Source organism: Gobius niger (assembly GCF_951799975.1).
Source record: "Gobius niger genome assembly, chromosome: 17".
In the NCBI taxonomy this organism is placed as follows: domain Eukaryota; kingdom Metazoa; phylum Chordata; class Actinopteri; order Gobiiformes; family Gobiidae; genus Gobius; species Gobius niger.
Window position 1 is genome coordinate 6,851,474 of NC_136868.1, and position 144,179 is coordinate 6,995,652.

Below are 144,179 nucleotides of genomic sequence, written 5' to 3' on the forward strand. Positions count from 1 at the left end.
TGCTGGAGTTGAACACAGAATTGGAAAATTTATGTACACCCAATTTCTCCAGTTTGCATGTTACCATGTTATTACAGCAAAGCAGAGGTTGACCCAAACCAATCTAAACAAGGGCTTCTACAGCCGGCATTAAGTCAAATGTGATGCCCAAATACTAGGGGTGTGACGGGTCAGCTCTCTCATGGTTCGGTGCATCACGGTGCAAGTGCGATATAAATGGCTAATAAGTCAGTTTTAATGTAGCCTAAATGTTCACTATTAGTCAGTATTTGTAATTTCAGAAATACATTAACAATGCTTTCTAATTTTTCAAAGCTGCTTTACAATAAAATGTGCCCCTGGGCTCACAATACAAAAAATACAAAAAAGTGTTGGCCATGTGCTCGTGAAAGGAACACTGTTTTTCCACACTGAGATATGTTCTTGCCTGAGCTTAGATAAGTTGATACCTACCTGTCTGGTCTTTGTGCCCATTAAAGAGTGTGGTATCTTCCAACTTCACCCCGTTTTGAGCTATAGGAATACATTGGGAGAGGCCAAATGCCAACCACATCTTTGGTTGTTTTGCATGACTGAGGGCGCGGACAAAGACCAGACAGGTACGCATCAAACTTAAGACGAGTTGATGCGTATGTGTTTCTTTGTGCGTGCCCTCAGATACCACACTCTTCCACGGGCACAAAGACCAGACAGGCATCAACTTCAACTTCTCCAAGCTCAGGCAAGAACATATCTCAGTATGGAAAATGGTGGCCTGTTCCTTTAAGTGATAAGTTTGTTTCATTTTCCACACTCTGCTAAAGCAGCGCATTTGATTTGAGGCTTATGTCTGGGCTGTTCCTGGACCTTCTGCTTGTATTTTTATGGAAACAAAGCTTTTGATGCGGATTATGACCATGATTGGCTCTTACATTTGTCTGCGCCACCATAGCCACAGATTTCATGTTTTTTTTAGAGGATACTTTGCCTGGAGCCTCCAGTTTAGCGGTAAGTGATGACACATGCGCTGTTAGGTACACATATGTCTGACAAGCGCCACAGAGCTTAAATATTAAGAATTTTGGACTAAAACTTGCACCATGACTTTAGTACGGTTCATAGTCAGATTTACTATATTATTTACTATATTCTTTTAACGCCACAAATGCAATACTTCAAAACTGACACAAAAGGAAACTTAAATGTACACAGAACAGCTGGGCAATGTCATGGTTGTGGGCTCCATGGACATTTTTTTAATAATTTAGATTTAATGTCCATTGACAATATTTAATATATTCAATGACTTTGAAAGCCTTGATTTCGGCATAATTCGTTTAATGACCAAACCTTTCACTCAAATTGGCCTGGATTCTTAACTCTTCATGGGAAATTCAGTCACATGCTTATTTTTAACCAGAGCTACATGCCAATATATTTTTTCCATTTGAGTGAAGTGTGACCAGTGCAAACAGGGAAACGGCAGGACAGCAGAAGTGGACTTTTCAATAGATTTATTAGAACAAATTCCATGTTTAGGACAGGGCAGGACTGAAGCCTCAGTCCTCCTCCTGCTCCTGAGCCCGGAGGAAGCTGGCCTTCTTCTGGGCGACGCGGTCTTTCCTCTGTTGCAAGGACAGCTTGGCACGGTTCCATCTGCAACACAAGTCAGTGAGGACTGTAAATGGACAGCACCAGTCGCAATTTCCACTTAAACAGAAGTGTCTTGCCCAAGGACAAGGGTTATGAATAAATGGTAGTGATATTTAAAGACATTATGAATCCAGCAGTAATAGCAGCTTTGAGCTCATTTCCAAATGCCCAAGCCTCCAGTGTGAATGAAATCCAACATATTTTACTAATACTATGGGCACGAGGCGGATGTTTCTCCCGACAGGATCCGGAGTGAGGAATAGAACCTTCACCACAGGTTTATGAGAGAGCTGCTATGCCCCCCTGTGTTAGTCACCCAGGACACAGCAGTCCGGGTGGGCAAAAAAGGGGCAGATCCACTAATTGAAATTAGGACAACATTGTAACAGCAGTTCTTACCTCTTCTTCTTGACCTCTTTCTGGGGCTTCTTTTCATGGACAGGGTTCTCGCGAATAGAAGCATGAGCCTTTTTGTACATCTCCTCGATCTGAAAATCAATGGAGAGGAAATTTGAGTAACCATGCGGTTTTACACCAAAGTCCCATTTAATCTCCCAGCTCCAATCAAAGAGCTTCAACGACCAGACAAAATTTTGCTCATATTGATAAGGCTTTGACATAAAAAAAAAAAAAAGGCTTTTACTGATGTGTTCCGACAAACGCTTGACCTTTTCAGTAAACCACTTAAAAAACATACAATTCTCTGCAAAAGAACTTAGAGTGGATGTTATGCTTTTCTGCAGGTATTAAGAGATACATCTTTGTCACCGTCTTACACTTTTTGTAAATCTAAAAAGGTAAAAAAAAAAACCGCTTTAACTCCTTGATTTTGGAAAATGTCCTTTGTTTTAGTGAAGCTATAACTAGTGTTTTTATCTTCGATGAAAGTGCTATGCTTAGCAAGATATAAAGGAGCAAGGAAAGCTTTTCCTTGATGCACAAGACCTCAGGAGGAGCTTTTAAACAGCTGCTGCTGGAGAAGATTCAATGTTTACTTGAAGTATTTATCTGAAAATTGGACAAACTGAAAATTGGTCTAGAACTATATTAATTGAAATTGTAAATATTTTTTAAATTTGCAATATGTAACTTTCACTGCTGAAAACGGGCCACTGCAAGGTCAAATAAGTACAAGTTGCATAATGGACCTATCTTTACTTGTAAAGCAACAAAGGGGCAGATATAAGATTGACCTTTTCTGTTCCTATTTATTCCAATTGCATTGACTCGGCAGCTTTGTTCACCTTTTTTTAAATGAACTAAAATAAAACTTGTTTTTGCATAACATCCCCTTTTAATACAACAGATTTTAGTCTCCCAAAGTCCAAACTCCACCGTTTCGAGATTGTAATTATTGGAAGGGGCCAAAAACAATCAAATCAACTGAAACTACATTAACACAGATTTCCAAGGAGTTCTATCCTTTTCATCTGGGTCTCCGCTTACTAGACAGGATTTTAAAAGTAATTTCATGAACATTAGCACAACAAAACCATACGTGGATGTGAGTAAAATCCATAAAATCTAAGACTCACAATGTATGAATAATCACTCAAAGAAGAATGAAACTCACAGAATCTGGGGCGACTCCGTTCTTGATGAAGCGGGAGAACTGCTTCTTGTACGCGTCCTCGTCCTCTTCCATCAGGTAGCTCATGTACTCCGACACGTTGATGCCCAGGATGTGTTTACGGTGGACCTCCGCGTTGAACTCTTTGCTCTCTGCGTCGTACCCAGGGAACCGCTTCGTACTGGAGACAAATGCACGGTGAGATCGTGGGAAGAAAACGAATTCATACATTTACAGAAAAGCATCTAGTTTAAACATTTGAGATGCTTCATATCCAGCATGACGTCCCAAAGATGTACTACATAATATAAAAGATATTACAGCATCAGTTATTCACCTGGAGCAAATCCAAAACAATTTACAGTGCAAGAAGTTTTACTCATCAAGCAGCCAATGTAAATTAAAATCTTGACACAAGCACAAGACCCCCCGACTATCAGGACTTCTAGATAACTGGTCATGTTCAGTTCTGATGAAAGATTCCTGCAGTTTGCACCCTCCGCCCTCTGAAAACCACAGCTCACTTTAATCTTTCAAATTTGCTAAAACTGTTCAGGTAAGAATAGCAAGACTTAAAAAAGGGACTATACAGAGTTTAAAAATGTTAAGAGTTAAGTATTTTCATCCCTCTACATGTTCCAGCCATGTCCTAATGTGTAGAATGAGCTCAGATCTGTTCACCACAACTGCCTCTTAAACACAACTGTCATTCAAAAAGTTGTTAATTTGATCCGAAGTGCCGTCATGCATGAGCTTAATATAGAAGCTGCAGTTACGCATACGACCTGAGGTGGCAGTAGTGAGCATAAAGTGACTAACTTGCATCTAGCCCCTTTAAGTTAGGTCAGACACTCACCTGTGTGGGATGGACAGACCTCCGTCCACCGCCCCCTTCAAGGCACCGAACACCTTGTTTCCGGTGGTGGTTCTGGCGAGGCCGGCGTCCAGGTAACAAGTGAAGGCACCAGGCTGACCATCGACGCTCTCCACGTTAAATTCATCTCCAGTCACCTCCACCTGGCCTTCGTACACCTTATCCAGGCCAAATTTGTTCAGGAGCTGGAGACCAAACAGTCGAAGGTAAGTGCATTCAGACATTCATAATGCTGACGGACCAGAAAAATCAGCAATTTAAAGGCTTTAAATGCCACAATAGGGCAAGTGCCAACACCAGGTGCACAAGATGCTCACATTGATCGTAAATCTAAACTTGGTTTAGAGCAGTGGTTCTCAAGTGGCGTAGCCTCAGGACCAACCTTCAACCTATGACACAAGACAAGCTACGACCTAAATACTTCTTCAAATTAAAGTCAAATTTGAAGCAGCTTCGGAGTATGCAATATCAAAATATAGTTTTAAAATGGTGTTTTAAGAACTGATCAATAGCAGATTCTCGCCAGGATTTTCTCACAGCGTAGGTGCAGGCTGAAGTGCGGCGGAAAAGAAAAAGAAGTGGGGCAGCAAGCGCAATTACGGCCGTAAAACGGCAACACCATCTCCTGTATTGTGCGAATCAAATTTTCTTTTAAAATTTACATCCAGTATTATGACGGCATCGATTCAAAAAGGAATAAACAGTAAATCCACCCAATGTTGGTTGAAACACTGCTTAGTGGGTGAAATCCCAGCGTGGGGGAAGCTACGCTCAATTGTGCTGGCGAGAACACTGAACAGAGAACTAAACATTACATCTGCTGCGATGGGACAGGTTCATGACCACAGGAAATGGTCTCAATACTCGCTGGGTGCTTTATAACAAAACAAAAACTAATATGTGTTTGCCAAGTGTCCAATGAGCTTTAAATATGCAATGCTGCACTTGAAGTATTATTGCCTAATGCAAGAACCAAACTTTGCTGTACACAAGGTTTATTTGTCTTATAATTTAGACTGGTCACTTACTCTGCGGGCCACCAGCAGGCCAGTGCAGTAAGCCGCTGCGTAGTTCGTCAGACCCACAGAGATGCCGTATTTGGGCAGCTCGTGCGAGTAAGCCGCACAGACGATCATGTCTCCTTCGATCTTGGCATAGGCAATCTGCAACATAAACAAGTGGACTATAACTTATCTGCTCAATTAACGGCGTGGCAAAGTTATGCAAGTCAGCAGTCGATTCTCCCTGTTCATAGTGCCAATGTGGTTCTGGACATGGGTCTCACCTGGCAGACGATGTCCCTGTTGGAGAAGCGCACAATCATGCGGTATTTGGGTGTGTTGTATTTGTTTTTGTCCTGGACGACCAGACGCTTACGAGCAAAGAAGTCAGTTTTGCCCTCTAGATGGGAAAACACAATATTAATGGAAAATACAAGTCAAGTGGAACGAACATCAGTTGTGGGCTTACCTCTCCTCCTCCTGAATTTCACCTGATACCTCTTGAAGTAGGACTTATTCTTGACCACCTTAACGAAACCCTGAAAAGAACACAGACGCTTAAAGTTACAAAGTGTTGCATGTGAAGATACAAGCTTCTTAAGGCTTTAGTGCACTTGCTGAAGCTGTCACTGTCATTAGGCTCTTATCATTAGCATTGACAAGCCATTGAACTTATGCCTTAGCACAACCAACTAGCCGGTTTCCCTGTGATAATAACGGGATTTTAGGAAGTTCGCAGTATGGGGGCTCGGGTGTCCATAACGCCACTCAAACTTACGAGGCAGACTAGTCACCATTTACGGTTTCTGGACAACAGGAAGCGACCAGTTATAGGAGACGATTAGGCCACGTTAGGCAGTACCGGGTGAGCATTAGCATGGCACAATCTAACGTCATCTAAGCAACATCGGCGTGGATATGCATTTATTTCTTCACGGAGCAAGTGATACAGGTCTTAACAATGCATGGATGTTCATATTGGGACAGATTACCAACCATTTTGCAGTCTAATAGTCTCCTTATGAAGGAGCCCGGAGCCAAAGACTAGGGCTCGACTCCTCTGCACTGGAAAAAGGAAGATTGCCGTGCGCATGCGCCGTAAGTACCGTGTGACCGGAAGAGGCCGCGCTGCAGAAGACACAGCGTGCTGCCCTCTAGTGAGCGGAGGCCAAAACGACAATAACATGCAGATGGGAAATTTTCAAGGTGAGTAAGTTCAGTAACACATGCAATGCAACCCTAATTAATTTGTTTGATTTTTGTCAAATGCTGTGTTTTAATTGCCTATGAGTGTATGTATGCTGTCTGTCTAAAACAAAATTAATTAATGCTTGGGACACTTAATGATGCAACACATATTTTCCCCCTTTAACTTTATTTTTTGCATACAATAGATAAAATATGGTATAGGGCTACAAAGCATTACCAATATGAAATAAAATTAGTTTAGGTGTCGCAGAGAGTAGAGCGGGTCGTCTTGTGATCAGCGGTTCGAACCCTGCAGGTGCACACTGTTTTTGTGTCCTTGGGCAAGACAGGCACCCACCTTGCCTTTTTTTGAATTGGACTACAGCTGTCTTCTTGACGCACAGCTGTCGTCACGTCCGCCAATTGCTGATTGGTTTATTTCAATGACAATCTGTGTGCGCTAGGCCCGCCCATTCATACTGCTCCAGTTGCTCCGTTACCAGAAAAACATCCCTGTGTGGAATGGACAGGAAATTGTCTGGCAGAGCCAGACAATGGACAAATTTCCTTACGGGGATCAATAAAGTACCTTAAGTACTTTATCTTATACTTATACTACCTTATCCATAGCCTATAATGCAGTTATCTGGACAACGACTGTTTACATTGTTTAGGTCTGTCACAGACAGTCATTGATTCGTGAATTGGACTCACTAGTATCTTGGACGAACTTGAAAATAAGGAGGACATGCTTTGACACTGTGATTTTGACAATGTAAGGATATTGCAAACTGATGGTCAAGTTTATTTAATTGTCAGCCATGAGACTAATCAGCAAATAGTTTGGGTGTTCCCTGCTTAAGGTCCTGTGTTTTAGGGATAGGCAACTTCCATTACAGGGTGTTAGCAAACAATACTGAAACTGCTTAGTAACGTTCACTGTGTCTACTTGTGTAGCTTTCAAGGTTCATTTGGTCCTAGTGTCTGACCAAATGAACCTTGAACGTTATACTAATACTGAAGCTGCTTTCTTCTTTCTTAGTTCAAGTTTGGGATATGTTGTATGTTTGCACAGTGATGTGTTTACCTTTTAGTAAATTATTATTTATTGATTCATTACACTCTCTTATTTTCATTTTTGCTTAATTTCAGCACATTATCTGTTCCCTGTGGTCACAAGAAATATCCATAAAGAAATGTTCTGATGTTCTGAAAAGTTCTGATTGATGATAGACATTTTTACCTGCCTCCCATCTCTATAATAACTTCATCTTGATACTTTGACAGTCCCTGCAGTCTCCATGGAGGCTCTTCAACGTCAGCGGTTCAGACGTAGCAGACATAATAAGGCCCGGAGGAGTGTCTCACAATGGGCCTGCGTCACTGCCACGAGGCCCAACCTGAAAAGTAAGTTTGTGACTGACTGGTATGTGAATGAAGGCTCAGGCTTTTTTATCTGGGCTTTTCTGTACAGTTTCTATTGAGAAAGTTAAGAATAGAATGTGGATTCTTCATTTGTTGCTATTTGTTTGAGGCACACTATCATGGTGTTCAGAGCTATTTTATTTCTTTATATGAGAAGTTACTGATTTCATTAAGTTATTTTTGGTATTCTTGTTGTGGACTAAAACAGCAATGGATTTCAGGTAAGCATTTAACACATTACTATGTAAGTGTTCTCATGATGGGTGTATATACATCGGCCTTGTTCTTCTTAGCTTAATGTGTAAAACTTAGTGATGCATCCCTTACTAGTTGTAGTTTCATAACAAATCTATAACCCAAAAATTCTTCAACTTTAACGTAGAAGAAAAGGCGAACAGTGATTTGTGCTGGTCAAACACAGTAGCAAGTCCTATATTTGCAGTTTTTGGGGACAACGAACAATTATTTTTCTCTTGACAAACCAAGCATTCATTATACTATGATTCGATTTACTGATCATGTGCCTTGTTCACCAAATAACTGTTCAAGTGCAAAAAAGAATATGATCGGAAAATCACTGGCGTGTAGACTTTATATAATCCTATTGCAGGTGTTCATTTCTTGTCATCCATGATGGTCAGAGAGCAGAGGTCGTTTTCATTTTTCACAGGATTCTAAACTTTAGTAACGTGTTTGCAGCATTAATTAAATAAATACATAGGTTATGTTGAAGCCCACATAAGCCACTAATAATTGGCTTTAAAATGTTGTTGTTTTTTAAATGATGGTCTTCAGAAGTGGGTGGTGCCAGTGACATGACGTACTTTGTTTTGAAGCATCATTACTTAAAACATCTTCTCCTTTATGAGTAAACCTGTGAGTGACAAAATCTTAATAGTGACGGATAGAAATTAATCAAAGCTTATTTAATTTTAAATTAAATTGAATGAATTGACTGCAATCATTATAACAAATACCATGTATGCTACTTATCAGTGTTAATTTTGTCAACACATTTTAATTTAGTTTTAGTCTTTGTCTTTTGACTAAAATGTAATTTAATTTTAGTCGAGATTTAGTGTAAAAAATCTTTTCAATTTTAGTCTAGTTTTAGTCGACTAAAATTGCATGTCAATTTATTCGACTAAATTTAAGACTAATTTAGTCGACTTTGCATTGATAATATTCATTATAATCATATTTAAACTTGTTCCTCTGCTTCATGGAGCTGCTCCTCATGAACAAAGCTCAGAGCTGATCCTTTGGCAGTGACTTTACATGATATGAGGCTCTTTCAGACGGTCAATAGAAGTTTGGATGATTTTAGTCTCTCCTTTTCATTTTCATTTAGTCTTATTTTAGTCGACTAAAATATCTGGACATCTTAGTCATAGTTTTAGTCTCATGAGAAACTTTTAATTTAGTTTTAGTCCAATTTTACTCGTCAAAAATATCACTTTGACTAAAATTAAGACTAAATATTTTAGTCGACGAAATTAACACTGCTACTTATAATAAACCCTCTTGAGGTAACACAAAACTCTCTCTGGATTATTGTTCCTTATCATGTCCACTAACTGTGTACCTCATAATCTCATAAAAATCTCTAATCTGTAATCTCATAAAAAATGTAAAGGCACTATACCTGTATATTTTTTTCTAGTAGTGGGACATAATTTGTTTTGTCTTCCTTTAGTATATTGTAAACTCAGCCATGTGTGGGAAAAGCACTAATCATTGACCATTTGTATCAATTTCATGAATTTTCAGGCCAATTTTCTGTGAAAATGACCCTGATAAGTGACCCTGCAAGTTGTGTGGACCATAACTAATATTTTAATTTAGTGTAATCATCTTTCATCGTTTGTTATTAAAAAAAGAAAAAAAAATCAGGTATAGGGCCTTTAAGTTGTTTTTGTAATTTCTTTCGGACCCTTTTTTTCTTTTCTTTTTATTCTTTAACTTATTTTAAAGTAACGTTTGACTTACGTTAATACATATTTTGGCTCCTCTACTTTTTCTTCACACATTATTCACACAAATTATTATTATTGCAATGAACAGATACAAATAAGGTACACTATGTCTACATTGTCAATGTCAGTAGCAAAAAATAAAAAACAAAATAAGAATAATACAAATAATGAAGTTAGTGGTAGCATGAAAAGCATAATTAACATCATTCAAGTAAACCAAAAGAAAACTCTCAAGAATATTTGCATTTATTTGTTCAATTAGTCGTACAGATTTTACAAAAGGTTTAAGCTCATTCTTCCCGTGGGTACAGTTTAAAGAATTTTAAAGAAGCAACATATGTGAATAAAATGTTTGCATAAAAGTAAGAAATGACTGACCCGATAATCAATATTAATATTCCTAACATTTCTCTCAAATTTGATTTCATTCATCGTTAAAGTAACAAATTGAATCTCCTTGGACTGAAGCCATCTCTGAAAATCTTGCCAAAAACTTTGTATTACATTGGGAAAGAAGGATAATTTGATATTTTTCTAAAGATTTCTTCTTTTTTTTTATTATCTTTTAGAATATACAGTAATTCCTCTTCACGTCACACATGTCCTCGCCCTGACTAAACAGGGCCATTTCAGGTTTGCACATGTTTACAGTGAACTCTACGTGGCACTGTGGCTCCACTACTCCTGTGCGCGTGCGCAGTGGGATGTAAACACTCCGCGAGGCCTCCCTGCTCTCTCTGCTCCTTCTCCTCGCGCTGCTGTACACGTATCACGGCCACTGCACGGGCTGGACCCCGGCTAACCTCACCACCGCTACTGGCCCGGCTCTCGAGTGGACTTTACTGCTGAAACGATGCCGCTAAACACCGCTTTGTTTGTCGATTAAGTCGGGAGTTTTCATTCCAGCGCAGGAGAGTGCAGTTTTCGTGCATGGGAAAAGCGGACGAGACGACCAAGGCTGTGGCTGGGTTAAACTCGAATCAAGGTAATGGATGTGTTTGTGCTCGGGCGCCGTCTAATCGCTGGAAGCCGTGGTAGTACTTTTACACTATTGTTTTTTGCGTTTATCCACTATATTTGACAGGTAAAGTGACCTTTCCCACTCACGCGCCTTTCTTTTAGCCTACTTTTTGGTGTTGTGCAAGCTTCTTGAACTTGCTATGGGCTACTTTACAGACTTGATCTTGGGCATTTTTACTTCATGACTTAATATAGTCCTTTTTTGTTAGTGGATACCTACCATTATCGTCTAACTACTTTTCTTGCGTCCTTTTTGGAGAAGTTTCTGGGCACTTCACACTGTTGCTTTGTCCACATCTATAATTTAACACCAGAAAACAGTCAAAAGAGGAACCTTGCTCTTTGTCGTGTGTTAAAGTAAGTAGATATGATATTGGCTATTCGTGGCAAGGGTGTTTTTAAACTCCAGAAAGTTTATTTTGTAAAGTTGTTGGCTATTCAACACATAAGCTGCTATGTAACTGTATCTGCGACTGCGTTAAGTGGTGTGTGCAGTTCTCTTTGTATCATACTGACTATTTATTGTTCCCACGGTGACATCCACACCCATCATTCAAGTAAACACATGGGGGACATTATATTGCATTCAAAAGTTCAATGAAAGCAGTTTTCAGGCCTCAAATAGCTCAGGTGAAATTGATGCGCAATCGAACTACGGCCGCACGATGTTGAAACACTTGCAATATACATATGCGGTTGTTACATCGGTATTTTATTAAACCGATATTTTCCAGGCGATATAAGAATAGTATATGTAAGAAAATCGGGTCAAAAACACTAAATGTGAATTAGGACCAAATGAGGCTAAAATGGAAGTAAGTTTTACCGAAAAGTGAACTGTTGCACTTTCTCCATCATTTTTTGTATTTGGCTGAGTTTGCAAAAACTCTCAGTCAGATGGAGTCCGATTTTTTTTATTGTGGCTTCTGCCAATACGGATATTGCATCACCTGATATAGCAATACGATATTTTTTTGCAATATATTGTGGAGCCTAGGGCTGGGCGATAGGGTCCAAAAGTCATATCCCGATATATTTTGGTTGAATGTTGATTTACGATATACTGTATATCCCGATATTTTTTTCGCAAAGTGAGAGCTGTGAAATGAAATGTTAAGTCAAAGTCAAATACGAGTAGTTTTATTGAAAACTCACTATGAAATGTAAACATCAACACTGTATAACAAAGCTCCATGAGGTGCACATTTAAACAACAAATTATCCTGGATAAAAATAGCCTATAAAATAAGTCATAAGCCTATAAGATAATAACATAAAGTTCTTAGTTTAAGATACACATTTCTAAAAATCACCTTGTTTTTACCTGTTTCTTTTTGTTTCTGTTTGTTTGTCTGAATTTGAAATATCCCGATGTACACGAAATGGTCTGATTCCATATATCTCATTTAAAAATATATCGATATAACTTAAATATCAATATATCGCCCAACCCTAGTGGAGCCCCTACTTATATTCTTTGCAATTGTGTGATATATAATTAAAATATCTTATTAAATAACTCAACTAATACTGTACTTAAAATAAAGATAGCTATTGGACATGTACTTTCCACCGCTTCTCCCACCAAAGTTAATATTGATTATCCATTAGCCTCTTGAGTTTGAACTCATTGAACTAATCCTTCGCAGACCTGAGTAAGCAGAACGAGCTCTGCAGACACCAACAGAGAATCTGAAGGAATGAAGCCATTGTCTAATGACCTGTAATTTTCTCCATTACCTCATTTAAGCTTCACTAATACAAACTGTACCTGCCACGTTCAATTACATGGAGTCCAACTCCACCCTAGCATTCCTGTATTCAAAGAGTTTGAGCTTTTACTGGTGCAAAAAAGTTTAAAGTATGAGTATTGTCATTCTGTTTCACTGTAATGCAGCTAACATTTAAATAAAAGGTGTTGTTCAGGCACCGTTTTTGTAAACATGGTGTTGTTTACGGTTATCTACAGCAGTGGCTCCACAGTGTCAGGAGGACCTACTATTACCAGAGAATGACGAGCTATGACCCAAAACGGAATTGAATTTCTTATACATAATGATAAATATTGTATTTTCCTTAAAAATCATGCATTCAATAAGCCCCAAAAGCCAAAATCTTGATTAAAAAACAATCAACTAAAGTCATTTAAACAGTCTCAGATAATGTTTTACTTGTACAAGGTAAATGTTGAAAGAATCTTTTTCTGGGAACAAAGAAGCCACAAGAAAGTGACAAAAAAAAACGACGAATGTGCAACAAAAAAGTGTCAAAAAACAACTATAACAAAATAGTGTGTGTGACTAAAAAGCGAGTAAAACCCAACAAAATAGTGGCAAATATGAGATTTTAAAAAGTGATGACACCACGGCAGCAACACAAGGAAAAAGATCAGTTTAGATCAGTTTTGTAGGTCTTAGCTTTCAAATGAGGCGTTACACTGGTCTATAGGCAGTAAACCCAAGTAAAGCTGCACTGGAAAAAATGCACTCGGTTAAGGCGGGTGGTAAGAGGTGAATATATTTCTAAATGATTATACTATTAATGTTATTTCGATCTATGGCAACCCAATATATACAGTATAGCAAAGTTATCGTTACCACCATTTATTATGGAACGTAATATCCATATTGCAAGAAGCTACATCGCAAAATCACTGAAGTCTCCCATCTGACTGAGATTGATTGATAGATTTTTCATGAAACAAAAATATGTCGATCTTTGCTCATCTAGGCCCTAGTCTAATATGAATATGCCTTTTAGACACAAACATTAAAGGGATCTTTCAGGATATTTGACATAGGGCCCCATTTCCTAGTTATCCAGAGTGTTGTTGATTTCTGGAGATATATATGTTTTTTCATTCATGCAGTCCTTAAATTTGGAGAGTTTAGTGGTGCTAGGCTAGTGCTAGGCTAGTGCACGTCTATGGTAACTAGTAGCCTGCATTTAAAACAGTCTGACCCGAGCACAGTGCACCTGAGGCAAATCACTTATAACACCAGACTACCCATATAAATGTCTGTGTTGACTGATTTTTTTTTTTTTTAAATATAAACATTTTGCATTTAAAAGAACTTATGTTTGAGCAGCATCAGCTTCCTGGTTGTAGCTACGCAGCGGTGATCTGCTCGGTTACCGGATCTACAGTAGTTTGTTTACCTGCGGCCGGCATTAGTACACGTGGAATTCACAAGGAGCTTCTACAAATCGGATATGGCAACATTTGGAAGACGACCTGATGATTTTGAAGAGGTTTTTAATGCAGGCTACTAGTTACCATAGACATGCGCTAGCCTAGCACTAGCCTAGCACCACTAAACTCTTCAAATATAAGGACTGATTAAAAAAATGTAAAATCTACACTCCGGATAACTAGGAAATGAGGCCATTTGTCAAAAATCCTGAAATATCCCTTTAATGTTTGACTTTATATCTTGACAACTACATGTCCGTACAAAATACCTAATTTGAGGTCTAGCCACAATTTATACCCTCCGATCAAACTTGATTCTATACCATTTCTATACAGTCTTGCTCCTTTTCCATTGCTGCTGCTTTTGTGGTTCGAAAAGCTTGTCGCGGTTTGCAGACTAAAGCTGAGCTGGGCCATTGAAATGCTGATTGTATACTGGGAAACCTCTGAGAGCTCTGAAAGGGCCTCTTCCCCAGCAGCACGTGGGTGGGTGCTGTATTGTTGTAAACCAGACTCTCTGCTCCGTCCGCTTTAGGACAGTATGTTTCAGCTAAAGATGGTTATGCTTTCATCTGAGAGATTTACTGTGTAGAGGTGGAAAGTTATGTGTGCAATTTTTCCCAAAGTGAGACAGGTGGTGCATGTGGATTTAGCCATAAACAAAGCCTAAAAACACATTTGTATCAATTTTTTTTAACATATTTTTTGGCACATCTCTCATCTCGAATTGTTTGCTCAGTAGTTAAACAATGTTGTACCACCTTTTTTGGAGTTCAGTCCGCCTTAAATGGACTAAACAAGGACTAGGATTTAGTAGGGGTCCAGGACTGCACAGAATCGGGAAATAAAAGTGATATATGATGAAGGTTTGAAGACGGGGAAGGTAAATTTAACCTGGATTGAGGTGAATAAATACCGGGACGTATAAATTCCCATGGATCGGTCTCTTTGGCCAAACTGGATAAATAAGTAGAGTTTGTGGGTATGGAACATATTTCCTGATAAAGCAGGTGATCCGTTTGTCATACAGAGCTCATCTTGGGCTCAAATTGAAACTAATGAATTGGTGAAGTGTCCTATTGACAATTGAAACAGTAATTTCATGACTCAGTGTTAGAGTTATACCATTTGTAAAGAGAATTCATCATTGTGAATGAAATTTTTTGGGGGGATTTTTGCTAATAAATGGTCTGAAGCAGAAACATAAACCCCAATAATGTCACTTATATTACTGTATTCCTCATCACACCAGGATTCTCTGTTCCAAATTTCATTGCAGTAGGAAAACCTCTTCCAGGCTTGGCCCAAAAGAGTGGTTTTGCGGGTCCTGGGACTGAACGGGACAGAGTTGAAACGAAAGGGACCTGACTGTGACTGGTAATGGCCTGAGGTTTTACGCAAATGAAAAATATTACTTCCAAACTTCCAATTAAAAAGGTTGCAAAATAACTGCGGGGAAAGTTGACTAAATCATGACTCACTGAAATTGAAACAGTTCGTTGAAATCACGCTCAGATAGTGAAGACAATGGTGATTTTGTGATGGATATTATAGACACTTTAATTGTTTGTTTGTTGATTCCGGGCTTAGCTGGAGGCAGGAAGCTAGATTCCTATCTGTAGCTGTTGTCATAGTAATGATAAACAAATGTTTAACTGTTTGTTGGAAATATCAGATAAACCTTATTTTATCGTCTCAAATGTCATACCTCTTGTTCTTGCACCTTAAGCCACAACAGGACCACACTAGTTGTAGTTTTACACTTATAATCGCTAGTTTTAGTTTAATATTATGTTTCTTGATCACTTCCTGCCTCCAGCTGATGTCACTGATGATACAAGCAGTTAAAGGGTCTATTGCATCACCTATACGATATATTGTGCATCTCTAAAGGACCAAAAACTACACACTAGGACTAAGTATTTGCTCAAGATTGTGCACTGTCCTGTCTCACTGCTTAAAAAACTCAAGAGGAAACCAGAACTATACAGTTTTAACTTCTCGTTGCCACAGAAGCTTCTTGGCCGCCTCTTCTGCCCCGACTTGCTGAGTGAGTGTGTGTCATTAGTTATGCTGGAAGTGTCGCAGGGCCCCCTTCAGTCAAACAAGAGCAACCAACTCTCTCAGTCCAGAAGCACCTCTTTGGAAGACTGCGTTTTGTGAAGGACATTTTCACAATCATCGGCCTTGTCACAGGACTTTCCATGACCGTTTCTAATGTGATTACAGCCAAGGGCATGGAAGATAAGCTGCAATGTGTTTTTTTTTAAAGAAATCATCTTGTTCCACTCATCAAAAAACCTCCTGTGTATCTTTGAATGAGACTGTTTTGGTCCACGGAGAGAGAGCAGTGATGGAAACGGCTGAAGAGACAAATTCACTGATGCGTTTGTGTCACTGATGCTTCCTGCTGATAATGAAGGCGACGTCACACTGTTGGGAACTCTCTAATAACTGTGTGACCTCCCACGTTTAGCCAGTGCTGGGACACGGCTCAGTCCTGTCGGGTCTTGCCCACACTTTACGTGCTGAAAAATAGTGATTCCTTTAGTGTTCACGCAGATCATTGTTTGCATTGGAAGCTTGAGCAGCAAACGGCATCTGACGGTGACTTGTTTTGACAATGGCCCAGCGGCTACAGAGCTGTGATTCCTGACCTTTTTCTTGAGTCTTACCTCGAGTACCACCTACTTCGAGGGTCCTGCCAATTATTTAGAAAGTGATCATCTAAACTCTATTCTAAACTCAGATATATTAGTGTCTAGTGCGTTATGTTGGCTATGTGATCTTCCCTGTCACAATCTGCTTTTTTTGATTCATTGGTTTTTATTTTTAATGCAGCTCAAATACTGACACTTTTCCTCACTCACATTTTTTCATCAAGCTCTGAGAGAATGACATTGAAGCAATTATAGAGAAGTGTAAACTTCATATAAAGCAGATGAATGTAGTTGCCTCTAAAAGTCAATATACTAAGTGCACATAAATTGTAATAAAATCGGAATTGAGAAGATCCTGACATCTCCCGCCCTAAAACTTTGAAACCTTTGAAAATATTATAGAATTGCTATTGCTATCCCCAGAGGTCCCTGCACCATTGGTTGGGAATCACTTTATATGGAGTTACTGACTCATGACCAGGTTAAGGTACTTTATCAATCAATCAATCAAATTTTATTTATAGAGCCCTTTACAACACTCAAGGCGACCAAAGTGCTTTACAATAAAACCACATAAAATCCATTAAAAACATTCATACAACCAAACAATAAAACAGGTAAAATGTACTAAAAGTGTCGCCGTGCTACATAGTGTTAAAAGCCAGTCTGAATAAATGTGTCTTGAGCCTGGATTTTAAAAGGCCAAAGTCAGTGATGGTACATATCAGGGGGCAGCTTATTCCAGAGTCTGGGTCCAGCTGCTGAAAAGGACCGATCACCCCAGTGCTTATACTTGGTCCTGGGCACTTCCAGCAAGAGCTGGTTTGACGACCTCAAGGATCTGCCAGAGTCACGAACAGTTAAAAGTTCAGACAAGTATGAAGGGGCAAGACCATTGAGGGCTTTAAAAACAAAAAGAAGGATTTTAAAATCAACTCTAAAAGAAACTGGAAGCCAATGCAACGAAAAAAGGACTGGGGTGATGTGCTGACGTCTGGGTGTGTTTGTTAAAAAACGAGCTGCAGCATTTTGCACCAACTGAAGACGATTAAGACAGGACTGGGAAACTCCAAAATAAATATTATCTGTCTTTATACAACAACTGTAAAATGTAATTTGTCCTCTGCATTTGACCCATCCTTTGATACCACTGGGGCAACCTGCAGGAGGACCCATCTCCAGATGTGGAGCCAGGCTGATGGTCAGTATCACCTGGCTTCTGGATTCACCTATTGTACATGTTTTCGGTGGAAGGGGGAAACCGGAGCACCCGGAGGAAACCTATCCAGACACGGGGAGATAAACATGCAAACTACACACAGAAACGCCAGCACAGTCTGGAAATCGAACCCGGGACCTTCTGAGGCAAGCGCGCTAACCGATTAGACACCAGGCCGGCGTTGAGGTTGATGGCCCGATCTCAGCTCGGCACTTCAAACTGTCGTCGCATTGTGCCAATTGTGCATTGGGCCAATACCAATAATCGATGACACTCAATATTTATGTGTTTATTGTTGCACCTTATTTTGTGAGAAGAAATACATGTAGCAGCTTACAGTTCTGCCAAAACTTTACCAAAAATTACAAGTGTATACAGTAAATATAGATTTTACTCAAAGCTCAAGGCATTTGTGGTCAAGGCACTTCAACCTGGATAGACTCAAACAGACAAAAGCAGTGATTAGGAAGATTTATTCAAATGTATATTAGTTTTGGCGATCAGACCCCGGCGGTAACATCGATGTATGAAAGTCAGTATGGATGAACAGCTTCAGGGGCGGACTGGCCATATGTCCATTCTGGAAGAGCACAGAAGGGCCACTGGCTCGAGGGCCACCGGTCCCGCCTCAACCGAGCTTTACCCAAATCTAAAAGCTAAAACGAAAAGCATCAAAATAGCGAGAAAAAGAGGATGAAAACATGAGAAAAACACGGACAAAAAAACACAACAAAAAATGATAGAAAAAATAATTAAAAATTCAACAAAAATGTGACCAAAATGTGACAAAAACTCAACCAAAAAGTGACAAAAACTCAACCAAAAAGTGACAAAAATTCAACAAAAATGTGACAAAAATTCAACAAAAATGTGACAAAAATTCAACAAAAATGTGACAAAAATGTGACAAAAATTCAACAAAAATGTGACAAAAAGCTCAACAAAAATGAGAAAAAAAAAACATACAAAAGGTGACACAATACAGCAACAGCACGAGGAAAAAGATCAGTTTTGTGGGTCTTAGCTTTCAAAAGAGGACAGAATGCATTTGGTTTAGGCGGGTGGTCAGAGGTTAAAATATGTATTTGTGGAAGTGTCGCATTTACGCTAATTTGGGCCAGGCTGGTCAGAGTCCAGGGCTGTTTTTCAGTCCCAGTCCGCCCCTGAACAGCTTGGAGTTAGAGATGTCTTCCCCCAGAGCCTGGACACTGGTGGTGGTATGGAAGACCCGTGAAGATGCAGCAGGGTCAAGCCGTGGGCAGAAGAGACGGAGGTGGGGCGGAGGTGGGTCGCAGCACAGCTGGGAAGCAAACGAACCATGATTGCGGGGGCTTAAAAGCGAGACCGAGGGCGATGATTGGCTGCTACGGAGGTGCGGTTCTTACGCTGACGGCTGAGATGAAGGTGTGGCCCTCTGGGAAACGATCATTGGCTGGAGGTCGGTGATGCTGAAATTAGTCTACCAGGTGGAATTAATGCCTAGGCTTCATATCTCCCAAGCAGTGTTAAGTTTGACAACATATTTTAATTTAGTTTTTGTCTTTTGACGAAAATGTAATTCGATTTTAGTCCAGTTTTAGTCAAAAAAAATATCTTAAATTTTAGTCTAGTTTCAGTCGACTAAAATTGCAAGTAAATTTAGTCGACTAAATTTAAGACGAATTTAGTCGACTTTGCATTGATAATATTGATTATATTGATATTTAATCTTGTTCCTCTGCTTCATGGAGCTGCTCCACATGAACAAAGCTCAGAGCTGATCCTTTGGCAGTGAATTTACATGATATGGGGCTCTTTCAGACGGTCAATAGAAGTTTGGATGATTTTAGTCTCTCCCTTTCATTTTTATTTAGTCTTATTTTAGTCGACTAAAATATCTGGACATTTTAGTCATAGTTTTAGTCTCATAAAAAGCTTTTAATTTAATTTTAGTCCAATTTTAGTCGTCAAAAATAACACTTTGACTAAAATTAAATTAATTACTAAATATTTTAGTCGACGAAATTAACACTGGTCCCAAGCCATTGCCAGTCAATCCCATAAGTTGCTCAACAGCCACAAATGTTTAATAATTAGACCGAGGTACATTATCATTGTAGCTTCTCATAGCTGCTTTATTTAACAGAATCTGAAATTGTTTGCTCATAATCAGCTTGTGACTTGTACTCGACGCTCGCATCGTGGTCACAGTTCTTCGCGTCTCTCTCGTACTCCAATCCTAATTTTAGCACCTGTCCGAAACGACGCTGTAACAATACCCACCCTGGTCCACGGAGGTGTTTGTTTAGAGCCTCACAGCTTGCATGATGCCGCGCCTTTTGTAACGCGCTGTGGCCTCGTATTGATTTAGCTGCTGTTCAGGAACAAGATGTTGAGAGGAAAACAGTGACAGCCCGCTCTGCTTCCTGTTTCACTCCATTAGTGTAGAAACATAATACTCCCAGGGCACGTGCGCAAATCAAGTGCATCCATATGGACAAACTAAATAAATGATCAGGTTGGACAGGAGGAGAAATAATTGATCTTGTCTGGCTCTTGTTGATACGATTGCAGGATTGATTTTTGCCTTTTTGGCGTGTTTTTTTTTGTCTTGACTTAAAAAGGTTTGAGCCTCAGAAATCACATGTCCAGTTCAGTGTAACTAGTTGCTGTTTGCGCGATGTGCCTGTAGCCTCAGCTGGAGCAGGGGCCTGCAGTATCTGTTGTGGGTATTATGACTCTGAGCAGACTTCCTGGCTGTGGCTGGAGGCTGCAGACTTGGAGGATTTGTACTGAAGCCAAGTCTGAATTCTTGAAGCTCCGGTGAACCGAAGGCAAGGCGGTTCACAGAGTGCCAGCCGAGATTCAGTCAGATGCTCTTTTTTGCAAACATTCTTGACTTTTTACATTTTTATTGAGATCTGTTGGTCTTTCAAGTGTGATATCTCCATCTTTAATCCTTTACCGTGCTACGAAAGTGATGAATTGTCACATCAAATCAAAGAGATACATTATAAAGTCAAAGCAGTCCTAAGTCCTCATGCCCCTAGAGGCCATAAGCGCCACTGCAGGTGTCGTAGCATGTTGCGATTTTTTACTCATTAATTGTGAGAAAAGACAAAGGGAGAGAGGGATATTGTACATCCAATTACACGATGGAGATCTTTTTTTTCCACTCAAACATGGCTGTAAATACTGTTTAAAGTGAAAGTGAGGAGAGATAAGAGTGAAATCTGAAAGTAAACAATCAAATTTGTCCCCTTTTTAACCAGAAAGCCTGTCCTAGTTTGCAAAATGAGGAGAGCAGGAACAAACGGTCAAGCTCCTCCCCCTCTCTCTTGATTGGACCTGACAGGCCAGTTCACAGGAAAGCGCTTCTCATTGGTCAAGGTTGTGTCCCGGGAATTCTGATTAGTTGCTGAAATCAGCAAAATGTGGGACTTTAGAAAAGTTCGCTTTTTAATATTACTTAAGTTACGTGAAATTTCAGGCCCAGACAGTCAATTATGCACCATCTACTAAAACATTTAAACTTACAGACTATCACTTTAAGTGGTGCTAGCCCGCAGTTGGCTTTGCCCTTTGGCCTGTTAGCTTCTTCTTTGTGATTCCATTAGTGTGTATTGGGGCTCCGACCCGGAGGCAGCGAAATTGCAATTGTGGTTTTCTGGCCAGAGACACCAGGGGGAGATGAAAGACCCCCCCAAGCATCCCAATAACACTTTTATTACCCCAGAATGACTACGAAAAGGATTTATTAAGGTAAACAAGTTAAGATCAAGTGTAGTCATACAATATCCACCATTGAAAAGTAAAATAACAATGATCAAATGCATGACTTTACATAACATTTTATGTTAACCAGGTTTAGTCATGGTTTCCCTAATTTAGATCCATGTTTACTTTGTTTTGGTCCCGATAATGTATGTTTTTAAGTCTTCTTTTGATACAGTTTAACCTCTTAACCCCCGCTTTAACCAAGCACATTTTCTCCAGTCACCCAAGTTTAAAACATTGCAAAAAAGTGACGAAAACGAGGAAGAAAATGCAACAAAAATGTGACACAACGCGGCAGAAGAGCGACAAAAATGCAAGAGAAACGCAACAAAAACGTGACGGGGTTAAGAGGTGAACATGTTTTCGCCATCATGCTCATTGCAGGCACTGGCTTTTGTCCGTACTAGACTTCCTCTTTCCTCCGCTCTGACTTGTTGCAGAATGGACTCGTGTGTGACATAATCCTCACACCCCTCGCTGACAGGACGTTTCAGTCACGCTCACCTTTTGGGAGGAATGTCTCCAGCTGTGAACGTTGACCCCTCTGTCAGTGCGATTGTCGTATGACTCTAGGCCAAAGTTCAGAGCAGCTGCGCTTAAGGAAGTCTGTGAACTGCGATTCCTGCTTTTACTTTAATATACTTTCATGGATTATGTCGGCAGCCTAACACGATCGGATAAAAGCAATTGGAAGAGCAGGTATGTTCGAGATCACAAGCGAATGATCTCTGTGTCGCTTCTCGTCGCGCCACATGATGTCATTTATTACACGCTGGAAGAAAGATTACAAATCAAATGTTGTGAGTCGTGTAGTAGATTATGTGTCTGTAACTCGGGCTGGCACACTACTTGACTTATCATTCAATAAATGACAGATAAACAATACATTACAGGCCCAATATTTATCATCTGTACATTTTCCCATCATTTTTCTAATGTAGTACTTAATTTTTTACCCAAAGTAAGCTGTGTCTCATTGTATTTCATGTTCATTGTGAGATTGAGTGAGATTCAATACTTTTCGACTGTCATTTTTAAGCTTTTGAGTTAGTTTCTGTTGCAGGTCTTCAATAATATCAGATTTTGTTATTGTGACAGGCCTCTCTGTAGCCAGATGTGTCCGTGTTATTTTTCATGTGTGTGTAATCAAATGTGTGCAACAGTGATGTAGCTCGACAGTCCCGCCCACCTCCCATTCACACTGCAAAAAGTAATTACTAGATTTGTTTAAAATGTCTCAATTTGAGCATAATAATCCCAATTTTAGTTGTTTTGACTAGCTAGGGGCATTTGACCTAGATTATTTCACTTGTTCTGAGATGTTTGGGACTCGTCTCAATACATTTCGCTGTTATTTCAAGTAAGTTTCTCTGCCAATGGGGTAAGAAAAATGGTCTTGTCCCATTGGCAGTTTTACTTTTTTGTTTCAAGAAATGTCATCAAACTAGCAAAATAATCTTGGTCAGTTCAGGAAAAAGGTCTAAATGAGTGAAAACCCCTCAAAACAAGTTGTATTTCCTCAGTTCAAGTCATTTAAGCTAATGCTTGATATTTACTTTTTGTAGTGCAGAATCTACGTAGACTTTTTGATTGATTGGACAACCTTTGAACATTTTCTCCGGTTCAGCTTTACCCAAATCTAAAAGCTTCTTGACTGGAGCTTGCAGATTATAGGCCAGTTTAACGCCTCCTACAAAAGACCTACAAGACCTACAAAACTCATGTCAACGGATCTTTTTCCTTGCGTTGTTGCTGCATTGTCACATTTTTGCCTCATTTTCATCGCTTTTTGTCACTTTTTTTTGCTCTTTAGTGCCTTTTTATTGTCGCCTGTTTGTCCATTTTTTTTTTTTTTGCGTTTTCACACATGTTTGAGAGCTTTGTAGGCCCGAGACCGCCCTAGTTCCAACTGCATTTACCCCAAAGTTAGTTCAGTCCGTGTTTATACACGCCCGCACCAAACATCGCAACATCAGCCACGTAACAATGATCAGCTGATCAACAAACTTATTCCCATGACAACGAGCCTCGACCTGTCAAAGCACCGACACACGCGCACGTACATGCACACCTCCCCGATGCTACCCCGCGGCCTCTCCTCTCCCTCGTGGTTACATACAGTGAGGCTTATAGACGCGAAGCGAGGAGAAATGCACTTTAATCGGCTCATGAAGAGGCAAGTTTTACTGCAGAAGGAAGGGAAAGACGGGAAAGAGGGGCGTACCTTGATGTTTTCAAGTTGAATAAAAGAAGCGTCAAAGCGAGAGTTGTTCGGCCCAAGGTCGCCTGCATTCACACCGCTCCGAAGACCACCTGTTTCAGCCGCACTCAGGGCGACTCTTTAGACCGGCTTAAAGGGGCTAGATGCAAGTTCGTCATTTTATACTCACTACTGCCACCTCAGGTCTTATGTGCAGCTTCTATATTAAGCTCGTGCATGACGGCACTTCGGATCCGAATCAACACCTTTTTGAGTGACAGTGCAGGATTTTAGAGACAGGTCTGGGCTCATTCTACACATTAGGACATGGCTGGAACATGTAGGGGGAGGAAAATACATAATTTTATCATTTTTAAACTCTGTATAGTCCCTTTAAAGTGCAGTGGTTGGATTCACACTGACTCAAAAGTGCCGCTCTCGGGCCGAAAGTCCCTTTAGGTCGACTTTACTGGAGCCTGTGTGAAAACGCCCTTAGTCACACATTTTCATCGCTTTTTTGGCACTCTTTTGTTGCATTTTCATCCTTGTTTTTGGATATTATACAAGGAAGAAATGATATGGAATACTAGCATATACGGCAAATAACTGTACTCTTTTTGGCTTATAAAGTATTTCATATTTGTATCTCTTGATGTTACTGTAATGAGATTCATGTGTGTATGACCGTCAACAAAAAATGGTTACGAGGCTCCGCTAGCACGCTTTTTTTTTTTGACAATTTGATTTGCAAGCATAGCCCAGAGTTTAATCTGGCAGGCTTTGGCCTTTTAATTGGGCACTAATGCAGAGCGTAATGGCAAACGGAAGTGTTAATCGATTGGTTTTCAAATTGCTGCTTTTGCGCTGTATTTTACAGGGCATGGTATTGTACAGTTAGTTACAGGTCAGGGACATTAAACATGTGACAGCTGCTCTAATGTACAGTTCTCCATCTTATTGGCGTATCAAATTTCCTCTGTCCATATTTATTTCCCTCACATGCGCTGTCGTGTGTCTCCTGCAGGTGGCGACAGACCGAGTTGCTGGAAAGCTGAGCTCGACTCTCTCATGGGTGAAGCAGTCGGTGGTCAGTCACATGGCTAGCACTGTGGCCCCGCCCATGTCCCTGCCGAGCTCCGACTCCCCTGCGCCCCTGTCCTCCCCTGCGCCCATGGTCTCTCCGGGACTGTCCCCATCCACACCGGGACTGTCCCCCTCCACACCGGCCCAGCTCAGCCCTGATGAAATGGAGCTGCTCGCCAAACTGGAGGAGCAGAACAGGTAAACGGCAAAGAAATGTTCAAGGAGTTTTTTTTCCCCAATCCCTGCTAAGACAATGCCTGTGCTAGACTGCAGTAGAACATCAAAGGAAATTAGTAAAAATAGTCAATGTTTTCACTTTCTTACATTATAATGCCTGGTTTGTTGTTGGTGAATGAGTCCACTGTCCAGCCCACTAAGCTGAAGTCAGGATCTTAGTCAGAACTTCCTTGCTGAAGCATTAGCCTACTCTGCGTGTTTTAGATTGATGGATAATCACCAAGAGGAAACCCACTCAGCAGTGCCACCACTTTCTGAGTGTGTTGGACATCAAGTGCTCTGAGGTTCACCACATTGAGATTGAGACCATTGTGATTTAATTCATTGTATAGTATTTGTGCCGCTGTTTTATTAACGCAAACAGCGGCCTCATATTCAAAAGGAAATGTTTGCCAACGCGTCAAGTGACTTCATGCCTGTGCCTGCCTCCCTGTTCCTTGTGTTGCTGCCCCTTGGCCAGATCATACTTGTTAAAGAGATTTTTCATCTCAATGAGTTTTTACCTGGTTAAATGAAGGTCAAATAAAAAAAAAATCAACAGACAGAACGTAATAAAGTAATCTGTAAACATAAGTTCAGATGCCCCGACAGAAAGTTAGCAGCCTCTACTAACCTGTACTAGAATATGGTACAGTCTGTACTGTCGATGCCCAATTCACCTTATCCCGCCCCGCCCACTTTTGCCACTTTTTGCGTTGTCTCGGCCCCTCGTTTTCCAGACACTTCCGGTCGAGCGCGAAGCCCGTTCATTTTAACGGAGAACGAGGGAAAAATCTGATGTTTAGTCGATTGATTTGTGTAAAATGGCCAATGTTCATTTGCACCAACATGTCAACACTGCACCGTTTCTCAGCGCGGCCAAAAAACGGCTTTGTTTTCGTGTAGTAACTGATTTTATCTGGACTTCTCCTGTCCCATGTTAACAGATAGGAGAAAAGGGGCGGGCACAATTCATGGCGGCGCCCACGCGAGCCTCCGGAATAAGGTGAATAGCTCCACAACATAAGACCTTCTGATAAATAGTGTTGTTCTCAACATGTCTATGCCGCTGCACCCAGTTCACTATAGCATAATGATTCTTTAGTGCAGGGGTAGATAATGTCTGGCCCAGGGTCCAAATCCGGCCCTCCAGTGTAGAAACTCTGGTCTCTTACACAAATCAGAGAGTACTTTAACCTTTTTACCGTACTCGCAAAGAGATTTTTGTTTGTTTGTTGCTTTATTCACCATTATACATGAATTGTACAACAAAATTTGTCTTCTGCATTTACCCCATCCCTCGACGCCACTGGGACCGTGGAGCCAGGCTGGTGGTCAGAAACACCTGGCTAGAGTTCACCTTTTGCACATGTTTTTAGTGGTAGGGGAAACTGGAGTACCTGGAGGAAACCTACACAGACACGGGTAGAACATACAAACTCCACACAGAAAGGCCCCGTCTTGGTGGGAACTGAACCCGGGACCTTCTAGCTGTAAAGCACGAGCGCGAACCACTGTGCTACCGTGCCGCCCGTTTTTATAGTTAAAATAGTAGTGAAAAATTGTAAGTCATTGTATTTCTCACATTTTTTAAACAGTACACACAATCAGGTCATATATAATAAACAGCACTGGCATTTGGAGAAAGTGGTGCTTTACTTTGGGCTAAAATAGGCAGGTTTGCCTCTCGGTCTTTTTACAGTGAAGAAAGTCGGCCTCCCCTTTAGCAAACTTGCCTCTGCCTGCTTTAGTGCATGATATTTCCAGTTTGTGACACACATTGTGCTCAACAGCCGAGTGTTTAAAAAGGCTGTATTTTAAATTACCAGATGTCAAACCCCCGTGTGAAAGCCTTCGCGTCGTCTGCGGTCACAGACACTTGTGTTGACGAGTTGAGCTTTGTGAGCAGGTTCGATGAGTCGGCATTGTTTTTCTTGACGGCTCAAAAACATGGTGCTGTTGCAAGTGTAGATGGTGAGTAGGTTAGTATTGCTCAAGTATCATGATATCCAAACCAAACAAAAGGGAACTTGCGCTACCAAAATATGCAGTAGTACTCAACTTGAAAAGAAGAAGAAGAAGGGGAAAAAACAAGCATATTTTAGTCCTTTTGAAATCGTTTTGACACCTTAGTATATTGCACATTCAGCTGTTTCACTCCAGTCAAGTTTAAGTAGATGTGTAACAACAGTATGTGAGACTGGAACCAGCAACCCTCCAATTTCTAGAGCTTTCTCAAGAAGTTACATCGAAAATGCTGTTTCTAAAATCCCACTCTTCTTTTGCTCTTGAAAATTCCCTGCGTTTCCACTGGTCCTATGTAAAAGGAGGTGTCATTTCACCCCTGAATTCCTGCCTCTGTCTGACCCTGGTCTAACGGCCGGACTGTGTTGTCAGGGGAACCAGGCCTGTAGTCCACAGTCTGGGACGGTCTCGCGCCATCTTGAAAAGGGCAAGATGGCGCCTGTGACTGGCAGTGCCAAGGCTCGTCTCCTGCTGTGTAGATTACTAATGGTCATTTTGTCAACATATGTGATCATATCAGCCCAAATAACAAAGGGATGTGTGGCTTTACGGACTTATGATCGGGACTCTTTGTTTCGTATAAAGCAGTCAATGGAGAGCCTGTTTGATACACGGAACAGCTACAAACAGACGTTTCCTCCTCCTTTCATCATCGATCCCGGCTCACCTGACTACTTGTTGCTGTGTCGGGCGCCGGGCAGAGTCCGCAGGAGATCCAAGAAAAGAGGCTCTCGGGCTGGTGTCCAGGTTAAGCGTAGGCGTGCAGCAGCGCGTGGGGGCTCCGCTGTTTTCGGCCGCCGGGATCGCGCTCAGTGCCTGCGCCAGATTTCTCTCCTCGATGCGTGTGGCAGGGTGTCCACGCCGCCGCCCGCTCGGATTACTACGAGTGTCCTGGACCCATCACAGCGCTGGAGCTGTGGTCAGGAGTTTTCATCGCCATCACCGACTTCCGTGTTTGTGCCGGCTTTTCCCGCTTGGACCAGCTGGAGGTGCCTTCGACCAATCCCGCTGCGTAACACGGACACTGCCTTCGTGACGTCATCTACTATCCGTGTTGGCCTGTTGAATGCTCGCTCTATTGCGAATAAATCTCATTCTTTGAACGATCTTTTCTCAAGAGAAAAGATGGATATCATGTGTCTTTCGGAGACTTGGCAGAGAGAGGAAGAGTTCATTCATTTAAATGATCTCTGTCCAGCTGGCTGCTCTGCAGTTGGGAAGCCCCGCCCCTGTCGCCGTGGTGGTGGCCTGGCTTATGTGCACAGGGATGTCCACAAATGCAAAGTGTCCCAGTCCCAAGAATTCTCATCTTTTGAATCGCAGATGATCAAGGTGGGCTTTTCGTCCCCACTCTACTGTGTCTTGATCTACCGGCCTCCTGGCCCTGCTGCTGCCTTTTTAAAGGATTTCAGTGACTTTTTATCCTCTATAATAAAGTTGGAATCTGTCTTAATCCTTGGGGATTTTAACCTTCATGTTGATGACTGCTCATCTTCCCCCGCAATGGAACTGTTAACGTTGACCGAAGCTTTTAATTTTGAGCAGCATGTTTCCGAGCCCACTCACCAAAAAGGCCATATTTTAGACCTAGTTTTTTCGCTTGGTTTAAACATTTTAAACATGTCTGTGATTGATGTCCATATGAGTGATCATAGTCTTGTTCTATTTGATCTGCACTTTAGTCCTGAGCCCAAGCCTTCAGCTGTCAGGTCTCAGAGACGTGTCATCTCTCCAAATACTGCAGATAGTTTTTCTGAGATGTTTGACCCGCTTTTAGTCATGGACTGTCTCAATGTGGACGATCTCATTCACTGTTTCAACAATCACTGTGTAACAATTTTGGATCAGGTGGCTCCTGTTAAATCTAACTTGTCACAGAAAAAAGCGTGTCCTTGGACAAATGAAAATATCTTAGGACTCAAGAGACTGTGTCGTAAGACTGAACGCCTGTGGAAATCCACTAAACTTGAGGTGCACAGACTCTATCTCAGGGATCTTGTGTCATCATACAATGTGATGGTTGACAATGCCAGATCTGATTATATCCGTCAGCTGGTATCATTGAATAAGAAAAATCCCAAAGTGTTGTTTGACACAATAAATTCTTTGGTTTGTCCTGCTGCTCCAGTTACCCCTGTCTTTTGTGAAGCTGACAGTAATGCCTTTTTGAGATTTTTCACTAACAAAATTAAGATGATTAAGGATAAAATCCCGCCCCTCCTGTGTGGTACCCCTGCTGAGTTTGAGCCTGTGTCCAGCATGTGGTCCTCATTTAAGACTGTGACGTTTGCTGATGTTTCGGCACTGGTGTCCAAGATGAAGCCGTCCTCTTGTTCATCTGACGCCCTTCCTTGCAGGCTCTTTCAAAAAGTGTTTGAGGTAATTGGCCCTTGTGTTACCAAAATGGTTAATGTGTCTTTGTCAACTGGCGTGTTTCCTAGTGCCTTTAAACATGCCATAGTGGAGCCACTACTAAAAAGAGCAGGTTTAGATCCGACGGATCTTAATAGTTTTAGGCCTATCTCAAAACTCCCGTTCCTGTCCAAGATCCTTGAGAAGGTGGTCTGTGAACAGCTTACATTCTTCCTGGATCAAAACAACATCCACGAGCCATTTCAGTCAGGCTTCCGTAAACAACACTCTACGGAAACGGCCTTACTGAAAGTGTCCAGCGACATCATGATGTCTGCTGACTCTGGAAAACACACTGTTCTAGTTCTCTTGGATCTGTCCTCAGCCTTCGACACAGTTGACCATCAGGTTCTCCTGAAAAGACTGAGGGATCAAGTAGGTCTGTCGGGGTCAGTTCTACAGTGGTTCTCCTCATATTTATCGGGGCGTAGCTTTAGTGTTACAGCTAACCAAAAAATGTCTGAGTCTGTGGGTTTGTTGTGTGGAGTGCCTCAAGGGTCCGTTTTAGGTCCCGTCTTATTTTTGTTGTACTTGATCCCTTTGGGAAAGATCATCAAAAGGTTCAGTGATGTTTCTTTCCACCTATTTGCTGACGATATCCAGCTTTACTGTTCCTTTAAACCGTCCGAAATCCAGAAGTTGAACTCTCTGCTCCATTGTCTTGTGGAAATAAAACAGTGGCTCAGCGAAAACTCTTTGCAGCTAAATGCAGACAAAACGGAAACCCTGGTAATCGCACCTGATGATTCAATTCCAGGGATTAAACAGTTCCTGGGTGACTTAGGCCAGTCTGCGAAACCAAGCCTTCGTAACTTGGGAGTTATTTTTGACAAAGACATGTCATTAGTGCAGCACTGTAAGCAGCTAACCAGGAACTGCTTCTTTCAACTAAGGAACATTTCTAAACTTAGGAATATGGTCTCACGTAATGATTTGGAGCTGATCATCCATGCATTTGTGTCTTCACGTTTAGATTATTGTAACGGTTTGTTTTCATGTCTTAACAAGAAGGAGCTCTCTCGACTGCAATTAGTGCAAAACTCTGCAGCGAGAATTCTGACCCGCACAAACAGGAGGACCCACATATCCCCTATTTTAAAACAGCTTCATTGGCTGCCAGTGTCTTTTAGGATCGAGTTTAAAGTTCTGGTTCTAGCCTTCAGAGCCATGCATGGTCAGGCTCCTTCCTATATCAGTGCTCTGGTTCAGCCTTACACCCCTGCGCGGGCTCTGAGGTCTGTGGATCAGAACCTGCTAAAGGTTCCACGTACAAGTTTTCGTACCAGAGGTGACCGATCCTTCCAGGCTGTTGCTCCCAGGCTCTGGAATGGTCTTCCGCCCTCTTTGCGCTGTATTGACTCTGTTGTTTCTTTCAAATGCAAACTTAAGACGCATTTATTTGTCCAAGCTTTTAATTAGCTACTTTTGGGCTGCTGTGATTTCTGTGTTGTTTTGACCCCTTTTTTTTTTTTTTTTTTTTTTTTATATTGTATGTAACTTCTGTTTTTAACTGTGTTGTGAAGCACTTTGTGGCCTTTGCCTGTGAAAGGTGCTATATAAATAAAGATTACTTACTTACTTACAGTATGGGACGGTCTCGCTGTCCAGTGCTGTGAGACTGGACCGGGTCTAAAACTGTATTGTTTTGACATATACTTTACTGTAGGAGAGACTTGGAGAACAGATGTTTTGAAAGCCCGGGCCTCATAGTTCTCTTGACTTTTGACCCGATCACATAAAAAAACATCCTGCTGTAGCGCCGCCTCAGGTTTCTAAGGCCGGGCGGGTGTCCAAAACACAAAGGTGCAAAAAGTACAATTTTAAAAAAGTTCTTCATAATAGAATTGATGATCTGTGAAATATGGAAATAAGGTGACTCATTATTGTATCAAAATTGCAATTTTTATTATCTTATTTATAGTAGGAAATCTCAAAGTGGTTATTATTTTTACTATATCTCCTGCAACTATGAGAAATCTTTGGATCTTCACCAGTGGCTATTCTTAGCTCCGCGGCGGCAGCTTCCAAAAAGCTCCTCCTTAGGTCTTGCTTGAAATGCTTTCCTCACCTCTCGATCTTAATCCTTTGGTCACACAGTTGAAACACACGGCAGAGCTTCATCTTTTTTCTTTTATTTGTTCCTCTTTATTGAAACAGCTGCGCAGCAAAGGAGAGCAAGATGAGTGAGTTGGAGTACTTGAAAATCAGGAAGTGAAACTACTGGATATTTTGTTTCAGTTGTTTTCGATCAATGTTGGATTTTCCAACCAACGCAAAGATGCGTTTGCGATTATCACCAAATAAGCATAATACCTTCCCTTTAAAAATATGATTTGCGTTCTGTTTTGAGCCATTCAAGCATTTTTGTTGATTTGATACTATATTATTTTATCCTCCCAGTTTGTCTGTGGCCCGTGTCACAGTCCAGCACAGTTTTACTTTTCAACTGCAGTGTGACAAGAGGCAAAAACATCTATACATTTGCATACAAGATGTAATAATACATCCCTACTCAGAATGAAAATGAAAGACAACTTACTGACACTGGCATTTTTATGTACTTGTAATCATCAAACTCATAATTGCTCAGTTAACAGTTAAAACACGGCCCCAGAGACGCCTCAGTCTGAGTCAGTGTTCAAGCTGCTCAAGACGTTAGCATGCTATCGGTTAGCAACTGTCAACCATAGACAGTTGATTCAATAAAACTTGATTCAATCAACTCTCAGTGGCTTCAACATGATAAACACACGTGTGGCTCAATCTATGAAAACTGAGGAAATACTACAGTAACAGCTCAGCTCTGACCTCTGTCACATGTTGTATCCAAGGTTTGGAGTCTGGTTCAGGGCTTTCTCTTGGAGAGGTCAGAGCTGAGCAGTTGAAGCTAAATGCTAGCCGGTAGCATGCTAACATCTTAAACACTGACTCACTGGTTTCTTCACATAAACGTGCGTCTCTGGGGCCGTGTTTTTACTGTTATCTTCTTGAGCAATGATTACGAGTACATACAAATGCCACTGTCAATCAGTTGTCTTTCATTTATATACTGAGTAGAGATATTACTTGTTTTGTAGTACTGCATATTCTACTTCGGTATTCCAAATAGCCGCCATAACGACAAAAGTCACATGACTGAAAGGCATGTATTGAAGCCTTATTACTACAAAAGAACACGCTGCAGCTCCTTCTGACATTAGCACTGATGTTCTACAGTCGCTAGATCCTTGGAGTGGAGAGTTTGTTTTGATGGGTATCGAGAGGAGCAAGGTCTTAAAGGGATAAAGGCAAATTCTTTAAGTCTTTAGTAACTTGTTTTAAATTGATACAACTTTTTCAACCAAACCAATTGCAAAAAGGTGCACAAACAGTGTTTCAAATATCATGAATACCAGAAACTGTAAAATACCCCACTATTAAGACAATTCTTTAATTTGGGTGCAGTGAGATGGACTTTGAGCCGCGCTGGTGTTTTTAGCCCCGTTTTAGTGCAGTGTGTTTAAAGAGCCCTTTGTACTCGGGGCAGATACACGTTGGAGCTGTCGTCCAGTGTCTCACAGAGGAACCAGCGGCTCCAATCTGTAAATCTGAAATGCTTCGAATTCTCCGAGATCAGGCGTGAACGAGCAGAGGGCAGCATGAGTTTATCTTGGTAAGAGTCTTGTTGTTGTTGGGTCGACTTCTTACACTTTGTTTCAGCGACGTTATTCCTATGATTATTTTCTCTAATATGTTTGGGGTGTTAGAGAGGTGTTAAATTTAAGATGTGGGATTTTTTATGAATTCAGAGATCAGATGTGACCGGGAACTGCAAATTTTCTTTTGAGTCTGAGATTTGCAGGTTTTGTTGACTTTGTTACTCACAGTTTACACAGTGATAGCGCCATTTTGTGACTTTGTGCAGTCAAAGGGGTTTCATCGAGTTTTAGTAGAAGTTATTCATTTTTTGGGGGTTAACTTTGTCCATCTATTTTAGCTGTTGTGTGTTCAGTGTTTGATCTGTGGTGAATGATTAGCCGAGCGAATAGTTCAGAGTGAACCAAGTTTCATTGTTAATGCAACGTGTTTCATGTTTTGGAAAATAACTGTTTAGTGCCCGTAAAAAGTCAGTGTGTCAGCTTTTAAAACACACGCCCTGTTGGACAATACAGTGAGTGGCGTGCTGAGGGTGATTCAGCATCTTCATAGGCTTTTACCAGTGGTTCTCAAACGGTTCAGACCGAGTACCACCTGAAAAGACTTCGAGGTCTTGTGAAATGTCATCTGCTCCATAATTATGAGAAAAGAAAGCAAAAAAAGTGATAATATTGGCAAGTTAGAGTGTCGTTTATTATTGCTGTAGTCTTATTCTATCCAATAAGCACATATCCTATAGGCAATAGGGCTGCACAATATCAGGTGATGCAATTTAAAGTCTTCAGCGGACTGAGAGTGACACTTTTTCTTTTCAAAATCCAATAATGTATAACGTTCCTGTTAAAGAAACTAGATGCAAGTTGCTCATTTTTGTACTCACTACTGCCACCTCAGGTCTTACGCATAAATGCAGTCTCTATATTGAAGCAGTACTAAATAACTTGTTTTTCCTTATTAAATCCTTTCCTTAGTCCCTGTGGGGGTTATACAAGTGTTTATGGGATCATTGGAGGGTCTTTCATCTCCCCCTGGTTTCTCTGGCTAGAAAACCATATTTGCAACTTGACTGCCACCGGACTGGAGCAAGCAATACACAGTAATGGAATCACGAAGAAGAAGCTGGCATGCTAACGGGCAAACCTGCAGTTGCGCTTCTGGCCTCTAGGGGCAAGAGTTACTTACCGAGTTACCCGAATTAACAACTTTTTAGAGGCAGTTGTGGTGAACGGGTCTGGGCTCATTCTACACATTAGGACATTGCTGGAACATGTAGGGGGATGAAAATACTTAGTTTTAACATTTTTAAATTCTGTATTGTCCCCTTAAAGTCTAAAAATGTAGGAAAAATATCAATAATAAAAATATTAAAATAAAAGTATTTATTTATTTATTTTTTGGCATAATTTGCAGAAAATGGTTCTTTACTTGGGGCTACAATGCTGAGGTTCGGCTCTTGGTGTTTTGGCCATGATGAAAACTTGCCGAGCCATTATGACTTTGACGTTTGTTTTACAGTTTAAAACACGGTCAAAAAAGTAATAATAATAAAGATGATAAAATAATTAATAAGATGGATATTTTTCTCCTCCCTCCTGGAACCGCCACCTTAACCTGGTGGAGGGGTTTGAGCACCCGAATGATTCTGGGAGCTCTGTTGTCGGGGCTTCGTGCCCCTGGTAGGGTCTAACAGGGCAACCAGGTCCTAATGAACGGGTCAGACTAAGAGCGGTTCAGACGCCCCTTATGAGAGACCATCAGGCCTGAGAATTGTGAGGTCGTCCTTCTGTGGACCCATCACCTGCAGGAGGAGCCATTGGGGCAGGTGCAATGTGATTTGGGCAACTCCAACAGCTGCCCCCACGACCCAGAAACGGAAAAGTGGATGGATGGATGTATTTTTCTGATATAATCTTTTCCCCCTTTGTTCTGTGCATTTTTGGATTTTGTCACTTATTCAGATAAATAGCTTGTAATTTTTTGTGTGTATAGTAATTATGTGAAACCCATACCATAGTTAGGAAAAGGATGGGCCTCAACGCTCATACTCTTACTGTATGTATTGAGTTCAACATTTTCATTGAGATCACTAGATTGATTGAACTGGACATTCCTTCTCTGTTGATATGAATGCAGTCAAAGCAATATATTATCTTAAACCAACGACTGCCTCACTATGTCTCAGTGTCTTTGCTTGTTGTCGGCGCTCGCTGCTGTCACCAGTCTGCACGGCTTGTCCTGTATTTAACTGCCTCCCACTCAATCCAAATTTGGCTGTCACCCTGTAACCGTACCCCGCTCTGAGCAGAGTGACGGAGGAGACGAGCGTTTTCCGAGATCCGGTGTCTCTGGGCCATTGTGCGTCTGTTCGGATCAGGTTCACTCCGCCGCGGCTCTAGTGGCAAACTGATAATACTCGATACAGAAATCAATATTAGAAAACGCTGAGTCTGAGTAGTTCACAGCGCAGCAAATGTGTATCGATCCTTGTAATTCTTTTTCAACAGTGATAATATTAGCACTGACCATGATAGATTTTCAAAAGGCTGAGGCGAGGCTTAGAAAAGCAGCAAGATTAATAACAAATGGCTCTTTGAATGATCGCAATTAGCAAATCGCAAAATCTGAAATATATAGGCAACAAGACATCCTGTATTAGTGTAGTATTTGATGTGCCAGTCATATCTTAAATGTTAATTATCTTTGTCGCGTTAAAAATGAGCACAGGGAACCTTTTAACAAATCCAAAATGTAATTGACTCTGTGCATAACTTCAAATCATAACAACGGTGCCCAAGAAGTGATTTCCTGTTTCGATCTTGCACACCAAAATAAAAGCCCACAGCTCGTCTCATTGATTAGTTGAGCAGGTACTTGCAACATTACAAGAATATAACTAAAAACACACATTTTAAGTGTTTTGTCTGTTAATAGTTAGGCAAAAAGGAAGTTGAACTAATGAATAAGATGGTGCTTTTATTTTGTTGTGCTGGATCGAGTCAGGAAGTCACTTCTTGGGCACCGTTGTTATGATTTGAAGTTACGCACAGAATGTTTGTCATAAAGCAGTACTAAGTAATTTGTTTACCTTAATAAATCCTTTCTGTGGTCCCTCTAGCTTGGCATCCAGACTAATCTCCGATGTTTATTAATTAATAAACAGGAGACTAGTCTGGCGACCCTGTCGTAGAAAAGCTACTGCTTCAGGCGGGACTAATGTGGGACAACCGAAGCGCATAGCAGCCAATGAGAACATAGCGGATGTGACGACAGAAACAGCGACAAGAAAGTTGTATCATTCGGACATTAACAGTGGCGCTCCTGCCACACGGAGTTCAGTAAATGACTTATGTCGTTTATGTCAGAAATACTTAAGAATACAAGCATACCGGAGCATTACCTGAAGTGGTTGCTTGTGTTTCAAAACTACAAAACAAAGGCGCAACAACGTGACGTTCAGGGAGCTGCTCAGATTGGTCGGTAGGCTCCATATCGCTGCGTCACTTCCTTTGAAAGCGCGCAATGGAGTGTTGCCAGACCCTCTTCTGTAAAGAAGCGGAGTCTGGTTGGCGAGACTATAGTCCCTCTGGAGGTTATACAAGTGTTAATGGGATGGTTGTGGGGTCTTTCATCTCCCCCTGGTGTTTCTGGCCAGAAAACCACACTCCGACCCGGAGGCCCCAATACACACTAATGGAATCAAGAAGAAGAAGCTAACAGAGAAAAGCTAACTGCGGGCTAGCGCCACTTAAGCAGTATTTACAGCCAAGTTTGAGTGTGTTATTGGATGTACAATATCCCTCTCTCCCTTTGTCCTTTCTGTCAGCGTAGTATTTACTTTCACGGACAATTAATGAGTAAAAAACTGTACATGCTACGACACCTGCAGTGGTGCTTATGGCCTCTAGGGGCAAGAGTTACTTGGTTCTGCTTCATAAACCCAATTTTTTTTTTTTTCTCCCCCAAATTTTTTTAAGCTCCAGCATCTAAATCACCAAAAGCTGAATTGTTTTCACAGGGTCGCGAGCCTTTCCCATGGAAGATTTATACTTATTTACCTGAGTCTGTTAAAATGGCTCGATATATAACTCTAAACCATAACAATGAACAATAAACTTTAGTTCTGAATGCTCCTATAACCACATTTTAAATCACACATGCAAAACATTTGCCATAATACATAGAAGTAAAATAAGAAAAACTGCATATAAATAAACAATCAATAAATATTGAGCCCACATTTTTTTGTTTATCTTTCCTTTATTGAACGATAAGTTGATATAGTCGTTATCATGGTATCATGATTTCAGCTTTTTAGGCTTATTTAATGCTCATTTAAAGGAATAGGCCACCGTTTTTATATACTAAGATATGTTCTTACCTCACTTTAGTCGAGTTAATATATCCCCGTCTGGTCATTGTCCGCGCGCTCTGTCACGCAAACGGAGCACATACGCAGCCTCTCCCATATGTGACATAGCTCCGAAAAAGCTCACGATAGAAGCTACCAAGCTCTTCCACGTGCTCCCTATTTAAATAAAGTTACGTGAAGTGTTTTCATGCGAAGTATATTTACACAGAAATGTAACGTGTCGATTTTATAAGCAAATAAAAAGGGGGACTATATTGTGAGGCATAATGATACGAGGAGCACAGCGTCCGCGTAGTAACTCCTAAAGACTTCCCCCGCTCACTTCCGTCAATAACCTTTAGGAGTTACTGCGCGGACGTTTTACTCCTCGTATCATTACGCCTCACAATATAGTCCCCCTTTTTATTTGCTTATAAAATCGACACGTTACATTTCTGTGTAAATATACTTCGCATGAAAACACTTCACGTAACTTTATTTAAATAGGGAACACGTGGAAGAGCTTGGTAGCTTCTATCGTGAGCTTTTTCGGAGCTATGTCACATATGGGAGAGGCTGCGTATGTGCTCCGTTTGCGTGACAGAGCGCGCGGACAATGACCAGACGGGGATATATTAACTCGACTAAAGTGAGGTAAGAACATATCTTAGTATATAAAAACGGTGGCCTATTCCTTTAACAATAATTTGTGTTTCCCACAAATTATTAAATGCTGTATTTTACATATGACAAATTAAATTCTTATGTGGGTCACGATTTATCTTGTCCTCGGGTTTAGTTGGAACACTGAACACTGATCTAAACTAAGTAACATTGTCATAAGTTTTCACAACATTTTTGGTTATACTCTTTACAATAAGCTACGGGGGTTTGTCCTTTGCTTTTGACCTTGCTGTAAATGTCACTGGAGCAACTTTGTCACTAGCAGATAAGGACTCCAGACCTTCTAGTGGTGACAGAGCATTATTCATACTGTTGTGCTTACTTTAAATCGGCTTTTATTTGATCTAAATTCTCTGATGTCTGTAACTCGCTCCGCCCAATAATGTCCAATAATGCGCTCCAAGAATTTCCTCCAAACCGTTTCTAGCATAATCTCAAATTGAAAGCTTTTTCTTCAGGATGATGTTAACATTCCCTGTAAGCTGATTTGGGGGATTACGCGGTACAAACCTGCCCAGTCAGCACTGGGTTTTGCCTTTTTTGGTCAAGATTATTCAGCTTTTAGAGTCTTGTTATGCAATTTACTTGGACCCCCTCTGACAGCGAGACTTTCTATTTTTGTCCTTGTCCTAAATATAGCCGTGTTTGATCCGATCTGAAGGCTGTGTTCGCCTCAGTTGCAGAGCGTGTCTGGAGTGTTTTTCGGAGCCCTGCTGTGGTTTACGGAGGTGGTGGTGACTTGTTTTGGTCCAGGTGTTTGGGTCGGAAACTTGGCTTTTTTGGTCATAAACAACATCTCAGGTTTTTGTGACAGCGATTACATTTACATTATTTTTAAAGTCATTCGGTTCACGGTTCATTAAAAATAAAAGTGTTTTAATATGTGATACTAAAATATGAACAGCTAAACTTAAACAAGAATCACATGCATTTCAGAATATGTGTGAAAGTTTCAAGTACTTGTTTGTTACCGAAATACTTGTAGTCTTGAGCCACTTCATAATGATCAGATTATGTTGACTTAATCTCTTCATTGATAACATGTGCAGACTCTGGTTTTTGGGACTCTTTTTGAAACGTCAGTTTTCATTTAGTGTCTTTTTAGTGTAGGCCATAAGTCTGAAATAAAGATGAACTGAGTTGAATTTAAATGCTTCAAAAGCAGGAAAGCATGCTGTTGTTTCTTCATTAACATACCTGGAGCGCAGGGCTGGACGATATGGACCTGAAGTCATATCCCGATATATTTAGGCTGAATATCAATATACGATATATATCCCGATATTTTTTTCACAAAAGTGAAAGGAAATGCTAAGTCAAAACCAAATATGAGTAGTTTTATTGAAAACTCATTATAAAATGTAAACATATACATGGTGCCTCGTTTATCACGGGGGTTACATTCTAAAAATAACCCCGCGAAGTAGTCAGCTTTATTTTACAACTATTATATATGTTTTAAGGCTGTAAAACCCCTCACTAGACACTTTTCTCACTTTTTCACACGGTTTCTCCCTCATGCCTGGCGTTACTGTGCCATTTTTCTTTGTCTAATAAGATTTTCAGATTCACATTACAGACGTGGGGATGAAAACATCGTGAGCTGCTCTCGTCTCCGTTGTGCGATTGTTTCAAACTAAGAGATAATTGGAGCTACGACTTAAGTTTTATCGTAGCAGTTTCAGGCTTGAGAAGGCGAGCGCCTTCTGAAGGCTGTTTGTTTTTTTCGCGGAAAGGTTCAGAGAAAGAAAACCCGGAGTCGGACCCGCTCATGCCCGGCCTGTGTTGCTCTGGAGAGCAGAGATCCTCTCTACAGCGAGAGGAGGCTCAATCTACGACTAGTAAATCTGGACGCAGAACACAATGTGCGTATGGTGTTCATACACTGTAAAAAAGCATGCAATGCTGTACCAAAATAAATCCACGAAACAGGGAGGCCGCAAAGGTGAACCGTGTTATAACGAGGGACCACTGTAGAACAAAGCTCTGTAAGGCGCACAACATGGAAATAAAAAAATATCTTGAATAAAAATAGCATATAAAATAAGTGTTACAACGCAAATGTGAACTATATCGATATATTCAACAGGGGCTAATTCAGCATCTCATTTAAAAATGTATCGATGTATCTTAAATATCGATGTATTGCCCAGCCCTACTGCAGCGGTGTGTCGACCCACTTGTGCATCTTTGTGTAATCTTTGGATCTCCAGTGGCTGCTCTTAGCAACGCTCACAAAAAACACATCCCGAGGTCCTACATAATAAATCCTCACCTCTCTATCTGTTGCTAAGCTTCATCCTTTCATCGTGAAGTGAAAACACTCGTCATAGCTTCACTACAGCCACACCGACTACTGTTCTTTTCTTTTTCTCTCTCTTATTGATACAGCTGTGCAGCAAAGGGGAGCAAGACGAGGCGGGTGGAGGGACCTTGAGTAAGATCGTGTGAAAATCAAGAAGTGAAACTGCTGGATATTTTGTTTCAGCTGTTTTAGGTCAATGTTGCATTTTCTAACCAGCAAAGTGCAAGACAAGGATAAAGATGTGTTTCAGATTATTACCAAATATCAGCAAAAAGCACAATAATGTAAAAGGTGTAAACTGCCTTTTGTGGCACCAATGTTGTCATATTTCATTAAGGTTTTGGATCAAATGAATCAATACTATTTTTAAACAAAAGAGTGACTGTCCCTCTCTTGCTCCAGGCTGCTGGAGACGGACAGCAAGTCCCTGCGCTCCATGAACGGCTCTCGGAGGAACAGCGGCTCGTCCCTGGTCTCCTCCTCCTCGGCCTCCTCGAACCTGTCCCACCTGGAGGAGGACACCTGGTGCATTTGGGGACGCATCGTCAACGAGTGGGACGACGTGCGCAAGAAGAAGGAGAAACAGATCAAGGTGAGACTAGCGGACACAATACCGTCAACCGTGTGCACGGTTTGTAAAGCGCCGAAACCAGAGCCGACAGGTCTCGTGCTGAAGTACTTAAAAGATTACTCCGACACGACTGCATTAAGAGCTTAAGCTGTTTGAACCGTCTGCTGTGGAGGGGGAAAGTAAGGCCAATACTGAGTTTTATTGTGCGATAATTTCCCGTCTTGATTAGACCTTTACACAGAGGAACACTTGTATGAACACAAATGAAACACAGGGTCAAGTGAAGAAGCATACTTTTACTTTTTTAGGGAACTAGAAGAAGCTACTGGAAACTAGAAAGACTTGAAGCAATACTAAGTAACTTGTTTACCTTATTAGATCCTTTCCGTAGTCCCTCTGGGGGTAATACAAGTGTTAATGGCATGATTGGGAGGGTCATTCATCTCCCTCCGGTGTCTCTAGCCAGAAAACCACAATTAACTCTGTGCATAGCTTCAAATCACAACCACGCCGCCCAAGAAGTGACTTCCTGTTTCGGTCCAGCTCACCAAAATAAAAGCACCATCTTATTCATTAGTCTTATTCATAAGTTATGCACAGAGTCAATTGCAACCTGACTGGAGCAACCAATACACACCAATAGGATCACAAAGAAGAAGCTAGCATGCTAACGGGCAAAGCTAACTGCGGGCTAGCGCTACTTTAAACAGTATTTACAGCCAAGTTTGAGGGAAAAAAATTATCTCCATTGTGTAACTGGATGCACAATATCCCTCTCTCCCTTCGCCTTTTCTGTCGTAGTATTTACTCTCATGGACAAAGAAACACCTGCAATTGCGCTTATGGCCTCTAGGGGTTACTTAGTACTGCTATGAACATGAGTGTATTAAAGAGGGGGTATTATGCTTTTTTCAGCCACATAGCACCAGTCTATAGCACACTACAATGATGACGAAACCTTCTGTTGGTCTGTCAATGCAGTAAATTAGAATAACTGCCTTGTATAAAATTGCTCTTTCAAAATGGCGGCAGCAAATGTCTTGAAATAGGCCCCTGTCTCTTTAAGAACCTCTGACCTTTTCCGACACGCCCCCTCCACACGCATCACAACAACACTGAGCTCGTTGTCTCAACGGTATTGAAACTACGATCGGTGCATTTTAATTTTTATTGTTGGAAAGGAGCTACTGTTTATCACTTTGTGAACAATGGCCACACAGGATATTATTTGGAGACGAACCTTCCACACCGGACGCTTGGAAGGGGCTCTTGCCTGAAAAATAACTGCGGTTTGGAGGCTATCTCTTTGCATCTGCCATGCGCTATGGATCTCTAACTATACCCCCATGGACGACACCAGGATCTGCAGGAGCCCATACGATTCAAAGACGGACATTATCTCCGCAGGTGGACAATGGTTTTTCGAGGTTACCCGTTAGCTTGTTATAATCGACTACAGCTCATTGTTGATGAAAAGTCTGTAATAAACCACAAATGTGTAAAGCCAGGCTCATTGTGTGATCATCGTAAAGGCTGCTTCGAGTAGTTGCCTGCTTTATTGACGTTATTTGTGCATAATATGCTGCCTGTTTTCAATGAATGTTGTGAAGGTGAAGGTTGTTAGCTTGTCGCGGCTAGTAGTGCCTTAGCTCCGGGAGAAAGCCACTCGGCTACGACTCACTGTAGATGAAATGTGAGCAATAAACTACACAATCAACAAGCCCGGCTCAGTGTGTGATCATCATAAAGGCTGCTTCAAGCAGTTGCCTGTTTTAGTGACGTTTTCAATGCATAATATGCTGCTTGTATTCAGTGAATTTTCCCGTTAGCTTATCGCGGCTAGCTTGTTAGCTCCGGGAGAAAACCACTCGGCTACGACTCACTGTAGATGAAATGTGAGCAATAAACTACACAATCAACAAGCCAGGCTCAGTGTGTGATCATCATAAAGGCTGCTTCAAGCAGTTGCCGTTTTAGTGACGTTTTCAATGCATAATATGCTGCTTGTATTCAGTGAATTTTCCCGTTAGCTTGTCGCGGCTAGCTTGTTAGCTCCGGGAGAAAACCACTCGGCTATGACCCATTGTAGATGAAATGTGAGCAATAAACTTCCAAATCAACAAGCCTGGCTCCGTGTGTGATCATTGTTAAACGGTTCTTTATGTGTGTGGTGGTTTTATTGACTTTATTTGTGCATATTTCTCGTTTTCACGTGATGACTCGAGGTTTAGCTTAGCATTAGCTTTCTCCGGAGGCTCTGTGCATCATCAAGGCCCAGCGCAGAACTAGACACTGAAATAAGTGTTCTTGTCACCGGTTTTAATCTTGGGTGTTTAGATAACAGAAACACTGATGTGTGTCTTTGTAAAAGTCTGCTGTGGCTCCGGTTCACAACACATGAAGCTAATCCTCCATGATGACTCTGTTTACATCTTAGGGCTAGACACTGCGGGGAGGGGGTTCTGCTGAGGAGCAGTGGTTGGTTACTCGGCTGGTGACGAAAGGTCGGAGGCGTATCCTGGAGGTCGAGGGCGTTTCCTAAAGGAATCAGGCGTTTTATCCCTAAAATGGCCGCCATCAGAGTTTCTACAGATTACTCGAAAATACGTGAATGTGCCAAGGCAACACTTCAGGCATGGTTTTAATGAGGGAATGACATGATAACATGATGTAAAGCTTGAAAAAGTCGATTTTGCATAATACCCCCCCTTTAAGAGATGAATTCTCCTCATGAAGGCACAGTAAGTGAAACGTGCTGTTTGTTTTGAGCATTTAATGAGGGTTTTGCGTCGCAGGAAAGTGTAGTAATTTCCTGTCGATGTGGGAACAAAAGCAGCAAAAAGGCATGACCTAATGTGACCTTTTTTGAAAGGTCTGTGCTTTTTTAATGAAATGAATGATGATTATGACTCGATGAGTGTGTCATAGGCCTCCAAGCCTATGACTCCACCAGTCGCATGGAGGTATGTGTAAATAAATCGCACAGGCATTCTGGGTAAGTGGGGTAGTGGAGGAGTTGTGTGGAGTTTACATGTTCTCCGATGTCAGTTTATTTTTGTTAAGCCCTATAGCTATCACAACAGCAGACGGCTCACATGGCTTTCCAAATATTGTTGAATTGATGTGTAGTTTCCTCTGTGCGCTGGACCTGAAAAAGAGAGAGTCATTGGGAGTTTCCCTGATAATAAATAAAGGTCAAATAATAACTGTTTCCATGACTTTTTCATAACATTATTGATACTCAGCTACTATGGCATTTATTTAGCAAACAGGCCAATATAAAAACCATGAAAGACAATACGTATCTCAGTTCACATAACTTTGAACAAATATCGATGAATTACAGGTGCCGTCCAGCATTTGTGGGGAACGTTGGGGAACTTTTGAGACAACTTGATGAAGTCGATACATAAATTACCTTTTTTTTTTTCTCCTTCATGCGGCAAACCTAAGAAGTAATCTCAGTGTGAAACCTTGCTGATAGATAGATAGATAGATAGATAGATAGATAGATAGATAGATAGATAGATAGATAGATAGATAGATAGATAGATAGATAGATAGATAGATAGATAGATAGATAGATAGATAGATAGATAGATAGATAGATAGATAGATAGATAGATAGATAGATAGATAGATCGATCCCAAATGAAATTGCAATATTGTTGGCTGCTCACATTCACACAGCACAATAAATAAATTACTAAAATACTATAAATATAATAAAAAACAGTACAAATTTAAAACGACAATACACCAAGTTGAATCAAAACTCTTGGCTAAGTGAGAGAGTTATTATGCAGTCTAATGGCACGAGGGACAAAAGACTTCCACAGTCTGTCTGTGGAGCTGACTTCATTTACATTTAAATAAACTAGAAACCACAGTCCTATTTCAAAAGGAATAAATCAACCCCATTTTTTTTTTTGTAAATAAGTTTGTCATTAAAGGGACTATACGGAGTTTAAAAATGTTAAAATGATGTATTTTCCTCCCCCTACATGTTCCAGCCATGATGTGTAGAATGAGCTCAGACCTGTTCACCACAACTGCCTCTAAAATCCTGCACTGTCACTCAAAAAGGTGTTAATTCGGGTCCGAAGTGCCGTCGAGCACGAGCTTAATATGGAAGGTGCAGTTACACGTATGACCTGAGGTGGCAGTAGCTAGTGTTTAAAATTGTAGTGCTGACCTCTTCTGTCCTGACTGAGTTCTTGATCATTATTGGCCTTTATTGAAACAGTGGAGCACTGCTGCCTCATTAATATGCATGACATCATCAAAACTATCTATATCGGAATAAAAAAGGTATCGTATCATCCCACAAAATATCACGATTTATCGGAAAATATATTGTCACACTCGTAGTAGATAATGTGCACAAATTGCCTATACTTTTGTCCCAGAAACAGACTATTAAGAGTTCAGTTTTCGTCCCTTCTCGACCACATGACTCGTGCTGTACATTTTTCTGCAGCGCCGCCTCCACAAAGGCCGTATCTGTGTCCGTGTTTACTGCTCTAGAAATAAGTCTATCTTTGCCCCCAGGTGACCCCTGCGGTGCTGCCCCGCGATTATTTCACTTCCTGACATTTGGAGCTAAAATTAGACGAGTCGTTTCCCTCACTCTCCTTCTGGTCATGAGATAAGAGAGACGAAAGAAGTACTCAAGTGTGAAAGGAGTAAAAGCGGTCAATAAAATCTACAAATACCTGCTGCAAGTCCATTTCTCAGTAAAGTATCTCCTCTCTCTCTGCACGCTGTGATTGTGCTGAGTCAGCGATGGATCATGATCATTCAAAGTGCGGCTGCTGTAAATATTAAGAAAAGGTCGGTTCTTTGCAGCTAAAAATACCCTCCTTTGTGATTTCTCCTGGACTTAATGCTTCACATCTTCCATTCATTTGCAAAACTTGTGTCATCTTCGGAAAGTGGTTTCATCATGCAAATTGCACACTCGAGGTGCTGTTTGTGAAGTTTCTAGTCGCTCTGCAAATGGAGAAGTTTTCAAAGTGCTGAACCGTTTCGAATGAAAGGGCAAGTACGAACAGGCAAATGTACCTCACGCCTGTAGGATTTCTCTACTGCTCTTGACGTCACTTTTGAATTGTTACCTAAACTATTATTTACCCATTGATGATGTTTTTAGTTAATAAAATATGCATTTGCACATGTCCACGGCCCATGCAACAAATGGGAGGCTTCATATCGTCATGTCAAACAGTCCAAAACAATTTCCCTAAACCTAGATTCTGCTTAAAACTCTTTCTAATAAGTGGTGTGACAACAGCAAAGTTGCAAAGTTGCATATCATTTTGTTTTTCACACTGTCACCTGTCTCTAACTCAGACCCTGACAGACGCCGACCATGACTTTACGAGGAGTGAATGGGGAACAGTAGACTCCTGTTCTGATCAGAATATAGATCTGCATTAAACACAACAGGCCTGCATTACATAACAATCTCTACAAACTGAAACATGGGCAAAGGCTCTTCAAACAATATAGCACTGTAGCATACACTTGGTGAGTGTGTAGCCTGGCTATCGCCAGACGAACTATCACATGTTACATTTAGTCTGGGGACCAATTCATTTTCTCAGAGGAGAGGTGTGGTTTACGATTATCCATAGCCGTTTATTGGGCTCTACAAATGTCTATCATATGTGTCTGTACGTAGCTATATCCAATTGTATCAATTGACGTATGACATGCCCACTGTGAACTTTCGAGCTAAACTATTTAACACGGTATAAAACTTGATCGAAAGATGGCGTCGCGTCTGCTGCTGTCATGTTGGATCCATAAATAACCTTTTTTTTAAATATATATATCCGTAAACAAACTTCAAGCTTCCGTATGTCGATTAGCGCGTCATCGTCTTGCTGACCCTCCTCGTTCTGAGATTGGTTTCCAAATCCATGTGAAGATTTTCTGCCGTGCAGTTCTAAATGATTCGAGCGCACACAGCAGCCTGGGGATTCCCAGGCTAGTGAGTATACGTAAGATGGATGCAAAAATGGAAAGAGTCTGTTCCATTTCCAAAAGGGTGAGATATATTATTCTAATTAGGTTTAAAACAGTGTTTGGCATTTTATCTGTTATTTCAGCTGGAGATTCAGATGAATTTGCGTTTTTTTGCTGTGTTTATCTATGGGACTCCCAACTGGACCAGGAAGTAGCTTATTATTGTGTGTGAAGTCACACTCATGCCAATTCCTGTCAGTGTCCAATAAGGAAGTGAAACACAATCATAAAAAATGGTCAAACTAAAGAAATCTTAAATATAATTGTGTAAACTGTTTAGATATTTCAGTATAATTATCAAATCAGATTCTTATGCTGCAGTTTATATCTGTCTGTAAAGAAGCAACCTTCAGGAATATGTATTCCCTGTTTATTCCCATTCATTCCCATAATCCTGTTGACTCCCATAAATTCCGGTTAATTCCCTTGGACATTTTCCAACGTTGAAAATTCATGGAATTCATGGAACTAGATGTAATATTATAAAGTCTAGGCTAAAGGTTAAGGCGACTTTTTTTTGACCCAAAGTCAATGCGGCTGCGGCAACCTGTCAGGAGCAGGTGGCGAAAAGAAGTGCAGTGTCCAGAAAACCATGTACAATATACCTAGCTGCAGTATTTAGCCTATTGTGCATGTTTTGGTTTTGTGCCTGGAGGACACAAGGAGAAAATGCACTCTTCGCTCATCCAAACCCGAGGCCTCCTTTTTGCAATATTCTAATTCTAATCTTTTTAAACTCTTCAGCTGCACCTTCAGGCTTCATCTCTCCCAGTTTAACCTTTTACAAATGAACTACACCGTTTGCTTCTGCTTAAACTGGATATTATGCAACTCCCGACGATGGCGGCAGCTGTTTCAGAGATATTAATCATAATAACGGCTCGAGGCTCCACAGAACTGGCATGTGTTTCCTTTTGGCCTCGAGGAAGGAACTGACAGTGTCCGACCCCGTCAGCAAAACCGGTCGAAAACGATTTGAAAAAAAAAAAAAAAGCCGTAGCTCATCAAAAATCCCGTCAGTGTTGCACAAGGAAAAGTGCAGAGTAAAACGCGTGTTGAATCCTAGTCGTGCTCTGGTGATTCATTTTGGAAAAACATGCATCATAGTAATTTTACTGGCTGAGCTTCTTGTGTTAAAATACAAGTGTCTGGGTTTGAAATGTCGGCCACCCAAGAAGACCACGCTTTGCAGAAACACTTGTCATGAATTCAATCGTTTTGGCTTCAAGTATGGATGTATATGTCGCCTGATATTGCGATAACAACCTGGTGAGTCACGCGGAGCCTCGTATTTAAAGGGATGTTTCAGGATTTTTGACATAGGGCCTCATTTCCTAGTTATCCAGAGTGTTGCTGATTTTTGGAGATATTTTTTTTTTTGTAATTCATGCAGTTCTTATATTTGAAGAGTTACGTGGTGCTAGGCTAGTGCAAGGCTAGCGCATTTCTATGGTATCAGCTAGCCTGCGTTAAAAACAGTCTGACCCGCTCCACAGAGCACCTGAGGCAAATCACTTATAACGCCAGACTAACCACATAAATGTGTGTGTCGATAGAATAATTTTTGGAATATAACTGACCTTGCATCACATGAATGATCGCATTTTGATCATGAGGGACTATTTTCTAGCAGATCACTCCGTCGCTGCGTAGCTTATACAACCACGAAGCTGATGCTGCTCAAATATAAGATGTTTTAAATGCAAAATGGTTAAATGATTCTATAGTTAAAATTACTCCATCGACACAGACATTTATATGGTTAGTCTGGTGTTATAAGTGATTTGCCTCAGGTGCACTGTGGAGCGGGTCAGACTGTTTTTAATGCAGGCTAGCTGATACCATAGAAATGCGCTAGCCTAGCGCCACGAAACTCTTCAAATATAATCCTGAAATATCCCTTTAAACTGTCGCCACAGAACCATCTGCCGCCTCCTCGTATTAAACAAACCAGTGTGAACAGATAGCGCTGGCAGCTCCGGCTCCCCCTCCCTCCTGCACCGATGAAGCGAGGATTGTTTCAGCACAAACCCGCTCTGTCCTCCTGCTGTCCGTCTGTGGGCCACCTCTGCCCCAGATGCTCCCCGCGCTGATCCAGATGTGCACAAACGTTCCAACAGCTGGACTCGGTGGAAAACTCATTGATCTCATTTTAACGATATCTGCGTAATGTGTCTCTGTGGGAGAATATTGGACTTGGCCGCAGAAAGTTTATTGTCATGAAAAGAACCACAGCAGTGAGGGAAAGGCCTGACATCAGAATGCTCACTCTGGATTTTATTAACATTACGTCTCAATAGGCTCTTTACTGCGGATTTAATCATAAAATTTCACTTAATAGGAACTTGGTGTACTCTATTTAGAATTGCAAAGAGGCGGGAAATTCCGTGTACATTTTAATAAGAACCTTCAAAATGCTTAAACAAACATTATATTTTTGCACTGTTTTTGTTGAATGAACAATTGGTGAACTATTTGCTACCCATTAATTATGTTTTTGAACCATAAAACATGCATTTGAGTCACACCACCGACTAGGGCAGGGCTAGGGCTTTTTTTTTTTTTACTCAGTTTGGATGATTGTGATTTTAATCAAACTTTAAAAAAGTCTCCTGATCTTTGAAGAAAACTGCTCAGAGTCCTGCTCATTAATAATTCATAACGTAGCTACAAATAGGCTCATTAAGAAAACATAACCCTTTATTTAAATGTTTTTATTTCTGTTTTAGATTTTCCTTGTCTGCTCTCAAAAGTAAAACCTCTTAAAAGCCATGGAGTTTTCAAAAGTGTTTTAGTTTTATCATCTTTATGCCTCTGCTGTGATTGACAACTGTCTCCATGGAGACTCAAGGGAAAGGGGCGGAGCTAAATGGTCCTCTCAGAGCAGAGTGAGAGAAAGGCACAGGAGCAGACTGGAGGAAAGTGGAAAAGAAAACTCCAGCGTGTCCTCTTGAAACACAACTCTCGGCCTTAGTGAAGCAACAGATCGTCAGAAAGTCGCTGCTTCTCCGCTGGTGTCATTTCGTTTCGGAGCGTCTGAAACGCTGCTAAATTGGCCGCTCGTTGGGGGACATGGAACGGAGGACTCAATTTTACGATTCAGCCATTTTCCAAATCGTCTGTTTTTAAAAGAATTAATGAATTTAATTAATTCGATATATCGCTGCCCTACCTCCGACTCATACGAGATGTGTGAGGACCATATCGTCAAAATAATCACATCATATGTTTTGACCAACACACTTCTGTATCTGAGCTACACATGACCTGAGAGACAAAGCACTTGTATTACCTACTTATTGTAAGCCAGGGGTCTCCAATCTTTTCACACAATGAGGTACTTTTATGAAACAAAAGCGACAAAGAGCTACTTATGCATCAAAAAGGCTTGCCTAATTATCCTATTTCAACACAAATGGTGTATCTGAAATGTGATTTATCAAACCTTGGGCGAGCGACCAAGGAAGGGCTGAAGACATAGGCTTTTCCCATAATTAGGAAACTGTGAATATTCGGTTAATGAAATGTGCAATCAATAATCAAATGCTTTAAGTGTTTTATGTTAAGTATTAAAAATGAATGTAATTGTAAAAAAATATCGATTGACAGCCCTAGTCAAAACATAACTCCACTTTCCTAAACCCACAACACATTTTGCTTAATGCTCTTCTGATGAGGCTTGGAAGAAACTGCAAAGTTTTATGTAATGATTTCATTTCACACTGTGATTCTTTAAATTCTGTCTCTAACTCAGATCATGAAAACAACCAACACTGTTCGAGGAGTAGATCCTGTGTCTGACACAGAGCAGCATTAAACAGAACAGACCTAAATCGACTTGAAACTGGACAGTTTGTGCTGTACTGCACACACTTGATGTAAGATGGACACAAACATGGAATGAGTTTATTCCATTTCCAAACGCTCTTCTTTATATCGGCCACAACATGAAACACTGACCTTTTCAGACACTGATACTCAGACAGTGTAGATGATTCTTTGAAACTTTTCATCTCAGTGGTGACAGATATTTCTGGTTATAGCTATCAAATATCTGATTGTCAAGAAGCAACCTTAAGTTCAGTTGTGTTACTTCTGTTTATCCCCGTTTATTCGTGTTAATTCCCATCAACTACTTCCAATGTTGAGAATTCCCACTATTTTGCAGCCCTTACTATATTATATTGACTCCGTAAGTAAGCCATTTTTTGACATAGCCTTGTAGATTTATTCAGGGTTGAACTTCCATCCATCCATCCATCCATTTTCTTCCACTTGTCCGTTTCCGGGTCGTAGAGTGCACCGGGCCCTTATGGCTCCTCCTGCAGGTGATGGGTCCACAGAAGGACGGCCTCATGGTTCCAACCCGGGCCGGTTGGTCTCTCATTAGGGGCTTCTGAACCGCTCTTTGTCTGACCCATCACCCAGGACCTGTTTGCCATGGGATCATTCGGGCGCTCAAACCCCTCCACCACGTTAAGGTGGCGGCTCCAGGCGGCGAGGGTTGAACTTGATTTGTAAAATTCTGCTCCAGAGCCTCTTTTACTCTAAGCTGTGATGTTTGCAGGCTCTATAATGGTTTATTCACTTGATTTCTTCTTCCCTCTCAGGATCTTGTGAGAAAAGGGATTCCTCACCACTTCCGCGCCATCATGTGGCAGCTGCTGTGTAACGCCCAGAACATGCCCATCAAAGACCAGTACTCGGAGCTGCTGAAGATGACCTCGCCCTGTGAAAAGCTGATCCGCAGAGACATCGCACGCACGTATCCCGAGCACGACTTCTTCAAGGAGAAGGACAGTTTGGGACAAGAGGTGCTGTTCAACGTCATGAAGGTGAGGGGGAAGTTTTTCCCAAAATGTGTGAACGGATCGACCAACAGAGCTTCATTAGTGACAGGTTGAGAAGTGTAAATTAACACTCTCACCTGATTTTTGTCTCTCTGGATTATCCAATTGTTGCGCCAACTTCACCTGTAGATTCTGTAGTTGATATGTCCTCTTTTAAAATAATATATAATCTGTAAGTCTCCTCAAGAATCCACGAGTGTTACTCTGGTTAATCTGCTTTTCAAACCAGCCATGAGTTGGGGGAAGGTTCTTCATCCATCAGTCTAGGGTTAGAACAAACCATAGACAAGAGAATTGCTGTCATACTTTTCCTCCAAGATTGTGGGCTTAAATAGGGGGAATTATTCTCTCATCAAAAACATACCTGGACCTATGTTTTGACCCACTCACGGATCTTTGAGTAATCTTTGAATCTTCCCGAGAGACTACTCTTAGCGCCGCAGTTCCCAAAAAGCTCATCCTGAGGTCCTACTTATCCAGAACATGCTTTCCTTACCTCTCGATCTTTTGCTAAGCTTAATCTTATCATCGCAAAGTAAAAACACTCATCACACGGGGAGCGAGGTCTATTTTCTTTCTTTATTGTCCTCTTTTTTTCCGTAGTGAAGGGAAGCAAGAGGAGGGGGGTGGTGGGGCTTTGTGTGAGGTTTCTTGAAAATCAGGACGTGAAACTACTACATATTTTGTTTCAGCAGTTTTAGACCTATTTTGCATTTTTGACAAACAAAGTGTATAAAGAAGTGGTTGGGATTATTACCAAATACCTCCAAAAAGCCTAATACCCGCTCTTTAATTGTGCAAGAAATAGTAAAGTGACTAATGCTGTGTAGCTAATATTGTCTTCATTGGCAAGCACAATCCTGGTAAAGCCCATTTGTCAAGCTCCGTAACGAAATGACACCAGCGGAGAATCAGCGACTTTCTGACGATCTCTGCTGCTTCACAGACGAGTATTGTGTTTTAAGAGGACGCGGTGGAGTTTTCTTCCGCTAAAACAGAGTTTCCCACTTTCCTCTGGTCTGCTCCTTAAATCTTAAATCTGATACTGTATTAATCTCTGTAGAGAAATTAGTTCTCTGCATTTGACCCATCCTCAGTATCGCATGGGGCGACCTGTAGGACCCAGCTCCATGATGTGGAGCCAGGCTGGTGGTCAGAAACACCTGGCTGGAGGATTAACCTATTGCACATGTTTTTTATAACCTACCACTAACCTACGCAGACATGGGGAGAACATGCAAACTCCACCCGCCCCTCCATGTGGGAATCGAACCCGGGACCTTCGAGCTGTGAGGCACGAGCACTAACCGCTGCGCCACCGTGTCCTGGTCCTTTCTCTCACTCTGCTCTGAACGGACCATTTAGCTCCACCCCCTTCCCTTGAGTCTCCATGGAGACGGTTGTCAATCACAGCAGAGGCATGAAGACGAGAAAACTAAAACACTTTTGAAAACTCCACGGCTTATTAAGAGGTTTTACTTTGAAAAGCAGACGAGGAATATCTAAAACTGAAATAGCAATCTATAAATAAAGGGTTATTTTATCTTAATGGGCCTAATTGTAGCGACATTATGAAATATTAATGAGCAGGACTCTGAGCAGTTGTCTTCATGTGAAAGATCAGGAGACTTTTGAAAGTTTATTTCAAATAAAATCGATTAAAATCGTAATCGTCCAAACTCAGATTTTATTTTTTGACCATTTTGCCCAGCCCTAACTCACACTCATTTATTTTAACTATCGACCTCTTAAACTCAAGAGAAAGCAGGAATTGAGAGGCGTTTTTTTATGTGTTGTTGTTATTGTACTACTGTTCTCTGCTGCGTCATGCTAGAGGTTGAGTCCCCTGGTGTTGTTGTTTCCTACTATGAGCACTGACTATTGTTTGTTGTTAAGTACAGATGTGTATATTTGCTATGCTGTCTTTTTAAAAAGCAGTGGCTGCAAACTGCCCTCTTGGGATAAATAAAGCTTTCTGAATCTGAATCTGAATGAACCATAAATAACTGACTCTCCTGGCTCAGGCTTACTCTCTGGTCGATCGGGAGGTGGGGTATTGCCAAGGAAGTGCCTTCATCGTGGGACTGCTCCTCATGCAGGTCAGTGGGATTTTGTTAAATATCTTTTTAAAGAAGCTCAGATTAGTTTAATCATAACTTAATCCTTGTCTGTTTTCAGCAGATGCCGGAGGAGGAGGCGTTCTGCGTGTTTGTGAAGTTGATGCAGGAGTACAGGTTACGGGAGCTCTTCAAACCCAGTATGGCTGAGCTGGGCCTCTGCATGTACCAGTTCGAGAGCATGATCCAGGTCAGAGTCACGTATTAAACTTAAGCTAGTACTTCAATCACAATACACGGCGTTCCAAATTATTATGCAAATTGTAGTATCACTGACATTAATCTCAGAGACCTGGGATGATTAGTTCTCAGGTTAAGCTCAGTCAAGGGAAAAACTACTGAAAAAGGACGTTCCACATTATTAAGCAGATCATCATTTTCAAGCAATATGGGAAAGAAAAAGGATCTCTCTGCTGATGAAAAGCGTGATATAGTTGATTGCTTGGACTAGGAATGAAAACCTTTGATATTTCATGAAAGGTTTATCATCGTACTGTTAAGAGATTTGTGACTGATTCGCAGTAGATTACTATATTATGCTTACTGTCATTTGAGTTGACAATTTAGAAAAATGTCATTTGGAAAGCGGTGTAGCTCTGCAAGTTGTTTTCCCTCTAATGTAAAGTGCTTTGTAAAGTGCTTTGTATTGTGCTTTGTAAAGTGCTTTGTATTGTGCTTTGTACGCCTAATGCTGAGACAGACAGTGGTTAATTTTAACAACAGTTTCTTTGGTACAAGCAGGAAATTCACCCACAGTGGGGATAAAAGTATTTGGCCCAAATCCAATAGGAAGTCTTTGGGTAAGGTAAGATCAGATAAGATCAGATAATCCTTTATTGATCTCACAACGGAGAAATTCACTTGTTACAATCGGCATTCAATAAGATCACTCAGAGTGTGCAAAAACAGACAGGAAATGTGCAAAGAGTTAAATAGTAAAAACAAGGTTTCTTATGTACAATAAGTAAAGCAAAAATCTTAGGGGGCGGAGTTTTAACAATAAGGGAATAATAATAAATAAAAATATGATAAAAATGTTAAATATTGTTGGTTGTCAATAAATGATGCTTTTTTCCCCCACTGTAGTTAAAGATATATGGAACCAGACTTGTTCCTGAGTTGTTTTATTGGAAGTTTGGATCTGTTTTATAATCCCTCCGGGTCGTCTTTATTTAGTTTTTGTTAGTCCACAAGAATATCTGGAGATTTAGTCACATAGTTTTTGTCAATTAATCTTGAAATGTATTTCTACTTTTTTAAACGATGAATGCAAAGATATGTCATTTTGACAATGACAAAAAATCTGTAATTGACAAAAGCACATATTGCGTAGAATTTACCCAATAAATAAAATTGAAATACAAGCATTTATTTTATGACAGATTTTTCATTGAAATTCATTGATTGATCATTGAAAAATACCTCATAAAGAAACAAACATGTGCTTTTGCTGTGAGCGACTCAGCTCTCCTAAGACATGACTGTAGCTTTACCGGGAGTGGGCACATCTCCAAATCCATTCTTTGATTACCCACTGCAGTAATGTCTCGAGCTGGTCGTTTTGGACAGTATAGTCCAAAATGTTACGCGGTGTCCCTTCAAGTTGATGAATTTAACAGTGGATTGAGGGAGATACGACCATTTACTTGAGGGGTTCCCAAAGTGCGGCCAAATGTTGCCCCTTGGCTTTTTGTTGAATTGGCTCACATCTCTAGAGATTTTACCTTTTACTGTAAGTTTCAGAACTCCACACAATTAAAACCTCAACAAACTAGCATGTTATTGTAAGACAGAGCTGGCATTATGTTTCCAAGCCTAAATAATGGTGTGGGGGACGATGTAAACCTCTCTTAAATGCACCTACTCTTCAATATGCGGCCCTCGATGGAAAAAGTTTGAACATCCCTGGTTTACATGTTACTGTATCACTTCCTGTATTCATATAACTACAGCAATAACACTCAACTCGTTCATGGTGCCACTTACTCACTGTTTACTGTCTTATGTTTCAGGAGCACCTCCCGGAGCTGCACATACATTTCCAGGCCCAGAGTTTCCACACGTCGATGTACGCCTCCTCCTGGTTCCTCACCATCTTCCTCACATCGTTCCCTCTGCCCGTGGCCACCAGGATCTTTGACATCTTCGTGTGTGAGGTGTGTTGAAGTCCAAGGTTCAGTTCTTGGGCTTTTTTTGTGTGGGACTTGGAAAACATTTCTCCCTATGACTTTCATAGACAAAAATCCAGTTTATGGAGTTTTAAATCAATGTTTGGATACTGTAAATACCTGGCTAGACTGTTGTCATGTGTTAGTGTTACAGCTGCCTTCCTCCTGTTGCTAATGATATGCAGGTTTACAGCGTTTCAAATGAGGTCTTGTTATACGTGAGTGCCATCTGCTGGTGATAGACCACATTGCAGATTTCAAACTCATTTGCATTTCGTTAGCCACATAGCATAACTGCCTAAGTCATTTTGTATTGTTAAAATGGCAATAAGAGAAAAACGATGTGTTTCCTATAAAACGTCTTTTTACATGTTTTCCAAAATCAAAACAAAAATGAGTTAGGCAATTATGCTATGTGGCTAACGATTTGTAAGTCATCACCTCTATGTGTGTGTCCAGGGGTTGGAGATCGTGTTTCGAGTGGGACTGGCCATTCTGCAGATGAACCAGGCTGAACTCATCCAGCTCGACATGGAGGGAATGTTACAGGTGTTGTAGATGTTGTAGATGATATCAGGAAAACTGAATTGAATAGAATAGAATTGCATACATCTGAAGAAGGTTAACTATTTTCGTGTTTGGAAATGTACTTTATGGAATACAGTGGGGGGAAAAGTACAAAATCCAATAGGAAGTCTGACCAGGAACTGAACAAATACTTTTTTTCCCCCTGTGTACATTCATTGTATTATTTTGTATTACCCTCTTAACCCCCACCTGAACCGAGTTTGGCATTACCCAAATGTAAAAGCTTCTTGAAAAAGGCGACAAAATGGCGACAAAAACGTGGATGAAAACCCAACAAAAAAGTGTCAAAAACGTGCTGAAAAAGCAACAGTAACACAATTAAAAAATCAACAAAAGCACGACTAAAAAGTGATGGATAAACCACAAAAGAGTGACAAAAAAGTGAGAAAAGAGCGACAAAAACATGCCCGAAAAAGCAAGAATAGCAACAATAAAAAAGCAACAAAAATAGAACAAAAAGCGGACAAAACGCAACAGAAATACAACAATAAAGCGATAAAAGAGCGACATAAAAGTGATGAAAAATTAACAATAAAACCTCAAAAACAGGACAAATAAAACAAAACAAAAAAGCACAAAAAAGACATAAAATTAGAGGGAAATAAAACACTTAAAAGTCACGTTCTTTTTTGTAGGTCTTAACTTTCAAATGAGGCATCACACTGGCCTATAGTCAAAAAGCTTTTAGATTTGGGTAAAGCCGAACTGGAGAAAAAGCGCTCAGTTCAGGCAGGGGTGAGAGTTTAATGTTTCCAAATATTTCCCTTTACCGGCCATGATTTAAATAACACGTCTTACACTGTAAACACTGATCAGAATGTGCACAGCTCGAACTCGAAGTTCAGTATATAACTCTAGCGGGTAATTAAGTCGCTCAGAAGGACCTCAGTACCTCCAGGGAGGACCTCGCCGCACCCAGCTAATTGATGCCTGTCCACTCTTGGGCCGTACACGGAGAGCTTTGAAGCCACCTGTTTCCAGACTCTATTGAGTTTAACGTACTCTTTTATTATGTCTCTTCCTCAGCACTTTCAGAAGGTCATCCCTCACCAGCTCGACAGCGGACCGGACAAGGTCATACAGGCCGCCTACCAAGTCAAATACAACGCCAAGAAGATGAAAAAGTGAGAGGAGCTTCTGTTTTTTTATCGATACCGACACAGTGTTTGTCTAAAAGAGTGTTTTGCATATTTGACAGTGCACCTTTTTCCGTCTTTGGTAGATCATTGCCCCTTAAGCTCTTTACCTTAACCAAGTGCCTTACGCAAATCGAAATGTTTCTGAACTGGAGAGCTATAGGTCAAAACTAAGACCACCAAAACTGATCTAAACGGATCTGTTTCCTTGCTTTGTTGCTGTGTTGTCATTTTTCTTATTCCATTTTTACAACTTTTTTCTTTTCTTTTTTGCCCTTTTTTTAATTATTATTTTTAAATGTTATTTAAAGAAAAATAATCCCCTCTTTTGTACCTACCTGCAAACCTACACATATCCTCCTACACATATTCCATTCACCCTCACACTCGTACGCAAACACTCGGTCAGATGTGCACAGCAACCACTGCCTCACTATATGTTAATAACAAAAAAGAAAGAAGAAAAGACAGACAAACATGCGAAAAACAAACAAACATAGCATAGTGCTGCCACTAATGAGCTATGCTGATTAATAGCATCCCCTCCTGGAACCGCCACCTTAACGTGGTGGAGGGGTTTGAGCACCTGAATGATCCTGGAGCTCTGTTGTCGGGGGCTTTGTGTCCCTGGTAGGGTCTCCCATGGCAAACAGGTCCTAAGTGACGGGTCAGACAAAGAGCGGGTCAGAAGCCCCTCATGAGAGACCAACAGGCCCGGTTAGAACCATGAAGCCGTTCTTCTGTGGACCCACCACCTGCAGGAGGAGCCATAGGGGCTGGTGCAATGAGATTTGGGCAACTCCAACTGCTGCCCCCACGACCCGGCAACGGACAAGTGGAAGAAAATGGATGGATGGATTAATAGCACCACTAACCATAACATAGATAACAGACCACATAATCTTTCATGATTATGATTTGGCCAAATTCCCCAGACCTGTTCCCAGTGGCCCAAAACCTTATTTCTTAGACAAATATTTTCCAGATGTATCATGGAGATAAATTCGTTAAGCCAATTCAGGAAAGAAGGTGCAGCACAGCCCTCACAGTTTTTGAGAATCTGTTTTTTCGCAATAACAATCCCCAACAAGATAACAGCTTTTTTTTTGCCATTTTTTCCTCTTTATCCATCACATTTTTATCACTTTCTTATAAAAAAAAAAAAGTCCTCTTTTTGTTGCATTTTTTTTTCACATTTTTGCCCCGTTTTCCATTGCTTTTTTGTATTTTTTATCACTTTTTTGCCACTTTTTCCATTGCTTTTTTATCTTCTTTTTTTTGCTTCTTTTTAATTGCATTTTTGTCATATTTTTGCCCCTTTTTTGGTCTTTTTTGTTTTGTTTTTTTGTCTTTTTGTCAATTTTTTGCTGCTTTTTTTGCGTTTTTTGTTGTTGTTGCACATTCATCCTTGTTTTTGTCTCGCTATTATTGATCCTTTTGGAGAAAATGTGCTCCGTTCAGGTTAAAGAGATTAAAGTCTAAAAGCTAATAAGACAATATGTACAACACAGACTTTATCATTCAATCAACACTTGCGGATTCAGCTTTTTATATCAGGCAGTTTTATATCAACACCAAACCATAAAACACGCTGTTTTCCAGGTTGGAAAAGGAGTACACTACATTCAAAAATAAGGAGCTGGAGGAGCAGGTTGAAATCAAGGTCAGTTCCTAATCAAATATCCGCTAAAGATTCATTTTCTGTGCTTTAATTATTCTTTCAATTTGCAGAGACTACGCACAGAGAACCGGCTCCTGAAGCAGAGGATAGACACGTTAGAAAAAGTGAGTTTACGTCGAGGTTTCCCCGAAGTTCACCCATCGGCATGACGCTCTGTACCATCCGACTGTGTACGCTCATGTCATCTCAACAAGGCAAACTTTACTCTGAAGTTTTGCCTGTCACTAACCGTCCGCGAATAAAAAAACCCCAGGCCTCGCAAACCGTTAATTCACCATTACATTTAACAAGAAAATGACCTAACTTCCTCCAGCCTTGCGTTGAATGTGGAACGACTGCTGCTTGGTTGGTGTTTTCAGCGCTGCACAAAGAAACTGTAGTGCATGTCCGGACACGAGGTGACGAGAAACTAAAACCGCATGCACAGTGGAGGACTCGTGCCACGGGGGAAAGCAAAGGGTGCCCGCCGCAATGAAGACTACTACGACTTTGATGTTTAAAAAGAAAAAAAAAGAAATGCTTGCTGCCATCTCGACGTCAACTAAACCCGAGTCTGAACTCCATTTAACCCCTAAAGCCGCTACTGTGCTGTCATAACCATCTCTTCCTGTCTGAAACTTTGCATTTGCGCAAAACTAACGCTCACTTTTATTATTGTTTTCGCACGTTTTGTCAGCACCACTTCTGCATGCGATGTTCCCTTTCTATTTCTAAACACCAGTCTGTTGTTAAGTTTATCTATAGGGAAATTGAACACTTTTCTCTAAATCGATTGTGTGCTTTTAACTGTCCTGGTTTGTCTCTCTCTCTCTCTCGTCTTTGTTGATATTTCTGTTTTGTAGGAAAGTGCTTCCTTGGCAGATAGATTGATCCAGGTATTTTCTCTTTTTAAGTTATTCTTTCCTGCTTCCCTTTTTGCTCCTTTACCCTGCATGCTTATGGTCAGCACAATGTTTATAGATAATTGCCAAAGATTAAATGTTAAGTTCATTGAATTAAATTAGTCTGGTCAGCCATTTTTTAGATCACTTGCTGGTTCATCCATTTAGCCGCACAATCTCATATTTGGTTGGGTGTTGGGCTTTGACTGTGGCACACTTTCTCGGTGGCATTGTTAATCTAAGCCGCTGCAATGTCACATGGTTTATTTCTTTATTTATGTCTTATTTTATGTCTCTACAAAATGATGTCTCTCGGGCTCCTTGAACCACTCATTCGCAATCAATGAATCCTGGCATTGTCATTAGAATATTTATATATTTAAATTAAGAAAAAATATGTCTCATCTTAAAGCAGAACTAAGTAACTTTTGCCCCTAGAGGCCACAAGCGCCACTGCGGCTGTCGTGTCATGTTGTGTTTTTTTTTTTCACTCATTAATTGCCCGTGAGAGTAAATACTACGCCGAGAAAAGACAAAGGGAGTGAGGGATATTGTATATTGTGCCACAACCCATGGAGAGATTTTTTTTCCCTCTCAAACTTGGCTTTAAATACTGCTAAAGTGACGCTAGCCCGCAGTTAGCTTTGCCTGATAAACCATGTAACGCAAACTGTTCATCAACAAACCGAAAGCTGTGGACAGAATACAGTGAGGACTTACCTGTACCATGTGAGCTAAAAGTAAAGACAACTGAGAGCAGCGAAGGAGATGTTTTCCATTAGTGTGTATTGGGTCTCGGGGTCAGAGCAGGGAAAGCTGCAAGTGTGGTTTTCTGGCCAGAGACACCAGGGGGAGATGAAAGACCCCCCCCCAATCATCCCATTAACACTTATATTACCCTTAGAGGGACTACGGAAAGGATTTATTAAGGTTAACAAGTTACTTAGTTCTGCTTTAATTTACTTGTAATAAGACTCTTGATAATGTTTTTCCTTAAAGTGGACATATAATGCAAAATCAACTTTCTTAAAGTTTAAACCATGTTTTAATGTTGTTCCCTCGTCAAAAACAGACCTGGACTAGTATAGCACAACATTCACACAGTTCTGAGTAAATCCTTGGACAACGCTGTTAAGTTTAGCTGTTGATAGACGCGCCCCTTCCTACCTGGAAGTTATTTTTTTAACCTCTTAACTCCCGCCTCAACCAAGTGCATTTTATCCAGTTGAGCTTTACAGCATAATGCCGGCCGGATGTGGACCTCACTGCAAAAAGTATTTAACTAGATCAGTATAAACATCTCAATTTGAGCATAATAATCCAATTTTTTGTTGTTTTGACTAGTTAAGAAGTTCTTGGGCATTTGTCCTAGATTATTCCACTTGTTCAGAGATGTTTCTGACTCGTTTCGATACATTTCGTCCTTATTTCAGGTAATTTTCTTTGCCAATGGGGTAAGAAAATTGGTCTTATCTCATTGGCAATTTTACTTTCTTATTTCAAGTGAGATTTACCTTAGAACTGGTCTGAAATGTCCTCAAACAAGCAAAGTAAACTTGGTCCGATCAGGAATGAGTGAAAACCGCTCAAAACGAGATACATTTCCTCAATTCAGGTCATTTAAGCCAATGCTTGATATTTATATCAATATACATTTTGCTTGATATATTTATTTGTAGTGCTCAAGGTGATTTTTGTAGTGTAATGTGACTCTGAGCAAGGCACAAAAATGTGTAATGAGCTGTTACACCAGCCTATAGGCTTTAAATGCTGGTCAAGATGCTTGTAGATTTGGGTATAGCCGGACCGGAGAAAATGCGCTCAGTTAAAGCAGGTGTTAATAGGTTAAGGAAAGTATTCCTATAGCTGCCAGCAGGAGGAGCCCCAGTCAAGATCATTTCATTGTTACTCTTTAATTCTCAGAGACTATTATAAAGATTTTTAAGTCTATTTTTAGGCTCCATATGCATGACATGTCGACTTTAATTTAACTGTAAAAAAAACTTGCCCTGTTGACCCTATTTACTAGGAAATGTTGCTTATTTCTAGATTGCTTTATGAAGTGCAGGTGGTGTATTTTTCTTACCTATGGCTGGCCAGTCTAAAATCTTACAAATGAGTATAAAAAAAAAAAATAAAGAATCAGATATGCATGTATTTATTCAAGATTTGGTTTAAATGCAGTTTCAAATCATGGTCTCAGAATAAAAGTTATTTGAGTTATCAATAGTCCAGAGCATGCCCGTTAGAAACCCCACTCTCCGCTCGAGCTCCGGTTTCCCCCGTCCCGCCTGAGTTTTGACCCCGGTCCTGGCTGTTCAAAAGGGGCAGGTGACGCGCGCCCAGGAGGCCGAGGAGAACTACTTGGTCAAACGGGAGCTGGCCACGGTCAAACAGCAGAGCGAGGAGGCCACGGCTCAACTCGAACAGGCCCGGCAAACCATCAGCCGACTGCAGGGTCAGCAGCCGCCTCACGGGGTAAGGAGGACTCTGCGCCGCCCTCTAGTGGTCCAACAAAGGCCTGCCAGCGCTGTCCTATGTGTCAAAGTCCAGGTTTCACATTACAGAATAAGCATTAATCATAAAAGATCCAAGCCTCGCCCAGCACTTCTTATTCCCTGTGTTTGCACATGGTCTGCTTTGGTATGCATGGATTCAGATTGGGACAAGAGGCGCAACACGGTGCTATTTACGTTTTTCCACACGCACAAATGCTTTTCTGAATCGAGAAACGGGCATCTCACGGGCTGATGGCTTTCACACACTGTTACAGCAGCATAATGTGGTGTTGGATTAAAAATTCATGCCGAGAGTCTGAATGATAATGTGCCAGGAAGTACCTCGCTTTACATAATTGGCCGTTATGTTTCGACAAGAGCAATGTTTAAATATTTATTGATGCAAGACGGACACTTTGTTTGTGCCTGGGTCTCAACTCATGATATTACAAACACTGACTGGTGCACAATTTTTGTACATAAATGATAGAAAACACTGGGTTGCAAAAACCTGAGAATCACTGAATCAATCAATCAATGTTTGTATAGCCCAATATCACAACCAGAGCTTCCTCACAGGGCAACATTAAAGCAATGAAACAAAACAATAAACAAGACAATGATGGAAATAAGGTTTCCGAGGCACAGCTGGATAGAGTTTCTTTTTTATTCAGACGCCGACCTTGTCACATTGCCTCGTCAAAGACCCAAAGGTCGAAACGCGTCGGCGTCTGAATAAAAAAGAAACTATCCAGTTGTGCCTCAGAAACTTTATTTGCGTCATTCATTACATTCTGCCTGTTTCTTCCGAAGAGCACCTGGTACTACTACACACGATTGAAATCCAGTGAGCCCCTCCGGCCTCCTCCTCGTTCAATAGACAAAGACAATATCGTGTCCAGGCAAACATAATGTCCAACAGTGGTAATGTCCAAATGAGCGTCAGCAGCGGATGCCTCAGGGGCGTCCCCCGTCCTTAGACTCTCCTACACGGACTCAAAAAGCCAGTGAGAGAAAAGAGAAACCTCACAGAAGGAGAGATCCACTCCCATGGACGGACAGGCAGATAGATAGATCCAGGGCGGACGGGTGTCCCACTGAAGACAGGGCCAAGACTGCAGTAGAACGTCCCATCTTTGTTGGAGCTTCAATTCCAGTTGTCCAGTCCCTGTAGGCAGGGGTTCCTCCACGGAATAAGGCTAATCCATCAATCAATCAATCAAAGTTTAGTTATAGCACCTTACAACAACACAAAGAAGACCAAAGTGCTTCACAGAAAGATAAAACAACTTGTAAACACACACAAAAATCATTACAAACTAGAAATAAATAAGTGTGTGTTGAAAAGATGAGTCTAATCTGTTTAATCTGGATTTAAAAAGGGGCAGATCCATGAGAGGGACCATGAAGAGCTTTAAAAACAAACATTCAAATTTTAAAATCAATCCAGAAAAGGACCGGGAGCCTGGATAGGACTGAAAATGGCATCCATGTGTCTGTGTCAGGTCAGGGTTTTGTGGTAAGTGGATTTTCCAATCTCTGTATTCCATGAGCCGCATGATTTTTACTTTCAGGTCAAGGTCAGGTTTATTTATAAAGCACATAATAAAACTAAAGTGCTGTACACGGGCAAAACAAAATGAAAAAAAAGTTAAAATACATTATGACATTACAATAAAGACTGAAGTTTACAGTCTTATTTGTAATTTCATTGTGAGTTTACAGCATAATCTATGGTAATAACAGGAAAAAGCTGTTAAAGCCCCTGCAGACAAAGGTGTCTTCATAAAACAGTCTGAGCTGTTGTAACGCTGGAGGGAAGTGTCACCAACACACTAGTTTGTAAGAACAGCTGCTTTTACTAAAACATATGCACACAGTTAAATGATGTCACAACCAACCTCAGTCTCCCCCAACTGTGGACAGACAGGCACCAGGACGGAAGACATTATAAAGACAAGACTCATCGGCAACATCTGGCCGAGGGGTAAAAAATGTACCTGATTGAGAAAAAGTTGATAAACCAATTCTTCTTCTTCTTGGATTCAAAATTGTAGTAAATCACAAAATGTGTTGTAGACGAGTGAAACCTAAACCAAACCCTGCATTTCTCACAGACATTCAATACCTGTTAATTCTTGAACATTTTATCATTTATTTGTCTCCCAGTAAGAAATAAATGATAAAAGTGACTGGTTTTGCGATCATCCTCAGGTATTGTAGATTGATTGAATGTTTGGAACATGATGCAAACGGTCATTGTCCCGTTAGCCTTTCCGCATATGGGTAATAACAACCATGATGTTCTCCTGTCCACTGTAGAAAGGGGTCCCGCGGTATTCGGAGGAGACCATGCTGCAGCTGGAGAAGGAGCTGGTCCAGGCCCGACTGAAGGAGGCGGAGTCTCAGTGCGCGCTCAAAGAGATGCAGGACAAAATCCTCGACATCGAGAAGGTCAGAGGCACAAATGTTTTTTATCCTGATACTAATCTGAAGCCACTGTAGCGCAGAAAGTTAACAAGAAATCAAGCAAGTTTAATGAGAATTTGTTTGACTCTGAGCTCAAATTAAAATGCATTCAATTTGACTTGTGTCTGCTTGTAAAAATCCTGGGATAAGATCATGAGAAAACTGACTGCATCTTTTAAAAGTAAAGTGTAAAGTCCTGCTCTGATCAGTGGATAAAGCATTCAACACGTCTAATCTCCTAAAACCACAGCCGTAATACTCTCATGCTCTGTTTCCTGTCTCCAGAGGAACACGTCTCTGCCCGATGACACTAACGTGGCCCGACTGCAGGAGGAGCTGATCGGAGTGAAGATCCGAGAGGCGGAGGCTCTGACGGGGCTGAAGGAGCTGAGGCAGCAGGTGCACGACCTGGAGGACCACTGGCAGGTGAGGGAGGGGGACGCTGGAGACAACAGGGGACAGTTACCAAGCGTTTGCTCACGCGCAAAAGTTAAGAAGCAGCACAGTTTTTTCTGCATATTTTATAATATCAATATCAGTAAATATCAAGCATAGCCTTGAAGGGACTATACAGAGATTAAAAATGTTAAAATTATGTATTTTCCTCCCCCTACATCAGGGGTGTCCAAACTTTTTTCATGGGGGGCCGCAAACTGAGGCGTACACAGGGTGAAGGGCCATAGATCGATGGTTAGTGCTGCAAAACCTTTGACTAGCAGAGGTTTAAATTGCGCCCCACACCTTTATTTATGCTCAAAACCTTCATGCCAGCTCTGTCTCACAGTAAAAGGTTAGTTGTTTGGTTAGAATTGTGTAGAATTATTACATTTCAAATAAATAGGACTGTCTCTGATGATGTGTCCCGATTCAGCAAGAAGGCAGAGGGCCACTAAAAATTGGTCTGAGGGCCGCATTTGGCCCCCGGGCCGCACTTTGGACACTCCTGCCCTACATGTTCCAGCCATGTCCTAACGTGTAGGATGAGCTCAGACCTGTTCACCACAACTGCCTCTAAAATCCTGCACTGTCACTCAAAAGGTTGTTACTTCAGGTCCAAACTGTGTCATGAGCTTAATAAAGAAGGTGCAGTTACACGTATGACCGGAGGTGGCAGTAGTGAGTATAAAATGGCCAACTTGCATCTAACGCCTTTAAATGACTTGAATTGAGGAAATATATCTTGTTTTGACCGAGTTTACTTTGCTAGTTTGAGGACATTTCAGACTGGTTCTAAGGTAAATATCACTTGAAATAATGAGATAAGACCAATTTTCTTGCCCCATTAGCAAAGAAAATTACCTGAAATAAGGACGAAATGTATTGAAGCGAGTCAGAGGCATCTCAGAACAAGTGAAATAATCTAGGACAAATGCCCAACAACATCTTACCTAGTCAAAACAAATAAAATTTGGATTATTATGCTCAAATTGAGATGTTTTTACTAATATAGTTACTTTTTGCCAAATGCATCATTGGTGAACCTTCACATGTACTGACTAGCGCTGTCTCTGTGTAGCGTCACTTGGCTCGTACGGCGGGTCGGTGGAAGGACAATCCTAAGAAGAACGCGGTGGCGGAGCTGCAGGACGAGCTGATGAGTGTGAGGCTGAGAGAAGCCGAGGCTCAGGCCGAGCTCCGAGAGACGAGGCAGAGGATGCTGGAACTGGAGACACAGGTGAGACACTTTTACTAAAATAATCATGCATCTCCTATCCTTGCAGTAGTTTATCAATATAACTTTTATAAAGTTGGATTAACTTAAAAGTGTATTCCAATATGGATGACATTTTGAATATTTGAGTAATATGATTCTATAGGATACAAATCTTACTCTTGACATTTAGCACATTGAGTGCCACGCTGTTTTGGGGATTTATCTGTTGAGTGCCAACAATCCAATATCATTTTTCATGATATTTGTAGCACCACAGAGTATTCTGTGTTATAGCCATGGACACATGCTGTGGCTCGTTGGAAAGACGAGAATCTAAGCTGTCCGTAGGTGAAAACAGTTTAATTCTATTTGATTCCTGAGAAATCCAAAGCTAAACAGAGTCTAGTTTGATCAAAATCACTGTTTTTTTTCTAGATTCAGAGATAATTAGTGTTTGATCAAACACTCTACTTTCTGATTAACCTCTCTCTCCTCTCTGGACGGACACTAACGTAGGCAAAAGCCTAAATATATTAGTTTCAAGTCAATTTTCAACGACAACATTGTCAACGTTTTAAACACCATGCGCCCTCGGACTAAAAAAAAAGAAAAGAAACGCAATAATATAAACAAAATATCCAGATTGCGACTTTTCACAAGTTTTTTTGTTTATTTCACTTCTGTTCATCACAGAGCTCCCAAAATCGCACATAAGGTGTATTAGCGTGTCTAGTTTCGTAATAAATAAAAAAAATCTGTTTTTAGCACTCAATGTGAATGATTCAGGATATTTCAACTATTTAAATATTTGAAATTTGTCATAAAAACTGTCTTGATGATCAGTTTTAAATCTGCTGCCCTGGATTTATCAAACAAGAAACACTATTTTTATCATACGGATGTAATTTCACCTGACTGCCTGTAGAGGGCAGCCGTTTTCTTAATTCTCAGACTGAAGTTGTTTCTTGACTGTGCTTCTGTTTGGTTGTTTGGTTTACAGAATCAGATCCACAGTAACCAGCTGCGGCGAGCGGAGCAGGAGGCGCGCTGCCTGAACGAACGAGTCCAAACGCTGACCTCTCAGAACAAAGACCTGCTTTTACAGCTGCAGGAGATCAAGCGCCGCCAGGCCGAGATCGAGTGCAAGGTAGAAAACAGGCAACAACATGTGTGGGCTATGAAACTAAAATACTTTAATGTGGGGATTGCCCAGAAAGGAGCTGTGGTTTCTGCATATTTCATGATTAACATTTACCTCATTTAGAAGAGAGAAAATGGGGCATGTTAAATGTTATATGAATAGTTGAGTTGACGTCACACCCTTCGAATCTGGTTCTTCTAAATCTTCATCAAACGTGCCTGCAAATTCATGAAAATGATGCAGATGCTTTATAACCTTATTCTACAAATGACTGCGTTGACACTGTATTGACAAAAGACAAAACACGAGCATGGGCCTTTTGAGCCTCTTGTTTGACCCTGTTTGACCCTGTGTGTTCCAGAGTAAGGAGGAAGTGATGGCCGTGCGGCTCCGCGAGGCCGACAACATCGCAGCTATGGCCGAACTCCAGCAGCAGATCTCAGAGCTTGAGATACAGGTAAGAATAACGCGCTTCTTGCTTTAACAAATGTATTTCCATCTTTGGTCGATAAGCAGATCTTTACTAAATGGGTGCGAACAGGCACAACATTAAAGGTCCTATATCATGCAAAATCGACTTTTTAGAGCTTTTCGCCATGTTGTTATGCTATTTCCTTATCAAAAACACCCCCAGAGTGGTTTGTGGCTTCATTCACGCAGCTCTCAGTAATCCTCCTGAATCCTGCTCTCTGAGCAGCAGCTCCTCCCTCTCCTGGTGAACGACTGAGTGTTCAGTTGTGTCGTAACAGCGGAACGGAAGTGCTCGACATCTGTAATGCAATGTCTTACAGCCTGATTTTAATTTGTAAAACAGCTTTTTCATTATTTCTGTTGTAAGAAAGAAACAAAGAGAAAAAAAAAAAGTGAAGGGAAAAAAAAAAAGAAAGGATGTGTCCGAGGTGCTTCCAGGTCAGCTTTGGCCAAAACAAACACATCCCCTGAGCGTCTGAACAGACGTCATGTTTGCGCTGCAGCTGAAGATGGAGCTCGCTATAACTGGACACACCTGTTCTTTATTCTTACCTAACGATAATGTCACGGAGAAAAAGAAGCGCGTTTGGCTACGAGACGGGACTTTATTCAACCTTTTTCAAGAAGAGGCCACTCTCAGAAGCTGTTTTTTTTCTCCGGGATTCAGCGACTATCAGCAAAATGGTGTTTTTCTGTGACTGTCTCTGATGGATGTTTGGGGAACCTTCGCAACCTTTATCATATACATGCCTATACTTAACTTTGGAATGGCTAAAATAGCATGATATAGATCCTTTAAAACAGCTGCTTCTTTTTTTTAATAGGTGTATATCATCAAAAATGAGCTTTTCTGAGGTTTTAACAATATTATCTTAGCTTATTAAAAACATACCAGTTCGGTCAGTGCTGTGGGCGCATCCACTTTTCAGTCTTTTTCAAGCCTTCAGCAGTAAAGCGAACTTCGAACAAATACGTGGGGTCTTTTCCGCGGACTTCAGCACTGTGTAGTAAAGTACAGATTGCTTGTTACCACGTCACTGCCTTTTCCCAAAGATGTTCACGAGCCGCTGCACAGGGAGAGAGAAATGCGCATAGCCTAAAAGGTCCGACATGGTGGACTCTCAGAGCGTGGGATGAACAGGGAAAGAGTCTATGACAGGGAGACGCTGACCTGACCAGCGCGCCTCCTGCTCTTCGTAGTCTCTCTGGGGGTAATACAAGTGTTAATGGGATGATTGGAGGGTCTTTCATCTCCCACTGGTGTCTCTGGCCAGAAAACCACAATTGTAACTTGACTGCCACCGGACCAGAGCCACCAATACACACTAATAGAATCACGAAGAAGAAGCTAGCAGGCTAACGGGCAAAGCTAACTGCGGGCTAGCACCACTTTAAACAGTATTTACAGCCAAGTTTGAGTAAAAAAAAAAGGATTTCCATTGTGTAATTGGATGTGCAATATCCCTCTGTCCCCTCGCCTTTTCTGTCAGGGTAGTATTTACTCTCACAGGCAATTAATGAGTTAAAAAAATCGCAACTTGCTACAACACCTGCAGTGGCGCTTATGGCCTCTTGGGGCAAGAGTTACTTAGTACTGCTTTAAAGCGGGGTTCCCAATCTTTTCAGGCCACGACCCCCAAAATTACTCAACCAACACCTTGGGGACCCCATGCTGTAAAATGTAATACACAGTTATAATATTTTATGATTAAAAGCATATAAAATCTGGTTTAATGATGCTAGTTTGGATACTGTATTTTGATATTTGGCTTAATTTCACAAAAATATGCTGCTTTCACTCAAAAATAGATCAAAATCATCTACCCACGTGTGGTCGGTGCTCGTGACCCCCTGGAGGGTCCTGCCCCCCACTTCTGAGTCGCTCTCATTAACATGTTCATCAGGACGTTTAGGTTGTAGATGTGTGAATGTGTCATAATCTCCGAGCTGATCAGTGGTCGTTTTGTGGACGCGCAAAGGCACTTTTTACACCTGGATCTGATTCACCGGAAATGTCAGTTTAGTGAAATAGGTTAAATCTGATATTGCTCTCGTTCTAAAGTTAGCAATTCACAGTTTGACTTAAATTCTGTTTAACCCAACAGTGACCTGAAAACAACGCATCACAAACCTGTGGGCTTGAACTGGTCTGAGGCAGTCGGGCGTAGAAGAGAGTGTTGATGCGTAAACATTAAGTGTAGCGTCACGTGCAGCAAAGAGACCAAAACAAACACAGGGGAGAGTGGAGAACTGATTAAAGATTAGACTGTTTGTTTACAGCGAGGCCCATTCACTCGAGAGAAGGACCTGGGAGCTGTTGAGAAGACACACACATGAGCATTCTTGTAGTAATGCTAAAGCTTTTTGTATTAAAATTGTATTAAAGGGATAATTCAGGATTTTTGACATAGGGCCTCATTTCCTAGTTATCCAGAGTGTTGCTGGTACCTGGAGATATTTTTTTTGTAATTCATGCAGTTCTTATGTTTGAAGAGTTTCGTGGCGCTAGGTTAGTGCAAGGCTAGCGCATTTCTACAGTATCAGCTAGCCTGCATTAAAAACAGCCTGACCCGCTCCACAGTGCACCTGAGGCAAATCACTTATAACGCCAGACTAACCATATAAATGTCTGTGTCGATGGAGTAATTTTAACTATTTTGCATTTAAAACAACTTATATTTGAGCAGCATCAGCTTCGTGGTTGTATAAGCTACGCAGCGGTGGAGTGATCTGCCAGAAAATAGTCCCTCAAAATGCGATCATTCATGTGATGCAAGGTCAGTTATATTCCAAAAATTACTCTATCGACACAGACATTTATATGGTTAGTCTGGTGTTATAAGTGATTTGCCTCAGGTGCTCTGTGGAGCGGGTCAGACTGTTTTTAATGCAGGCTAGCTGATACCATAGAAATGCGCTAGCCCAGCACAAGCCTAGCGCCACAAAACTCTTCAAACAGAAGAACTACATAAATTACCAAAAAAAATATTTCCAGAAATCAGCAACACTCTGGTGTTAAAGGTCCCATGACTTCTTGCTCCACTCTTACCGTAAAATACCTGAAAGGACAGGCAGTGAGACAAGTTCTCATGTTGGTACATTCATTTGAAGTAATGCACTCTGCAGCCACGGCCGTGCTGCCCCATGTGAAGTGTGTGTATGTGCAGAAAAAATGACTTCTAAATACAAAGTAGGATGGGCTAGGGAGAAAATGTTTATCATTAGCTCATAATCATGTGTTTCAAAAAGTAATGTGTGAGGAGTGTTGAGATGCGCTGCTGGAGCACTTTGTGTCTGGACCTTGGCCTGATTAGAGCACCTTTCAGATACAACCGAAACAATGCCACTGTGTTTTCTGGAAGCGGCCTGTTTCGTTACAATATCCCAGGGGCTTCATTTTCATACATATTTAAACTACGTGAAAGTGACCTTTACTCTGGATAACTAGGAAATGAGGCCCTATGTCAAAAATCCTGAAATATCCCTTTAATAATATTAGGTTGTTTTCATTTTATTGCAAATGCATTCACAGCGTCTCTGCAAATGGCAAAGTGTGTTTCTCAGTTGATAAGACGTTCCTGACTCACTGCACACATTTCCCTTAACACACTTTTTTCTTTTTTTCACAAAGCACTGCCTTTTTGGGTCGAAAGTGCATTTTGTCAAAGGTGTGAACTTTGTTTTTGAGATTTCGAATGTCTGAGTCTTGCACAGGAAAACACTAAACACATCAACGTGCTCTTTGTGAAACTGCAAAGACACTAAAAACAACACAGACAACGACAGATTTCACTGTGATTTTCATACAAAATCCTCAGCACATTACTGTAAACTGAAAACCTGTCATTTACAAATAGCACAGCATAGAAATGAAGTGAAGCTCCTGTTGTTTGTCAGTGTTGCTTCAGCTTTGCATATGCTTCCAAAAGTTAAATGTTTTGAGATTTAGAACAAAAAAAGGAATGTGCAACTTGGCCCATACTGTAAAAGGTTAAAGAGGTTTTACATAGGCTTGTGTAGATAACTGCAGAATACATATAACACTCATCAATTGATTTTATTTGTATTAATAGTCTGCCTGTAAGATTAATGCTTGAGAACTGGCTTTAAAAATAATTTGTTAAACGTGTAAATGAGTTTCGAGAGGTCGTGTGCTAGTTTTGAGAAACGCATCGGAGCAGCGTCTGAATTCACTCTTTGAATCAGGCGCTCTGAGTAAAAAAGTGAGTTCAAATGAGCAAAACTGTGTCTAGTGTCTGAGAACTGTGTGCAAACCAGGAATTGTGTTCAAGATCACGAAAGCAGAGCCCTGTTTTTGAGAAATGTGTGCAGTCAATGGAAATATTAGTGTCTTATCCATCGAGAACAGTAAGTACCGGTAAGTAAAGTGTATTTATATAGCGCCTTTCACAGACCAGGGTCACAAAGCACTTCCCATGAAAACATACAGTAAATACAATACACATACAAGTCACGAGTGTAAAAACTGAACTGTTAGTGTGACTATTGTGCACTAAGACGCTGAGGTTTAGTCGCTTCCTCACAACATTATAGCCTATATGCACAGTTTCCCCACGTGACGTCTTCCTGGACAGTACGCCAGACGTTTGCGTTCACAACTAGCAGGTCCCACACAAATAAAGAAAAGCTCAGGATCTGGTTAAGGACCACGAGTTCAGAATATGTTCCCACGGCTCTGCACGAGTTTCTGATGGAGTCACAGCAACGTATTACAAACATGGTCACTGTGAATCCTGAACCCAAAGGAAACGCCAGCGGTCGTAAGGGCGGAGCTTTTGTCTTAAAGGAGCTATACCTGATTGTACAAAGAAACAGGGTCAGTCAAATTTTAAATGACTATTTTCTGTCCAAACTCATCTCAATCTTTCCTAATGCATTTACAACATCACATTTCATCACAGGGACTGAGTTTAAACCAGATTTCACAACTTTCAGGGAGGAAAACTGTCACTTCAATGTAAAATATGCCTACTAGCCTGACATTTTATGAACAAATGTCTGCTTTTACCATATACTAAAGGACAAAACAAATTTTATTTCAATAACTAAAATAAAAAAATCAAGGATTGCTCCTTTAAAGCTAAAGGCTAGTGTTAAAAATTGATAATATAAGATGTAAACAAGTGAATATTATTTAAACTACTAACAGGATGATTCTTTTTTGCGCAGGCTCGTTCAAAACTTTGCGCTAGTTTTCATTTTTATTTTGTTCGCCGTGTTCCATCCACCAGCATGAACACAGAGGTTTCCTCCAGTGAAGTCGTTACGTATCACGTAATGTTTTTTAACCTGCTCCAGTTACATCCGAACTTTTACTCGCTGTCTTTTACGAAATCTTGAGCTCTCGCTTCATTTCTGTGGGACATTGCTAATTTTTAATGGGAAGAGATAGCGGACAGGAAGGACAGCGTCTGGTTTACTGTCCAGGTGGAAAACTGTGCATATTCACCTTATTCCGGAGGCTCGCGTGGGCGCCGCCATGAATTGTGCCCGCCCCTTTTCTCCTATGTGTTAACATGAAGAAGTCCACATAAAATCAAACACTACATGAAAACAAAGTCGTTTTTCGGCCGCGCGAGAGAAACGCTGCAGTGTTGACATGTTGATGCAAATGAACATTGGACATTTTACACAAATAAATCGACTAAACATCAGATTTGAGCGGAGAATATATTCCCTCGTTCTCCGGTTAAATGAACGGGCTTCGGGCTCGACCGGAAGTGTCTGGACAACGCAAGTGCCGAGACAAGGCAAAAAGTGGCAAAGGTGGGCGGGGCGGAATAAGGGGATTAGCCTATTGCCGTTCTCAAACTAATGAATTGTTACTTCTAAAGCTGGAATACAGTGAATAATAGAATATCATACCTGTTGTTATGAAATACTAAGCTTTGCTACACATGCACTCACACAATAACACATCTGCTAAAAGTGGTGAAGCCTGACTTTATTCCGATAAGCTGGACATAAGGGTACTTTTGCATTGCACTCGTATGACATGCAGACACGTGGGCACCTATGACTGTTTTTAAACACGTCTCTGCACAATCGGAGGAGGCGGTGTATTTTTATATATTTTCTTCACCTGCCGCCCGCTGCTCGGCACCGCTCCGTCACACGTGTGGTCTGAGGTTTGGTTTTGAAACTCGATGCAGTTTGTTAACACAGTTAACCTTCCACTTCAATATCTGCATATAGAGCTGTTGGCAACGTCCCCAGTGCCAAAGCTGTTTTTGTAATGTTTTTTTTTTTTTTGTTTCAAAGAAGGTGTGAGCTCGCCCCCGTTTTTTTTGCACCGGAGTTGTTTTGCAAATGCGCTCCTTCTGAGGTGAAATCAGTGTGGTTGTGCTGGTTGATGGTTTGTGGTTTGGTTTTACCTTCTCCAGTTGTGGCTGAAATCTTCAATTACAAGAAAATGGTAAAAAATCACTTTTGTCCTTTCATCTGCGAATCATCTCAGAGCTGCCTCCTCTTGATTAAAGTGCAATATCCAAACATGGTCGTGAAGCTTCCTTCTCCAAACTGAAAGTCATGCTTCAGTTACTTCATTTCCTTCTTCTTGTCACTCACTTTTACTTTTTTACTTGAAATGCACTTAATACTGCGCTTGAATGGAGTCCAAGGGGCAGGTTTTCCAGCAGTTGTGGTTCGAGCTGAATAATTGCGACACATCTTTGTTGCAATTGCGAGTACGTTTGAACAGTTTTCAGTTCACTATGTTCTTAAAAAATGTTCAGGGGCAATTACAGCTCAGCCTGTAAAATAAATAAGAGATTAAAATATTGTTCCAGTTTCTGCTATTCTGCTTTGAATATTACAATAACATAAAATATGAGGTATCTCTTTATTTTACAGTACCTTGATACATTGTACCTAACTAAATTTAGTACAGTGTAATGTGCTCTGTAACAATGTGTAATAACTTGAACCTATGTAGTACGTACACAATGAAATAACTTGTATTAGCACTTTGTAAGTACATAAAGTAATAGGACACGATACCCTTAGTGTTAGGCCTTAATGGAACAGGCCATTGTTTTTCCATACTGAGCTTAGATGAGTTGATACGTACCTGTCTGGTCTTTGTGCCCGTGGAAGAGCTTGGTAGCTTCTAACTTCACCCCCGTTTGGAGACATAGGAATATACTAAGAGAGGCCAAATGCTAACAACATCTTTGGTGTTTTCGCGAGACTGAGCGCACGCACAAAGACCAGACAGGTACGCATCAACTCGTCTAAGCTCAGGTAAGAACATATTTCAGGATGTAAAAATGGTGGCCTGTTCCTTTAAGGTTAGAGTTATGTCTTATTACATTATGTTCCTACAAACTACAAATATGTAGTTTGTAGGAACATAACATCCGCTTCGCGTCGGACGGTTCACGCCTCTGCGTCATCCAGTTATTCTGATAATGGACACCTCGGAGTGCATTATCCCGCTTATACCATGATCCCGCCAACTGAAGCTGTTCATTGGGGCCTGTTTGCTTATTTTTTTAAGTCCTGGGCAGGAGTTATCTCACTTTTTAATCAGTTTTACTTGAAAGTAGTTCCAGCTCAGTTGTCACTATGGAAGCAGCTGCAAGTGGAGTGATATAGAACGTGATTTAACTGTTTTTTTAACTGGTGTACACTTTTTAATGGACACCTTCCAGCCAATCAGAATCGAGTATTCACGCAGACCATGGTATAAATATTATTCCAACTCATTACAGGTACAACTCATTACACATTGTTACAGAGCACATTATATTGTACTAAATTTAGTTGGTACAATGTATAAAGTGTATTGTAAAAGAAAGTGATACCAAATATGACTTGGTTTTCACGATCACTTCTTTATTATTTGTGGGTTTTTGTTTTGTTTTTCCCCACTGCCCTGCCCAGTGATCTGGAGAGAGAGATAGAGACAAAGAAAAGAAAAGACAGAGAGGAAGAAGCAGAAAAAAGGGGGACAGACCAAACTCTGAACAGAACAAAGCAAAAAAAAAAAAGGAAGAGAAAGAGAAAAAGAAAATTGAACAATACTAGTAACTGTGTTGATGTGGTGAAACTAATTGTAAAAGATGCCCAAAAAATAGAGAAAAGATGCATAACATTACAACTATGTGAAAGCTCAAAGGCCGATCTGTGAAGACCTTTTTTCAGCCCACATAAACATAATTGTAGTGAAGGACTTGTATCTTAACGACGCTGTGGGGCTGCCGTTGGAGCGTCAGGTCTGTGCCGCTGTTTGTCTCAAAAGACGAGAAACCACTTCCTTTAGACTCTCTCATGCGCTGCGCTTTGCCATCACAGATTTACAAACCAGTCGCTGCTGCTGCTGCTGCTGTTGTTGTGAATATAATTTGGAGACGATGAATAGGCTGGCCGATATATCGCTATTTAAGATATATCGAAATATTTTTAAATGAGATTTGGCATTAGACCAAATCGCATATATTGATATAGTTCAAATTCAGATAAAAGTTTAACTTAAACTGAGCACTTTATTTTGTCATCTCTTTCTATATAAATGCTGCCCTCAGAAAAAGATTGACCTATTTTATTTTATAGGCTATTTTTATTTAAGTTTTTTTATTTTATTTAGATGTGCATCTTGCAGAGGTTTGTTATACAGTGTTTGTGTTTACATTTTATGAGTTTTCAATAAAACTGCTCGTATTTGACTTTGACTTAACATTTCATTTCACAGCTCTCACTTTGTGGAACAAATATCTGGATATATATCGTATATCGATATTCAACCTAAATATATCGGGATGAGCCCTATGTGGCCCAGCCCTAACGAGGAATACAGTTGCTATACGTAAATAATTACAACATTTGGGATTTTCCTATTGGGATCATTCAGACATGTAGTTACATGTAGGGCTGGGCCATATGGACCAAAAGTCTCATCCCGATATATTTAGGTTGAATATCTTTATACAATATATATCCAGATATTTTTTCCACAAAGTGAGAGAGAAATGAAATGTTAAGTCAAAGTAAAATATGCAAACATAAACACTGTATAACAAAGCTCCGTATGGTGCACATTAAGAAATAAAGAAATATCTTAAATAAAAAATAGCCTATAAAATAAAATAGGTCAATCTTTTTCTGAGGGCAGCATTTATATATAGATAACTAAATAAAGTGCTCAGTTTAAAGGAACAGGCCACTGCTTTTACACACTGAGATATGTTCTTACCTGAGCTTAGACGAGTTGATGTGTACCTGTCTGGTCTTTGTGGGTGCGTTCAGTCACGCAAAACAACCAAAGATGTTGTTAGCATTTGGCCTCTCCCTGTACAGTCCTATAGCTCCAAACGGGGGTGAAGTTAGAAGCGACCAAGCTCTTCCACGGGCACAAAGACCAGACAGGTACGTATCAACTCGTCTAAACTCAGGTAAGAACATATCTCAGAATATAAAAACAGTGGCCTGTTCCTTTAATCATCTTGAGATTACCTGAAAGAGACTATCGACTCAATAAACATGTTCTTTTTTTACTTTGATAAACAAGCATGTCCTCTTTCATTTAAAGATTTTGCGCTAGAAACACCAACGATGCTCTGTGGGAGGTCACGATATCGCCACTGTCCTAGAACAAGTATTACAGCACAGATTTGAACTATATCAATATACACGATATGGTCTAGTTCCATATCTCATTTAACAATATATCAATATATATCTTATATCTCCCAGCCCTAGCTACATGTCACTAACTGAGCTTCTTAGCTGTTTATTTCTGTGCTTTTTCACTTTTACATGAGTCTTGTGAATAAATGTGATAGTACAGGAGCTGAATACGGTGAAGTTTGTGTTCCTCATTCTTCAGAATGATTGTCTTTGAGTCACGTTTTCATTGGGAATAAGTTTTCCTCATTACTGTTTAATTTCTCAGATTACATCACTGCTGACACATAACTCAGACTTTAATGGTCAGTCATTCAATACCCAATACTTTTTTTACTCGAGCTTGTGTTTATTATTTGTACTTCTTAAAGGCCCTATAATTGTTTTGTTTTTTAATAACAAACAATGAAAGATAAAGCCACAAAATGTAAATGTGTAGGATCCCAAATCTTCATAGGGACGAGTTTATCGGCACATTTCACAACTTGAAAGCTCGAAAACTCGCCTGCAAGTTCAGTAAATAGCTCCAAATGCTTTATAATTAGAGGCACCGTTTTTCCGTCTGTGTGTACAAGATGCTAAAGGAGGACAAAGCTACTGTGAAGTTGCTAAAGTTGTGCGTTTCTCTTCAGTGAGTCGATGTTTTGGCGGCTCTGCTCATCTCGACAGTTGACGCTTCACCTCTTGGGATATAACGTGTTTTGAGCGTTTGCCGCCGTGGTCTGACAGCTGCAGATTCACTCAGCTGAGCTCCAGGAAGCTCCTAACTGCCCCAGACCACCCCAGAGTCGGGCATGTTTAGCTTTCAAAATAACTTTCTGAGAATTCAACTTTTTACACATTTACTTCTCAATAATTGTGGTGTCAGTCTCACCTCGGGCCAAGTGTTGCTGATTTTGACCGTTACTCCTTACAGCTATTTGTTCTCACAGAAACCTCTCAAGAAACTTTGTCAACGTGAAGAACTTTTGCTGCGATGGAAAGCTGTCAGAGAACTTACAGAAACTCATGGCTTGACTTTGTCCGTTGTGTTCATTGCAGATGTTTTCATGGAGGTGTTGAAACTGTTGAAACGCACAGACTGTTTCCCCAAAGGAATAAGAGGAAATCAGTTTATTTTGTGGCTCTTCTATGAACTGTCAACTGTCTCTAAAGACCTCGATTGTTTTTCGAGAGAAAATGGTTTACTCTTGACTGTTAAAGAGGGTGGTAGCGCTGAAGTGGCTTTTACATGGGGTTGCACAATGGATCGGATCAAAATAACCATTCGTGCACTTCATTCATTTTCTGAAGGACTGGTAAAGTTACAATGGGAATTTCTTCAACAAAATAAATGTGTACCTCAAACAAAAATTTTAAAAAACATCTAACAAAACCTTTGTACCAGACTATAACAAAATACATTTCAGATTCATTATTGGGGTGAATGATTTTCTACTAATACATACTGTATAAAGCAGTGTTTTTCAACCCTTTTTGAGCCAAGGCACATTTTTTTAATGGAAAAAATTCACGAGGCCCACCACCAGCAGAAAATATTAAAAAAAGGTAACCCTGTAGCCTATATTCAGTCGTTCACATCAAAGTGTCTTGAATAGGAACACCGTATAGTTTCGCTAGCCACCGTGCCACAGTCACCGCCACCTGCCGCATCCATGCATCACTAATTCTCTTGTTTCAAAGAAATTAGCAACCTAACATGGAGTATTTATTACATGGTTACTCTGCTCTAGACAGCACAGACACTCGAAAACGGTACAATATTTGCGGAAAATAATGAATTTGTTTAAAAAAAACAACAACTAGGTGAAATTGGATAATTTTCCAAGGCACACCAGACAATATCTCACGGCACACTAGTGGTTGAAAAACACTGGTATAAAGTGTGCACTGGTAGAATTTCGAAAATAGTAGCCCTAATTTGTACAACGTCATGTAATGTGTGTTTTGTTTTCGTGGCCCACAGAAAGAAGAAGGGAAGGTGCAGGGCCAGCTGAACCACACAGACTCCAGTCAGTACATCAGAGAGCTGCAGGACCAGATCTTGGAGCTCAGACAGGAGGTGAGTCGATGTTAAATGTGGCGTAACATTCCCAAACACAAAAGAGTGATACAAGATCTCTAAAAGGCAATAATTTAGTTTAAAAAATGAATACACAACAGCAGCACGGTGGCACAGCGGTTAGCGCCTGTGCCTCACAGCTCAAAGGTCCTGGGGTTCGAGTCCCACCTGGACGGGGCCTTTCTGTGTAGGTTAGTGGTAAAAACATGTACAATAGGTCAATCCTCCAGCCCGGTGTGTCTGACCACGCTGGGCCAAGCTACAGGTCGCCCAGCTCCATTGAGGATGGGTCAAATGCAGAGAACAAACTTCTGCAGAGATTAATAAAGTATAACTTAACTTTAAACAAAACTGCAACTCAGAAGGCATTGTTCCCTCGGGCCTTGATTTTAGCCCTGCTGTTCTTCCAAGTACATTTACAAGCACATTCAAAACAAAATTGCAACTTGAATTGTAGGGTTGTTCCTCATATACCGATAAAAGCCTATACCAAATTATGTTTTTGGGGCTATGCAGACTATAAAACCTATAATAATCACATTTGTTTTGTTTTTTCGCCTATGTAGAATCAAGCAGCACAGATTTTGTTCACTACACGTAATGAGCCATGTGCTGTAGGGTTTGGCATATTTTTACAGGATTTGTTATTGTTTTTATTCAGTTGCTATGGTATCAGACTGATGCTCGGTATCAGCGAACCCAAGTATCGGTTTCGGAACGACTGTATTGAATAGCTGCAATTACCAAATCGTAAAGGCTGCCAATATATAGATGATAAGTTACTAGAATGACTTTCAAGGTTCATTTGCTCAGGCACTCGGGTCAGATGTTGAATTATTATTACAAAGCAATGCCTGAATGTGATTTAATCCGCAGTCTTCTGACAATGTTATAGCAAACTCGGCTACCCCTGACCTACAGTCTTCAAATCACACCACATCAGTTTCCCCGAACACCAGCCCTAAACAGATTTAGAGTTCACGATCTGTGCACGAACAGATTAGCCAAAGTGTTAACTACACCCAGAGACTTCCTGTGCACTCTACTCTACTCACTGACAACAGATGTCACAGGAGTTCAATGCAAGACGCACACAATCTGTCTCTCCAGTTTAAGTCTTGATCATCATACATATAGAAATATTTGTATATGACTTCACGACAAACTGGGCACACATTAACACGTAGGGCTACCATGTTGTGTACGTGCGTTACATGAGAATCCCTCCCACTTCTCTGACTTATAAGTTATTTTTGAATTTCCTCTTCGCTGGAAGTACTTTCAGCCATACAGGTAAACGTAGGCTGATGGACTAACTATATTTAAAGAGGTGAATTCTGTTCCTCCCACATGTCTCTCGGGTGTGTGGCAGGTCGTCTGAGGTACGTCACGAAGCTGCACCGTGGACACTTCGTCTCAGCCCAAACCCAAAACCCCTTTTTTGTTCGATCCCTCACGCTCAGGCGTCGGCATGTCTTTCCTTTGTGATTCCATTGTTGCTTGTATGTTCCTCATTCATACGTCTGGTCAAATATGAAACTTCACCCACTGCCAGAACTGCTTTTTCGGGGTCAGGGCATCAGAAGCATGTTTACTCTAGAGCTCAACAGTCCCGCCTCCTTGATTGTGCCGTATGTCAAAATCACATTCAGAATCTCCATTAAAGAGGTATGGGAGCTACTTGCCGTCCCCCGTGATCAGGGGTTTGGTTTAGGATCAGGGGTTTGGTTTAGGATCAGGGGTTTGGTTTAGGATCAGGGGTTATGGTTATGGAGGGCACGAGAAGGTCTTGGCTTTCAAATGAGGTATCACACTGGCATATAGGCTGTAGGATCTCCAGTCAATACGCTTTGAGACTTGGATAATGGCGAAAATAACTCTGAGTCTAGCCCTAAAATAGCAATTAACGGGTTAAATAGAGGCTTTTTACAAAACTGTATAAACTGTAAAGTTATTAAACCATTTTGCTGTATTGCTTGTATAGTATCCACACACTATGGTCAGTAGTTAACACATACTGTAGATCACTGTTTCCCAACCAGGGTTATGGGGACCTGGAGGTACTTAAACACTTAGCAGGGGGTACTGACCATGAATTATTTAAGATTGAATAAAGTAGAAACTGAGTTGAATTTTGATATTACTTTCACAAGGAAATGTTTGCTTTAAAGCAAAACTAGAGGCCATAAGGCATGTCGCGTTTTTTTACTCATTAATTGTCTGTGAGAGTAAATACTACACTGACAGAAAAGACAAAGGCAGAGAGGGATATTGTACATTGTGCCACAACTCAATTACACAATGGAGATATTTTTTTTTTACTCAAACTTGGCTGTAAATACTGTTTAGGCCAGTTAGCTTTACCCATTAGCATGTTAGCTTCTGCTTTGTGATTCTATTAGTGTGTATTGCGTCTCCGAGCCGGAGGCAAGGATGTTGCAAGGTTGGTTTTCTGGCCAGAAACCCCAGGGGAAATGAAAGACCCCTCAATCATCCCATTAACACTTGTATTACCCGCAGATGGACCTTGTTTACCTCTATTAAGGTAAACAAGTTACTTAGTTCTGCTTTAAGCTATTTTAGCTTATGTTTTGGACACAACACACCACTAAATTCTTGTGAACCTGGGTTTAGTTGATCACTTTCTAAACATCAGATCCCCAGACGCCCTTGTTATAGGGGGTACTCTGGTACTCTGGAGTATTAATGAACAACTCTATGCTATGCTTGACAAAAAAAGAACCACTGTTGTAGGTAAATGGTCTCATCTTATATAGCCTTGAATACGTCCAAAGCGCTTGACAGTAAAGAACCAGTCACCCATTCACACTCTCATTCATACACCAATGTCCACAGACACTGGGGGCAAGGTGGGTGAAGTGTCTTGCTCAGAGACACAACGACAGTGGGCACCTGCAGGAGCCGGGATTCAACAGTGATGAGCCCCAGCCATATATTCTCTTAATACTGGAATAGTTTACGGAGATATTCAATGGGATTTTAACTTCCAGCACCAGAAAGAGGCAGGACTGTAGAGTTTTCCAGAGTTAAACTGTTGTGATGTAGCAACATGTAGCCTGGAATATTCCGCAATGTGGCTTTAAACATTGACTGCCCACGAAATGTTCACGATGATCCCTTTTTTTCTTTTTGCAACAATCGCTGCATGTCCATCAGACCGACCCCTTTCCCTGTTCATTTGTATTTCAGTGTTTGTCCAAATCGATCACCTTTTATCTCGACCTTTTGACTAAAACGTTTCCGCCTGACTCTTTCAGATCTGCTGCATCAAAGGCCAAAGGGCAAAGTCCAGCCAGTCCACCTTCGACGGCATCCACTTGGTCAATCACTTCGGAGGCGTCGGGGACAACGAGTCTTACCAGTCTTCGGACGAGGACAGATCCCGGGACCCCAGTCTCCAGGAGGTCCCGAGTCCCCGAGAGCAGAGGGGCGGCGGAGGCGGAGGAGGAGGAGGAGGAGGATCCGGTCCCACCAGAATCAGACTCCGACCCAACCTCCAGGACACGGACAGCGAGGAGGACGATGAGGACGACGACGGAGAAGAACTGAGACTCACTGTTCCTCCGAGCGCCAATCACAAGTCCACTACGGTGTGACCGCCGATCAGGAACGGGGCATTTCATCACGTCACGGTGGTTCTCAAGCTTTTCGCAAAAACAACCTCAGAAAATACCTTACAGTTGAATGTGCATGATGACTAACTAAACGATGGCTGTTCAAGGTCGAGTCTCAAGTAGAAAACCAGAAAATGCTCACAAAATCCTAGGCTGAAACCGGTTCCACTTCAGGACTGAACCCAGGCTCGTTTATGCTCCATGTTTGAAACTCTTTCTGTTCATTTTCTGCCTGAATGTGTCTCTGCACCATCAGCCTCTCCGTTTACCCAGAGCTCGAGTCTCTACAACACAGCAGTAAATGTGCTAGCCACTGGAGGGCGCTCAACGACAAACGGCTAAACTTCGAAAAGGTGATTTTAACAATCAGTGAACAAACCATCACCTTTAACTTAGTGGACTATTAATGAGTCGGTTAGCGCCATATTGTTTTGCTCCCTGCTCTTCTTCTCACATATAAGTACAATTTCTGACACACTAACAGCGCCCTCTGTGGTAACTTTTGATAACACAAGCCGGACATGGGAAACAGATAAATGCAGCGACACACGGGAGCATAAATGAGTCTTGAGGCAGATCTTTTTAGGACTAAGGCCGATCAAAACTGGGACTAAACCAGATTGATGGACGACAGGATCAAATGAGGACTAGGTAAGGACAAAACCAGGACTAAAGTAGCTCTAGATCTGGACTAAAGGTTTATCCTCTTAACCCTCACTTGAACTGAGCACATTACTTCCAGTTTGGCTTTACCCAAATCCTAAAAGATGAAAAACAGCGATGAAAATACAACAAAAAAAAGGCACAAAAGAGCAACAAAAGTCTGTCGGAAAAGCAACAAAAATATGATTAAAAAGTGACGAAAAGGTGATGAAGAAAGCAACAAAAAATTACAAAAAACCTACGAAAACCAGAAGAAAAAGAGACAAAAACGTAGCAACAAAAGAGCAACTCTGGCCTGTAGGTTCTAAGCTTCAGTCGAGCACTTTTTAAGTTTGGGTAAAGATGAACTGGAGGAAAACTGGGGGTGGGGGTTAAGAGGTTAATGTAGAAAACACGACTAAACTACAAAAGGACAGATTCACAACTAAACCAGGTGTAGACCAAAACTAAGCCAGGTCTAAACCAGAACTAAACTGAACTTTGACAAAACCAGGGATCCTGTAGGTTTAAAAAAACAAAAACAAAAAAAGCACTAAATGGTTGAAAGCAGACACAAAAACACAAAGTCTCAGACAGATCAAAGCTTGTTCTAACCCCAGGACTAAAAAAAAAAAAGGAGATCAAGACTCCGACTGTTCCTGATTATCACCAGAAGAAACCTGCGCGCCACCTGTCGCCCCCGCTCCCCCGTTTGAGAACCACTGCTCTAACAGAATGTCATTGTTTACCTCCAGTTTGTAGTTTCTGAACACAAGAAGCAGAGACTGTGCAATAAGACATTTTTCTTTTTTGTCCCCAAACACTCTTCATCGTGTTTTTATACCTTTTAAAAAAAAGAAAAAAAAACTTTTATAGCCGAGATTTCACATCGCCGTTACTACGAAAGCGTCATGCAGTGGCAGCACGTGTGTAAATATATACGAAATATCTCTGTCGTCTTTGTCGGAGCGCGGTATCAAACACCCGCTCCTGTTATGATCATTAATATTATTACCCCGTACTACTCCTGTCTGCCTTAAGTCACTCTCGCCTTAACCGGCTCTTTGTGGCATCTGCATTTTCTTGTAGATATGTACATGTTTATAATCTTATTTTTTCAACTCCTTTGAACTTGAAATGTGTATCTATTGCATATCTTGTTTTTGATTGTACAACGAAAAACGAAAAAAAAAGGGAAATGTCTGTCTCAAAAGGCCAAGGAAGACGACTTTACGTTGAATAATGCATGGAAAGCGTCTCTCGGAAAGTTCACAGTGTGCTTTTTCGAAGTCCGTGCAGCACGCTACCAATTCGATAAATCTAAATTAAGTGTGGGTTTTGCACAGGAAGAGATGAGGGAAGTTGAGATACGAGATGCAGCGGTGATTAAACTTTAAAAAACGATTAAGAGGAGACTTTTTAAGCTGCCAAAGTGGGCACTGAAGACCGCGCACAATGTTAAACTATTGGCCAGAATACCTTCACTCCATTTTTATGCCTTTCAGGAAAATCTTGTCAATTGATTTTTGTCCCTTCTATAGCATTGCACGCAGCAGCAATGAAAGTTTGACCACTTCTTATCACGATCAAGATATCACACGCTATTCGGATGGTCAGAGGACAGACAAGATGGCACTTTCGGAGTCTGCGCTTCGAGGACTTGACGCGGCGACACTATGAGGAGAATGGACACTAAAAAAAGACTGTTGTTGCTGTGTGGGATGAGTTGTCACAATAATAAAAAAATGTTTTGCTAAACTTAAAAAAAAAAAAGCGGCTGCTCGGGTCTTGTTTCGATGACGCACAGTTCCTGTAAAGATTTGGCTCTCAGATCGACGGCGTCCAGGAAGTGATTTTTCTTTTCGCGGTTTCTGAGCCCATCGTTTTCAAGCACACAAAACCACATTTTTTTAAAACACGTTTCACTTCAGGTTTTTGGAGATAAATGGGTCGATGACAGTGAGAAAAATCAAGTGGCTGCTTAGTTTGGGTTTAGTTTTGCACAGATTGATGCTTTTGAAATCTGTAAATTCTGCTAAATGTCTTGATTGATTGACATTTAATAACATTTACCGAAGATTTATGTTTTCTATTTGTCATTGTTGGAGTAAAAATGTGATATAAGTGCACTAACCCTTCATCCAGTGACTATTTTACTGTGAACTAAGAAATGTACACAAAAGGTTATAACTATGACCCATACACGTATAATACTTTAAAAAATACTACATAGTAGTATACATAGCAGGGTTTCCAGGTCTGTGCTAATAAAACAATAGTATAGCTTTTCACAGCAAGTACCACCTCATAAAGTATTTGACCTTTAACCCCCTAGAACACCATTGCAAATACAGTTATGTGATTTTCACATGCTGCGTTTATCTGAGTGTCCTGGGTCTCTGGGCTTCTGCTTTGTCTTTCACATCTTTGACGGCCTGGGTGTTTTCCTGATCCAAAACACACTTTTTCCTACAGGCACATGTTCGGGTGATTTTCACCCAGTGATAGTGATAGAAGATAGGTGAGGGTTAATGTATTTAATCAGGTAACCTTGCTCCTTTCAAGGTTGACATTCTGGGCTGCCACATTTATTTTGCGACTTCAACTACAGCTTTGCTCCTGTGGCAGAGTTCGGTGTCTCTGGCCTCCAGCAAGTGAGTAACACATAGTTATTTTAGTCAGCTGCTCATTTATACCCATTCAAAATATTACATATTTTGTTTTTCTCTCCTGTGGCTGTTTGTGCCGAGGACACTGAGCTTCACCAGAGAAGTCTCACATATCCCAGGACCAAAAACAAAATTTCCATCTTCACTATTTTATTTTTTAGGATTTTTTTTTTCCCAAACTCCTAATTTTCCAGTCATTTTGGAGCATTTTTATCTGGTCCACTCATGATGCTTTTCTTTTCTTTTTTTTTAGACATGACACAGTTTAATATAAAAGAAAATGACTCCTATGTGTCATGTATTGTCATGTTTTGATAGATTTTGATGACGTGTGTTTTTTTAGCGGGTTCATTATCTCGGGTAAAAATCAGCCGGCGTTCGTGATGGTGTTTTTAATTTGAACGATGGTGTTCGAGGGTTAAACTAATATGATGAAGAGGAAATCAGAACTAAATCAGGCCTTAGGAGATAGAAAAATGGACCTAGTTTGGACTAAATGAAATTGTTTAAGGTAAGTCTTTATTGCTCTCACAATTAGAGAAATTCACCTGTTCTATCAGCGCTCAAGATGGGTGACAGGAAATGTGCATACAATGAAATAGTAATAACGGTGCTTCAGAGAAATTAATTTTAACTGGATTTTTAGTTTTGATCTGATGTATCAATGAAGACGTTTCAACAGTCGTCCATCTGTCATCATCAGTTTGGTCTTTGAGACTGAGCACTGGTCTTATACCCTATACACACAGCTGTAGGTGATGACCCTTAGGCCACACCTGTGTCAGTCTGTGTTGCCAGATAAGATGGTGACGTCCCTTTGAGGCAATCCCCCTTTAGTCTACGGGGGAAAAGGTTGTTAGCTCTCAAACTTCTGAGGTATTGTCTTTAGCACAGCATTATGAGTACCTGCAACAACACCAACCCACCCGCCACCTCCGCCGGCACCAACCGCCTCACTCCCATCACCCGCACAAACCGCCGGACCTTGGGGGACCGAGCCTTCGCCATCGCCGCCTCCATCCTTTGGAACTCACTCCCACAGCCCATTAGAAATTCACTACCAACCTTCAAATCAGTCCTCAAAGCCCACCAGTTCAAAATAGCTCTTCCTTAAACCCCTTTTTTGTTTTGTTTCCCATGTGAAGCATGTTTGAGTGTCCAAAAAAGCGCTATACAAGTTTGATGTATTATTAACAGATAAATTGGCTTTAGCCCAATTTGGCGCCATAGGAATACATTGGGAGAGGCCAAGTGCTAGCAACATCTTTGGTCGTTTTACATGACTGAGCGCACGCACAAAGACCAGACAGGTACGTATCAACTCGTCTAAGCTCAGGTAAGAACATATCTCAGTATGGAAAAACGTTGGCCTGTTCTTTTAAGACATTATTCCTCTAAAAAGTGGTTTCCAACCTTTTGTGTCCCACGTTCCTCTTGAGGCATTCATTTATACCCAAATACTAGCTCGAGGATCCTGTCAAAATTGTAACAAACTGAGCAACTAAAAATAGATAATTCAACATTTAGTGAGTGTTCTGTTCAAAGTCAAACCTTTTACTGAGAAACATCATGAAAACTAACATTTCTTTGAAAGTATTGAAATTCTACTCCGATTCACTCTTTTTTTTAAATCTGAGGTCATTCCAAGAACCCCCTTCCAATTGCTCAAGTACCCCAGTTGGTTGAAAAACACTGCTCTAAAACATCATATCATTAGTTTCTAGTTGCCCGTTTTGTAATTTTGCCTACGTTTCAAAAACACTGAACTCTTAACAGATTTCTCCTTGACCGCACGGTTCCCTGTCGTTCCGCCTGTGGCTCGTCGTTTGGCTGGTGTTGCGCAGCCTCCTTTGGGTCTATCACACTCCCCCCCCACCTCAGATAGCACCTGCAGCCACTGTTGCCTTCTACTTTTATCATATCTTCACACAAACGCGCGCCCCCGGATGCCACGGTCCTGGGCTAATCTGGCACGTGCGCTTGCCAGATTAGCTTTGATTTCCTGCCGTTTTTCAGAACTGAATTTAACCTATAAGCATAAAGCCAATGTGGCGGTCTGATTTGAGCAGCACTTAACGATTTCACCTTCTAATTTTGGGGTTTGCTGCCAACAATGGCCGGTGTCAGCGGGTTGATTCAGCCACCAGGTCGTGCCTCGATCCTTTTTTTTTTTTTTTATCCTTATAAGCTTGAGGCAAAAACAAACGCTACAAAGGTACAAAGCGCGCTGTATATGCTCTCGGGGGTCTCTCTTCCTCCTCCTCCTCCTCCACTGGGGTAGGATGACCGCGGGCACGCACACTGTCTGTCGCGTAATGACAGCGCGAGGAGCAGCCAAGTGCGACTAATAAGGCTCAATAACGCGGTCTTTGTGGCTCGATCTGCGCCAGGTTTAGAGCCAGTATTAATGGGCAAGCCGTGCGTAAACAGGTGCGTAAAAGTCCGACGCTGCTTGAATTTTTCCCCATCGATGACAAATCTACTTCACGTCTTATTTCAGCCAGATTTCAAGACAATGAAAGTAGACAGATTTAGTAGAGCACAATCTGTAGGTTTACACTAAGGAAGTCACAGAACAAAAATGATTAGTGTCCTTAAATACATAAAGAGGCAACAAAACAGGAGCAATCGATCATCACCAAATGAAAAAAAATTCGAGTGAAGATGAACCACTTTCAGTTTCCATATGTACTTCATTCTAAATAGACACTAATTTATTGGCACATGCACAATAAGGCCACGATTATTCCTCTCATAAAATGCAACATTAAAATACTTTGAAAAGTTGTAATGTAGTGGCATTTATCAATATAGCATTTGGTGTGACAATTTAACATCTTCAAATACATATGCGTAACACTTTAGATGTTCTGGGGGCTGGAACCCTATAGGCGGTAGCTTGGGTAACTTTTACGCGCTGAGCAATGGAGGCCGGCCGTGCGTAAATTTCCACACGCAGCGGTGGCGCGAGCTGCATAGGCGCCCTGTGGTGCAAACCTCGCTTCCTTTCTGCGCCGTCTCCTGGAGATAACCCGCTGATAAACGCGAGGACGGAATGGAGGCACGAGTTGCACCAGAGACAGGCAGACTCAATCTGGTTATGACTATCTTAAGCCACTGTGGATCAATGAAGTTATGACAGTCTCCGTCCCCAAACAGGAAAATGAGTAAACAATTGTAAACAGAGAATAATTTGGCACGCTTGATCTCCTTCAGGCTATTACGCATGAGGATAATATATGTGCGTGATCTTCTAGTACAGGCCTTATCTGTCTGTTTGGCCATCCATTAGTTATAGTATATATTATATATTAGTTATAAACGGCTTTTGGGTTTTATCTATTGATGTTCATATGTACCACCATGTCTTAGTTGTTTGTATTTCTAAAAGCTCTTCAATTTGTTCAACTTTTTGTATTTTCTTGGAATTAATCAGATAAATATTATCTTGTGCCAATAAACAGTTGCGTAAATCTGTGGGTCACGCACATTTAACGACAACGACACAGCGAGGCGTGTTATATCGCATTGTTATATTTTGGCTCTCTCCCTCAAAGGCAAAGCGAAATGTATAATTGTATATATTATTTCGATTCTAACTATTTTAAAAGAGTAAAATTGACAATATACTTAGTTTGAAATGGGTTTAGTCAGTGGTGGTAGGCCATTGATCACTCGCGCCTTTGTGTCTCTTATCAAAGTCTAAAATTACGCCCCAATTGTACCAAATCACTGCCTGTTTTTCTTTAGGCAAATTCGTTCAAAGCCGTCAAGTTAGAGCCATCCCGGCTTTTACTGCAGTCACTCACCTGCAACCTGCACCTGCACGTCACCGCGCGCTGACACCTGTCTCCGCAACACCTGGCAGACGGCACGCGGCCAATGCGCATGCTCAAGCCGTCAAGTCCCCCCCTCGCCTTTAAGGGCAAGAGGCGTCACTGGAGAACAGCAGAGAGTGGCGGCAGTGGCTCAGAGCGCGCAGCAGCAGCAGCACCTGGGCCAGTTTAGTTAACAAAGATCACTTTAGAGTAAACACAGTGCCACCACTTTTGGATTATACCGTGTTTTACGCACAGAAAGACGCAAAGATGCCACGGTCGTTTTTGGTTAAGAGTAAAAGGGCGCACAGCTACCACCAGCCCAGGAGTTTGGAGGATGACTACAGCAGGCTGGATAGTATTTTGGCGCAGATATGCTCAGGTATGACACTCTACAATTACTTTTCTTCAAGGGGAAATGGTGTATTAACATTAGGCTTTAGTGGGCCTATTATTATAGCGTGATATTTATTCACCAAAAAGGCAATCTTAAGTCATTGCTTGTGTGCGTAAAAACACACTTTACGCACGCTCTTACCAAACGTTAAACGACATTTTCAAACTAGTTGTTGCCATATTATTGTTACACATGCACGAGCCTAATAAATCTGTTACATTGAGCGTTTAGGATCAGACTTACAGGAAATAATTATGAGTCAGAAGACACATCATCCTTTTACGCTCAGCATGTTTCTATTTATTTACAAAACAAATCTACATATGGGGATTTCGTATAGCCTACTGTAGCAGTCGTTTTTTTTTAATATTTATAGCCCTATGTATACAAAATAGGCCTAAATATTTACCCTAAATGTTAATCTACTGTTAAATAGAGCGGTGATGTGACAGGCTATTGCTTCTTTATAGACTAATTGAAGGTTATATAAGAGCTAGAGTTCGTTTGATATGTTTTACCAGGCACTTTCTTACGATTAAAATAGCTGACATGCTGTTATTGTTTGCTATGAACGACTCATAAAGTCGTGCGTATTTTTCGTGATCTTTTGGAACGCTGGGTAAATAGGCCGTTCAAAGTGTTTGTAAAGAGACTAACGCACGGCTGCACTGATTATGCTCTACATCAGAGGCGGACCGAGTGTCAGAAGACCTGGACGTGTCGCTGGACCTCTCGGTGGACCGCTGCGGCCTGTCCCCGGACTCACAGATGCTGGACGCGGCGCCGTTTTCTCCCAAATCTCCGCTGAGCTGCGCGGACAGCGGGTGCGCGCGCTCCCCGGACTACGAGGACTACTGGAGGCCGCCCTCTCCCTCCGCGTCACCAGGTACTGCGGGAGGAATTATGACAGCGCCCAGAAAGCCCGTCAAACTCCTGATGAGAGCACACAACTTTCAAGCGCAACATACTGTCTTTTTTTTCTTTTTTAATAATAATAATTTTGCTGCTCAAACAAGCGGGATCAGCGTTTATTTATAGGCAACAACATCAGAGGAGGAAGTGGCTGTAAGATTAACATTTAGCTCCCACCGATCAATGACACCACTTTTACAATATTAAGCCTTTATCTTTTATTTCAATCGACCCACAAAGTAAAATAGTTAAACATGTAACTCATTAACATTTCAGTTTCTGATCATCTGTGTGCGTTATTGACATGATGCCTATTTTATTGCAAATGATAAATAGGCCTAATATTTTATAGGGTATAAAGCGCTTTTCAGGACACTCAAAGACCCTGCACACAGATTTAATCCATACTGTAATCGCCTATTTTGGCTGATCAAACTAACCCTCTTTTCTTTCCAGTCTCGGAGAAGTCTCTGTCTCCCCTGGTGGACGACAGCCCGCACTTTACCGTCCCGTTCCGTCCGTACGCGTGGGACAGTCCGCCGGGTCCGAGGCCGCTCCTCCAGCCGCAGAACCTCGCCCCGCACCGGCTCGAGCTGGACCGGAGCCCCGCCTCTGCGGTGGCGTTTTACGGCGACCGGAGCCCCGTGATGTTTCCCGAAGACGCGTGCGGCTACGGCGAGTACCGCAGGCACGCGGCCGCCTTGCTCTACCCGGACATCAAGAGCCGCGAGGACAAGGCCCAGGCGGATCTGCTTTGCTCCAGCCTCATCCTCAACGGGGCCTACAAGTGCGTCAAGTGCAGCAAGGTGAGCAAAGGAACAAAGCTGGACAACAGTGACCGATATGTTAGCACAAATTTAATAATGACGTAAAGTAAAGTGTGACACAATCTTCTTTATTGAAGAAACAAAATGCATTTATTTGGTTTATTTGATGGGGTCTGATACACACACATAAAGCCTAGAAGTGCTTAGAGCAGAAACGACTTTGCAGCTGATGAGCTTTTACAAAAACAGTTAAAAGTACAAAACCTGTTAAAGGGGAATGAGAAGGACAAGGACATGTACAGACACTGAACTACACATGTACAAAAGAAGACAAGGACACAACATGTGCATGAGTACAATGCTGCTGCTGCACATCCTTGATTTTGCACGTTTTTTGAAGATGCCAAATCCCGTCAAAGATTCAACAGGGATTGCACAGATTGGTGCCTCTCACTGAAAGTGCAGATTGGGCCAAGGCTGTTTTTTTCTTCCAAAAGGCATCTTACAGTCCCCGTTTGAAGCTGCTCGGGTCGACCTCCCCCCACTCTGCACTGCAGCCCGCTCACGCGCGTACAAAGGCTCCGGTGACCAATTCAGAAAAAGTGTCTCATAGCGCAATTTGGTGGGACTTTGAGTAAACTTTCTTGTAACCTGCTGAGTCCATCTGCGGGATAAAGGTTGCCTTATGCTGTTTACTATAAAACAAAACGTCTAAGAGTGAGATAACAACAGGGACAGAGGCCTGAACGGCAGAGCAGGTTTAGGACCCGGAGCAACAGCAGCGATAAAGACCTCAAATCTATGTCGTTACGCACGAACTTGACCGTTCACCTCATAACGTTCAATGTATTTTTGCCATCTAGGTGTTTTCCACTCCGCACGGATTGGAGGTCCACGTGCGCAGGTCACACAGCGGGACCCGGCCTTTCGCGTGTGAAATCTGCGGCAAAACGTTTGGGCACGCGGTCAGCCTGGAGCAACACAAAGCCGTGCACTCTCAGGTGAGCACAGACAATCTCTCAAACAAACTCTGTACCTTTTTTTTTTCTTCTCTCATCTTGGGCTATAACGAGTCTCTGTTGTTGGCCCCGCGCAGGAGAGGAGCTTCGATTGTAAAATCTGCGGGAAGAGTTTCAAGCGCTCGTCCACGCTGTCCACGCACCTGCTGATCCACTCGGACACGCGGCCGTATCCGTGCCAGTACTGCGGCAAGAGGTTCCACCAGAAATCCGACATGAAGAAGCACACGTTTATCCACACAGGTGAGCGCCACGGGGGTTCCTCTGCCAAATCCACAAGGTCACAGACTATAGGCCGCAGTGCAACGCCTCATTTGAAAGCTAAGACCTGCTATTTTGATTAGAACAGCCTATGCCTAGGATTAAAAACTCTCAAACTCTCCTTTGTTTTCCAGGTGAGAAGCCGCACAAATGCACGGTCTGCGGGAAAGCCTTCAGTCAGAGCTCCAACCTGATCACGCACAGCCGGAAGCACACGGGCTACAAGCCGTTTGGATGCGACCTCTGCGGGAAGGGCTTTCAGAGGAAAGTGGACCTGCGGCGGCACAAGGAGACGCAGCACGGACTTAAATGAAACCGCTTGTTTAACAGAGGACTTGTGTCAACAACAACAACAAAAGAGACTTTAAATTATGGTAAATTATATCAAATGTCTATAATATTTGTATTTATTTATAAAGCTTCCATTCATCCAACACTAATATCAAGCCGCAGAAGTGAAATTAAAGAAATACTTGACTGAAGGACCGATAGCGCTGCAGCCGTGCGTCTTATCCAAGCTTTCGTTTTGCACATGCCATGAATGAACTTCTCCCTGTCCTGTTTACAAAATAAACTTCATGTTTTCCCGAGTTGTTGTTGATGTCTTTGCTTTACGCACGTCAGTTTGTATCCGCACACTGAGAAATGATCCAAGTCGGTTCAAATAAAGAGTGAAAATACGCGTGCGTAAAAACTGCTTTTGTAGCGCGTGGTCATTTCCCCACACGACTTCTTCTGATTCTCAATCCCTTAACCCCCGCCTCAACCGAGTGTGTTTTCTCCAGTTCGGCTTTATCCAAATCTAAAGCTTCTCGACTGGAGCTTGCAGCCTATAGGCCAGAGTGACGCGTCATTTGAAAGCTAAGACCGACAAAACTGACCTCGAGTCACTTTTTCGTCAGATTTTTGCCACGTTTTTGTTTCTTTTATCATCATTTCTTTGTCGTTTATTTGTCACTTTTGTGTCACTTTTTATCACTTTTTTACGCTTTTTAAATAATTTTTTGTCACTTTTTTTTACCACTTTTTGTCACTTTTTTACCACTTTTGTGTCACTTTTTCGTCGCTTTTTTATCACATTGTTGACGCTTTTTAATCACTTTTCTGTCACTTTTTTACCACATTTTTGTCACTTTTTTGTCAGTTTTTTACCACATTTTTGTCACTTTTTTGTCACTTTTTTACCACATTTTTGTCACTTTTTTGTCGCTTTTTTACCACTTTTTTATCACTTTTTCTTAGCTTTTTTACCACTTTTTCGTCGCTTTTTCGTCGCTTTTTACCACTTTTTCGTCGCTTTTTTGCCACATTATTGACGCTTCTTCATCACTTTTCTGTCACTTTTTCGTAGCTTTTTTACCACATTTTTGTCACTTTTTCGTCGCTTTTTTGCCACATTATTGACGCTTTTTCATCAATTTTTTGTCACTTTTTCATCGCTTTTTTACCACATTTTTGACGCTTTTTCATCACTTTTTTGACGTTTTTTTCATCACTTTTTTAACAGTTTGTCGCTTAATTAGACTTCCAGGACAGCTGATGAAAAAAAGCGGCCCATTAAACAATCCAGTCGTGTGAGAGAGAATCACGTGGGCTGAAACGCTGGCAACGTCTCAAGTGAACTGCCTCGTATTTAACCAACATATAGGCCTATATAAATGGTGTGGAAGCGGGCCGTGTTTACGCCGCTGCAGATCCACTGAAGTGCGGCCAGAGGAAGAGCAGAGGCGGGGTTATGCCGTGATTGGGAATGCCCGCAGGCGCGTGTTTGTTTTGCCCACTGCGCTCCCCGTGTTTGGACCTAAAACAGGACCGTTAAGCAAATGTCTCTTATCCCTCGTGGCTGTTGCTGTTTAACTGTAAAAAAAAAAAGGCAGATACAGAGCAGCTGCGCAGGGGAGGGAGCAGGTCGACCGGTTGTTTTAATGAAAAAGTTTGGGGGCAATCCGGATTAGGCAAAATCAACTTTGGTTGAGGATGAATGACGGTAACTGCACCTTAACCTCACCCTTAACCAAAACAAATGGCCTCAAAGAAAACGATCGTGAATGCAAATATTATGCAAATATCACATTTGCACAACCAACTGTTTGCGTGGCAGTAAAGATTTGTTCAGATTCCAGAGAATGAAGCGTTGGCTACAGTATTTATTTGAAGTATTCCCCTCACACACACGGCTATTTAAGGCGAGACATTGCAGGCGAATAGGGAAAAAATTAAAATTTACAGATATCAATTTGAAACTTTTGCTGTAGATCACTGGCATAAATGTGAGGAAAAAAATACATTGCAAGTTTTCTGTCATTTTATCTTTTCATAAGAACAAGGTGTTTTATGCCTAAAAATGCCCTAAATTTCCCATCTTTTCGGCGACAAAATCTTAATAATGGATATTCAAATGTATGGTTTCATTTTATTGATGAATGAGTTACCAAGACGTTTTCAGAGGGGATTTTGGATTTCTTGTTTAGTTTTAAAATAAGCTGTTTTTTAGTGGAAAAATTTGTTAAAATGTCATTTTCGCCTTATTTTTTGACCTTCAAAACTCAATAAATGGGGCTTAGGGATTAGATAATAAAAAATCCCTCTGAAAAAATCTTCCAAATATTGTTCAGTCCAAGGCTGGAAAATTTGAAGTCTTTAGGTCCGACTGACGTGGACAGTGTCGCCACAATGACAGAAAAATGTGTTTTGAGAAAAAGGCCCTTGAAATTGCATTGTCCCATAAAAGTCTATGGGGGAACATTGAATCAACGCAATATTTAAACATGTTTTTGTGAAGATTAGGTATATTTTCTATTTCCGAGTGAAAGCTTGTATGTTCAGAGACCAATTTGGCCCAAAACCTGAAAACTGAAAAAATTTAGTTTTGCCTGTAGTGTCTCCCCTTAAGTTATCATTTGGATTATCAAAAAGGAATTGATATTTAGAATAATCTCTGAACATGTTAAATAAGCTTCAGTGTCAAATAGTTATATAAAAATCTTTTTGGGAACCCTCAGGCCTCACAACCCCCCACGAGTCCCACTCCATTTTGGGAGTGCGGAATCTAGAAAGAAAGAAGAAAATCCCCAAATATATCAAGCTACATATTTGTTTAATGGGAATCTCTCAAAAGTAATAAGCAACACATATAGTATAGGTCATTATGAAGCATTATGGTGATATAGGGGAAGAATCAGTCGTCTTTTTTCTCCTGAACATTGATTGAAATCACTGACTCCACAGGATTTCCTCCACTTCACTGCCTTCAAAAATCATACAGCGGCGTCCGGGCCTCGGATACTGAATATTTTAACATGTGGGACTGAGGCGCCGCTGCAGGAGGAGTGCTGCAACTCGCTCATTCTCTGGAAATAAAAATAACCCCACGAACAACACTTTGGAGTCTGTGAATGTGGCGGTGTTTGAAAACAAAGGGCGACAATCGACGCCTTTAAAAATGTGCTCCAGGTAACAGTGTTTTTGGATTTAAAATGATGCGGCCTCGAAGTTGTTTCATATGTTTCAGAAAACAGTAAAACATTAGAACATTAGAGGAGATAGATTTACATTTGAGCCCTTCGAGAAACTGTGAAGCTCCATCTTGACTGCCTGAGCTCCTGCGGAACAATCTCAGAGAGCGTTTTCTGAAGCCGAAGTCTAAAGTGAACCATTAGTCCGCCCTGATTTCCGCAGCTCCACCACAGCCTCGAGGCGTTATATAAAATATGAATCCAAGAGGCCCCATCGATTGGAGAGGGCCACAATCAGAGCCGGCCAGTCCAGGGTCTACACATATACACTATTTACACTTTGTGGAGGGCAATGGGTGGGATAATTACTCCTGACAGATATAGCCCTGCAATTAGAAAGTCCAGTATAAGCTTTGGTTTTGTGGTTTTGGATGATTCATAATTGATGGAAAATTAGGTATGAATTATAAAAGAGAGTTTCGAGGTGCACTTTAGCGCTATGATTTTCTGATGCTTTGTAACTTTACATCTTAAATCATACGCCAACGGTTGTGCAGAAATGCTCACTACCACAGACTCGACATTATGAGAGTCTGCTGCCAGAATCTGGCAACATTTAAAGAGGGGGTATTATGCTTTTTTCAATCACATAGCACCAGTCTATATCACACTACAATGATGACGAAACCTTCTGTTGGTCTGTAAATGCAGTAAATTACAATAACTGCCTTGTATAAAATTGCTCTCTCAAAATGGCTGTAGTGAATGTCTTGAAATAGGCCTCTGTCTCTTTAAGAACCTCTGACCCTTTCCGACACGCCCCCTCATTTCCATCTGTATCAGTGGGTGGGGTTCAGTCACATGACTTTTCACCACTGATTCCTTATTGCTATGGAAACGATAAGCCCCTCCCATCTGAGAACACGACATCGTCCGTTTCTCGGATCTCAATTCTACAACGGGCTCATCGCCATAACGACAGCGGTGACGTCATCATAAACGGGACCTCTAGTATTAGCAGACACTCTAACCTCCTCATTCGAGCTCATCTCTGACAGACGTTCGCACATATCTCGTTCAGCAGACACAGCATTTATCACAACCTCCGGTATTTTCTTCACGAAAACCTTGTTAATTCTCTTATTTTCTCAGAAAATGGAGAATCACAGCACAGTTTCACTGTTGCAAAACACAGATCTGGAAATGTCTCAGATCCAAGCATCTGGCTCATCCTTTGGGGCAGATTTGGAGTTCTGGGACTTTTCAGAGCGGTTCCCCTCCCGGGAGGAGTGCGGGAACAGGGCCTTCGGGGAAGGAAATGCAAAGCCTCCCCCCATATTGGCCGAAAAATTTAAGAATTACGCTGGAAAGGCCAAACGCAGGATCGCAAAAGGTCTCAAGAGTCTCCAGCCAGGCAGGACTCTGAAGAAGGAGGTTCAGACCCTCCGAGGGGAGAGCGGCGCGCTCTTAGCAGCGTTGGTCGATGTCCACATGGTTGTTGGCGATCAGAAGAAGACTTTGCACGTTTTGAGTGAAGAAACAGAAGATAAACAAGGCCGTTATGAGATAGAGATCGCTCGTCTCAAAGCAGAGCTCCTGGCCACACAGGAACGCTGCAGAAACGATCACGTCAACCTCGACGAACTTGAGATGCACAAGGAAACCATCTCAGACCTGGAAGCCAAACTGCGTCTCCAGAAAGAGACCAAAGACGCTGAAATCTCCGAGCTACAATCGACAAATAATGATCTCACCGTGGCCAACGCTGCTCTGGACACAGAAGTACGTTTTCTGACGCGAGAACTTCATCTTTGTGAAGTTCAGAAAATCTCTGAGGCTGAACAGAATCTGTCTAAACAAAACCAGATGAAGAATGAACTTGACTTCCAGATGAGGCAGAATGAGGTTCGCGCCAAGGCCGAACAGGAGAAGAATTCTGCAAAGATTTTCCAATTGAAAGCAGCATTTGACGACCTTCAGGTAAACATGGAAACCTTTGAGCAGGAGATGATGAATGTTCAGTCAGAGCAGGACGAGAAAGTCGCCGCTCAAGAAACAATAATTCAGGATTACGCTGAAGAAATTACAAGTCTTGAATCACTACAAGCCGCGATGGAGGCTCGTGCCAAGTGTGATCAGGAGAGGATCCTCGAACTGCAGACGGCGTATGAGGACCTGAAGGACAGCATGGCCACGTTTGACGCTGAGGTCACGACTATTCAGTTTGAGCAGGATGAGAAAATAGTCGCTCAAGAAATAATAATTCAGGATTATGCTGAGGAGGTTATGAAGCTGGAATCAGACAAGGCCGCACTTCGAGACAAAGTTTCCAGCTTAGAGTTGGAGCGTTGTGTCCTACAGAAGATGAACGACTATTCTGAAAGAGAGAAAGCCCATCTCTCGACAATCTCAGCCCAGCGAGACATGATAACGTGTCTCACAGAGAGCAAGGCGGACCTGCAGAGCGACTTTGAGGACGTCTTAAAGACTCTGGAGGACAGACAGATGGTCGAGGGAGACGCCGACAGGTTGAAAAAGGAGAATAAGAAGATCCAGAAACAACTCGCAGACGCTCGGGCTGAGATCTTACATCTGGAGGAGATGAAGACTGCATATGAGGACCTGAAGGACAGCATGGCGATGTTTAACGATGAGGTCACGACTATTCAGTTTGAGCAGGACGAGAAAATAGTCGCTCAAGAAATAAAAATTCAGGATTATGCTGAGGAGGTTATGAAGCTGGAATCAGACAAGGCCGCACTTCGAGACAAAGTTTCCAGCTTAGAGCTGGAGCGTCGTGTCCTACAGAAGATGAACGACTATTCTGAAAGAGAGAAAGCTCATCGCTCGACCATCTCAGCCCAGAGAGACATAATAACGTGTCTCACAGAGAGCAAGGCGGACCTGCAGAGTGACTTTGAGGACGTCTTAAAGGCTCTGGAAGCAGACACGTCGTGTGAATCCGGCAAAGTCAAATATGGATCGAACCTTTAAGCTTTTATCAGCCATTATTAATCACATATATTTCTTTTTGGTTTTTTTTTACATATCTGTCAAATTTATTTATAAAAAGTGCAAATAAATGTCCAGATGCCCAAACATGTGTCGCTAAGCAGGGCTTTAGTTTACAGCACATTAACAGCTGTGACAATGAGACGTCCGGGCAGGCTCTCAGTCGTACAGGAGTCGTCCGTCTTCAGTGAAGGTTTTTGAGTTGTCTTCTGTACTGTGCAGTTGAAGTGTAGAACGTTTCACCTCTGATCCAAAAGGCTTCGTCAGCGACATTAAAGTCTCAGCTCAGCTCGCAGACTAGATACAGACCAGAGGGAGGAGTTCGGCCTGGCTAAGCCCCTCCTCTCTTACTGTCTGCTCTCACCTGGAGGTAAACATCTGTGTAGTTACGAGTCTTGGGTTTCACCTGGGTTTCAGTCTGAACGGCCCGAGCAGCGATCAGCTGAGTGAAGGGTCGTTCAGATTAAGGCTTATAGCTGCAAAGGTGTTGACCTACAGTGGAGAGTGGCTTACGAGAGGGGCGGGGCTTAGCCAAGCTGAACGACTCCCTGTGGTCTGTATCTAGTCTGCGAGCTGAGCTGAGACTTTAGTGACGCTGACGAAGCCTTTTGGATCAGAGGTGAAACGTTCTACACTTCAACTACACAGTACAGACGACGACTCAAGAACCTTCATTGAAGACGGACGACTCCTGTACGACTGAGAGCCTACACTGAGATCTGTCATGTTGCTAATGTCCTGTAAACTAAAGCGCTGCTGATCGATCCGTGTTTGGGCACAATATTTGTCATGTGTACATTTATTTGCACTTTTCCCTTTTGATCAGATGTGAATAGCATTGTACATAAAAGTCATGTTCATTTGGTTTTACAAACAGAAAACGCAGCTACATGCTAATATGGTTAAACTATTAGCAGGAAACACATCCTGAAGCTTCTTAAGAGGGAGTTTTGAGGGTTCACAGATTATAAGTAGCTGCGTGTTAGTTTATAGGACTCGCACCATGTTTGTTAATATGGTTCGTCACAAACCTGACCAAAACATTAGCAGGAAACGTGGTGTGTGAAGTCTTTGTAATAACATGAAAACAAAGGTAAAATACATGATCCACTGCACTGCTATTCCCTTCTTATTACTCTGTCTTTTAATAATCTGTATCTGTTCATCACTAGTGACATGGTGTCCTCCCCCTCCTCTGTTTCAGGTGGGCCTGTCCGCGGAGGCTCCCTGTCTGGACCTGGACAACAAAAACTGAAGCTCCAGCAAGGACTGGATGTTTTTCTGTGGTTAAATAAAATTTCTTTCTATTGAAACATTAAATACGTGTTTTGTCTGTTCATATTTAGGCACAAGGTTAAGGTTATACTTTATTGTCCCGGTGGAGGAATTTGACAGTTGAACTAATGAATGAGACGAGCAGTGTCCATTAGGTGCTTTTATTTGTGCTGGATCACAACAGATGCACCGAGTTTTGCTTCTGACACTGATGCCAAAACTGCCCCCCAGCCTTGATTTGTTATACTTTTCATTATTATGGCTCAGCTTGTAAAAAAACAAACAAATCAAAAATATAATATTAGAATACTTTGAAAAAGGTGTAAGCCATAATCATCAACATCATAATAAAGGCTTGACATATGTCACTTTATGTAATGAGTCTATATCATATATTAGTCTCACATTTTAAGTTGAATTACAGACATAAATACAATGCATGGCTATAAAGAATTATTTTAGTACTTCCATTTTCCTTCTGAACAACACATTGAAATAATACCTTACCTAAAAAGATGCACTATGAACATACAATGGTGGGTTTTAGTCACATGACTTTTTACCTGAATTCTTTACCCTCCCACAGATACATACGTGTCATAAAGGGGGCGTGGCTGTGTTTTCTGGCGGATTATAAACATATTAATCTCACATCAATAAAGTCAAGTCAAAATTGGCCTCCACACGCTGTCTGTGGCATCAGTGGGGAGGGGGTTCTGCTGAGGAGCAGTGGTTGGTTACTCGGCTGGTGACGAAAGCTCGGAGGAGTCTCCAGGAGGTGGGGGCGTTCCTAGGAGGCTGCCCCCACGACCCGGAAACGGACAAGTGGAAGAAGATGGATGGATGGAGAACTACTCACTCACTCACTCTCATTCATACACCAGTGTAACCAGACACTTTGATCTCTGTGACAGTTTGATGAGTCACTAAATATACAGTCCCCGTCACAAGTTTGGAGACACTTTATTGGCATCTCTCTATAAGGCCATCACCTGTGGTTTTGAACAGTCTGTGAAGTCAAAACCAACAAGGCAAAATGCGGCTATTTTGAAGAATTTGTCACGATTTAAAGTAAATATGAAGAAAAGAAAAATCCAAACAAGACACTGACAAAAACCCAAAATAAAACAAACTCAAAGACAGAGACATGAAGACAATGAACTGACAAAGAACAAGGGAAACGCAGGGGTAGAAATACATGAGGAAACGGGGCACGGGCAGGCAATTAACAAGAGGAAGTCAAACAAAAAATCACAAAAGACCAAAAAACATGTCAAAATAAAACACCAAGGACGTAAACGCTAGAAACTGGGCAACAGAAAGCCGACCATGACAGAATTCCCGTCAACTTTTTTGTTTAAAGCATAATTCCATTTGTGTTCATTCATAAATTAATCCCTTCAGTGAGAATCAACACATGTAAATGTACAAGTCATGGAATAAAAGAAAAACAATACATAACAAAGCATTTCCAAACCTTTGACGGATCTGCATCTACACCAAGCCGTCAACTACACGCACACATTTCTCAAATACATCATGACTTTTTTGTCAAAACCTTAAACACAAATCCTGTTTTCCACGTGGCTCTGGTGAATCCACTCTCTGTCAGATCACGGGACACATTCTCGATTCTCTTTTGTCCTTCACAGAGGGACAGTGTTTTGCTCTGTGTGTGCTGGTTTTGACAACAAAGTGCACGCAACAAATTGTGCTTTTGAAGTGCAGTGCTTCTAGAATTCAGGCCTAAAAAATAATATGAGGGAAATGTGTTCTGTGAGTCAGGAACAGTGCTCTGTCACTTGGTATAAAGGGAAAGAAAGACTGCGGACATTTGTGAAAGCGAGAGTCAACTTGTGACCTCATGAGGTAGGATTTAAAAGCAGTAAATGTGATTACTCCCCCGAGGCTGTGTTGACCGGCTGTGTGTATTGTAATAATAAAGTCCCGCTCGGATCAGCAGCTTTGACACAGGTTTGACCAGTTTCAGCGCAGATAAGTTAAAGCAAAGCAAGATTGAAACTGCCAACTTCAGTGGAAAAACTGATTCAAACGCTCCCATGTCGGGAGAAAATAATCTTTTCTTCCTTGTCACTCAAGCAGATGGAGATGGTTATGGGTAATAAAAGGGAGAGTAAAAAATAAAAGAAGATACACTAAGAAATAAAGGCATTTAAAATCTTTGGAGCTGGAATAATAAATTTGAATAAATCTGGCAAAAGTGATTCATCCATCCATCCATCCATTCATTTTCTTCCACTTTTCCATTGCCGGGTGGTGGGGGCAGCCGTTGCACCAGCCCCTTATGGCACCTCCTGCAGGTGGGTCCACAGAAGGACGGCCTCATGGTTCTAACCGGGCCTGTTGGTCTCTCATAAGGGGCTTCTGAACCGCTCTTTGTCTGACCCGTCACCGAGGACCTGTTAGACCCTACCGGGGGCACGGAGCCCCCGACAACAGAGCTCCCAGGATCATTCAGGTGTTCAAACCCCTCCACCACATTAAGGTGTGGTGGACATTACCTCCACTTATTTCCACCATTTTAGGCATTAAACCCTTAACCTCCACCGAGCAAATTTTCTCCAGTCTGGCTTTACTACTCTAAGAGAGAGTTTACAGCCTATAGGCCAATGTAACATCTCATTTGAAAGCTAAGGCCTTTTGTTGTTAAGATTTATCATTTTTTTAAATTAAGGGTTTTTGTTGTTTTTGAAAACGTGACAAAAATGCAACAAATACACAACTAAAACGTGATGAAAACGTGACAAAAAATGTGATGGAAATTTAACGGAAACGTGAAAAAAATGAGGTGAAAACGTGACAAAAATGTGGTGAAAACGTGACAAAAATGAGGTGAAAACGTGACAAAAATGTGGTGAAAACGTGACTAAAATGAGGTGAAAACGTGACAAAAATGTGGTGAAAACGTGACAAAAATGAGGTGAAAACGTGACAAAAATGAAGTGAAAACGTGACGAAAACGTGACAAAAATGAGGTGAAAACGTGACAAAAATGAGGTGAAAATGTGACGAAAATGAGGTGAAAACGTGACGAAAATGAGGTGAAAACTTGACGAAAATGAGGTGAAAACTTGACGAAAATGAGGTGAAAACGTGACAAAAATGAGGTGAAAACGTGATGAAAATGTGACGAAAACGTGACGAAAATGAGGTGAAAACGTGATGAAAATGTGACGAAAACGTGACGAAAATGTGGTGAAAACTTGACGAAAGTGAGGTGAAAACGTGACGAAAATGAGGTGAAAACGTGACGAAAATGAGGTGAAAACGTGACGAAAATGAGGTGAAAACGTGACGAAAATGAGGTGAAAACGTGACGAAAATGTGACGAAAATGTGACGAAAACGTGACAAAAATGTGACGAAAATGTGATGAAAACGTGACGAAAACGTGACGAAAATGTGACGAAAATGTGACAAAAACGTGACGAAAACGTGACGAAAACGTGACGAAAACGTGACGAAAACGTGACGAAAACGTGACGAAAACGTGACTTTTATGCTTGGGTTGAACTGGAGAAAATGCACTTGGTTAAGACGTTCATTTCCTTCATCCGCAAAACTTCCTTCACAGTGATTAAATCCTGCCTCACGTTGCACAAATGAAGTATTTTTTAGTGATTTCTCGAACTTGACATAAAGTTAGTTCGCCCCTTGTGTGCCCCCCCCCCCCAACACCCCCACACTCCCCCGTCCCCAGCGGTTCACAGCTCTGGCTCATATAGGACACCGCTCTTTTGTTGCACGGCCTTATCCATTATTCACCTGATCTGAAAAACAGACTGCAAACCAACTGCACAGCTGTCATGGAGCAACAAGGCGCAGGCACAAATAATTCATGGCGATAGGAAAGAAAAGGCTGAAGCAAAATAATAACAAGCGACAGGCAGCTGCCGGGCCGCACATGAGCGAGAGACGGGCCATTTAAACCATTTAAACTTGGCAGGGAGAGGCCAGCGCTGAACCGCAGGTAGTGGGACAGAGCCACGCGAAGGTAGCAGTGTTTTGGTTTAGTTTAGGCTTGAGAAAAATCACAATCTCATCTTAATCTTATCAGTGTCGTTTACAGCAAATTCAGCATGTATTTGCAATTTGGAAGAGTGTAATGGTGGATATTTGTGTGTTAAATGATACTGGGGGGTAACCTTAAACTGCAAGCTGGAATGTCACGAGGTAAATTTCTCAAAATCCTGCTTGAGCTGATTTAGCTGTATTTTAAAGGGGGGGTATTATGCAAAATCGACTTTTTCAAGCTTTACATCATGTTATTATGTCATTCCCTCATTAAAAACATGCCTGAAGTGTTGCCTTGGCACATTCACGTATTTTTGAGTAATCTGTAAAGACTCTGATGGCGGCCATTTTAGGGATAGGTTTGCCTGAGTCCTCCTAGGAACGCCCCCACCTCCTGGAGACGCCTCCGAGCTTTCGTCACCAGCCGAGTAACCAACCACTGCTCCTCAGCAGAGCCCCCTCCCCACTGATGCCAGAGACAGCGTGTGGAGGGGGCGTGTCGGAAAGGGTCAGAGGTTCTTAAAGAGACAGAGGCCTATTTCAAGACATTCGCTACAGCCATTTTGAGAGAGCAATTTTATGCAAGGCAGTTATTCTAATTAACTGCATTTACAGACCAACAGTAGGTTTCGTCATCATTCAAATATAAGCACTGCATGAATTTATAAAAAAAAAAAATATCCAGGAATCATCAAAACTCTGGAAAACTAAGACATGTAAAAAAAATCCCGAAACATCCCTTTAAGAAGACCTAAGTAAGTGGTGACCAAAAATCATCTCATAATGTGATTTATATCTGAAATACATTTTTCTTGATCTCTCTTCAACCCGTCTTAGCCTTTACAGAGTCAAACAAGCTCCGCAGCTTTAACCACCGCTGAACTGAGCGTTACAGATTGCCGTATCTTAGGCCTACAGAGACTTGTGTGGCTGCGGTCAGACATATTTGCTCTGACCGCGTTGAAAGCTTTCCATTAGAGCGCTCTGTCCTGATCTGGGCCTGCCCTGAACAGCATGGGTCCACAGGGGTCGGATGAAGGGGGGAGGGGGGATGGAGAGGGGGTCCGACAGAAGAGACCCAGGCTGCATTTAAGACAAGTTTATCCGCTTCATTTAGCATTACATATCACTGTAACAGGAGAGCGCCGCTGTTTCCAGGAAGACTTTTGAACCATTTTAACATTGCTATACCAAAATATTCATACTCTCCTTGGCAAGTGTTCTTGTTTAATGTGTAAATGTTATTGTAGAAATCTCTGAACTAGCCAGATTGTTGAACGGATTGTCAATGTCTCTGTCCTAGAGCTCACTATGTGGGGTACTTGAGCAGTTTTTTATAGATTAGTCTCAATATGAATTCCATTACAGAGCAAAACACAATGTGCCATACAAGTACAGGATAAAGCTTTGTGTTTCTCATTTTAGTAATACATTTTCCATAAATCATTTCAGCTTTCCTGAAATATAGCATTAGGGATGGATAAACAAAACTGAATAGGCCAACATTTTTAACTATTGAAGTACCGTAAATGCTCTAATATAGGCCGGGGCCTTTATTTACTCGAGGGCATCCAGGACCAGGCCTTTATTGGAACCAGGCCACAATTAGAGACAGGCCTTTATTTCTATTTGAGCAAAACGGATGACCAGGAAAACGAAGAAAAACGAGATTTGTGTCCATTTTCACCTAAAATATTAGGTTCATTTATTAATTAACATTTCAAACACTCTCCCAGCGGCTGGAACATTGACGCCTTTTATTTTGTCGGGACAACAGGAAGTGTTTCGTTGCTGTTAGCGGAACATTGACGTCAATGTCACTGCAGGTTTCTGTTTCGTTTTTACCGCGGTCTGGATTATTTTTTATCTCGTGTAAAAGGCGAGTTTCGAGCGTTTGTGTTCGTGATCGATCATGAGACTGACCCGAGAGAAGACGAGACGCTCGAGCTGATCGGAGGAGTTATTTTGAGGCGTGGGACTGACCTGCACACGGAGCAGCTGGACGTGCTTTGAAGACGCAATGGTGACTTTATTAAAACACTGGAGGGTCACACGACATTTACCCTGTTTCCAAATATCGTCACAGGAGGTTTGAAAAGTGGCTAAATCTGTGTCAAAGTTACGCTCGGATCAGCTCCTCGAAGCGTTCCCCTTCGGCCCGGGTTCCCGTTTGTTTACTTCCTACACGTGAGTTTTCATTTACACGAGTATGAGACAAATTCCTAACATGGGGAATATTTCTACTGCTATAGTTTCTAATAAAAGCTGCCTCCGCCAGCCACGAACCCGGCCTCTGTTAGAGACCCGGCCGCTAATGGAATACAGGCCAGTATTGGAGAATTTATGGTATATCATTTATTCATTTTAACTAGAAGTTTTAGTAGCCTTTTTGCAGGTTTCTTGTAATTGACAGTATTCTCGAACTTGTAACTGTGCAGATCTTCCAAACAGTGAATATTAGTGTGGATGGTCATGTGACGATCTTCCACAATCAGTATTTCAGACCACCCGGTGCCGCTTTTTAAGCATGTGCCCCGAGGAAGACCATCTCTGGGTCGAAACGCGTCGGCGAGTCCATTTAAATTGTAAATCAGAGCGTCTCAGATTATCTTTTTGGATCCTCTGTGTTTATCAAGTTTGATATCTGATCATTGAAGAGCACCTGCGCCTACTTTTTTGGACCTACTGATGCACTCACTTTTTTCTGTTTTTCAGTGAATATTATACATTGATATATTGCGCAACTCTTGTTTCAAGTTTCAAGTTTAATGGTTTTGTATAGCCCAATATCACAACAGAAGTCGCCTCACAGGGCTGCACCAAACATCAAGGCAATAAAACAGAGCAATAAATATGACAATTAAAAGTTCAGGTGAATCCAGGCAAATATAATGTCCAGTAGGAGGTAGCGACGAGTGGCGTGGGCGTCCCCCGTCCTTAGACTCTCCAGCACGGCAAGAAAAAACTCAAAAACCCGGCAGGAGAAAAGAGAAACCTTGGGGAGAACCACAGAAGGAGAGATCCACTCACATGGACGGACAGGCTATAGAGACCCAGGGCTGAAGGATCCCTCAGCAGACGGGCCAAGATCACAGACCGTCCAGTCCTCAGATTCCAGAATGCCGGGTTCCTCCGTTCCCCCAGGTTCCTCCTTCCTCTTGTAAACTCTGCGTATTCAGTGACCTAACGGAAGCATTCACAGATTGTAAAAGAGGGGTCCCAGCATTGATCCCTGGGGAACCCCACAGGTCATGGCCATTTTTATAGTGCGAACTCGTCCATGTAGATTTAGCCTTATTATAACATTCCAAAATGGGGATAATCCAGATTCAAAGTCAATATAATACAAACCATTTAACCGTTACTGAATATCCATCAACAATCTTTTCAGTTCTCGATTGATAAAGAGTATTTCCCCAAACAATGCACACAATCTTTTTTTTAAATAACTTTAGACCAGAGTCACAAAACGCTATAGTAAAAACATGAACAGAGAGTAGATTTAACAAGATATACTGCGCAACTCGTATAAATATACTACCTTAATACAGTTGGGAAGGAGAACGTGCACATTCAAACTCCACAACAGTGTGCTGGACCATAAAGGACACAATTGAAATGATTGTAGAAATGATCAAATCCTTTCTAAATCAGATTTTGACAATGGTTCAGTAAATATTGAGTCCTGCTGTACAATTTGGACAGTGAATCAGGTCCAAGTGGTCCATGTTTGTTGTACCGAGCACCTAAACAACAGAACCGTTGGATATTGTGTCCTCCTCTGCTCCTCTGCACTGGCCTGGTTTCATCATTTATCAGGAGTCAGGTCTAATAGCGCCGGGATCTTTAGAGTGACATTAAAAGTACTCACTCTGGTCTAAGGCCCGAAAGAGCGGAAATCTGCTGAATACAAGTGACAAGAACAAGGAAGTGCAGCTTTTAGCCTGTACTTGGTGTTTTATCGTTGTGCACGGCTGACACGTGTGATGGGATAATGGGGACAGTGTAAAGCTGTGCCTTCTCTGTGGGTCTACAGTGCACGACATGTGGTGGTGATAAATGCTTTACTCACTGTACGGCAGCTCTTCCCAATGTCCAGGATGTCACGGCCGCCCCTGTAGATACAAACATCCCGAGGCCCAACAGTCTGCTTTCACTCTTCTCTAATAATTCATCATTAGATTCTCATAATTTTACAAACAAATCATAAATAATAGTGGTTATAAGCTAAAAAATAAGTTTCATAAATATCCATTAAGTCAATTTCAAACTCATTCATAATTATGTAAGCTATAGTCAACCAGTGTTAAGATTTAGTCAAAAAAAACTTTTCAATTTTAGTCTAGTTTTAGTCGACTAAAATTGCATGTCAATTTAGTCGACTAAATTTAAGACTAATTTAGTTGACTTATATTTATAACATTCATAATAATCATATTTAATCGTGGTCCTCGACTTAATGGAGCTGCTTCCACATGAATAAAGCTCAGAGCCGTTCATTTGACAGTGAATTTAAATGATCTGAGGCTCTTTCAGACGGTCAATAGAAGTTTGGATGATTTTAGTCTCTCCTTTTCATTTTTATTTAGTCTTATTTTAGTCGACTAAAACATCTGAACATTTTAGTCATAGTTTTAGTCTCATGAAAAACTTTTAATTTAGTTTTAGTCCAATTTTAGTCGGCAAAAATATCACTTTGACTAAAATTAACACTAAATATTTTAGTCGATGAAATTAACACTGTAGTCAACAATGGCTGCTGTACAGTATATGAGGCTGATCTGCTTTCTTGCTATTTTATGCAACTATGAAACACTTTGAATTGCCTTGTGTATGAATTGTGCACCACAAATAAACTTGCCTTGCCTTGAGATGGACCCATAGTCAATCAAATTAAAACTTTTCACTTTTCATACAGAAGTAACTCAAAGCACTTTACATTTAAAAACGTGAATTTACAAAAAAAAAAGGTTCAATTTTGGGACCATTATTATTTATTATTTATATCAATGATTTTGCTTCTGTTTCTACGACCACATTTCCAGTTCTTTTTGCTGATGATACCAATAAAAAAAATAATAATAAAAAGTTGAAAATGCACTTGGTTAAGGCGGGTGGTAAGAGGTTAAAATATGTATTTGTGGAAGTGCAAAATTACGCTAATTTGGGCCAGGCTGGTCAGAGTCCAGGGCTGTTTTTCAGTCCCAGTCCGCCCCTGCTCATGTGTGACTTTTGACAAGTTTTCTAAAGTGTAAAAATGTACTTAATCCTCCGGTGAAGAAAGAGTAATCTGATGTAAACAACAAATTGTGCTTAAGGTTTTGAAGGAAGAGACTTTGTTTGGAAAAATGTGTTCATTTAGTTTGTGGCTTGGTGGAGTCAATGTAATACAGCGCCTTATCAATTGAGAACTGTAATCTATGATAGCTGGAAGTAATATAGACTGGGGTAGGTGAAGCATCTCATGGGGCTGATCCTCCAAATATGTCCATGAATAAATAAATAAAATAAGTGTCTTGCTAAAATAAGGAAGCCTGGTTAGTAGTGGAATTCAAACCACCAGCTTTGGCTTCATTTTCTGAACATATTGAGCTACTCCTGTCCTGCATTTATCATCATTTAGAGAGAGAATGTGCTAAAATAGTTAGAGATGGTGTTAAAGATTTAATCCCAGTTTGTATAATCCATGTGAGCAGAGCGGGATTGAGGAGTCTACATTGTACCCGGCACACGATGTCACTTTGATACACTCAGACCCTAACAGGGCCTGATTGCAGCTATGAATCTTTCTAAAAAATTCATAAGATCCATTTCACAAATGACCAAGCCGCGCACGCCGGCGTTTCCCACCAGTGAGGGGCTCCGGGCCTGCGCCGCCGCGGCAGCAAGGAGCTCCAACGACAAAGATTTATCCTCAGCCTCGATCAAATATTTATGCCGCGGCGTTCAAGTAAAGTTACTTTTTGTGTTCTGATTTAATGAAGGATTTGAGCGGCGCGGAGCTGCGAGGGAGAGATGTAGAGTGTGCTCATGCCTGCGCTAATGCCCATACCAGAGGGCTGCGGTTCACGTGTCAGACTGCGGCCAGAGAGAGGGAGGAGGAGGGAGGAAGAGGGAGGAAGTGGGAGACGGGGAGGAAGAGCGGAGAGGGAGGAAGAGGAGAGAGGGAGGAAGAGGGAGGAAGAGGAGAGAGGGAGAGCAGAGAGGTAGGAAGAGGAGAGAGGGAGGAGAGAGGGAGGAAGAGGGAGGAGGAGGGAGAGAGGGAGGAAGAGGGAGAGGAAGAGGGAGAGGAGGAAGGAAGAGGAGAGAGGGAGGAGGAGGGAGGAAGAGGGAGAGGGAGGAGGAGGGAGGAGGAGGGAGGAAGAGGAGAGAGGGAGGAGGAGGGAGGAAGAGGAGAGAGGGAGGAGGAGGGAGGAAGAGGGAGAGGAGAGAGGGAGGAAGAGGGAGGAGGAGGGAGGAAGAGGAGAGAGGGAGGAGGAGGGAGGAAGAGGAGGAGGGGGGAGAGAGGGAGGAAGAGGGAGAGGAGAGAGGGAGGAAGAGGGAGAGGGAGGAGGAGGGAGGAAGAGGGAGAGGAAAGTAAGAGGAGAGAGGGAGGAAGAGGGAGAGGAGAGAGGGAGGAAGAGGGAGGAAGAGGGAGACGGGGAGAGGAAAGTAAGAGGAGAGAGGGCGGAAGAGGGAGGAAGAGGGAGAGGAGAGAGGGAGGAAGAGGGAGAGGAGAGAGGGAGGAAGAGGGAGACGGGGAGAGGTAAGTAAGAGGAGAGAGGGGGAAAGAGATATTTACAGATGGATTACCTGCCCAGATTTAGATTTTTCATTGGCTACAGTATGTCCTACGTTGAAATTTGCTATATAAATAAAGTTGGATTGTATTTCCAGTATATTATACAGTATGTTACAAAGTGTTAACTGTAAATTGTAGAGCTCTGGCAGCTACTCCCCTGACAAGCTGACTGACAAACATGCATAAGGTTTCAACTTATATTAATAATCACACACAAAAGAAAAAATCAAATCAAATAATCACTTAAAACATAGATTTAACAGTGTTATGTTATGGATAAAACTAATGACTTAACTGATTTAAAGTTGTGTAAAATTACCAAAATTATCATAAAAGCACAGAGACAAACCAGTTACATACCGCAGTCAAAGGGGAGGAGCAAGGGCGTAGCCATGGTAACCAGCCAGGTAAAATACAGGTGCTAGTGATATAATTATAAAATCATGAAATCTGTTATTCAACTTAAACTCATTACATGCACAGTGAGACATGTCAAGCCTTTGTTTGTTATCATTTAGATTATTATGGCTCAGTTTGTGAAAATCCCAAATTAAAAATCTCAGAAAATGAGAATATTTATAAAATGGACTGTAAACCATAATCATTAAAACTATAATTCAAACAGAGCTTTGACATATGTCACTTTGCATGTAATGAGTCGATCATATATTAGTTTCACATTTAACACATTGAACAGAAGTCAATGCACTTTTTCATGATATTCTAATTATATGACGAGCACCTACACACTCGAGTTCAAAGGGAGTGTTAAAGCTATGGTTTCAATAAACAAATATATTTTTGATGGAATTCAATAAACAAAACAACCTTGTTAGAGCTAACCAGTGTTAATATTGACAACATATTTTATTTTAGTTTTAGTCTTAGTCTTTTGACTAAATGTAATTTAATTTTAGTCGAGATTTAGTCAAAAAAAAAAGTTTCAATTTTAGTCTAGTTTTAGTCGACTAAAATTGCAAGTAAATTTAGTTGACTAAATTTAAGACGAATTTAGTCGACTTTGCATTTATAATATTCATTATAATCATATTTAATCTTGTTCCTCTGCTTCATGGAGCTGCTTCTACATGAACAAAGCTCAGAGCTGATCCTTTGGCAGTGAATTGATCTGAGGCTCTTTCAGACGGTCAATAGAAGTTTGGATGATTTTAGTCTCTCCTTTTCATTTTTATTTAGTCTTATTTTAGTTGACTAAAATATCTGGACATTTTAGTCATAGTTTTAGTCTCATGAGAAACGTTTAATTTAGTTTTAGTCCAATTTTAGTCGTCAAAAATAACACTGCAGCTAACATTATGTAGCTTTCAAACAACTCAAAATCAGTATAAATCTAGATTACATAACAATATCCCATCAAATTTTAACATCACGTCCTTAACTTACATCACATGAGTAATTGGAATATATCGCAAAATCATCTGACTGAGATTTGCATCCAAAAATGCATGCAAAAGTTATTTTTTTAGTCATGATTCTGCTAATTTAGTTCAATTTTAGCCTAGCTTTGGTCCTGGTTTAGTCCCTTTTAAGTCTTGTCTTGACTCTATTTGATTTAAAAAATTGCTTATGAATTTAGTTTGGGTTTTAAAGAACATATAATGTGGAAATAGTGAATGAATACCATTATATAAAACTAATGCAATATTATCATGTAGTCAATCAAAAACAATCAATAATAATAATCATCATCAAACATCTCATTCTTTCTGAATTCGTGCGGCTCTGAGGACCTGTGATGCTAAATTAGTGTGAGTGGGTATCTGATGTTGCCGAATAAGTCCGTTACCCCTGATCGCTTTAACAAAAGGGTCTGTTCGGGACGGGACGAAGCCGGGGTTAAAGGAAATGTATCCCGGCAGCAGCGCGACTCTCCTATTCTCCCTCTGGCGCCCTCTGAAAGTTTAATGACGCCACGCAGAATCTGATCTGTGTGCGCTCCCCTTTAACTCCGCGCTCAACTATCTGCCCGCAAAAAATATTCACTCGAGCAGCATCACAACGGGGTGAGGGAGATGAGTCAACGGCATCAGTGCGTCAGAGGGCAGGTGTGGGAAGAGCTGCTGAAATCTGTATTCACTTCGTCACTTTGATCCAGGCTCTTGCTCTACAATCTATTGGAATTGCAATAAGTTGCAATTGAGTTGTTACAATGAGCAAATCCTAAAGACTGTATTCATTTAGATCATCCCATTTTCTCCAGTTTGGCTTTACCCTGATCAAAAAGCTTCTTGGGGAAAGAAGCACCAAAACAGCCACAAAAAATTAGAAGAAAACAAGGATGTAAATGCAACAAAAATGTGACAAAAATTCAACAAAAATGTGACAAAAACTCAACAGAAAGTGACAAAAATTCAACAAAAAATCAACAAAAATGTGACAAAAATTCAACAAAAAAGTGACAAAAATGTGACAAAAATTCAACAAAGATGTGACAAAAATTCAACCAAAAAGTGACAAAAATTCAACAAAAATGTGACAAAAACTCAACCAAAAAGTGACAAAAATTCAACAAAAATGTGACAAAAACTCAACAAAGATGTGACAAAAACAAAACCAAAAAGTGACAAAAATGTGACAAAAATTCCACAAAAATGTGACAAAAACTCAACAGAAAGTGACAAAATTCAACAAAAAATCAACAAAAATTTGACAAATATTCAACAAAAATGTGACAAAAATTCAACCAAAAAGTGACAAAAACTCAACCAAAAAGTGACAAAAATTCAACAAAAATGTGACAAAAACTCAACAAAGATGTGACAAAAATTCAACCAAAAAGTGACAAAAATGTGACAAAAATTCAACAAAAATGTGACAAAAATTCAACCAAAAAGTGACAAAAATTCAACAAAAATGTGACAAAAACTCAACCAAAAAGTGACAAAAATTCAACAAAAATGTGACAAAAACTCAACAAAGATGTGACAAAAACAAAACCAAAAAGTGACAAAAATGTGACAAAAATTCAACAAAAATGTGACAAAAATTCAACCAAAAAGTGACAAAAATTCAACAAAAATGTGACAAAAACTCAACCAAAAAGTGACAAAAATTCAACAAAAATGTGACAAAAACTCAACAAAGATGTGACAAAAACAAAACCAAAAAGTGACAAAAATGTGACAAAAATTCAACAAAAATGTGACAAAAATTCAACCAAAAAGTGACAAAAACTCAACCAAAAAGTGACAGAAATTCAACAAAAATGTGACAAAAACTCAACCAAAAAGTGACAAAAATTCAACAAAAATGTGACAAAAATTTAACAAAAATGTGACATTAGGCTCTTGCTCTACAATCTATTGGAATTGCAATAAAATCACAATAAATAAATACAGACTGTATTTATTTAGGTTACATGCTACATAATCGGTGTAAAACAATAGATTTATTATGAAGTTTGCAATCAACATTTACTAGTTTTGTACATCATTCATGACCTGAAAAAGGGGGGTCCGGGAGTCCACCCCCAGGAAAATCAGGACAATTTTCAAATGAGATAATCATTAAGTCCTCTCTCAAAATGATCTCAGAGTCCAGAGAAGTTTCAATAGTACTTCATATATTCGTAAAGCAAGTACTAACAAATTTTGGCTGATAATGCCTTTTATGTGTTGCTGTTTAACCCCTTGACTCCCACCTGAACGGATTCCATTTTCTCCAGTTTGGCTTTACCCTAATCAGAAAGCTTCTTGGGGAAAGAAGCACCAAAACAGTCACAAAAAATGAGAAGAAAACATGGATGTAAATGCAACAAAAATGTGACAAAAATTCTACAAAAATGTGACAAAAATTCAACCAAAAAGTGACAAAAATTCAACCAAAAAGTGACAAAAATTCAACAAATAAGTGACAAAAACTCAACCAAAATGTGACAAAAACAACAAAAAAAGTGACAAAATCTCAACAAAAAAAAAGACAAAAACTCACTCACAAAAGATCAGTTTTGTGGGTCTTAGCTTTCAAATGAGGTGTTACACAGGCCTATAGCCAAAGAGGACAGAAGGCATTCGGTTAAGGCGGATTGTAAGAGGTTAATTCCTGCCAAACAACTATGATTTTAACAGATAAACAAAGATAAAACCAGATTTTTTCAGTGGAAGAGGCAATGTAAACGTATTTTATTTATTTATTTGTGATACAAACTCATTGCTCTCATTCCAAAACATTTCTAACATCCCAATTCTTTACAGAGATGATTTTATGAGCACATTTCACATCTTTCAGTGAGCAATAGAGTCATGGTAATGTAACCCAGTGGTTTTCAACCTGGGGGTTGGGACCCCAAGGGTTTCGCGAGACCAATTTGGGGGGTTGCCAGATCATTTAGATAAAATATTTTCATTAGCATATAATTTAATGTTTTATTGTAGCATGTGTTTGCTATTTTACCAGAGGGCCATTATTTGTTCGTAGTTTGATGAATTTCATTTTAGCCATTTGTTATTTTTCTTTGTTTTTTAAGAATTATGTAGGCTAATGTTCCTATTTCTCATGGTGCTACCTGTTATACCTGTTATAATGGGGGGTCGCGGCTCCAAAAGGTTGAGAACCACTGATGCAACCAACAACAACAACTAACTTGTCCTACTTGTTCACAATCAATAAAAAATATTTCTAATGCAAAATACACAAAGGTCTTTTTCACTAATGTCTGCCTTCATGCATTGCACTGCTGGACAAACTCATTCTATTCCACTACTCGAAACAATTCCAGAATAGACAAATCATCCATTAGGTACAGATCACAACAAAGGAATGACACTTTGGTCTATAACGTGAAAGTTTATCAGGGTCATGGACGCCGGTGCCGAGGAGACCTCAGCGGCTGACACTCCAATGAGCACTTTTAATGGATTACAGGAGTTTGAGAGAAACAAAAAACCCTAAAAGCTTCCATCACTTCCAACGAGACACTGGTCCGTGTGTGTGTGTGTGTGTGTGTGTGTGTGTGTGTGTGTGTGTGTGTGTGTGTGTGTGTGTGTGTGTGTGTGTGTGTGTGTCAGCATGTTTAAACACAGAGCAGAGGCGCGGCTGGCAGAGTGGATCTGACAGGCGGCTCGCATGTAACACGTCCGTTCAATCCTCCTCTGGGACGCTTTGCCCAAACCCAGCCTCTGTTTCAGAGAGTGCGGAGGGGGTGGGGGTGGGGGTGGGGGGGGGGGGGGTGGGCGGTATCGATCCGGCGGGTGTAAGTCTCCCACTCGTACAGCGGACAAGCAGCGGTTTTCTGTGTCTGTCAGCGCGTCGCGAGAGTCTATTGATCGAACAGCAGTCTGCGCTTGTTGTCGCCGAAAAGCTGGTTTACGAAGGCCCCGAGTATGTGCAGTGTACGGACAAATATGGATTTATTTTTTATAAACATAGCAAAGATAAAGATGCGTCTTTGTCGGGGGGGCTTTGGGCTCATAACAAACAAGAAGCACTGTGGCATGTTGAAAGTCCAATTCACTTTGTATTGAGCATTTTATAAACAAAGAATATTGTTGATCTGTTCAGGTTAAGACACTTTACTCACATTGAAAACCCCAGGCAGAGAAATGTGGCTGGAATGTGAAAAAAAATGTATCACAGCATCATCACATGTTCTATAGCAGAGGAAAAAGCTTAAAGGAACAGGCCACCGTTTTTCCATACTGTGATATGTTCTTACTTGAGCTTAGATGAGTTGATGCGTACCTTTCTGGTCTTTGTGTGTGCCCTCAGTCACGCAAAACCACCAAAGATGTTGTTAGCATTTGGCCTCTCCCAATGTATTCCTATAGCTCCAAATGGGGGTGAAGTTGGAAGCTACCAAGCTCTTCCACTGGCACAAAGACCAGACAGGTACGTATCAACTCGTCTAAGCTCAGGTAAGAACATATCACAGAATGAGTGTTTTGTTATTGTGAACAGGTCACCGTTTTTTGTTTTTTTTTCAGTTTCGAATACTGCAAAACAAAGACAACTATTTTCTTATCAGGCTCCGCTAGAAGAGATAGAACTCAATGATTTTGGAAGAATATCTAAAAGCAGCTTGAGATACTGCATCTTTGGGATGGACACAATGGCATAACAACTGCTGAGTATTTAGAGAACATACCAAGTTTAATTCCTTTCTGTGTCTGGGTGGACTTCATCCCGGCACTGTATGCTAAATAAAACCCCTCCAGCAAGGGTCCCATCCTCAAGTTCTGAAGATGGATCCCTGGCGCTGCCCTGCGGTTGCCCATGGCTCCTGGCAATGAATGAGTCAAATTCAGAAGAGAGATAAAGAACATTAAAGGAACACGCCACCGTTTTTCCATACTGAGCTTTACCTGAACTTAGACGAGTTGATACGTACCTGTCTGGTCTTTGTGCCCGTGGAAGAGCTTGGTCACTTCTAATTTCACCCCCATTTGGAGCTATAGGAATATACTGGGAGAGGCTAAATGCTAACAACATCTTTGGTCGTTTTGCGTGACTGAGGGCACACACAAAGACCAGACAGGTACGCATCAACTCGTCTAAGCTTAGGTAAGAAAATGGTGACCCTTTAACATGTCTAGGAGCATTACCATTTAGGAGAATTCTACCTCTACAATTAAGATTTGGAGGAAACTGAATATTTAATTCTCTGCCGAAGACATGAAATCCCTATAAATAACTGCAGTTTTGGTGATTTGCTAAATGCCACCGTTAACATGCACCCCCGAAGTGACAGACCGTATTTTAGTTTGCGGTGCAGATGTGTCGACTCCCCCCCCCCTCCCCCCTCCCTCCCTCCCCCTGTCCGATTGTTTAACACACGACTGAAGCTTTTACTAAAGGCGCTGGGGTCAAAGCATTGCGCCCTCGCGGGACCGGCCTCCATTAGCTCGGCGTTCACTGGGGTGTCTCTCCTCGCCCCTGAAGATATTTGACGGGGGGCCATTAGCGAAAGGCGGGGACGCTCCTCTCAGGTGTTTCCCCAACAAATGCAACGCAACAAGACAACAAGCGCGCGGAGCCGTGACGGTGGTCCGGCGGCCGGGGCGTGATGGGGCACGGGACGCCTTTCCTCTCGTCCAATAACAGGCACAGCGGAGCGTCAGCGGCTAAAACAACAACCGCATGTAAATCAATAGAGAGCAAGGCTATAGCATGTCCTGCATCACACTTATCGTATGGGAAATCTATAGGACGCACCAGGGCCGGGCCTGCGACCAGAGACGGGTAGAAAAACATCACTTTAAATAAATGCAATCAGTTAAAGGCAGTGGAAAAAAAAGTGCCTGTTGAAAATGTTGGGCATTTTACACAAATCAATCTGTTTTCCCGTCGTTCGCCGCTTAGTGTCGAGACAAAGGAATTGCCGATCTGTGGCAATAGTTGAGCAATGTTGGGTTGGGTTCAGTCTCTAAGAAAATTTAGATCTAATGCCAGTTTTAATCCAATTTAATGCTTTTTAGTTACTTTTAAAAGGAACAGGCCACCGCTTTTACATACTAAGATTTGTTCTTGCCTGAGCTTAGACGAGTTGATACGTACCTGTCTGGTCTTTGGCCCCGTGGAAGAGCGTGGTCGCCTCCAACTTCACCCTCGTTTGGAGCTATAGGAATACATTGGGAGAGGCCAAATGCTAACAACATCTTTGGTTGTTTTGCGTGACTGAGGGCACACACAAAGACCAGACAGGTACGCATCAACTCGTCTAAGCGCAGGTAGGAACATATGTCAGTGTGGGAAAAACGGTGGCCTGTTCCTTTAGGGCAGGGGTAGGCAAGTTTGCTTGGCGGAGGGACGATTTTCTTCATTGTAAAAAGACCAAAGGCCGGACAATGTAAAGCAACATTTTCTACAAATGCCAGCATTGTCTGTACATGATTATGGTCAAACCGTTAAACGACACCAGTCTTTGTTTCAGCTCAAATCAGATTATTTGTTTTTCTGATATTTTTCTCTTCATTTTTTCAATTTCTTGCCCAATGTTTGCCCCATTTCACACAACCTTTTTTTCTTTCTTATTTTTCCCAATTGTTTTTCCTTCTTACTAATTTTCAGAAATTGATTCCCTGTTTTTGCCCCTTTTTTTCCCCCAAACATTTTTTTCCCCTCATTTTTAGCCACATTTCCCCCCAAATGATTCCCCATGTTTCGCACATTTCCTGTCATTGGAGATGAACCCGATATTGCAGATCTTCCACACATGATTGTTCTGTTTTCTGGTTCAAGACAACACATATTTTAGTATAGATATCGGATAAAGCATCGTTCAGATATTGAACGGTCCTCAGCCCTATACATGACCTAATTGGGTGTTTTGTTCAGAAATTTTGAAAGACTTGACTGTATTTTGATTTTTTTATTGGAATATTCAAACAGTCATTTGACCTCTGATTTGTGTAATAATATCATCTTAAAAATCATTAAAAAAAATCCTAAGGGCCAGAGCTTCTATGCTGGAGGGCCGGATTTTACCCCTGCTTTACGGTCTTAATTTTGGCATGACTTTTAAAGGAACAGGCCATCGTTTTTACATACTGACATGTTCTTACCTGAGCTTAGATGAGTTGATGCCTTTACACGATCCAGTCAAAGTGCTCCTTAGGTATTATTACGCCTGGAACCTGGAGCAACCAAAGTAAACCTATACATGAGGAGAATATGCAAACTCCACACAAAAAGACCCAGCAGCATCTCCGAGTATGAAATGAATGAATAAAGCAACATAAAGCGTCTCTTGAATGTCCACTATTGAAAAAAGATAATTACCTGAAGTTTAAATGAATTAAACTTTGATTTGTTTTTTAATGTAACATTCAGCATTTGTTAGTTCCACATTTACTCCCAGTGTCCAGAGCAACCACATGTTACAAGAACAAAAAGTGTAAGTAAAAAGTAAATAAAGATAAAGCTGATAAAGCTACTCAAAGACGTACAGTTACTTCAAAAAGGTGCTCAATCATAAGTAAAATCAGTGTTAATGTTGGATATAAGAAAACTGACTTAATTTCTAATCCTTTCTGTCACAACAGAGCAAATCTGACGTGTATGAAATATCTTGAAATCAAATTCGTGCGGCTGGACGAGGAGTGAGCCGCAGGGACCCGCGGGAGGGGCCCCTGACACGGCAGTTCGTCCCCACAAACGCAGCTCGAGCCTGGGGAGGTTTTTGGGCAGACAGGGGCAGAGCTGGAAGTGCCCCGGGGGAGAGCTGACTGGATAAATAGTTCACTTAGACCCTCTTGCTCTCTAAGAGGTCACCAAGGAAATCCAGGATGGAAAAGGGGAAAATAGAGAGGCTTTATGTGCTCTCCCAGGACCTGGCTGTTTGTACACTAGACTGCCCCATAAATACTGCACACTCTGAGGCGAACAAATGAAACCAGATACACGCAAGCGCTCTCTCTCTCTGTGTCGCTTTCCACCAAATATCTAACAGTAAAATCAAATCTTTGAAATATTCCTGCCTCTGATATCCGTAATCATGTCAAATGAAGCTTTGTTTTTTAGCTTCAACCCCAAACAAAGTCCCTCAGCTCTGCTCCAGTGTCTCTCCGATGAAATATAAATGGACATGTGATACCTCTGAACTAAGGTGCTTGGATCAGCCCAGACAGAGGGCTCCTGAAATGCATTAGCAAATGTTGGCACTTCAAACGATTTTTTTGTAGTAAAAAGTATATATATAACAATAGGACTGGGCAATTAATCCAAATGAAATTGAAATTGCAATCTCTAAAATCGTCTTGGGACTTCATAATTCACAGCCAGAGTTTGGGAAGATTTTTGTGAGTTAAGTGAAATTGGAGGAAAGCATTTGTTTAACATCTTAACCCCCGCCTGAACCAAGCACATTTTCTCCAATTCAGCTTCACTCAAACCTAAAGGCTTATCGACTGGAGCCCCCAGACTATAGACCAGTGTAACCCCTCATTCGAAAGCAAAGACCTACCAAAGTAATCTAAGCTTCTTCCTTGTCCTGATTGTCACGTTTTTAGTCCTTTTTGGTTGTGTTTTTTATCACGTTTCTGTTGCTTTTTTGTTGTCACATTTTGTGGCTTAAAAACTGAATGTGGCCAAAAAGAGCAAAAGAACAATGAAAGCATGGGAAAAGCTTGACAGAAATTCCACAAAAATGCATTGAAAATGTGATAACAATGTAGCAAAAAATGTGTCAAAAAGGCAACGAAAATGTGTAAAAAATTGGTAAAAAATTAGACAGAAAATTGACAAAAATGTGTCAAAAATGCGACAAAAAAGCAACAAAAAAATTGACCAAAAAACCCATTCAAATGTGATTTAAAAAACAAAAACAAAAAAACAAAAAACAACAAAAACGTGATAACAAAAACAAGGAAGAAGCTTAGATGAGTTTAGGTCTTAGCTTTCAAATGGGGCGTTACCCTGGCCTGTAAGCTCCAGTCGAGAAACATTTAGATTTGGGTAAAACTGGTGAAAATGTGCTTGGTCTAGGTGGGGATTAAGAGGTAAATATATTTGAGCTGAGGTTTGTATAAAAGGTGTTCATGTGTCAGCTCCAGGTATTTATTTCATTAAAAAAAGAAATCTATTTGAAAATTTAAATTGAATCACTATGAGGGGAAAAAAGTGGAAACTATGCCATACAATAAAAAAATGTATGATTTACTTTCATATCATGTGGTTAAATACATTTGTAAATCTGGACGTCCGCATCCAGCCACTGGGAGTTAGATTTACAGTCTGTGAGACGAACAGTGCCCTCCAGAGGTCGAAAAGTGAAGTGTTGGAATTGCAATGACGGTATTATTATTATCTACACTAAATCTGTCCTGAAAATTGAAATGGTTTCGAGTTTTAAGTATTTGGGTTTTATAATTGATGATACATTGTCTTTTAAAGTGCATATTCAAAACATAATCAAAAAGTTGAGAGTGTTACTTGGATTTTACTATAGAAATAAATCTTGCTTTTCTTTTACTGTAAAGAAGAGTTTGGTGGAAGCTACATTCTGCCTGTTATTGACTACGGCCATGTGCTGTATATGAAGCTCCTGTACAGTGTCTTGGGATGTTGGACATTGTGTATCATGGGGCTCTGTGCTTCATCACCAACACTCGGCCTCTTACTCAACACTGTTTGTTATTCTCTAAAGTGAATTGGGTTGGACTCAAGGGCGGACTGGCCATATGTCCATTCTGGAAGAGCACAGAAGGGCCACTGGCTCTAGGGCCACAGGTCCCGCCTTAACCGAGCTTTACCCAAATCTAATAGCTAAAAACAAAAGCATCAAATTAGCGAAAAATAGCGGATGAAAAGAAAACACAAATGTGCTGGAAAAGCAACACAAAAAGTGATGAAAAATGTGATGAAAAGTCAACAAAAACACGACAACAAAGCAACGAAAAGGCCACAAAAACATAACAAAAAATGTGACAAAAACACAATTAAAAAGTGACAAAAACACAACAAAAAGCCACAAAAAAAGTAATGAAAAAAAAAAAAAAAAAGAGGTTAAAAATTGTGGCAACTTGACAAAAAGTTACAATCACTTTTGTAGGTCCTAGCTTTCAAATGAGGCGTTACACTGTTGCTCTCCAGTCGAGAAGCTTTTAGATTTGGGTAAAGCCAAACTGGAGAAAATGCGCTCCGTTAAGGCGGGTGGTAAGTGCACATTTACGCTAATTTGGGCCAGGCTGGTCAGAGTCCAGGGCTGTTTTTCAGTCCCAGTCCGCCCCTGGTTGGACTTCAGGCTCGTCGACTCTGTCATTGATATGTTTTTATTTAAAAGGCTGCACTCTTATTAATCTTGTCTTTTAAAAGTAAAGCAGAGTCAGCATAGACTTCGTTTTAATGACACCTTGCAGTTTGTTGTGCCTAAAGTGTGGACTCAATTGAGGAAAACTGCTTCCAGTTATTTGGCCCCATTTACATGGAACAGTTTCAAGTGAAATGACACAAAATTATCTGAATTAAGTGAATAATTACTTCTACGAGAGGTTTTATCTCATGTAAGACCAGACCAAATCGACTCAAGCCTTATTTTTAATCTCTTAATTCAAGTAGATTCATAATTTCTTCCTTAAAACGATTATTCTTTTTCCAGTGCACTTCCTTCAAATGCCAGTGTTGTACATAATATATGACCTAATTGGATGTATTGACAGTATTTCTACCTTTTCTTCTCCCATTTAACTCTAATAATGTTAAAAGTACTCTCTGATTTGTGTGATAATGTTTCTAAAACTCATCTTGAGGGCCAGAGGTTCTGTGCTGAAGGGCCGGATTTGGCCCTCGGTCTGCCTACCCCTGACCTACTGTGTAGAAAGAGCCAGACCTGTTCACCACAACTGCCTCTAAAATCCTGCACTGTCACTCAAAAAGGTGTTAACCCGTCATGCACGAGCTTAATATAGAAGGTGCAGTTACACGTATGACCTGAGGTGGCAGTAGTGAGTATAAAATGGCAAACTTGCATCTCGCCCCTTTAAATAAAGGCTAAATAAATAAAAATAAAATTATTGTCTATTAATGGAAATGTAATCTTTTGACCAAGCAATATCTTTAGCACATGCGTAATCTCTTTAACTTCATATTTAGTCATCACAAGCCTGTTTTTGACCTTTTGCCTTGCTTTGATGGTCATATTGAATCATTTTATACCATCAAACCTTTCCTCTACATATCAAATGTGAATTCAATTATAATCATGCTCACATTTCTTAATAACCATTGACAAATAGGATACTTCCATATCCTCTTCATATTGTCCCTCCTGTGTGTAACGTGTATCTAAATTGAAAGGGACACACTATCGACTACTCCTGCTAAATGTTATGTTTTGAGAGACTATAAGACGTCAGTGAACCGCGACGAAGCCGAGACCACAGAGCACACAAACCTTCGTCAGTCTCCAATTTAGAGCTCACTAAATCTGGGAGCAGCCTCTGTGTCCCGTATTTACCTCCGAGTGCTTTTGTTTGGGCTTTTCATCGCGCCGCAATTCTCCGGACAAACCAGAGCTGTCGTCCAAATCCTACTGTTCAAACAAGCGCCGAGGCCGGGACGGGACGGGGTGGAAGTCACATAGAATCGAGCTGCTGTGAAGGAAAATTATACGTCGGTGATTTGATTTCACCGATACATGAGTAACTGCTTTGAAATGGTGCTAAATGTAGTGATAAATAGAGATGAAAGCACTGTATATACTTGGTAGTCATACTGGTGCTCTGTCCTTGAGCAAGGCACGTCACTAACCAGGCCTGTGTGAAGCTTAACCGTTTGAGCATTTCAAGAGGAGCTCGGTTTGATCAGTACAACCTATAGCTTCACCTCTTAACCCCAGCCTTCACCAAGCTCATTTTCTCCAGTTCAGCTTTGAGGAAACGAGTGTAATGTTTCCTTCTTCTACGTCACTTCCTTAAAAATGTTACTGATGAACTAAGCTAAGCTAATTTGAAAGCTAAGGCCTACAAAGCTGATTGTAAGTTGTCATTCGCGTTTTTGTCACATTTTTGGCGTGTTTTCGTCTCTTTTTCGTCGTCTTTTTTCAGCTGCTTTTTTGTCATGTTTTCGTCACCTTTCTGTCGCTCTTTTGTTGAATTATTGTTGCTTTTCAGGCACGTTTTTGTTGCTCCTTTGTTGCTTCTTTGTCGCTTTTTTGTCACTTATTTCTTGTGTTTTTCTCACTTTATTTGTCACTTCTCTTGTTGCTTATTCATCGCTCTTTTGTCACATTTCTGTTGCGTTTTCATCTTCGCTTTCGTCGCTATTTTGAGGCTTTTTTCAAGAAGCTTTTCGATTCGTGTAAAGCCAAACTGTCCAAACTTTCACAGCAAACAATCAAATCAAAATTGTGAACGAGTCGGTTCTTTGGTTGCAGAAGGTCGCGCGCTCCTGTACTAAACAAATATAATTATTTATGGCTAACACTCCCTCCTATATAAACGTTTTCAGCTGTACTCACCTCTATTCTTTGGCCTCAAATCTGAATTTAGCTGCACATTTCCCCAGGCTCCATGTCCCTGATTGCTTTTCCATTGTGTTCTCTGCAAACGCCAGGAGCCAAAAGATGATCCCGTCCTTTTGAAGCCTTTGTGCTGAAAGACATCGGAGCAATACGGCGTCATTAGGCAATCGTTGGGAAAGTATGTTTAATCCTACTCCATACAACAGGCTCTGTACATGTAATTACAAACCGAGGCCATAAAAACTAGGCGGTTTTTAATTAGCTATGATTGCTTGTGCTCAGATGACAAAAACATATTATTAAGTCATGGAAAATGGAAATCACGTGAAATCATTCTAATCTAAAAGCAGAGGCAGTGCAAAAACATGCCCTAGCTTCCAATAATGTTTGATTGAAAAAAAAATCATAAGAGGTCTGAAATCAACGACGTGTAGTAACTTCAGTTTAAAGTTCAGTTTTAGTCATAACTTTCTTAATTTCAAGGCAAATTATATTAAACTCTGTGATTTCTAATTAATATTTGTGTTAGCTTAAGCACATTTGCCCTGATCCAGCTCTTGTTTCAGTAATTAACTCTGCGGAAGCAAGGGCAATGTGACAATAAACCTCAACGGGTGAATGTAATGATATATAAACAAAATGAACAATGACATAGTTAAAGAGCAAAAACAAATTAGTCAAAGGCTACGTAGAAACTTGAACAGACTAATAGGCCTTTTTAAAACATTTTTTTTTAAAGGCCTTAAAGGAACAGGCCACCGTTTTTCCATACTGAGATATTTTCTTACCTGAGCTTAGACGAGTTGATGTGTACCTGTCTGGTCTTTATGCGCGCCCTAAGTCACGCAAAACAGCCAAAGATGTTGCTAGCATTTGGCCTTTCCCAGTATATTCCTATAGCTCCAAACGGGGTGAAGTTAGAAGGGACCCCCGTTTGGAGCTAAAGGAATATACTGGGAGAGGCAGAATGTTCTTACCTGAGCTTAGACGAGTTGATACGTACCTGTCTGGTCTTTGTGCCCATGGAACAACTTCACCACTGTTTGGAGCCATAGGAATATACTGGGAGAGGCCAAATGCTAACAACATCTTTGGCCATTGTGCGTGACTGAGCACACGCACAATGACCAGACAGGTACGCTTCAACTCATCTAAGCTCAGGTAAGAACATATCTCAGTATGGAAAAACGGTGGCCTGTTCCTTTAAGGTTAAGGTGCTTTATTTAGACAAAGTGGTACCGGAGAACCCGGAGGAAACCTGAACAGACACGGGGAGAACATGCAAACTCCACACAGAAAAGCCCCGTCCAGGTGGAAACCAAACCCAGCACGAAGAATATTAAAAGCAACAGTGACAAAAATGTACTTTGTAGGACCACTGGCCTCAGTAATCTCTGGAGTAAAAAAAAAAAAAAAGAATGGATATTGCATCATCAAATATTGTAATAACCATAACTGGGCGAGATATGACGTGCAGTCCTAATAAGCACAATTACACAGAGTATTCTCGCTCCTTCTGGACACTTCCAGGTCCGCTCGAGCCACGCTCTGGTTTAATCCTATTACACGCGAAGCACAAAGGGCCTTAAGAGGGTTTAGCCGCCGCCTCACTGCGCTCAATCTCTCCTGTCACTCGCCTTTGCGCCGACACCGCTCCAGACACAGACATTTGGCAGATTTTCCTTTAATGCCCGCTATTGTTTGGGCTTCGGATTGGAAATAGAAATGAATGAGGCTCAGGTGAATGACGTGCTCCAGAGATGGGTGAGTCAACACGAGTCTCCAAATGTTGGTACAATACGGGTCATGACAGACGTATGGCAGCACGTGGCGCGACCCATTCAAAATCATTACCGCCGTGTGCGCAATTCAATAAAGTGTGCGAGCCGTACACGTGCAGCTGTTGCTATTGTACCTATGGATTACATTGTATGTCACTGAACTACGGCCCTTTTATTTACCTTAATATAGACACTATTGATTAGATTTACAACAAAAAAGTAAATGTTCAGCGTCAGCAAATTGTGGTTGCCATTATGAAATCACAAACACATCAGTTATTAGGCAGTACAATAATGTTTAAAATCAATAGAATATGCACTTTATGTGTGGTTTCATTGTATAAAACCAGCAAACCCTGTAGTTCAAAATCTGAAAAGTATTCTTGTATCAGGATTAATGCAGGTAGCTGTTAAGTCAAATTGTGTTGCCATTTTAAAGCAGATACAAACGCAACAAATCTATGCATTTATTATTTCTAAAGATTGGCAAACATTGCATTATGCAGTAAAAGGTGGATATTTTAAAGACAACTAAGAAATTAGGCAAAATATGACAAAAATTGCACCATATTTTTTGTATCATTTATGAATTTATGGCGTAACAGATCAAGCATTTCTTGATTTTAGAGTTATGGGAAACAAATTCACTGTCCTATTGAACTGTATTCCGGGCTAGTGATACATTTAAAGGTACACTGCGCAACATTTTGGACTTTACTGTTGCCGTCAACAAAAAACATGCTCTCAGTGACCAGCTTGACACAGAAAATACTATTTTTCCAGTGGATAATCAAAGAATGGATCTGGATGAAGACCTAGCATGTTTAACTCTCAATTCTACTGACTTTAGTCGACATCTCCATAGAGACGAGCTGAAGACGTACCCACTCCCGGTAAAGTTATAGTCATGTTTTAGCAGAGGTGAGCCGGTCACAGCAAAAGCACATGTTTATTTGAGGTATTTTTCAATGGTGAAAATATCTATCATAAAATAAATGCTTGTATTTAAATTTTGTTTATTGGGTGAAATCTTACGCGGTGTGGCTTTAAGTGATACATTTATTTTTGTCATAATTCATTTGATGTTTTTATTAAATGCTGTTAAAGTTAATGAGCCTTGTTTAAAAAACAAAAAAAGGAAAAATGCTAAACTGTAAAAATTGTGCAGCCCTGTAGGTTTCAGCACTTTTGTTAATGAAACAGCTTTTTTCAGTGAATGGGGTAAAGTAAAAAGTTGTGTGGGAGAAGAGGTCAGATGAAGAGAGACCTGTGTGTGAATTCAGAGAAATTCAAGAAATGTCATTGTCGTTTCGGGGAGTTCTGTCGGACACATCACGTAATAATAATAGTAGAAATTGAGCTGCCATCACTGTTTCTCCAGAGAACAACTGCAGAAGACGACCTGAAGCCAGAGGACTACCAGCACTTCCTGGGTATTGGATCAGCCTGTGTCTCTCAGGGACAAAGTGACAAACTGCTACAGTTCCTTCAAGACGAGCAAAACCAGGTATTAACATCGTCCCAAACACAACCGTTCCTGACAGAAGACAATTAACCACTTAAAGGGATATTTCAGGATTTTTGACAGGGCCTCATTTCCTAGTTTTCCAGAGTGAGTTGATTTCTGGAGATATATGTTTTATTTTTTAATTCATGCAGTCCTTATATTTGAAGAGTTTAGTGGTGCTAGGCTAGTGCTAGGCTACTGCATGTCTATGGTAACTAGTAGCCTGCATTAAAAACAGTCTGACCCGAGCACAGTGCACCTGAGGCAAATCACTTATAACACCAGACTACCCATATAAATGTCTGTGTTGACTGAATCTTTTTTTTATAGAACCAATTTGTATTCAAAAGAACTTATATTTGAGCAGCATCAGCTTCCTGGTTGTAGCTACGCAGCGGCGGAGTGATCTGCTAGGTTATCGGATCTACGGTAGTTTGTTTACCAGCGGCCGGCATTAGTACACGTGGAATTCACAAAGGAGCTTCTACAAATCAGATATGGCAACATTTGGAGGACGACCCTATGATTTTGCAGAGGTTTTTAATGCAGGCTACTAGTTACCATAGACATGCGCTAGCCTAGCACTAGCCTAGCACCACTAAACTCTTCAAATATAAGGACTGCATAAATAAAATATACAGTATATAACTCCAGAAATCAGCAACACTCAACTAGGAAATGAGGCCCTTTGTCAAAAATCCTGAAATATCCCTTTAACCCCCATCAAGGACATTTACTCCAGTTTGGCCTTACCCAAATCTAAAAGCAAAAAAGTGCAATAAAAAGTGACAAAAACAGGACAACAATGAGATGAAAAAGTGACCAAAAACAACAAAAAAACGCGGCAAAAGAGCAACAGACTTCCTGAAAAAGCGACGTCACAGCGGCCTACAGACTGTCAGCTCCAGTCAAGAACCTTTTAGATTTGGGTAAAGTCGAACTGGAGAAAATGTGCTCGGTTCAGGTGGGGGTAAGAGGTTATGTATGTGCAGCAGAGCAAGACGAACACACAGTCTCGGCAAAGGTTCCTCTCGCCCCTGACCCGGAGTCGCGGGGTGAAAACACGCAGATATGGAGAAGATCTCTCGCTCCACTGACGAGCCGCCTCCTCTAAGTGCCACTCGGACGTCGCATCTAACCACACTCCCGCCTTACAGATGTTTTTGTGCTTTTAAAGTGTAAAAAAAAACACACCATGCTTTACAAATGCTTTTTGAAATAGGGTGTAGGTCATTATCTCGTGTTTGTGCTCCGTCTGCAGGGGATCGTGACGTCCATGGGCTGCACTCTTCTGTCTCCTCTGCTCTCCCAAATACTCGCCGCCGGGAAGAACAGGGACCACTGTCAAGCTGCATTCGCACATCTGACCAAAGTAGGCACCGCCACGACCTGCACAGCAACATTTCATACAAGTCTCTGATTTACTAAACCAAATGATATATTACAAATGTGTCACCACAGACTTGCCGCCCGAAGACGGTTTTCCACAGTCTACTGGAGCTGATCGATGACACCGACCCGGGAGCCATCTCTGAAACCATTACTACACTCACTCCACATTTACAAGCAGGTAAAAAGAAAAACATTTAAGGAGGAAGGAAGGAAGACATAGAGAGGGAACCAAGTCTTTATCCTTATTCCACTGTGTTACGACCCGGCTCTGCTAGGGTGAAGGGGAAGTAACAAAATCAAGATGTAAAATGGTAAAACTAAAGATATAATTTATTTGAAAAGAAACGCAAAGATAAACTGAACAAAGGTTTAAAAAAGGTTCAAAACAAAGCTCTAACAGAATGAAACACAAAACCCAAACTAATAACTGAACGGATTACTAAAAGAAAAAACAACTAAAAACAAAAGGACTACGAGTGTCTCTACTATAGTCACTATTAAACAAGTGACAAAACACACACAGAGACACAGCGCTATGGTGGCATGCTGTTCAAAGGAAATCACAGTAGGCCCAAATGCAGGGTGGCAGGTCCTTTAACCTCTTAACTCCCGCCTGAACCGAGAGCATCTTTTTCCTCACGTCATCAGATTTTCTTTCCATCATCATCATTTCTTTGTTGGGTATTCAACTCATTTTTCTAACTCATTTTTTTGGTCATTTTTTGTCACATTTTTGTCATTTTTTGTCACATTTTTGTCATTTTTCCGTCTAATTTTTGTCATTTTTTTGTCAATTTTTTATCAAATTTTTGTTACATTTTTGTCATTTTTTTATCATTTTTTTGTCACTTTTTTGTCATTTTGTTTCTCATTTCTTTTGTAATTTTTGTGACATTTTTCCCATTTTTTCCTCAATTTTTCGTCACTTTTTTGTCACATTTTCTTAATTGATTTTGTCTCAGTTTTGTCACTATTTTCACACCTTTTTTCCAGAAGCTTTTGGACTGGGGTAAAGCCAAACTGGAGAAAATGTGCTCGGTTCCGGTGGGAGTTAAGGGGTTAAAGGTGTGGCAGCTCAGGTGGAATCCCAGGGTTGGCCAGACTCTGGGGCGGTGCACCAATCACAGGTGAGGGAAGCAGTAGGACCATTAGCCAATCAGAAGCCAGGCTCAGAGGCAGTCCACCAATGGCTGAAGAAGACTTCCACAGCGACATTTAAATACAAAACAAACAAGGGTTCAGCAAACAAGATGACACACTTTTTAATGCACTATGAGAGAACCTAGCTTAGATCGCAAGAATTGTCACAGGAAGTAGCATTTGAAAGTGCTTCCTTTGTTTGTCTGTGGACAACAGGGACTAGGGCTGGGAACTGTTAAACAATAACAGTATGGCATTGGAAAAACAAGTTTACGTACTCATATCATTAGAGACCATGTTCTGATGCCTGTTGGGTCAAATAAATGATATAAATTCAACATTAGTGTTATGTTTTATGGTTCTAAGACAAATGTTTTATATTAAGTATCGTTAAAGTACCAATACCCAGCCGTAACTGAGACCACAGTCTGCAGCTCAACATGCGCCTCTTCTGAGTGTCAGACACATGAAGAGGTGTGATTCATCGAGCACAACAGTCTGTGTGAAGGCGAGAAAGTCGTTAAGATGAATCAGGATTTTTAAGCATTTTTCTCCTTTTTGTTTTTTGTGCAGAGAAGGGGCGGATGAGGGTAGGGGCTTTCTTTCCCCTGTGTAATGAGCTTTGTAACAATCTGTAATATCTTGTACCTATGGGTTAGATACACAATGGAATAACTTGTATTAGTACTTTGTAGGCACATAATGCAATAGGACACGAGCAGGGACGGACTGGGACTGAAAAAGGGCCCTGGACTCTGACCAGCCTGGCCCAAATTAGCGTAAATGCAGCACTTCCACAAGACATATGTGAACCTCTTACCTCCCGTCTTAACCGAGTGCATTTCCTCCTGTTTGGTTTTACCCAAGTCTAAAAGCTTCTCCACTGGAGAGCAACAGTATAACGCCTCATTTGAAAGCTAAGACCTACAAGTGATTGTACCCTTTTGTCACATTGTTGCAGCATGTTTTTGTTGTTTTTTCATTACTTTTTTTGTGGCTGTTTTGTTGTGTTTTCATCATTTTTTTTGTCAGTTTTTCATTGCTTATTTCGTTGCTTTGTTGTCATGTTTTCGTCACGTCTTAGTCACTTTTTTGTCACATTTTTGTTGCTTTTCTGGCTCACTTGTTGCTATTTTGATGCTTTGCTTTTAAACTCTTAGATTGGGGTAAAGCTTGGTTAAGGCGGGGGTTTAAGAGGTTAAGGAAAAAATGTAGACTGGTGGCCCAAGAGCCAGTGGCCCTTCCTTGCTCTTTCAGAATGGACATATGGCCAGTCCGCCCCTGGACACGAGACCCTTAGGGTTTGGGCTTAAGGTCAGGGTTAGAGTTAGGTCTTATTTCATTATGTACCTACAAACTACAAATACATATTATTCCATTGTGTATCCAACCCATAGGTACAAGTTATTACACATTGTTAAAGAGCTCATTACATTGTACTAATTTAGTTGGGTACAATGCATCAAGGGCACTGCAAAATAAAGTGTTATCCTTGTTTCATGCTCTGAATCACTGTCGAGGTGTCCTTGGGCAAAGCACCTCATGCAGGTTGCCTGTGAGTCTGAGTGATTTGTGGGAGTCGGAGAGACCATTGGCACAGATTGGTTTATGCCGATTGCAGCAAGTCCATTTTAAAGCTTATTGATGTTATAAAGCTACAAATACAAAAAAGTTACGTGTTTATGATTTCTAAAGATTTGCAAACAAAGCAGAGGAATTAAGCACATTTATTTGTCAGATGTAAAAAATAGTACAGAAATTTACAGGAAATTTCAGTACAATATCTAGTTGAATGTGTTTTGGACCATCTTTTTTTATTTTGAATTAATTTATGACATAAAAGATGAAGAAATGTCACTATTTTAAAAGACATTAGACTTACTTCTTGCTGGGAACAAATTCAATGCTTTTCAATGACACTTAGGCCTTAATATTTTTACTTTTAATCAGTACAGAGTGAATCAATAATGTAATATCTGTGTTAAAGGTGCTTATAAATGCAACAGTGCCATTATTATAGCCCAGCATAGAGTGAAATACAGTGCTGTGGCTCCCCCTAGTGTTGACTGTATGCAATCTCACCCAAACCTTGTCTCAACCTTCCCAGTTTTGCTCAGGCTGGACGCGGGGCAGGCTGCCTCTCTGGGTCGGTGTCTGTCCTCCCTGCATGTCCAGCTGTCCCGCCTGCCCGTGCCCTACACCCCTGAGCAGGAGCAGGACGACCTGGGCCTGGGGCGCTGCTGTTCGTCCCTCACGGCGTTGACCGAGCCCTTTGTGGAGAAAGTGAAACTGAACACCAGGAAATGGGCCACAACCAAAGAAGACGAGGAGCTCAGAGCCGAGATACTCAAGTTGTAGGTTTCTGCTATTTGTTATTTTATGAGGGGCTGTAGCAGCAAATGGAGTCTCTGGTTCAATATGCATGGACAAAAAGAACGGTTTGATTTGAACATTGTCAGAGTTGAGGCCTGTCTCACAACCTTGTGAAGACTGTTCCAGTTTTTAGCTGCATGAAACTGAAACACAGCTTCACCATGTTTATTATTGACTCTGGGAACCACCAGGAGGCCCCTCCCTGAGGGCTTGAGATGGTTCATACGGCTCTAACATGTCAGAGATGTACTTTGGTGCTAAACCATGAAAAGACTTGTAACAAGCAGAGCTGTTATAAATTCTATTCTCTGAGTGACAGGAAGCCGGTGCAGAGACCGGAGCACTGGACTAATATGGTCGTATTTCCTGGTTCTTGTCAGGACTCGAGCAGCAGCGTTCTGGATGTACTGTAGCTGTCTGATAGCTCGTTTAGAGAGGCCAGTGAGCAGCCGTTATAGTAGTCTAACCTGCTGGACACAAATGTCTGGTTTTGACACTATTCCTCTGATCTTAGCCATGTTTTTCAGATGGTAAAAAGCTGCTGATGTTATTGCTTTGATGTGGCTGTTTAAGTTCAGGTCTGAGTCCATGATGAAAAGCTTCTAGAAACCTTTTACATTTTCTCCTGTCTTATACGTTTACATTGTGCCTCATGAACTTGGTCTGAAAGCCAAACACTGCACCACAGAATGATAATAGACTTGACTATAACATTAATAATTTTCTTTTCGCAGCTGCATGATGACTCTGAGGGAGCCATTACTTGAAGCTCAGCTGGACAGGACCAGGACGTCTCCGCTGTGGACTTTTGCAAATGACATCATGGTACGAAGCTGATTCATGGCTGTAGTTGTGCTTCACATTTTTTTACTGTAATTGTAATATTTCGAAACAGGCGACTCTATCAGAAGTCCAGGAGCCTCTGCCGGACGTTTTATTCTTCAACTCTTTGAGGAAGTACGTGGCGGACGACGAGCAGAACCTACAGTCCAGAGCGTGTTTGGCTTATCTGCTCTTTGTGCAGCAGATCAGCAAAGAAAACTTCCCCGCAGTTTTCAGGTACGACATGAGATCTAACGGATGACTTTTGAAGCGATATTAGAAGCTGATAAACTATTCCCCTTCGCAGCCCTGTATTTATTCTCCAGTGCAACATGCAATACATCAATCAAATGCTGTGCAGGTAAGTTGAGTTCGTTCAATAGAAGCAAAGCTATTTCTAACAAGAGAATAATGCAGTTTTTGTTCGTTTGTGTAACAGCAAAAAGGAATCTCACATACTCAAAGGACTGGTGAGAATATATCTATTATTATGTGTTGTTATTTCCTGTACTGTTTTGTATGAGCGCTGCACAATTCTGGCAACAACGTCTAATTTGGATTTCTCTGACAAGTTTTGCAATCGCGATTCAATATGAGGTTAATGTGATGATGTGAATTATTACGTACTTTGGTGGAATAATGCCTGTTGAAAGGTATTTATTATGGTTCAGTGGCTGGGATAGTTACATCAGGTGAAAAATGTTGAATGAAAGACGGAAGTTTCAGGTAAATTTAGTTGACTAAATCTTAAATACACATTCATTATACAGCATTGTTGCTTTAAAACATATTCTCTGCTTCACGGAGCTTCTCCCACATCGACAAAGCACAGACCTTTAGGTGACTTTAAATGATATCAGGCTTTTCCAAAGTGTGCCATGGGAAGGTCAGATGTTTCTTTTTTTCATTTTTAATTCGTTCGTGAGAGTTGATCAAAATATCTGGACATTTTGGTCAAGATTTTGTCATTGTTATCTACTTTTTAAATTAGTTTCAGGTTCATGTTAGTCAGCAGTAATATTACTGTGACTGACTATGTTTCTAGACCTCAGTGCAGGTTTTAACCTCTTAACTCGCACCTGAACGGATCCCATTTTCTCCAGTTTGGCTTTACTCTAATCAAAAAGCTTTTTGGGAAAAAAGCACCAAAACAGCCACAAAAAATGAGAATAAAACAAGGATGTAAACGCAACAAAAATGTGACAAAAATTCAACAAAAATGTGACAAAAATTCAACCAAAATGTGACACAAATTCAACAAAGATGTGACGAAAACTCAACAAAAATGTGACAAAAATTCAACAAAAATGTGACAAAAATTCAACAAAAATGTGACCAAAATAAAAAAAATAAAACATTAAAAAGGTGACACATCACAGCAACAACACGAAGAAAAAGATCAGTTTTGTGGGTCTTAGCTTTCAAATGAGGTGTTACACAGGCCTATATAATGGCCAAAGAGGACAGAAGGCATTTGGTTCAGGCGGGTGGTAAGAGGTTAAACAAAGGACATTTTGTTGTAAAATGTACTGTCTAATGAACAGCAGTGTTTGTGGTTTGCGAATTACAACCATTAAAATTATGATTTGATTCAATAACGTTCACTTGTGCAGCACTACTTTGACATATATGTATACCTGTAATCCTCAAGATACTTCATAATCTGTGTTAACAAGGCAGCAAACCTAGTATCAATTTCAAAGTACAGGCCAATCGAGTCAATAACCTTTTTGTCTTTCAGGCTCTTTACACTAAAAGCCTGGAGACTGTTGAGGATCGCAGTCTCCCAGTGAAACTTCTAGAGCTGAACTCCTTCTGCAGCGTCTCTCAGGTAAAAACAGTTCACCATTAAAGGAACAGGCCACCATTTCTCCATACTGAGATATGTTCTTACCTGAGCTTAGACGAGTTGATGTGTACCTGTCTGGTCTTTGTGCGTGCCCTCAGTCATGCAAAACGACCCAGTATATTCCGCTCTTCCACAGACACAAAGACCAGACAGGTACGTATCAACTCGTCTGAGCTCAGGTAAGAACATATCTCAGTATGGAAAAACGGTGGCCTGTTCCTTTAAAAATAAATGACACGACTTTGATTAACTGGTAATGTCTTCTCCTCTCTTTTAAACTGGTAGAAACTTTGCTATATTCTTCGCGAGTGTCCAATTAAACACCTGGTAAGCAATTATTTTATTTAATCCAATGAGTAATTTTTGATTAAAGTCTATTTTTTCTAGAAACAATCAGGTCTTCAGGTTTTCCAGATCTTCATTCACAAACTAGACGCAGAAGCAAAACACAAGTTCTTCAGGTAAGAGAAGAACGTCTTTGCCAAATCCTGCAAAGGCGAGGTCATAATGCCCAGACCTAAATCTAGACATTAGTATTTCATTCACAGAACGTTTGCGTACACGTTTTGGTACATTTAGCTCTTCATATCTTTAGAATTTCTGTTTTCCCCCTTTCCTCCAAACCAGCTAAGGATTGCAATGATATGAAAGCAACAAACTTCTATTTCAGATGCATGTTGAAAACCAGTAACCACTCGGGCTTCGAGGGCTTCATCGTGAAAAACATCAGGAATGAAGTGGAATTCTCCTTAAAGGTAAACCATGACATCTGATTTATTTATATACAAAGTGTGCGTTTAAATGTATAACGTACAAACAATCCAGGACCAAGTGGATCTTATGTGTCTTTCAGTTTGGAAATGAAAATAAATGGTTTGCCGGCTCAGAGCTGTCGTCGTTGTTGGGGCTTGTGCTGTTTCTGCCAAACGCTTCACAAACAGATCTGCTCCACAACATGGACAAGTGAGTTCTTACACCAAAAGTCCTTTTTGTAAAGCGTAATATTTGAATTTGATGTATGTTATAATAGCATTTCCAACATTGAGATCAACTGATACATAAAAGGTGTTTTCTAGGATAATGGAGAGCCTCAATCTTTTGCGGTACCTTCTTATGCGGGAAAAAGAATTAACAATTCACGTAAGAATGTTTACGTGCAATTCTTTTCTAGGTAAAATAACAGATATAGAGATTGTGAATATTGTAATTATCTTTCAGACTGAGCTGTGGGCAGAGCTGTGCAGGCTGAGAGAGGAGTTTGTTAAAATGCTGAGAGTTTGCATCCGTTTATCAAGAGGTTACTACACCTCTGAACTCAAAGCACTGCAGGAGGAGAGGAAACTACTGGCACAAGGTAAAACTACGCAACCCACTGGGAGTACATGTTTTTCATCATTCAGAATATAAACAAACTCATCCATGACAATGGAGTTGGAAATGTCAAAAATGAAACTCATTCACCCCTTTTTTGTTTTGTAAATGAGGCATTCTGCATGCCACTTTCATGAGAAATTCAACCTGTTTTTTTTTTTAGTTTATTGAACTTTCTCCATATTTAAAGCAGCACTAAGTAACTTGTTTACCTTAAAGGGGGGGTATTATGCAAAATCGACTTTTTCAAGCTTTACATCATGTTATTATGTCATTCCCTCATTAAAAACATGCCTGAAGTGTTGCCTTGGCACATTCACGTATTTTTGAGTAATCTGTAAAAACTCTGATGGCAGCCATTTTAGGGATAGGTTTGCCTGAGTCCTCCTAGGAACGCCCCCACCTCCTGGAGACGCCTCCGCTTATACAAGGCAGTTATTCTAATTTACTGCATTTACAGGCCAACAGAAGGTTTGGTCATCATTGTAGTGTGCTATAGACTATATAATATATATAATACCCCCTCTTTAATAAATCCTTTTTGAAGGCCCTCTGGGGGTAATACAAGTGTTAATGGGATGATTGGAGGGTCTTTCATCTCCCCCTGGTGTCTCTGGCCAGAAAACCACAATTGCAACTTGACTGCCACCGGGTCGGAGGCCCCAATACACACTAATGGAATCACGAAGAAGAAGCTAACAGGCTCACAGGCAAAGCTAACTGCAGGCTAGCGCCACTGAAACAGTATTTACAGCCAAATTTGAGTGAAAAAAATGATCTCCATTGTGTAATTGGATGTACAATATTCCTCTCTCCCTTTGTCTTTTCTGTCAGGGTAGTATTTACTCTCACGGACAAATAATAATCGCAACTTGCTACGACACCTGCAGCTGCGCTTATGGCCTCTAGTTGTACTGCTTTAAAAACGATTTCCAATGTCCTCTTTGAATGCTCTCTTCTGCAGAGATCAGAGCCGCTGCAGGAGACAGAGCTTTAGTGCGTAAAATCAAGCTGAAACAGGAGAACGCAGCCAACATGTCTCCAGAGGCCCGGCACCAGGTAAAGCAACACCGTCCATTTAGTCATAGCGTCTGTCGTCGTGAGCTTAATATGTCCTGTGTGTTTTTGTGCAGATCTTGCAGAGCGCCATGGTGACCTTTGACCTCATGGAGAGCCTGATCTCCCGAATTGAGGAAATCGCGGAGGAAAAAATAAAGCTTTAAAACATTTGAAATAAATGTTTGTGTAAGATCCACCGTCGTTCAGGAGTTTTCTAATGTAGATAAGTCGTCATCTGTACTGGTAGTTTAGAACGTTTAAAGCAGCAGTTCCCAAAGTAGGGTCCAGAGACACAGCCAAAGCTACAAAACAAGTACATTGAAATAAAATGCATTAATTTGCTAAAATGTACGACTTTAAACCAGTATTTAGCCGACAGTCATTGCTAGATGTTGCTTTCTATGTAATTCAAGCTGTAAAGTAATAAGAAATTCCTTTGAATAGATTAATCATTACTATTTGGGGCACTGAGAGACTTCCGGATCAACCCCAGTTTATTTATTTTTTTATTAATGGCTGTTTTAGAGGATTTGTTTACACTGTTTGCAAAAGAGGAAGTGTCCACTGTTCAAAATCACCAGTACAGATGACAACTTCACCAAACCTACTCTATGTTTTAAATAAAAGTTTACAAAAGTGTATCTTAGTATCTTTTTTAAGCCTGTAAAGCCGGTGTGGTGTAAGGCAATCCCAGCTCCATTAAATTATCGACAAAACCGACCAACAATAGCTTTTATTAACGCTAAAAGTGACAAGTCTATAATGAAATCAAACACCACACTAAAAATTCACTCCTTATTTGAATTTCACATCATGTCTCGGAGCATCTCCCACACGGGGCTGTTCTCGATGATGTGGGCCCGGGCCAGAGACATCCGATCCCGAATGTTGTCAACGTGAGGTTTACTCGTGGCCTGGACAAGAACGCGCCTTCGCTCAGCCACATTTATGACGATAGAAAAGTTATTGTGAGTGGTGCACTTCACCTTGGCAATTGTCAGCATTCCTTTGAGGATATCGACTGTTCTTCTCACAGGAAGGATCTGCAGATTGCCCCCAAAGAACCTGAAGAAGAATGTATTTTTAACTGAACATACTGTACATGTTTTTACAATAGAGATTGGGAGTAACTTTAAAATGTGTATGTTCAGCTTTTGTCATGATTTTCATAATTTTGTTCCATTTTGTCCTTGTTTTGGCCCAGACTTTGTACTTTTAAAGTCTTGTTTGACACAATTCATTCCAAAATAAATAAAGTAGGATTTCTGTTTAATGGGACTAGACACAAGTTGGTCATTTTATGCTCACCACTGCCACCTCAGGTCATACGTGTAACTGCACCTTCTATATTAAAGGAATAGGCCACCGTTTTTACATACTGAGATATGTTCTTACCTCACTTTAGCCGAGTTAATATATCCCCGTCTGGTCTTTGTCCGTGCGCTCTGTCAGGCAAACGGAGCCCATACGCAGCCTCTCCCACATGTCATATAGCTCCAAAAAAGCTCACGATAGAAGCTACCAAGCTCTTCCACGTGTTCTCTATTTAAATAAAGTTACGTGAAGTATATTTACACAGAAATGTAGCATGTCGATTTTATAAGCAGATAAAAAGGGGGACTATATTGTGAGGCGTAATGATACGAGGAGCAAAACGTCCGCGCAGTAACTCCTAAAGGTTATTGACGGAAGTGAGTGGAGGGAAGTCTTTAGGAGTTACTGCGCGGACGTTTTGCTCCTCGTATCATTACGCCTCACAATATAGTCCCCCTTTTTATTTGCTTATAAAGTCGACATGCTACATTTCTGTGTTAATATACTTCGCATGAAAACACTTCACGTAACTTTATTTAAATAGGGAACACGTGGAAGAGCTTGGTAGCTTATATCGTGAGCTTTTTTGGAGCTATATGACATGTGGGAGAGGCTGCGTATGTGCTCCGTTTGCCTGGCAGAGCGCACGGACAAAGACCAGACGGGGATATATTAACTCGTCTAAGGTTAGGTAAGAACATATCTTAGTATGTAAAAACGGTGGCCTATCCCTTTAAGCTTGTGCATGACGGCAATTTGGACCTGAATTAACACTGAGTGTTAAAGGCAGTTGTGGTGAACAGGTCTGAGCTCATTCTACACATTAGGACACGGCTGGAATATAGGGGGATGAAAATACTTAGTTTTTACATTTTTAAACTCCGTAGAGTCCCTTAAAGATTTAATGGAGCAACGTACTGTGGCAAAATAGTTTAGCAAAATACAGCAATATCAATGTCACAATACATTAAATTTCAAGACATTTTTTCTCACTAACTATATGAGTTGCATCAGCCAAAACAAGGAAAAGCAAATAAATTATCATCTTAACTGTTGTGTCACTGTTAGTTTAGCACCTGTGTTGAATCAGGGAAAAGGTGTCCATTTCTTTAGGTCCGTTGAAAGGCGCGTGAAGAAGCACAAAGCAGTTGCGATGGACTTGGGCAAATTTGCTCAGCCTCTCGACCAGAACGGACTCCTGATGCTGAGGGTCTTGTGGGTCGACCAGCAGAAATGCAGTTCCTGGCGTAAACCACATGCAGTATTCAAGGTATGTAGATTAGTCTCTATGTTTTCTTTTCTTTCCGTTTCATTAAAGAGTGGGTATTATGCTTTTTTCAATCACATAGCACCAGTCTATATCACACTACAATGATGACCAAACCTTCTGTTGGTCTGTCAATGCAGTAAATTAGAATAACTGCCTTGTATAAAATTGCTCTCACAAAATGGCTGTAGTGAATGTCTTGAAATAGGCCTCTGTCTCTTTAAGAACCTCTGACCCTTTCCGACACGCCCCTCCACACGCTGTCTGTGGCATCAGTGGGGAGGGGGTTCTGCTGAGGAGCAGTGGTTGGTTACTCGGCTGGTGACGAAAGCTCGGAGGCGTCTCCAGGAGGTGGGGGCGTTCCTAGGAGGACTCAGGCAAACCTATCCCTAAAATGGCCGCCATCAGAGTTTTTACAGATTACTCAAAAACACGTGAATGTGCCAAGGCAACACTTCAGGCATGTTTTTAATGAGGGAATGACATAATAACATGATGTAAGCTTGAAAAAGTCGATTTTGCATAATACCACCCCTTTAAACCACATTTTGTTACAATTTTGTAGGGTGTGCTCTTAGGGTAAGGCTATTACAAATACAACATGAATTTGGGTTAAGAGTTTCACTATTAATCATTCCTCATTTGAAAAGCTAAAATCCTCCCGAATTCAGTCTGAGCTTTAACTTCTGGAGGCTGCACTGGCATGAAATTAGACCTTATTGGGGACAGAAGCTGAGACTGTAGAAGTAGGAGAGTCCTGGCCTGAATTTATGTTCCAAACCGATTTAAACCATTGGATCTGGCAACCCTAACATAAACTTGGAGCTCATTCTGCTCCCTCATTCATTGGATAATCTTTTGAGAAGTAGGCTGTAAATAAACATTTCTCAACAGTTCATGTAAAATGATTGTCATTGAGAAACAGTATTAGATATGAACATATTTACCTCACATCAGGGGACACAGACATTGAACCTTTTCTGAACAGGAATACTTCCACGGTGCTTAGTTTAGTTTAGATAGATAGAAAATAGGCAAGGCAAGGTTGTAAACCACAATTCGTACACAAGAATAATTAAACGTGATGCATATTTGTGCAGATCTACTTGTAGTCTATTAATTAAAGGGGGGGTATTATGCAAAATCGACTTTTTCAAGCTTTACATCATGTTATTTTGCCATTCCCTCATTAAAAACATTCCTGAAGTGTTGCCTTGGCACATTCACGTATTTTTGAGTAATCTGTATAAACTCTGATGGCGGCCATTTTAGGGATAGGTTTGCCTGAGTCCTCCTAGGAACGCCCCCACCTCCTGGAGACGCCTCC

General features: G+C 41.0%; 5 protein-coding genes across 9 annotated transcripts in view; 3 read left to right on the forward strand and 2 right to left on the reverse strand.

The window, feature by feature from the left end:
- Positions 1-1,476: 1,476 nt before the first annotated feature.
- On the reverse strand, positions 1,477-6,192 carry rpl5b (ribosomal protein L5b). Its single transcript, XM_079574984.1, has 8 exons — positions 6,074-6,192; positions 5,547-5,616; positions 5,362-5,477; positions 5,105-5,239; positions 4,059-4,261; positions 3,206-3,383; positions 2,032-2,120; positions 1,477-1,635 (listed from the first exon to the last, which is right to left on the reverse strand). The coding sequence occupies exons 1-8, from the start codon at positions 6,074-6,076 to the stop codon at positions 1,539-1,541; spliced, it is 891 nt and encodes a 296-aa protein (XP_079431110.1). The 5' UTR covers positions 6,077-6,192; the 3' UTR covers positions 1,477-1,538.
- Positions 6,193-10,395: 4,203 nt separating this feature from the next.
- Positions 10,396-84,347, forward strand: evi5b (ecotropic viral integration site 5b). Of its 4 annotated transcripts, none has more exons than XM_079574891.1 (20): positions 10,396-10,651; positions 24,739-24,995; positions 40,826-41,015; positions 51,635-51,859; positions 53,899-53,973; positions 54,053-54,181; positions 56,004-56,147; positions 56,619-56,708; positions 57,774-57,871; positions 59,486-59,546; positions 59,615-59,668; positions 60,407-60,439; positions 62,771-62,923; positions 65,266-65,397; positions 65,698-65,838; positions 66,929-67,087; positions 68,067-68,213; positions 68,569-68,664; positions 80,290-80,395; positions 83,664-84,347. In XM_079574891.1, the coding sequence occupies exons 2-20, from the start codon at positions 24,811-24,813 to the stop codon at positions 83,930-83,932; spliced, it is 2,487 nt and encodes an 828-aa protein (XP_079431017.1). In that variant the 5' UTR covers positions 10,396-10,651; positions 24,739-24,810; the 3' UTR covers positions 83,933-84,347. The 4 variants fall into 4 exon arrangements, with proteins under 4 accessions (XP_079431017.1, XP_079431015.1, XP_079431016.1 ...); XM_079574889.1 differs by having other exon boundaries at positions 80,290-80,385; XM_079574890.1 differs by having other exon boundaries at positions 54,056-54,181; positions 80,290-80,385.
- Positions 84,348-91,086: 6,739 nt separating this feature from the next.
- Positions 91,087-94,818, forward strand: gfi1ab (growth factor independent 1A transcription repressor b; the record flags this gene model as incomplete). Its single annotated transcript, XM_079574970.1, has 6 exons — positions 91,087-91,531; positions 92,235-92,432; positions 92,915-93,264; positions 94,089-94,226; positions 94,322-94,487; positions 94,640-94,818. The coding sequence occupies exons 1-6, from the start codon at positions 91,420-91,422 to the stop codon at positions 94,816-94,818; spliced, it is 1,143 nt and encodes a 380-aa protein (XP_079431096.1). The 5' UTR covers positions 91,087-91,419.
- Positions 94,819-128,702: 33,884 nt separating this feature from the next.
- Positions 128,703-140,525, forward strand: LOC306977266 (glomulin-like; the record flags this gene model as incomplete). The annotated part of the gene is made up of 17 exons (XM_079575471.1): positions 128,703-128,741; positions 130,140-130,265; positions 131,527-131,637; positions 131,727-131,835; positions 134,905-135,151; positions 135,905-135,995; positions 136,066-136,229; positions 136,300-136,353; positions 136,432-136,462; positions 137,734-137,823; positions 138,229-138,302; positions 138,512-138,596; positions 138,695-138,804; positions 138,918-138,981; positions 139,060-139,195; positions 140,177-140,271; positions 140,346-140,525. The coding sequence occupies 17 exons, from the start codon at positions 128,703-128,705 to the stop codon at positions 140,433-140,435; spliced, it is 1,716 nt and encodes a 571-aa protein (XP_079431597.1). The 3' UTR covers positions 140,436-140,525.
- A 546-nt stretch (positions 140,526-141,071) lies between these two features.
- cUnh1orf146 (chromosome Un C1orf146 homolog) overlaps positions 141,072-144,179 on the reverse strand; it is a gene marked incomplete at its 3' end in the record, with an annotated part of 4,190 nt that continues 1,082 nt past the window's right edge. Inside the window, exons 2-4 of one of the 2 annotated variants that reach the window (XM_079575024.1) lie at positions 142,662-142,827; positions 141,258-141,336; positions 141,078-141,185 (exon numbers count right to left, since the gene is read on the reverse strand). In XM_079575024.1, coding sequence (XP_079431150.1) covers positions 141,078-141,185; positions 141,258-141,336; positions 142,662-142,827 — 353 coding nt within the window. Of the gene's footprint in view, positions 141,337-142,661; positions 142,828-144,179 lie in introns of both variants that reach the window. The other variant, XM_079575023.1, reaches the window with a different exon arrangement.

Excerpts from the sequence above, each read along its gene's own strand:
- evi5b (XM_079574889.1), top strand. The coding sequence starts at position 24,811 with ATGGCTAGCACTGTGGCCCCGCCCATGTCCCTGCCGAGCTCCGACTCC. Across the intron at positions 51,860-53,898 it reads TGCTGTTCAACGTCATGAAG|GCTTACTCTCTGGTCGATCG; the intron begins GTGAGGGGGAAG and ends CTCCTGGCTCAG. Across the intron at positions 65,839-66,928 it reads ACCTGGAGGACCACTGGCAG|CGTCACTTGGCTCGTACGGC; the intron begins GTGAGGGAGGGG and ends GTCTCTGTGTAG.
- rpl5b (XM_079574984.1), bottom strand. Across the intron at positions 5,478-5,546 it reads GAAATTCAGGAGGAGGAGAG|AGGGCAAAACTGACTTCTTT; the intron begins GTAAGCCCACAA and ends TTTCCCATCTAG. Across the intron at positions 5,240-5,361 it reads ACAGGGACATCGTCTGCCAG|ATTGCCTATGCCAAGATCGA; the intron begins GTGAGACCCATG and ends TTTATGTTGCAG.